Genomic DNA, 143697 nt, shown 5'->3' with positions numbered 1-143697 from the left:
GGAGGATTTCTCCCTGCCACACAACACTTAGCCTGAACCTGACTGTCAGGAAAAAGATTTTCACGGTGCTCTCTCAAGCCACTATGTACCCCCCAAAACACACCCAACAACACCAGCGCCCTTCTGGAGTGGCTCCAAGCCAAGGATCTCAAAGCACTTGTCTGGGACTAATCCACTGAACCTCACAAGGTCTCATCCTGATCTGAGGAAGCAGAAAAACATTAATCCTCTGCCACTGATGGGTAAGTTAAGCCCCCTCATTGTTACAGCTACAGGGGGAAAAGGACCCAAATGAAGTGTGCACTGCTGAGGGTGCACCGTGACATGGGGAACGCTGTGGCTACATCTCTGCAGCCTTTCTGTACTGTCTCCCCTCTGTACCGTGGCCCTGTCCCTCTCTGGATTGCCAGTGCCTGCGGGGAGGTCTCACTTCTCTCAGAGGGGCAAGGACAGTGAAATCGGTAGCTTCCTTCTCCCGGCCAGGAGCGCAGCAGGGTCCCTTTTCCCCTCGCTGGGACCGAGGCAGTAGGCAGAGCACTGTGGTGCTCATACCAGCACCGAGTGTGGGTGGTGGGGCAGCCAGGCCTACCCCACACCTCTTGTCCTTGCATACACAACATCTTCTGTTGAGACAGGGACCCGGACCAGTGGGTCTTGGTTTTTTGACTTCACTGAGACACGGGGACTCTGAAAGATGGTGGACTGGTTGCGCTCAGGTAGCAGTATCAAGCTTTTCTTTGTGACTGCAGAGACTGGAGACTTCCTTTTATTATATTACGTTTTATTTTGTAATGAAACCTGTGCTTCTGACACCCACAAGAGACTCTGGGAACTGGCGTCTGAAATATGGGTCCATAGGGCCTAACCCTTACCACAGCTCTGCCCACTCCAAGCAACCCAAAATCATAAGGGAGACTAGCAAAAATTGAGAGGATGGCTGAAACACTGAGATTAATAACAGTAATGACAATAATACAACGGTCAGGTCTTTTTTTTTTTAAATCTCTTCTCTAGTTTTTGAGTCGGTAGGGTTCAGTTGGGGCTTGCAGCCTTGCAAACTTTGCAGCTGTATAGGCTAGAAATTAAGGATGAGGTTCCCTGCAATCACCTGACTTTTTTGAGAAAAGAGGCCCTCTATGGCAAAAAAGCTTGATGAAACAATGGGAGTTAGCAACTCTTTCATTCCCATTCCCATGGGCCCACCCACTCTTTTCAGCTAAGGAGCTAGACTTGACTATTTAGGGAATGAGTCATTGAATTGCAGTAAAATTTTCAAAAGCATCTAAGTGATTTAGAAACTTAAGACTCATTTTTCAAAGTCCACTTAGGACGCTGTTCTGTTGACTGTCATTGGCATTCAGTGTCCTCACCATCAAAATGACTTTGCAAACTGGGATGCAAGCTCCTAAATTACTTCTATGTTTTGGACAATTGTCCCTCTGGTTTCCAGTCCCTCCCAAAGATGGGAAGTTGTGGGTCCAATTACAGTGCCACCTCATGGCAGACTAGGCACTGCACTGCCCTGCTTGGAGACCACCAACACAGCCTGATGCTGCAGGATTCAGACTGGTATTGAACAAACAAGAGGCTGCCACTGGGCTGCAAAAGGTCGGCAGAGTCGAGATAAATTCAATCCATATTACAGATAGGAAGCAAGATTAGACTGTTCTCCGTCATAGACGAAGGCCCTAGGGGCAAACCTGGTGTTAATCCAACAAGCCATTTTTAGAGTGTGTTCCACAGACAATCTTTGATTGTTTTTGCTGTTTTGAAGTTTTCCCAGTCGCACCGTCATTGCATCCTGCGACTTGGCAGGAAAGCTTTACAGAGGCATTGCTGCCAAGAAGCCAAAGAGGTGTGACGGCAGTAGCCCCAGGGATTGCAGATCCCTAGTGACTGAAAACCACCCACAGACGCTGGGGCATGTTTACACATGCATTTCGCTGGCTTAAAGTGACTGCACAGTAAATTACTGTACAGTAAGCGGGAATAGGCCGGCATCTACATATGCAGGTGTTAAAGCGCCTCAACGCTGTGTGTGGACTGATGTGTCTACACGTGCGTTACTGCACAGTAACTAATGGGGCATAAATTTGATCATGATGCAGGTATCAAATTTACGTTCAGGTTAGCATAAGTTGCTGTCTTTACTGTGCAGTACGGGTGTGCACATGTAGACGTGCGCCCGTACTACACAGTAATTTTGGTTGCTGTGCAATAAATGCGCACGTGTAGACATGCCCACTGCGAAGGGGTAGGAGAGACAGTGCCAGACTGTCAGGTAAAAAGGCTTGATTATTTCTAGGAAATGCCAATGGAAAGCATTCAGAGCCAGACAGACATAGCTGCTCTTGAATATAGGCGTCTTTACATTACTTGAGGGAAAATGCTAGATATGCAGGGTCCGTTCCTGGAGCCTGGTAGATGCTGACAAGTACAGATGTGCTGGGAGACCCCTGGAACCTCAGAGAAATTATCTTCCTAGCTATGCTGGGGCTCAGCCTTGTGGCTCTGTGACGGTGATCTGTCTAGATGTGTTACATCCTTATCAGTAGTGATCACTCTAAATGTTCAAGAACTGGCTCCAGTATCTATGGTACCCAGGTCTGTGAGAAACCCCAGACTTGGCCATTAGATCTCAAACCTGAACGGGGTATTTGGGTGGAATTCGTAGCCGGAGTAGCTGCGGGATAAAAGATTACTGCTGCTACCATCTACTTGAGTTGATCCTTTAACTCATGTGGCAGAGAGCTTAGTGTTTGGGATGAAACTCCTATGGGGACATCGTTATGTTTGCATTTCTCCCACTTAAATTCCTGATTTGTATTTTGTTAATACACGCCAATTTTTCTTTTCCCTTCTTGGAAAAAGCAAGCCCCTGATCCACTCAAAAATATACACACACACTCTGTGAGCACAAACATGGCCTGACTCCTGTGGGCACATACACATGTGCATGCGCGCGCACATGTGCATGCATGCACACACACTCTCCTTCTTTTGTTAGATAGGTTTCTTCATTCACCATCTTCCACACATGAACAATGAACATCCTTTTAACCCAAATAAACATACTAGACCTGATTTGCTTGGTTAAAACTCCCACAGGTTTTGTACCACTTTTTCTCCTTCCTGACATTGACAGATCTGCCATCTTCTCTTAAAATGGGAACTGGTTGGCTGAAGCTGAAATACCTGAACCCATGCTATACTTTCTTCTTGCCTGGACTCAAGATGTTTCAGAGCTCTCCCTACTCTATTTCCATCCTCATTGCCATCCTGCTTTGAAAGGAAGGTCTATTATTTCCCCCTCCTCTCTCTACAAAAATGGGACATTGTTTCTCTTGTCTTTGATTTAAAAGCCAAAAACAGTTATAGGAAACTGTTCAGCAGATGTTGTACAGTATGAAACTGAAAAAAAAAAGACCCAAAAAAACAAGAGCACTTGGGTTTTGCTGGAGGATCTATATTTAGCCTAAAGCTTCCTCCAATTCAGGGTTTGTGTTGGCAGAGGGGAGGCGTAGGTTTAAATACTTTGATTATAGTATTTGTTTTATTTCTCCCATTTGCTGAATGCATTAAATCTGGCACTTTCAACTGCATGAGTTAATGAAGCTGATTTGGCGGAGGGGGTGGAATTTCAGATTGTTTAACATTTCAGCAAGTTCCCCTCCCTCCCACAGGATAGACTTAAAAGGATTCTCTTCTCAACTGCATTAAGGTTGGCAGGGATGGGTCAGAGGTCACTCCACAGTTGCCTGTTTGTGCCCATGACATCAGTACTTGAGGCCAAAATGAAACAAAACACTTTTTTTAACAAGGCAACAAAGGGAAATTAGTTGCACAGTTTCCACTGAAATTAATGAACACTTTGTATCTGGATCACGGAGGCTGCACTGAAAACTGCAACCACTGAATGATGGAAGTGGTTTTAATCAGGGCAGTCAAAATAATCCTCCAGGCTTTACACAGGGAAAACTCCCATTGCCTTCAATAGGATTTTACCTGAGTGTCAGGGCTGGGTAAAAACTGAGTAGCAATCTCAGGATGATGATGTTGATCATTATCAGCAGCAGCGAAGTTTACACCTCAGTACTTGATTCATAGTATGTTCATATTGCCCCAATGTGTCCAAGTGGACACCTGTGTCTCTGAATGCCAATTTTATATAGGAAGGAGTTCACCATTTAAAAAGCACCTATAAAATACAGTGTAATGCGTAAAGATATTTGCACCTTGTTAGCTATCTGGAACTTGAGGTTGCATGCTGTTCACATTAGGTAGTGCCTGCTTTGATGGTATTTTTAGGTGGCCACCTGTGTGCTGGGAGCTAAAGGAAGCAGCAGTAATATCAGTAAAGCTGGGTGGGAGATTAATTTCCCATCTGAAAACTTTTTGTGAGATTTTAAATGTTTTTCCAGTCCCAAACTCCAGTGAAATGATCACTTTTCAACGTCTGCCCTGGACATGAGGAAACCTTGCTGATGAAAGCTGCATCACAATGGGTACATTCTTGCAAACGGTTCCAGTTTCAACATCTCAGCAGCTTCATGCTGAATAAAACAGGTCATCAAAACATTCCTGACGGTCTCTAGTGTAATGATAGTGGCCTCAAGCCCTATGAAATCAGGGCCCAATTGTGCTAGGTGCTGAACATGCACACAGCAATATTCCTAAAGAGGTGACAATAGAAACAGATGAGAGAGACATCAGAAGGGGCATCCTCTTCATTTTACAGGGAAAGGATTGAGCCCAAGGTCTTACAGAAATCATATAGCAGAAATGAGAACTCAGCAGAGATGTGCTGAGTGGGTACCCTCCCAGCAACTTGTGTGCAAGAACAGCCTACCATTCACTGCAGTTATTTAAATAATTGTATTCCTTCTCTGCCAGTTTCTTTCACAGATAATTTACTCTTGGTAAAGATCAGCCCTGGAGATTAAAAAGGAAAAAAGCAATGGAGGGCTGCCCCTGGGACAGAGCTCTTATTTCTCAGGGCTGTTCCCGCCACGACGCGCGGTGACTCAAGTCACTACCGAGCCTCCGAGGGTGACGTGCACGCGGTGCTGACGGGGTGAGTCTCTCTCACAATGGGCCGAGGCCCCTGGGAAGGCCTGGGAATGACTGGCTCAGCTTTATCACAGATACCATCCTAGTGACTGGGCCGCTGCCTGGTAAAGGTGAAGCGCACCCTGTCTGAGAAAAGCAGCAGTCACTGGGGGTGATATGACAGCTCTATTACGCGGCTCCAGGCTCCTTTATTTAGAATTTCCCGGAGGCTGGGCCAGCCAGCGCTCCGACTCACACTACACCGCGCAGAGCTGAAATGCCCATATCCAACTGCAACTTTTCCTGTTTGTTGCTAACTTTGTTCTTCGGAAGTTGAGGCAGTTCCTCCCACCGTCTCAGTTACTGGTAACTCCGTAGTATAAGCCACCTCTTCTGCTGTTTTCTTGCGCAACGTTCACGCTTGCGATTTTCCCCGGCTTTTCCTGCCTTTAGGAATCTTTGACCTCTCTCTGCCTCAGTTACTCCAGCTGTAAAATAGCTATAGTAACGTTCTCCCTCTGCTTTAAGTTTTAATCTCATAAAGCCAACTTCTTGTCTCATTTACAGTGCCATAATTCAAAAGCATTTGCACTGAGGTCAATGGACTAGTCGGGGATTTACTCTAGCTCAGCAGTTCTCAACCTTTTGGGCCTCAAGGCACCCTTTAGTGGATTTGAGGCACCCCTCCATAACGTTTGTGAATTGAGTGCACTCAAGTTTCAGAAATGAATGTAGAAATTATAGTGCTTTGCCTCCTTGCAGACGCCGGGCAGTGGAAGTAGCCGATCAGCCGGGCAAGGACAAGCCTGAGACTGCACTTGCCTGCTTATCTGCTCCCTGGTTGAGACTCACTGCTCTAATGTAATGGAGAGCTGACCTTGCCCTACAGTGTACACAGATTTCTCTGCGTGTGGGAGACTCACTGTAAGGGCTGGGTGCAATTATTCATAAATGCTGGTAGCTGAGCTGGCCTTAAACATGTCACTGGGCACCATTCAGATCTGGGCCGTGGTTTCTCAGCTGAAATCAAAGTCATTTTCCAGACATTAATGGCCTGTTTGTTGTCTAAGAGCCACGCTGGAAATGGTGGAAAAACAGATAAAAGTCATAGCCCAAATGACCTGTTTGATTCTTTGTGGCAAATTGTTCTCTTAAATCAGGCAGCTTGTAAATAGCCACATTAAAAAGATAGAGCAATTAAAAAGGAAAACTGCCCCAAATTCATGTGCTGTTTGCTGGGATGGCTCAAGAATAAAGGTCTGATTCATGGAAGCATCTTTGGCTCCTTTCTTTGGGATTTCTGCATGTTATATATGCAGACGAACAGGAATGTCATTTTTCCAGACTATTTTTTGCATAAATTATATTTGTTTGCTGTTCACCAGCTAACCCAGGCTTGACCCTTCTAATCCCCATTATGTCTTTCTCTGCTTCAAAACAGCGTGCCTGGTCCTGTTCCCCCAGATTTCAGCAGGAGCACGGAAAAGCTTTCCTATCCTGGTAGACATCTAGGAAGGGCCATAATCTTGGAAGAAGCTAAATGTATGTGCCCAGGGTGGATAACACGGGCACTAGTATAGCTTCTGTGGGAACAGAGCAACTGCCCTAACAAGTCAGGGTGGTGGTGCACCAGGTCTAGCAGGCTGAGGAGTCCCAGGGCACAATGGTCTAATGATTCAAATGATAGTTTAGGACCTCAGGGACTTGCATCAGTTCCCCCTTTTGCCACAGAGACACATTGAGGAAGCTCTTTCATTGCTCTGGGTCATGGTTTCCGCAATGGGGGTTATAACCTTACCCTAGCATGAAGGCTTGTTCTGAAAAAAATCTGCTTTGACTGTCAGGCGCTCTGAGTCTATGCTGATGGAGTCAATGCAACTCCTCGAGCGACTCAGGAATGTACAAGCGGTATTGTGGTGAACAGTTAGGAACTAAGCCGTTCATAAGGTAAGTTTTTCCTAGCCCCAGGCAGTTAATAATCAGCTTATGCTGTGAGGCATGAGAGTTCATAGTCCTTACTGAAATAAATTATATATGTCATGTAACTGTGGATGGCTCAGTCTATTTAGAGGCTCAGCACTTTTTGAACCTGAGGCTCATGGACTAAGTGATAGGCTACACAGGAGTCATGACTTCCACAGATCAGTCATGCGCTGTATAAAGAGCAGTCCCTTTACAGGTCATTGCATCCATCATTCTTTTGGCAGCTTGTACAAGAAGTCAGACTGCTAAACCTAATGGGGAATCCCTGAGCCTGAAAAATGACAGACAGAGCAAGTCCTTCCAGACACAACTGAGCTCTTCCCAGCGCCAAGATGAGCTTTTCACTACTACCTTTTAGTACATTAATCACATCCTCTACCAACCCCAATGACTGGCAGGCACTTCAAAGTTTACCACTGCAGGTCTCACTCCAACTCTAAGTGTTCGCTGTCTGCGTTTCCTTCTAGGTAACCTTAAAAAAAACACTCACTTCTGGTGGAACCACTCATCGCTTTCTGCATGCTTTCTTGCTGCCTCTGTGACATCATGGAAAATTAGGTCAGATAAAATAAGATCTCACCCAAAGCTTCACTCAAAACTCAGGCAGCATTAAATATATTGGACCACATCCTCTTCCATTTATTTGGTGCCAAAGTGAACTTATATGTCTAAGTATGGTCATGTTCCATTTTGCTTAAGTCCATTAAAGCATCTAGAGAATAGCATACTGTCATCTTAGCCTTGACATTGAGACACAAGATGGTAGGAAGGAAGAGAAGGACCCTCAACCTTTTGTGCTTGCTGTTTTCTAGGGATTTGACTAGGGTACCATAGGGTCACATGTAACCAGGTTCACTTAGATGCTTAGCCAGTGGACTAGGATGTGACCCATAGTATCTGGGACAAATCAGAAATGCAAAACTCTAAAACTCTTGGTTCAGAGATGATACCTTTTATTAGACCAACCAAGAAATTTGGGAAAAAATGATCTCTTTTTGTGATTTCTTAGTTGGTTTAATAAAACGAATCATCTCTGAACCAAGAGTTTTAGAGTTTTGCATTTCTTTTTGTCTCAGACCAACACAGCTACCAAATACATCCCTGGGACACATCATTATACACTATAAAAGGGAATATATCATGTCATTCTATGCTGATTTGTGCCAACTGTAGATCTGGCCCAGGCTTTGGATAACTCTTGTTAAATTACATCCTGTTACAGAGATATTCTGTTCTAGTGAACTCAGCATGAAGTTAGGAAGTAGGAGGTGCTGATTTTTCATCTTACCTTTTGCAATGGCTGACTCAGACCTTTCATAGTTCTCATAGATTTTAGGGTCAAAAGGGACCTATTAGATCATCCAGTCCAGCCCCGTGCCCTGGGCAGGAAAGAGTGCCCTCAATCGGTCCTTGTAGGGTTTTTCCCATAGGCCTTTAAGCAGATGGGTGGCTCTCCTTTCCAGGTTATCTACATCCCTCTTGAAGTGCAGCGCCCAAAACTGGACTCAGTACTCCAGCTGCGGCTTGACCAGTGCCACATAGAGGGGGAGGATCACCTCCCTAGACCTGTTTGTGATGCACCTACTTATGCAAGAAAGAGTGTGATTAGCTTTACTTATTGCTTCATCACATTGGTGACTCACGTTTATGTTGGAGTCGACTACAACTCTGAGATCCCTTTCCGCTGTTGTGCTGCTTCGAGTGGTGCCTCCCAGGCTATAGGAGCATTGATGATTCTTCCTCCCTAGGTGCAACACATGGCACTTATCTTTCTTAAACTGCATCCTATTCTGTTCCTCCCACTTCCCCAGCCTGTCCAAATCCACCTGGATTTGCTCCATGTGCTCTAGTTTGTGTACCTCCCCCCATAGTTTGGTGTCATCTGCAAACTTGGACAGAGTGCTTTCCGCTCCCTATCCAAGTCACTAATGAAGCTATTGAACAGCACCAGTCCCAGGACAGAGCCCTGGGGGACTCCGCTGCTGACATTTCTCCAGGTAGAAACCAACCCGTCCACCACCACGCTCTGTGGTTCAGTTTTCCTGTCTGTAGAATGGGAACACTTACCAGAGAGGGAGACATCAGGTGGAAGTGTTTTGAGATCCTTGGGTTACAGAGAGGCAAACAGTTATTTATTACTGACTGTGGCTCATATGACACAATCGATCACGTATGTGTGTGTATGTGCATGTAAAATGTGGCCCACAGAAAGAACAGGGGGAATTACTACTACTGATATCCAGTTGTCAAGTGACAGCAGCAGCTTAAGAGCAAGAGTACTAGAGCTGGCTACTCCTGCAAGTGTGCACCATCTACCAAATGCCTTGCTGTTATCAGGCACAGGGCATACAACAAAGATGTGGTAAGGACCAGATTCTTAAACTTTTAGGTGCCTAAGTGCATAATTTATGTGCCACTTACTCTTTCACACCGCTGCCAGCAAACCTTGTAACTGCCTACGTCCCTGAGGCCCACTGGTGTCTGCCAGTTGGCATCTGCAAAGCAGCTAAAGTGCTAGTGTTGCCCCACAGCCAGCACTTATGCAAACTGAAACCCTGGCTCCAAACTAGGCAAGGGCACACTTATCTCACCAAGGTGGCCCCAACCTGCAGGCCTACCAAGGGCATAGAAAGATGCAGAGTTTTCTTTCACTCATACGCCCGCTCAGCTACTTGGGAATCCTTCCCTGCCCACTCCAACTTGGCTTTTCAGCATTTAACTCCTGGCTGAGGCAGCTCCCAGCTCAGCAGGCCTGAAAATCCCTTTCTTAGTAACTAAACCTCCCCATACTTTATATAAGGTGGCTAGGCAAGTTAGTCGCTTGGGGCGGGGGGTTGCACTGGATGTCAGTTGGCCAGCAGGCTGCAATGCTGGGTCAGGCCACAGCTAGGTACCTTTCAGGATCTGGGCCCAGGTCCTTTGTATGTGACATCTGTCTGCATGGGCAATATTTAGCTCATAACCAGCTCCCAGAGCCAGAATACCCACTTGCTGAGTAATGCAGTGCGTTCTGGCACACAGAGTGGCCTCAGAGAGAAAATGCCTCAGGAGATGCAAAATAATGAGCAGTCTCCTGAATGCCACCCCTGTCTGGCTGCAGTCCTAGTTTGCTCACAGATGTGCACATTTGTAGATAAGTGAAAGATTGCAATTTCCCCTCCTACACACACACTTTCACTTTCACTTCACATTTGGGTGCCGGCGCTCTAGATCCCCAGCACTTGCAATAAATAAGCACCTTCATTACTGACCATTAAATGGCTGTGATGTGCATTCAGCCGGTCTGCATAAATACTTTTGGGTTTCTTTTCACCAGAGCTTTTATGGCTGCCTGTTTCTCATAATGTCACATGTGTCATGATATCGTGGTCTGTTGCATCACATGACTCCACAAATACATAAGAAAAAGCCAAGAAAGGTAGAAAATAGAATCAATTCAGATTGCAGCTAGAAACCTAGTCATATTTACATGGGACCTGATTCAAAACCCACTGGAATCAATGGGAGGGCTATTGTAGACGTCAGACCATGATGATTATTAAAGCATGCCATATCAAGGCCTCTTTGTGTAAGGCACTGTTTATATCATAGCCAAAAAAAAACCAAAAAACCCCCTTCCCTGCCCTAAAGGACTTTTTGTAGTCTAAACAGACAAGACAAAAGTGTCAGAGGAGAATCAGGGGCACTGGAAAGGGAAGTGATTTGCCCAAGTGAAGTGATCTTTGCAGAGAAGGGAAGGGAACTCACAGCTCCTGGACACCAGTCCAGTGCTCTTGCTACTACACTACACCACACCACCCTCCCTTTAACGTGTCTATCTGCAATTATGAGGTAGTTTCAATTAGCGCAGATCTTGACTGGTGAGAGGAACAGAAACTCCAATCGCACCCCCCACTCTGAACTCTGGGGTGCATTCACGCTATTGGGAGGTAGTTGATTTTCCATAATTGTCACGACGAGCAGAGGGTATACAGTTGATGGCTGACTTTCCAGGGATAAGGTACCCTCTTTGGCACTGATCTTGCAAACTGAACCCCACAGGAGGATGCCTGTGTCCATGCAGACTCACTGATTGCAAGGTGCAGACATCTGTAGCTTCTAGGATTAGCATCATGGTTACTTTGCAGTGGGTTTGGCATAGTGTCAGTAGCAGCATTAGAGAAAAATAGTTCATTCCAATAGTGTGGCCTAAAGGCAAAAAGGTGTGACCATGGGATTAGTTTAAGGGGAAGGAGGCTGGGAAATTATGTATAAAAAATGGGCTCCAATGCAGGGTAATATTTTGCCAAGGTTGAGCAATGCAAAACAAGTTTTTCCTGGCTTGGAACTACAAGGGAATATGTAAGGAGGTAAAGGACACGTTCACTCATCCTCCAAGAATCCTCAAAATATAACATGCTGTTTCTGCCACTGCTTTCCCTTCAAGTTTGAATAGCAAATGGATTACGAGAGATAGATATATGGGTTTGGAAGCTAAATTAGAGGTTTTGTGATTAGGCACCAAAACAGGTATTGGAAAACAGTACATTCAGCTTCTGGCTTCTGGCTGTGCTACAGATTCCTTGCGCAAGCTTGGGAAAGTTACTTAACCTTTTTGTGCCATAACTGCTTATGTATAAAAGAAGGATTATATTGTTTCCTTTGTCTGATGAGCTGGTAGCTGTCAGGGCAAAGACTGTTTCTTATCATATATTTATACAGCACCCAACACAGCAAGGCTTTGATCTTAGTTGGGGCCTTTTGATGCTACTGTAATATAAATAACCACTGAGCTATTGCTGTATTTTGTCACACGTATGACAGCTGGGGGAGAGTGGGAGACTGAGGGAGCGATCTGCCACCCCGACCCACCAGACCGTGAGGTCTGCTGCCTCCCGAGGCCCGTATCTGGGATGTAGTTGAGAGGATCCCAAAACCTATCCGGCCCTCCAACCACTACCCCATGCTTCTCATCCACGTAGGCACAAATGACATGGTTCAGAGCAATCCCAGCCAGGTCATGAAAGACTACAGGACTCTAGGAGCGGGGCTTAAAGGGTTGAGGGCGCATCCTTCCCATTACAGGCCACAGGCATAGGAGGGTGAGAAGAGTTCAGGAAGTAAACACAAGACGGTGGCACTGGTGCCATCATGAAGGCTTTACACAAATGCCAGGAGCCTGGGCACAAGCAGGAGGAGCTGGCCCTACTCCTAAACAGTAATGATTACGATTTCATAGGGATAACAGAAACCTGGTGGGTCTCCATCTATGACTGGACCACAGGTATACATGGAGATACCTTGTACAGGAAACATCATGTTGCAAGAAAGGGTGGGGGTGTAGCTCTCTATGTCAAAGAGCAATACACTTTCCTACAGGTGGAGATTGGCAACTAAGGAGGGCAACTTGAGACCCTTTGGGTAAGAATAAGGGGGGAACGTGGTGAAGGGAATATAACGGTAGGAGTCTAGTATAGACCTCCTAATCAAGAGCAAAAACTTGACCACAAGTTCACCAGGGAACTGGCTGAGGCTGCACGCTCTCGGTGCATGGTTGTCATGGGCGACTTTAACTACCTGGACATCTCATGGGAAGAGCACTCAGCCAAATCCTATCGGTCTCAATGCTTCCTTACAAGCATTGACAAGCTTTATTTGTCTCAAGAAGTCTACAGACAGACAAAGGGCAAGGTGTTGCTGGACCTGGTACTGGCCAAAGGGGATGATCTAGTCAGCAACCTGAGAATCGAAGGGAAGCTTGGAGACAGTGAGCAGCTCATGGTCACTTTTTCTATTCACCTGTTCTCTACAATGTGCTTATAAGCGAGCTGGACTCAGGTGTTATAGGTGGACTGGCTAAGTTTGCTGACAACACCAACCTATGGGGAAGTGCAGCCGCCCCAGAGGCTAGGCTGGCAATCCAGGCTGACCTGAACAGGCTTACACAGCGGGCAGATCAAAACCTGATGGCATTCAATATTGAGAAATGCAAGGTGCTCCATCTTGGGAGAAAGAACCCACACCACGCTTACAGGCTCGGCAGTGCTGCCCTAGCTAGCATTGTGTCTGAAAGGGACTCGGGGGTCGTGATAAACAAGATGAACATGAGCCACCAATGCAATGCTGCAGCTGGCAAAGCAGAGAAAACTGTCCTGCATCTTCCAATGCATCTCAAACAAGACCTGGGAATTCATCCTCCCACTTTACTTGGCCTTCATGAGGCCACTGCTGTAATACTATGTCCAGTTTTGGGCTCCACAATTCAGAAAGGATGTCGGGACACCCGAGAGAGTCCAGAGGAGCACCACGCAAATGATTAGAGGAAGAGAGAGCAGGCCTTATGAGGAGAGGCTGAGAGACGTGCGACTCTTCAACCTGGAAGAGCATAGGCCCAGGGATGACTTGGTGACAGCCTATAAGTATATAAGGGGTGTGCACCAGGAACTGGGAGAATGTCTGTTCACCAGGGCACCCCATGGGAAGACTAGGTCCAATGGTCACCAGCTCTTGGAAGACTGTTTCAGCCTGGACGTAAGGAAAAACTTCTCTATCGTCTGAGTCCCCAGGGCCTGGAATAGACTCCCCCCACAGAGGTGGTGCAAGCACTTACTCTGGATACCTCTAAGAAACACTTGGATGCCTATCTTGTTGGGATCGTTTGACCCCTGCTGACTGCCTGCCCTTTGGGCAGGAGGCTGGACGCGATGATCTTGCAAGGTCCCTCCCTGCCCTAATGTCTATTAAATCTATGAAACCTATGAAAAATGGCTGCCCAATGTGAAAAAGCCATGAGAAGAGAAACCTCCATTAGGCATGAAACTAATGTACCAACAAGTACAAGGGAATCTCTCTTAATTCCTAAGTCAGCTCGAAGTTTCTTTCTCAGTGTCATCATACTCCTGACATAAAGGTCTAATTCAGTTTGTGATTCTGTGGATTTTGCAGAAGATATGAAATACGGGATTGTATGAGAAATCAACTTAAAAAAAATTAATACGTAATAAAATGCTGGCTCCCCAGTGGGTGCCTCACAGCCTGCCTGGGGTGGGTGGGAGACAGGCAGGTGGCACGAGGGGCAGCAGTTCCCTCACTGAGGGCTGCTCCACCCGGCTCCAGCTACTCACGAGACGGCAGCTGACCCCTTGTCCCTCCTCCATCCACTGTGGCATAGGCGCCTATGTTAATGGATTATTTTTATAAAGGTAAGCATAAGTCAGCATTCCTAAACTTTTTGTACAACTCTACGTATCATTTACTTTGTTGTGTATCGTGTATGAGCACATCCAGAAAATATCTTTGGAATTTGCTATTTATACCATGATCAGCTCATGAAAATTGTTTAGTTTTTCCGTGATTTAAGTAGACCCCTATCTTGACATTAAGAAAACGTGAGCCATGAAAGAACACAGAAGCTTCAAAGGCGGCACTGGGCTTGGATGCCAGTCAAGTGATCCTCTATGAGATTATAGCCGTGGAAAGCAAGCTGTTTCTTCAGGCCTAGATTAATGCATTGAGATTAATAGATGATTTATGGACATAGGTGACAATCTGTTTGCTGAGTGTGAGGCCAGATGCTTTTGTATAGAAACAATCTGCTACAATTCTCTGAATTCGCTTGGATCCCATCCTCAGCTTAATTCCTGTTCCTTCCCAGCTTGAAATGATTACTTGAGAAAGTCAAACATAAAGTAATTGGAAAAGAGCAATCCCAACTGGCTGTTTCTGGTTTTGGGTGTCCGAGGCTCTGATGCTGAGAGAGAGTAATACATGATCTTCTCCTGTCAGTGAACAAGCTACGTTCCTTTAGCTTTCGTGGCAGTTTGTGCATCTGCAAGGCTCTTTGCGCACTTGCAGGTGTTGTCATAATTGTCTGTGTCTATTATCTGCAAAACAGTAATTCTTTTAAGTGCCCAGTCACCTTGCTTGAAAACAAATGCAAGTTGAATATCAATACAGAAGCCCCCATTGCAAGTCCTGCTGGTAGATTTCTCGACGTCTAAGCTTCCTTTATACTCCATAATCAAGGGATTGTTTCAAAGGGGAGAATAAATCCTGCCAATATTGCTTGCTCCAAGCCTCAAAGGCACAGTTGGAACCATATTTTCACGTACCCCATGCAGACACAGATTGCTGGGAAGACGTTCTCAAAAACAAAAGGCCTGAAGTCATATCATTATGCTTCTTTCTCTTGCTAGCTTCCAGATTGAGGCCATCCACAGTAACAACACCAGCCTGTAAAAGAGGCCAGTGCCAGCACCGACAGAACTGGGAAGTGCCTAAGTGCTAGATCAGAGCTGACGCGAGTCTAAAGGTACCTCTCAAATGTTTATCCTTATACTACTGGGTGTTATGTCCTTTTTATTTATCCTCTGTCCATCTTGTTCATTTAGTCTGTAACCTCTTCCAGGCTAGATGCTGTCTCCTGTGATATGACTGCAGAGTACGCAGCACAATGAGACCCCTGCTCATGAACAATAATTCAGTATTTTCTAAAATACTCAGTATGAACTCACTATTTTCTGAATTTATTTTCTTTGGCAAATATCATTACACTTCTACATTTAAAGGGGCAACAGCAGGAGTTAGGTCAAATTTTCCAAAATAATTTTTCCTTGTTTTCTGACAGGCTTCAGAGCCAGTTGAATTCTTTGTTCTAAATGTAACACATACAGTAAAAATTTCAGTTACACCTAAACAAGGGTTTTCTGGATCAAATCCTCATTTATTTTTGAACAGATTAACTAGTGTGTTCATTTAATCGAGCAATTATGTTAATTTTACTAACAAATTAATAAACAAGAAACAAAAAAATGAATAAACAAGAAATAAAGCTAACAGGTGCAGAATTTGTTTGAAAATATAGTCAAGTTAATTAATTGTTATTATATTATTATATATTTGAGTCAAATAATATTTGAGTTAATACTCAGATGGGAATTGTCAGCTGCTGAGCAGTTTGAAAATCTGGCTTTTATTTAAGTGCCTTGATGAGAGCTGAACTCTTTTGGAAATGTGAACCGGCATTCATAGATTAAATGAGTTCATGTTTGGACAAGGATTTCAACATGCAACATATTTTAAGTGCTAAGACATAGCAGTAACTTTATTCACAGCAGCCTATCAGAGGTGTTTGTTGATCAATATAATAATTAAAGATGATTTGTTCCTTGACGAAAATGTGATGAAAGTAAACATGATTCTGATTTTATCAAAATTTCAGAGATGGGGATTATTAAAAAAAAACAACCCCCCCCCCCACAAAAAACGAAGAATGATTTAACCAAAAAGGAATTTTTTGCTCAAATTTCCATTTTATCGAAATGTTATTTTCTGTAAAAAAATGAATAGTAATGACAAATATTCAACAGAAAATTCTTAATGAGCTCTGCTGCTAACACTTCCCACATATAGGACTTCTAATTTTCAGACATTGGACTGAAATGACTGAAGCCTGGTCTGAACACAAGTTTATATACCACTTACCTGCAAAAGATATGCTGATGGGAACACCTTTGCAACAATACTACTAAGTCAGTTCTAGGAAAATTTAACTACTATATATCTGTTTGTAACCTGATATAGCTATGGCAGTCTAATAATTGTATTTAGACTTATGCTGAGTGCATATTATCTCTTTCATGTGTGTCGTGTGAACTAAATTACCCACAGCTCATTTTTGTGCTGTGACCCTCACATGGCATCTGATCACCTCTGCACTTTCTCCTTGCCCCCCTGCTTCCACTTAAGCCTGATGTCTTGAATTAAAAAACATCCTATGTCCTTGCTTTAGGAGCTGAATGAGTCCTGTTGACTTGGGTAGGTGCTAGGCATATCCTCATGCTCCAAACAGGGAGGCAATTAGGATAATTAGTGAACTGATCTCTCTCTCTCTGTGTCTCTGACTTGTGTGCGAATGGGTTGACTCTGCCAAGAACTCTGGTCTGCTTTCAAGGGTTAGCTGACAAAACAAAGCACACACCTGTAAGCCAGATGTGCACAGCAAGATGAGGGCCATCACCAGGCCATCTGCAGCACATGCCATGTGCCAGCTGCTTGATTTAGAACAGGTAGGAGAAGGGGGCGTGATGGCGGTCAGGGTAAGGCCGCAGTACAATTTGCAGGCAACGTGAAGGTTTCTTCCCTCTTTCTTCTAGCCCTGTTTTCCGTCCTTGGCTGCTCTTTCCTTCCTCTTGAATGCGAAGGAGACTGCATTCAGTAAAGACCCAGGCAATCACTTTAATGCAATTCATTTAGGCACTAAACAATCTTTTTGCACGTCATAAAGAGCACTAGCTCATCTGGTTTGTTTCCTCATTTACGAGTGGAAGAGGCAATGGGAGACATGTACCTCAACCCTGGGGGCCTCCATCACCCTGGGTTCATGATGTAATGTCCCTGTTGTCCATGTGGCATAGAGGTATAATTAAGGCACTGGTGTAGCAACTCAAGCACTGCATGTTCCAGCATTGTTTGATCCCTGCTTAATACCAGGCAGAAAGAATTGTCTTACGGTTAGAGCATGAGGCTCTAGCTTGGGACATCTGGGTTTTACTCATGCCTTTACTACAGACTCACTGGGTTTGGCTCTTTGTTGTCTGGCCATTTACTGTGCAAAGGAGGTGTAAAATGCTTCCAGATGAGAAGCCTGCTTACTTCAACATAGACTGTGCATGTCACAGGGTGCAAACTGGAGGCAAGTCACTCTCACAGTGTGACTTTCCCTTCTTTCCACCTCTGTTTTCTCCTCCATAGTAGGGAATAGATGTTATTTACCCAAAAATCCACACAGTGGTGCTGGGGTTTCATTCAGGTGTATCTGAAGAATATTTGGGGATGTTCAGCTGGGGAGAAGAGAGCCGTTATCAGTTCTTATACTTTTTGAGGGAAAGCATTCAAGTCCTGAGCTGGGAGTATCAGCAGTTCATGGCTTCTTGCACCAAGAGTGGGTTGGTCTCCTTCCACCCTTAATGGTGCTGTTTTATTTTGGACCATGGGGGCTGGTCAGTGATATAGCAAAGACTAAGGGCCATATGCTTAGTTGGTTTAACTTTGAGGAAACTACTTTGATTTATACCAACTGAGGATGTGGCCCATTATACGTAGGAGACTCATGACTCTTCCCAAGGGGATGACTAAAACCAATGCCAAAATGCCTCTGGGATGGATGAAAGCTGGGGCCCATGCTCTAGTGTCAAAGGGCTCTTATACACATGACAGACTTCTGCTCTGATGTGTGCTCATTAGCATGTGTAGGAGCAGACTTGTCTGCTATGAGTCTGCTGGAGCATGCTACATAGCATGTATTCAGCGTCACGTGTATTCAGTGTCCCTGTGTTTCAAAAAGGTAGTGGGGGTGCTTTAACTAAAGCTCATTGAATAAAGTGCCCCCACCACCATCTTGCCGTGCAGGGCACTGAATAAGCCTGACACCATTGGCGTTTTAATTAAAACGGCTTTGAGCCGTCCAAATTAAAGTGCCCCCCCACCCCTGCCCCAAAGCATGTGGATAGACACCCAAAGTGGAAAGCATCACAGGTGATGAGGATGGATGAATAAGCACGTGACTTCATGTAGTACATTAAAAAATACACACTTCCCAATGACCGTGTCCATCATAGCACATCAAGCAGAACTCCCATTGGCTCTAAAGAGACATTAGCACGAGTAACAGCTGCTGGGCTTCACCATTACAAACATAAGACTCTACTTTGCTCCCAGGGGAATCAAAGGGAGTTTTGCAAGCACTCAGGGTCAGGCCCGTTGGGTCTTTTCCTGCTCCCTCTCAAGTGAATGGAACTCAGTTATGAAGAGGATCAAGATGATGGAGTTGATCCTCTGAGGAGCTGAGCACCCTCATATTAATTGATTTCAGCTCTCAGGGGCAGGCCCTGAACACTCAAAGGCCTCAGGGAAGGGGATTAATTAAAACATATGGGCACTAAAAAAAAAGGAACAGTAAACATTTATTTGCCTTGTGCTCAAGAGCCCTTAAAAATGGAAAACTAATCTGTCCCTGCAATGTCTAATGCTGATATTTATTTTGGAGGCACTGTCTTTAATTAGGATGTTGATTATCAATGCTTATTCATTAAATGTTGATAGAACACATGGTACTATGCAAGAGAGGAAATACATGGCCCAGCTGTGAGCAGTGTATAAACTGTGGTTTTGGATAACACACTCCAGCTTTCTCATTCAGAAAGGTGGTCTTGTGGTTAAAGCACTGAGCTGAGACTCAGGTGACTGGTGTTGAAGCCCAGTCCTGTCAGAGACTCCCTTTTTGATCTTCCGTTTGATGTTATTCTCTCTGTGCCTCAGGTCTGTATCTGAACTATGAGGTAGTAATTTTTTTCCACCTTGATTGCTATCTTCTTGTGGCAAGGGTGGTCTCTGCCTGCCCATACGTACCCCAGCAAAATGGGGCTGCAGTTTCAGCCCAGGCATGCGAGGCTATAAAATAATACCTAATATAATACTATATTTAAATAACCTCATGTTACAGAGCACTTCAGAGAGACATCTTGTTTGCAGCTGCCATTTAAGTTATCCTGGAGCCACGGGAGGAGCTGCCCAGATTGCACACTGGTTGCTGGCTACTTGCCATTCTCAAGGCGCTCAGATTTGAAAGGGCCTTTTTATCAAAGCCCAGCAGGCTGGACTTCTTCCCAAGAGTATGGAGCCCTGTAACCAATTTCCTGAATGAAAACATCTAGGAGTACAGTACATGCCTTATGACTGAATCAAACAGGTAATGGGGATTCATGCCACCTGTTGTCACTTGTTTCTTTGCAATTTAGACGGAGGGTGTGCGGAAGGTTTTGGGTTAAATTTGTGGATCTGCACCTGTGGTTTAGGACCTGCGTTGGGTCAAGACCTTGGAGGGGGCTATTTTCTGGTTCTGATTCAAATGTGCCCCAAATCTCAAGAAAATAGAGATGTTGTCCTCAGATGAAAAATAGAAGATAATATCTACAAAGGTAACCAGGCATTTTCAGAAATGTCACAGCACATAGGTGCAACTGATATCAAGGGCAGTTAGGTTAGTCTCAAAACACCAACTAAGTACTTACCTACATCTTTAGGTGTCTAAATACCTTTAAAAACTGGCTGCTAGTAAGCTTTTCAGTAGTGTTTAAGTGAGTTTGGTGCCTCCCTACTAATTTTCATTGGGATTAGACATCTAACCCACTTAAGATTTTAGACAATCTTGCTAGGTACCTCTCATATGCCTAAAATTGTGGAAATCTGACCTTACACACATTTTTGTAATCTGAGTTTATGGATCTAGGGATAGGCTATTAGATTAGGGGTGCACACCTCAAACTTTCTTGAGCAAAGGTGCACTTTTCAGCAGAGGCCACCACTAGTGAGATCTATTCTGGTCAGATGTGAGCCCTCAGCTTGTTTCCAAGTGGGGAACTGAACACACATGTAGGCACGTGCTCAGATTCATGAATTGCTGTGCAGCAAGGACACAGGACTTGCTGCTTTGCTTTTCAAATCCATCATCACTTAATAAATTGGGTTTAATAAAGAAGCATGGCAGGCCACTGAAGTTGCTTCGGCTGGCTCCATGCAGCTTGTGGACCATATGTTCTGCGCTCCTGGGTCAGATGCTACAACCATGGAGACTGCAAAATGCCCCTCTAGACAAAAGTTATTCACTGAATAATTTCTCCAAAAAATATTCTTGGTCTAAAGCCTGCTCCTACTGTTTATTTTTAATACCCAGTATGCTAAATGCAGCTGATTCATATGCTCCCTGTTCCCTGTTTGGTTAACAATAATCCTTAAGTGTGGATATCCAATAACAAACTTCTTTTTAAATTCAAAATTCATTTTCTGTCACTATTCTGCAGTATTGGTTTAAAATGAGCCCTTTCTGAGTGTTCCAGCGAGGAAGCTGTTCTCCGAGAGTATTGCCAGGAAGCAACTGCAAGGTCATCCACTCCCTCCATATCCACTTCTTACATTAATTCCTACTCTTGTAATATCAGAATGGGGGTGAGTTGACTTTACTTAACAACTCAAATGGACATTTGTGCTTGCACCCAGTTAGACTTTTGGGGCTAGTGCCAAAAAAGAGTCCTAGGTACCCTGAGACCGAGCATTTCATCACCTGACTTCTAAGCTTTGGCTTGTGAATACAATCCAGCACCCGGTAGTTAGGCACCAGGGCTCCTGATGCAGTGTCTGTGGGGAGTTTTGCATCTCTGAATATGATGCACAAGGGTAATATGCTGAGTTGCTGAGAGCTGGCCAGCAGGGAAGCACTGAGCTCATTTCTCAGGACTGGTGGGAAGGACGTGCCCACACTCAGGAATTGCAGCTCAGCACCTTCTCCTATGGGATGTGGTTACTTCCATTCTCTTCAGAGCAAGGATCTTATTTTTCCTTTGAAAGCAGACCAGGAGGCAATGGTTTAGTTCCCTGGTGACCCAAGAGCTCAGTGCTTAGAGAAAGCTGTTTAAACTGCTCCACTAAAAATAAAAGTAAAACCGCAAGGTTAACGCACAGAACTGTCTATATGCTGTAGCGTTGCAGAAAGGACCTGTAGGATTACTGTGGACCATAAGCGGAATATGAGCCAGCAGTGTGCTCATTTCCAAAAAAAGCCAATAGCATAGTGGGTTGTATTAACAGGAATGTCACTTGCAAATCAAGGAAGTGCTTCTTTTGCTCTATTCATTCAGCACTGGTGAAGCCTCACCTAAAGTACTGTGTCCAGTTTTGGGCCCCACAGTTCAAAAAAGATGTGGACAGATTGGAAAGAGTCCAGCCGAGAGTGAGAAAAATGACTGGATACATGGGAGACATGATTTATAAGGAAAGGCTGAAAGAACTGGGATTATTTTGGCTGGAGAAGAGAAGGTGGCAGGTGGGTGCAGGGTGTTGATTGCAGTCTTCACATGGCTGAAGAGTGATTATAAAGAGGATGGATATAGTCTATTCTTTGTGGCTGCAGGGGACACAATAAGGAGCAATGGCCTCAAACGGCAGCAGAGGAAATATAAATTGGAGATTAGGATGAACTTTCCGACTATGCGGGTGGTTAAGCATTGGAACAGGCTACCTAGCAATCTCCATCGCTGGAAATTTTCAAGAGCAGCTTAGACAGACAGTTGGGGGGGATGGTTTAGTCAGGGATGATCCTGCCTTAAGCAGGGGGCTGGACTAAGTAAACTCATGAAGTCCCTTCCAGTCCTACCTTCCTACAATCCTATGAATTAGGACAGAAAGTCAAAGTAAGGGGGCACCTGACTTCCTAGGGCACTCAGCTGGGACTGCAAAGTCTCACTACTAGGACAGTTTGTATGTTTTGCATGGAGCAGGGACTTCTTCCCCAGCCCCAGTGAGGGACATAACCACAAGCTTGAGGTTGCTTTTTCTCTGGATCAGTAAATCTTGATCTCTTCTGCACAGAACAACTTTAAAAAGAAGGGGTGGAGAGTGTCCTGCTCAGAATAACTTAGTGGCTAGGGCTCCAGAGCAGGCAGATGGGAGAATTCAACCCAAGTCTCCCGCTTCCTGGGTGAGCACTCTAATCATTAAGCTTTTGTATATTTAGGATTGGCTGCCTTAGTCTCTGGCTGTGTTTTAAAAGAGAGGCAGTTGTCCCTGTACTCCGTGTGGAGCCAGATCTGGTAGCTGTGTGATAGGTCTTTTCAGAGCACATCTACCACATTCATCTCAACGGCAGGGAGGTGGAAGAACCCATATCATGGTCAGGGTTAGGCATAAAATAGCAGCCAAGTTGTTCAGCCCTGTGAAGAATGAGGTGCTTCTGGACTGGTGCAATACAGTCCTATAGGTACAAAGATGAGGTGCCTGTGAAGCTCAGGCAGCATCTGTCTGGGAAGTTTTGCAATCACGGGGCACATCCAGACGTGCAGGCACATGCGGTTTGTGGCCCCTCAAACCTCTTTGTGGTGCCACAGACCGCAAGTGGTGAATATTAAAACATGCCCAGAGTTGCGGATTTGCAGCTTGGAGGCAAAATTTGCTCCCAGGATTTGCTGGTAGCAAAAAAAAAACCCGGCATAAAAAGCGGCACAACACACGTGCAATGAGCATGCACTGGCACACACAGAGGCTGGGTTGTTCAGAGCAACGCTCTGGCTGCCAACCCGTCCTCCATGCTGCCCAACCTGTGCCCCTGCTGCTCCAGGCCACCAGGCAAGACTGCTGGGGCCAGGAGGAGCTGTGCCTGGAGAGCTAGGAGGAGCTGCGCAAGGGCAGTTTGCCCATTGCAGGACAGTTTTCCCCGCAACAAAGCACACGTGCGAGGGTGTGTGCTGCAGCAATTTGTGCTGCTGCAACCACACGCCCCTGCATGTCTGCATGCAGCCACAGTTTCGGCCTTAGGAGCTTGTGTTCTGCCTACAGCCCAATCTCGGTACCTGTATCTTTTCTTGGATTTGTCCCTTTGTGCCTTACAAAAAGAATAAAAGCCATTTCCAAAGCTCAAAAATCCCGAAGGGCTGATACCAAACCCACCCATCCTGCAACTGCCTGGAGAGAGGCTTTCACTGCTGATTACACGTTTACAAGTTTAATCTTAATGAGTTCGTAGTGTGTGAAATCACATCTGGTCACAGTGGCCTTACTAGCTTCCTATCTACGCTGCTGCAGCAACAGTGTCAGAACCTAGCTTACAGCTTGCCTTTTGCCACTACCCCTGGATCACTGTCCTGACCACACCCCCTTCCTATTTGAATGGGCGGCCCTGCTAGGAACATTATGGTATTTCCATCCTCTTTAGCTCTAGTGCAGAGGATTTCACCAGGTATTTGGAAAGAGACCCTAGACAAGTGTGGAGAGCTGTGGAAGACACGACTTTTTCTCTGGTCTTTCAGACAAGTAGTAAGTGACGGTGGGGAAGGGATTCTGTGCTAAACTCTACTGTGGGTTGCTCTCTGCCAATGTTGATTTCCAGAATATTGCTAAGCTCCTAGTGATCTTCTAGGGAATTTACTTTTTCTGCAAACACCGTATCCCAGCTGATGAACTCAACATATTTGCTGATCACAGATGGGGGTAATTTAGGGTTTTCTAACCATTTGAAATGATGCTGCCTTTAAAAAGTAGGTTTTATATAGAAAATGTTGAAGAAAATGTTACCGCTTTCCTTGTCTTGAATTCATTGTTTCGTGGCTTGCTCAGCAATACTGTGATAGATTAAAATTAAAGACATGCTGAAGTTGTTGATTTTTTTTTAAATTTTTGGTCCAAAATTTATGGGGGGGGTTTCTAGTTGCTCTACTCTACAGAAGCAGCAGCAGCAAAAATGCTTAGTGCTAGATCCTCTGCTGGTGTAAAGTGGTGTAGCTCCCCTGCCATTTGTAGAGGGACACTGATTTATATTAGCTGAGAATTTGCCCGATTATATCTTTGCTGGAATTCTTGAAAGCCCTTGGCTCCTCCTCTTCTCTCATGTTGTTCATCCTCACAATATTGTGCCCCAAATATCCTCTAGATTGAAGCTGGACTGAAGAACAGCAAATGCCATGCAAATATGTGCCAGCTTTCGCTTTCGGCTTATTGAAAGTAATTGAAGTGGGGAGCACCGAGGCTTGAAAGGCTGTACAGCTTTGGAGGTGCCTGACTGTAATTCCTCATCAATAAGGACACAATCCTGCTTTCCTTGCAAAACCCAAACTCCCAGTGAATCCTTGAAAGCCCGTGGGAGTGCTGAGTCCCTAAGTAATACAGTCAGGCCTTCCATCTTTCCATTAGCCTTTAACTTGATGCTTTGCATGTGGCCACTAATTTGCTATTAAAATTACCAGCAACCCGGCATCTAGCTCTGTCATCTGATACCTTCAGGGGGCTGTGGGCTGCATGGAGGTCCCTCACTGGTCAGTATCTATTCATGTTAATTTTAACTATTATATTTTTAAAAATCTTTTCCCCCCGCCCCTGTCATTGAAATCCCTTTTTGGCAAAGCAAATTTCTGTCTCACACAGGAACGCTAGCTTTTAAACAACAGGAAATACTGGCCAGGATGATGATTGTTCAATGATTTTTATTTTTATTGTGGAATAGGCTCTATGCTTAAACCTTTTTAACCAGTTGTGGCTTTTACCTCTCTCTCACCCTCATCCTGTAGGTCTATCTAGAACAAAAGTGACCAGACAGTTAAAAGCTTGCATCTATTTAGGTGCTTCTGTGGTTCACCCTTCCTCTGGTCTCGGGGCATGCTGCACTGTGTTGATCCTCACGAGGTAAAGCAGTGCTGTTATCCCTGTTTTACATATGGGGAAGTGATTTGCAGAGAGGGAAAGAGCTAGATTTTTAATGGTATTCAGGGGCCTTGTGGGATTTTCCAAAATGCCTAGTGATCTCTAACAATCCTGATGAAGAGACTTGCCCAACCTTATGCCATCTACCCAGTCTGTGGTAAGGCAGGGAATTGAATCTGGGCCTCCCAAGTCCCAGGCTAACCCCCTTTTGCCTTTGGCCTGCTCTTTTGTTCTGCAGAAGAAATGTGTGTTGTCCACAGGGCCAGCCCTTGGCTGGTGTAAATCAGTATCGCTCCACTGTGTCTGCTGCCCCGGCTGAAGATCTGCCCAGGATGTTTGTTTCAAATCGACTATTACACAGTGGAATCATAGTAATGAAATAACAATGACCTAATTGCCACCCTGTCCCCTTTCCCCTCCTCCTCCACATCCTCCTGCAATTGCAAATAGCTGCCATGATCCCCATTCAGAGGCATAACAGTTGCCTCCCCCATTCAGGTTCTTGCCCTAGCCAGCAAGCTGTACTGTGTCGAGTCCTCACCATGACCTCCGGCTGTCAGATACCAGCTGAGTTGTCGGTGCTGTTGATGGTGGCATTAGTTAGACCTAATTATGAATGGGCTGCTTATGGGTAATTTTGTCAAAGGTAAATGAGCTGAGCAAAAGATCCAAGTGGTCTTAGGCTGAAAAGTGCAAGGAATTGGGAGTCTTTTGTGTGCGCGTGCATGCGTGTGCATGTGCGTGGGTGCATGCGTACGTGTGTTGGAGTGGGAAAGAGAGAGAGAGATGGAGAGGAGAGTCTTTTTCTCTATCTTGACTCAACCTAGGACTAAAGATTGTCCTGTAGGATGGGCAGGGGGGTAGAGTGTTACAAAAATAAGCTTCAGATCTATTCCCCCCCCCCTCCAGTTACACAAACCATTTCAACTGCATGAAAAGCAGAAACTGCTCTCCAAACAAACAGCTCCTCAGGAAGCTCTACAAGGTGCAAACCCTCTTAAAGGAATAACAAACCAACTGCAGTAATCCGGCAGGTTTCAGTGATTAGAACAAGGATCTAGGATCAGGACACCTGGGTTCTGGGCCTGACTCTCATGACTTGCGACACTGGTTGGTTAGTTCATGAATCTACCGGTATTTCATAGGGGGTGGGAGGATCCCAAAAAGTGTTTAAAAGGCAATCAGGACTCGCAGTAGAGTTGATCTCACTTTATTAGACCAACAAGATTTTTGCAATAAACATTCTTTAATTGCAAGCTTTCGGGCACAAACACCCTTCATCAGGCATTGGAGAAAAGACTGCAAAAGTTCTCCTGGGTAGAAATGAAACTTCATATATCATAGGATTTCACAGAGGATAAACAAATGTGTTTATGCGTTTTGCAGCACAGATACTGTGTCTGTGCCTCAGTTTCCTGCAGCCCCACAAGCAGTTGTGTTTAATGTGTTATCTTCAAGGCTAGAGGCTAAAGAAGAATTAATTGAGGAGCTTTGAAGTTCTGGATGAAAGATGAGACAAAGGTGCAGAATAGTAATGATAGAAACAGGATAGCATCAAAAGGTGATAGAAAAAGGCTGATCTGTGAAAGAAAAGTGTCTTGTCATTAATTTTTCTGCAGCAAACTGAGAGCTCTCATTTCCATTGTCCATCGCCCAGTGTTAGGAATGCTTTTTTATTTTTAAATTGGTGTCAAGAGTTGATTAATTGAAGAGGCCAATATGATGCATCACCAAATTAGTACCCACCCTTTCTCCTGAGAATTAAATTGGCAGGGAGCCTGGGAAGTGAGAGCATTTCAAGGGTTAAAGCGTTGAGGAAGAAGGTCATTTCCAAGGGTTATTTTTTCCCCTAGGGATGATATATTATTGCTCAATGCAAATGGTGGTAACTGAGCTGCCTTGGGTCGGTCAGTGGCCTCCAGGGCCATCAGTTGTGCCCTCTCACCTCCTTCGAGTTACTGCCGGCTGGATTCTTACATGGAGAAACATTTTGATGCGGTGGCTAAATTGCCCTGCCCATCCTATCACTCCCCCTCCCCACCTAACCCTGCTTGTATGCAGAAAGGCTAGGTTGGGTGAATCATTTTGATTTTTAGGAATAGAAAGGGACTGAGAGAAACCCACCAACTCTATTCAGTTGCTGCATCCATTACCCTGGTAGCTTAGCCTGTAAATCTCCCACAAGCCCTTAGCCACAGAGGCAGGATGGACTAATGGATAGAGCACTGGACTCAGAATTGGGGAAACAGGATTTGTGTTTTTGGCTCTGCCACTGGCCTGTCGTATGGTCTTGGAAAAATCACTTTATTTCCCTTTGCCTAAATTTCCCCATTTTTAAAATGGGCCTAATAACTACTAAAATACCTCATGGGAGCATTGGGATATTTAATAAGAAATACATAAAATAGAGTAATATATATACACACACACACTGTACACACTGTACATATATATATATACATACATACATACATATATTATATATATATATATATATATATATATATAAAAATAAAAAATAAATAAATATTCATATTTTAATCACGTTGGACCTGATCACCACCTTTCTTGGGTGTTTAACCCTGATAAAACTTTAGAACAAATATTTTTTATTAAAAATGCTTCTGTTTTTCACAGGAAATTTGGAAGTAATAAAAAATGTTTTGGAGCATACAAAATAATTTGTAGCTGATTTGTGAAAAATGAACCTGAAAAGAAAAAAAAAAAAGCAGGTCAAATTGACTTTCTGTTGACTGTGGTATAGGATTAAGCCAATGAAGAAAGGTCATATTCTCCCACGCTTGTTTACACAGATGTTTCCAAATAGCGAACAATAAGACCAAAATGAAGTCAGTGAGAATTGGACCGGACGATAGGGGGCATTGTTTTATTTTAAACTGTTTAAGTAGTTTGAGTGCTCTCTTGCCCTGGCATACATCTGTGTTAATTAATTACTTGATCTCAGCAGAGGTGCTCTGTTTTTGCCATTATAATTAATTGCAGAATTTAGTTCCTCTAAAAGGTGATGGAGCAGCCATGAATGTAGCCTAATTGTATCTGAAGGGAATAACCAGAAGGAAGGAGAGAGATTGTTTAAGATGTTATACAAGGAACCCAAAGGGAAGAAAAGTACTGCCTGAATATCAGGAAACTTGCTGACAGTGAACTGAGCTGGGCTGTGAAGTCATTTCCTATGGGAAGTGGTGCAAGCTCTGTTAAAATTTCTCTGGACTGCACACTCAAGAACTCCCTTTTCTGAACCCACGAAAGCACTCCCGCCTTGTCTTAGCGCCCTTAGATCTCCACTCTAGGGGCTCATTCCTTGTGGGCATAGGGTTTTTTTTAATATCCCTATAGTATCTGCTTTCATGCCTTTCTCTGGCAGAGGTCATCTTCCATGTCTTGAGTAAGGAGTGAAAAACTGTCCTGCCTTGTACAATATCTGTTTTTCTTAATTATCTCTTGTGGCAGTAATTTTGGCTCATAGATGTAATTCTGTTCCCTTGCAAAGTGCATCACTTTACAATAAGGATATTATCTTTTTGACAAGGTATACTGTTTTGATTATGGAAGTATACCTGAAACAATACCCGGCCTGGCATGGATCCATCTAAACTACCATTATGGCTTATTGTCATAAGGGAAGGGGAATACCTTCTCATTTTCTATTTCGCCTTGTGTCAGTCTGATTTCTTTTAAAAACTTCCTTAACTTTGGTAAAGTGATAGAACAGCAAGAGGAGAGGGGGAAAAAAGGAAATTCTGAAAAAACATGGAAAATTAAACTGGACATTGTTTATTTTTATTGCTTTAAATTTAAAAAATGAAGGAACTATGGGGGGGAAGGGGTGAAAATGAATGACATTTTCAATTTTTCTTGTAAACCTGCCCAAATGGTCCCATTTGCAGAACCTTATAAAATGGGAAGAACTCCAGCACTTAGAACGTTTTCAGATAATTGATATTTTTAACTAGCTTAAAAACAATCCTTTAGTACAAAATACATTTAATTTCTCTGCTAACTCCTTCAGCATGACTGTGGGTTGCTAAGAGGTTTGGCTGAAATACTAGGCCAATTAAAGTCAACAGCTCTTGACTTAAGTGAGGTGGGGATTTCACCTATGGGGAGATAGGTATCATCATACATTTATCTACCAAAAGGTTTGAGCCCAGCCTGAACAGTTATGGCTCAGCGAATGTCAGAGGTTAAACATGGGATCTGTTTTTGCTGGCTGAAGTACGGCATCTACAATTTGAGGACCAAATTTCTTAAGCAGTTTACCTAAACTAAATACAATTCACCCAATCTGCTAGAAAATGACCGTGAAACAATCAGGAGTAAAATGCTATCACTGTGTCCATACTGGGCCAGAGTGCTGCTAAACACACTGTCACCTGCTCCCCTGCCACCTAGCGGTGATGTGCTGGAAAAGCCACCTATTGTACAGACTGTCACAGGAACAACTGCGGGTCCTGCCAAACCCACGTAAATTATGCTGAGATGCATACGCCTGTCCATGCCCACAATTCAGCAAACTCTGATACTCTAATGATGAGCGTAGTATATGAACTTCCGTCAGATCAGATGAGAATAAATTATCCTTGTTTGTGAGTCTCTTAAGATCAATGAAGTTAGACAAAGGAAGATTTATCCCAGGTGCCTGGGAGCATTTCATTAGTGCTTTATTACAATGCCGTGGTTGGCGATTTGTTTTTCATTTTAATTATTGGATGAAGTCTCGTCTTTGCTGCTGGTGTGATTCCATAGCACCAGGATAAGCCACTTCCAACCATAGGTAGCAACAGACATTGGTACGTTGTGCTTTACTGGGAGGTTTTTAACAGCAAAGGCATTCAGAGAAAAATGCAAATGATATTTAGGGAGGAATGAAAACAGTTCTTGAGAACCCATGTGGCCAAGTCGTCTGGTTCAGGAAACTTTTGCCTATTGTGTAAACCTACAAAGGCAATGAAAGGAAACTGCTGCTGCCGTTCCAATGCAAAACCAGTCTGTTCTCCGACCCGCATGTATTATCGAATGAGTTTTTGTTGAGACCGGTTGACTCAAACTATCGCCTATTTCTTTGTCTGCCTGTATTTACTTTGCAAGGTGTAGCCTATTTTGGAAAGTGGCCTATTGGGCAGTGCCCTCTTTAACCTACAGCAGGAAAAAGGAAGACCTTGTTGACATGAGAGAGTTATGCTGGTTTAAGATTAGGAATCGGTTTAAACTAAACCACAATAAACTGCTTTTCAGCTAGGGGGAAAAATTGTTTCTGCACAGGGATGTGCACCAGGTTGGCTAACCTAGTTTAATGTGAAAATGAAGTCACTGTCTCATTTTGGAGATGAGTCCAAAGTGCTGTTTCTTTCAGGTCCACAGGGCTTTGGAAAAATCCTTTGCAAATAAAAATACACTTTCCCCAAATGTTGTTTTGTTTTGTTTTGTTTTGTTTTTTCCAGGGGTGATGTCCTAGTCTTCTGCACACTGTTTTGTGTTGTATTGTCTTGTTCATGCTGATCATGATCAAGAACTTGAAATAGCTGAGTCTATAGGCAATGTAATGATGAGAAAATGTGACTGTAACACTTATCCACCAGCGAGTGTAGCAGTCTCATCAGGTTAAGAAAACTGCAAGTCTTTAATGACACTGAAATAATCAGTGAGGGCCTGGATATAAGTTATATTACTAGAAGTGGGCAGGAAACAATTTTCCTTTCCCACAAGAATTTTTGAGATTTTATGTTTTTTCCACTACTAATCTGTACAAAAAGTAACTCCCCCCGCAAATTATTAGCTCTTGTTAACTGGCAGTACTTCCCTCTGCCTTCTCTCCTTGTGCCACCCAAAAAATATCAGATTGGATCAACTGAAATATTTCATGCTGATTTTTATTTAACTATAAATTGAACTTAGAAGTCTATTTTTCATTTTGACATCTTTAGTTCTGAAAACGTGGAAATGTCCCTTTTTCCTAATAATTTTAAAACCACTTTTAATTTCTTTTCTTAAATGGGAAATTGGTCAAAAATGACCCTTTTCCCTGAATAGTTCTGGTTTTGCCAAGTCCAATTTTTTGTAACAAAAAAGCATTTGACTGGAAAAATTCTGAACTGACTCTGATTTTAGGTCATCTGTTCAAAGCCTGCCAGGATGGAGGGTGAGAGAACTTCTTTACTACCTGGAGACTATTCGGTGGTCTGTGTACAAATGAGTTAACACTCTCAGTCCAGCTTTTTGGGCATAAGTGTCCACAGCAACCAGAATATGACTGGGAAGAGGAGCTGAGATTGCAGGGGAAGAGTTTGGAGAGGGCAATGGGGAATTGGTTGATACCATATGCACAGGGATAGCAGCACCTGCAGGCCATTTATAAATAGCTGTCTTAAAAAAAGAGCCAGTTTCCTTTTGTAGTAAAGGATTCCTTTCTTGTTATCAGTGAGCACACAGTACATGAAACGCATGCCTTCAAAACCTGGCACTGGAGGGAGAGATTGATGTCTGCCTGGGCCAGACACTCCTATACTCCTCTTTCTCCTACAGGCTGTAGCTGCAAGCGCAATACTGGGATATACTGGCGAGATGGCGATTGGCATAGGAAACCTATACTGTGGGCATATCTGCACGAGACATTTACTACAGTGGACTAATTAGGTGTGCAGTTAAACATCTCGGCATTTACAAATGCACCCCATTAGGCTGGAATAAAGTAATTTATTGTAAATACAAGTACTGTCCTGCGGTAGAGTACAAATTCTGCAGCGGCGCACATGTAGATGCAGGAGGTGCCTGCCACACGGGAGCACCTTTGTACCCTAGCCAGCCCCTCCTTAGCACATTGAGCAGGGGGGAGCAGCCCTGGGCTGGCAGACTGATCCCTGGCACCGCCTGCCAGCTGGGCCTGCTCTGACATGGAGTTTATTGCTCCCAGGCTCATGTTCAAATGGTGCACAGGAGCAATAAACTGCAGAGCAATAAACTCCACAGTTTATTTCAGTGCCATAATAGCATGTGTAGATGTGCTCTGTCACCCTTTGCTTTGTCCATGCCCCAAATAGGCAACATTTTGCACTTGTATAAGTGGATGTAAGGCTGATGCAGCCCCAGTGACTTTCAGCTGCATTGCTGGGGTGTGATGGAGACCAAGAATTGCTTAAATGATGCCAGTGGCATTGCTATGGCTTTGCAAACTACTGCCGCAGTGAATGCTGTTCCATGGGGGTGCCTACATATGCCAGGTTTGCTCCAAAAAGTTAAGTATTGCTGTGGAGCAAGAACTGAACACCTCCTGCCCATGCTATGCTGCTCCAGCGCAGACAGTCACTTTGTATCCAGCCTTGATACCAGAGCTAGGGTGTTAGGAGACATCGACCAACAGCATTGTTCTAAGTTAGCTCCCAGGTTAAGGCTGTGAAGAGAAGCCTATGGTTTAAAAAGCAGGAAACCCCTGGCCTTGAGCCCCTGTACTCCCAGTGAGAGGTGTCTCTTTGAGCTGTGGAAAGCAGCACTTGCCATTTCAAATGTCTCAGAAATAGGGGGTTTGAGGGAAGTGTCTGCCTGGTAGACAAAAAAAATCCTGTTTTGTTTTTTTTTAAAGACCATGGTCATACACTTGCCTGCTCGGGAATATGTGAGACTTAATTATTGAGCAAAACATAACAAAATCACTTTTAATGAAAATGAGAAAAGGGTGTAACCCTCCTCCCATCCCCAACTCTGGCTTTCGCCAGCTTAACTAATTAGGAGCCCTCGTGTGCAGAGGAGCTAGCAGGAATTGGTGGTGCAGGAGAAGGGAGTGCTGCATGCATGCTTCATCCGTCTCGTTTGTCGGATGTTATCAGGAGCACCATGATTTGGCAGTGCCTGGCAGTGTCAAAAGCTGGGTAACAAAAGATGCTCCTGTGTTGGCCTAAGGAAATTTGTACTAAGCTAGGACCAAAGAAAAGTGATTCAGCTCTCACCAATTGACTGGTCTTTATATTCCCATGCACTTCTAAGGGGTTATACCTGGCCAATGCTGCTTGGCCCAATACTTACAGGCAAGTCAGGTATCCGTATTACCTTCCACAAACCCCGTTTTCCAAATTCGTAAGCAGCGGAGTTTTGCTAACTAAAGGCTGAACTAGGAATAAAACCAAGGTTGCTAATGTGACACTCCTGAATCTTACCCGCTTGACCAAGTAGGCTTTAGGTTAAACGTCATTTGGTCGCCTCCAACTGTTAGACCAGAGCCCGCGTCTACAATCAGGAATGCAGCCAGGGTTTCTGGTCTCCAGCATCCTGTTGTTGTCTAGCAAACTCCCTGAAAAGTGTGTGTTCAGTCACCACCCAGCATGACCATTTCACGTATAATAAGATAATGATCGCTCTGGTAGCTGCATCAGAGGAGTCTATGCTGGAGGTCAAAAGGTCCAGAATTCAAATTGGTTCCAAATTCAAATTGCAACTGGTTGCAATTTTTTTTTTTTTTTTTTTAATTCAAAGCTATTTTTTTAAATGTGAAAAATAGTTTTTTGGTTCAAAACCAAAAATTGATGCAGAAAACTTAGGAGCTTTTAATTGGATTTTTTTTTTAAAGTTATAAAAATGGAAAGTATGAGCAATTAGAGTTGGAAAAATTCAGATTTTTCCATCAGAATTTTTGGGGAAACAACCTTAAAAACTGTTGTGGGGGCGAAATCTTTTTTTGTTTTGACTAATCCAAATTTCAACCCCTGCTGGTGACGCACATTGAGTGAAAAGCGTTTATTATTCCAGTTTCTATTTTTAAGTGTAATGCACGCAGTGCAAAGAGATCCTTCCTAAAATAGTTTATACATTAAAAGCACCTATCGTAACTCTCCTGCCCCACAACCAAACATAACAGGCCTTCCACCTTTCTGTCACTAGTCGTGACATCTGGTCACTACTTTTGTGCTCCAGCAGTTGGGGGTTGAGGGGTATGACTCCCTCAGACAGGTTAATGGGGCGAGGAAGGTTGGGACGCTCTCCCCGGCTTGCTGGTGAGGGTGTTTTTGATCTGCTGCCATGGGTGCACCTGCCTGGCCCCCCTGCCTGCTGGCTAAACAGGGACCACGGCCTGATGGAGGGTGCGCCGGTGCTCTCAGGGGGTGCATGTGCACCCCCTACACATTGCCCCTGACTGCCAGCCTCCAGGAGTAAAGTACTATCCTGTCACCTCCGAGAGAGGAGGAATTGTGCCTGCAGAGTGCCTGGGTCTCCATGCCTCCTCTGGCTAATCAGGGGAAGAAGCAGATAAGCCACAACCCAAGGCAAGAGGTGGAGTGTAAAGCACAAAGCAGAAGCAGGGGCTGGAGCCAGTGTAGTTGCACTAGTCATAGCTGGGCAGGAATTGGGCCAAATGCTTTCAGTTACAGTTGTGTAATATAGTCGATAGTGCTGGGGGTTTAAAGAAGTCAAATGACAAATTCCTCGGGGGCAACAGAGCAGCTGCTTTCTCAGAGAGGTTAAACCATTGACAGCTGGCCCATGTCGCAGCCTGGCATTGCCGAAAGGGTCTGTTTAAAAAAAAAAAAATTAAACATATTCATAATAAAAATAGTAATTCATTTTGGCACAAAGTCATTTCCTGAAAAAAGAGCTCTTTTGGAGTCCAGGCAACTCCCTCTTTATGGCTTCCTTCCAGGCGAACGGCCCTGGAAATGACAATGGCACTGCATATATCTCATGTTTTGCACAGTATGGAAAGAATGTTGGCCCTATATTTTCCTCTTGTGAGTATAAATCTTTTTTTTTTCTTCTTTTTTGGAGGGGAAACCTAGATGATCTACTTCACTGGCTAATATAGAGCTCCTTGACATAAATTCAGCCCCTTTATTTCTGCTACAGAAAAGGAGTGTAGGGCAGACAAATCACCCCCAGAGTGAACAGCAGCAGTGCAGATTATGACTTCACCAGGACCGTGAATGTTCCCCCCATAGAAGAGCATTTTGTACTACACCTGAGTGTTTTTATTCATGGAAACTTAAGGCTAGTGGAAAAACAGATTTCCACTTAATTATAAATCATTTGGGATTATGCTTCTTTTTATAATTCTAATAATAGGAGAAGGGCCTATCCCAGAATCGACCAAAAAAAACAAGTGGTGAAAGTGCTCTCTCCTGGAACACGAGAGCCAGGTATAAATCACTTCACTGAAAAATTCCCAAAGAGGTCTTCAAAACTGGAGATACATGAGCCAGACTCTGCTTCCAACTATGGTAAGCTAGTGTAAAATCCAGAGAAGATCCATCACCTGCAATAAGGTCACATAAGATTTTTACAAAAGTGTGTGCGTGTGAGCACACGCGTGTCCATATCTAAGTTGTTAGATATCAATACCACGTCATTATCTCTCCAATTAACTTAGCTTAAATGTGTTAAGTTTTGATTTGTGAAGCATTAGGAAGGGACTATAAGTTCATAACCTTACTCAGCTGTGATGAGCAAGCGGGCAGTGCAGTGGACTGAGCTGATGGTCTTTTTGAGTTATTTACCGGAAAAGTGTTTATGTGATGATCACCTCAACCACCATCATGACAATTGGCAGGAGACATCTGACCCACTGCCTTTTCAGCCCAATTCAGCACCCTTTGATTGGGTGCCTCATCAAAGGCCCGAGATGGACGGGCCATGAAGAAGGAGCCAGCTATTAACCCTGGCTCATTGCAGTTGGTCTTTCGGGAATACGGCTGAAGCCTGTAGTTAACGTGGCAGCGCTGGGGGAATCTTTCTGGCTGTTGGTTGATTTGAAAGATTTTCGCACCTACTATTTACTCTGCAGTCCAGATGAATTGTTGGAATGTTTCTTGGGTCAGTCTAAAACCTGCTGATATTTCCAGAGGGGGGGAAGAGAGGAACAACATGGTTTTCTGCTTTTTTAGCAATGAAGACCATAGGCAGGCTATAAACCTGGAAAGGAGTCTTTTCTTCCTTCTGTCCTATACTGTCCTCCCCTGGAGAATGAAGAGGGAGGCTGACAGTGTGATGCCTCTGCTAAATGATGTCCATTTTCATTTGAGATGGTTATGGAAAGTGAAGGTTGCATTAGGCCATTTGTTTGCTGCTGTTGTGCAAAAGTCCACTAAGACTGGACTGGGAAGGACATTTGAGACTACACTTTAGGACCCAAGCTTGCACTAGCCAAGAATGTGCATGGTGGGGATAAATTGGATGATCTAAGTAAGAACCCTTTCAGCTTTAACCCAACAACCTTCTCTTGCACTGGGAGATACGTGAAGGAATAAAAGCAACTCGTGTGAATAAGGGTTGTAGGGTTGAGTTTCACGTCTCCTAGGTCACAGCAGGCTTCCTCAGCAGTGCATCTAATGGTTTACTTCCATTTCTGCAGGTGTCTCCAGGATGATGAGTTACTATATGGACACAACCCTGGGAAGCCCAGCCCCCTATCCTCTGCCTCGTCCAGGAGTGATGGTAAGGAAGGATGCTGGGTTACTTCTGTATCCCTGTTGCATTTTGTACCTTGGGCTGCATCTTTGCTTGGCACAGCATTGCAGGATTAAGGAGAAACCCTGCTTAAGGCAAATGTCAAAATAGTTCACAGGTTTTGTTTGGCTCTGAGAAATATTCAAATATTGGGTTCTTACCTGGGCCTTATTTGAACTTCTTCGGCTTGTGAGGCCAAGCTAGAGATAAGAGCAGAGTATCAAAACCTCCTCTTCCAATGCTGACTCTAACCCAAGCGTCATGTCCCAAATTGGGTTTAAAAAAAAGCACAAAACTCCTTTCAAGCTCCAGAAATCCCTGCATTGTCCAAACTGAGATGATATACTCTTGGAATGAATGTACATGTAACAGGACACGGATAAGGGAACCGCAGTCTTTTTGAATACCAGTTTTGATTTGAATGCGAGTCTGGTCCTTGGGCAGCACCGAATCTGGCCCGCTTGAGAAGAAAGACAAAAGTTGGTTTTTGGTCTGTTAGACGGCTCTGGTATGGGGATGTATGTGTGGGTGCTCCATGCTCTAGACTAGCCAGGCACAAAGCAACGTGGTCAGTTCCTAAGCTGCCGTCGATCATGCTCAGCCCTGCTCTGGCACATGTCTATGCCAGTGGATGTAAGGGGGCATTTCCTAAGGTGGCATATCATTTTTGAGCTGGGCTGGGACTTCTGCTCCTTTTTATGGCAGTGGAGTGGGGCTAAAGGGCTGCAGTAGGGGCAGGTTGACGATTCTACAAGATCACTAGTAGGAAAATCAGATTAACAGACCCTTATCTGATACCCATCACAATGGTGTAGGAACTCAGCAGGACAGGTGGTGGCCATGGCTTTGCAATGGAAAAAAGTAGGAGATAAGTAGAACCGGTTGGAGGATGGAATTTTCCTCCCACAGACGATTCCAGTGCGTTGTTTTTTAATGTCCCAAACTGGGCTGGGGGGGGGGGGGGGGGGGGGGGAACTTTCAAGCTACCAAAATCCCTGCAATTTTGAACTAAGGTGAAAATATTTCAACATTTTTTTTGTTTGAAACAGCACAACATTTGGGGGGTTGAGATGAAGAAAAAGGTTATTGAAGGTGAGAGTTCGATACAAAATGTCCTGATGTTGAGGATTTTTTTGGACAAAGCTGCATTGTTTTTCGGTGGGGAAATTCCATTCCTCACCCCCCCTTCTTTCTGACAATCATGTTAGCTGGTTGTGGAGGTTGTGTAAATTGGGACTCTGCTGAAGCTCCAAGACTGGTGCTGTTTGTAGAAGTGTCCATGGTCGGGGGTGGGGGGGACTAGTTAAAACTTGGCCAGTGATGGAGAAAACATGACCTGGAAGCAGGTGAGACTATGTCTGAGCAGAGGAGGCTGGGCACGATGCCGGCCCGTCTGCAAGCTCTGTGGGGCTGAGGGTAGGGAAGGAAGCTCTCTTTCCTGTTATCTGGAGTTAACAGCAGGGAAAGGAAAGTGGCTGCTGACAACAACTTTCTTTCCTGCTGAGCTGGAGGTTACCTGCCTCATTCTGCAGCTCCCCTGGTGTGACCTCAGGAGGCTTCATTTGAACCCTGTATCTGCGCATTGAAAAAGACCATTCCTACTCTCCCTGGTGCTACCAGGATCGCCTCCATAGATGTCAGTGAGGAAAGTGTTAGGTCACAAGCATATTTATCTGGTTATACTACTGAGATTCATTTACTATCATGAACCAATTTACCCAGCTGCCTTGGCGCTTGCATTTAATTTCGAATCCATACCGGCGCATCTCGGTGTTTGTCATCTTAAATTGGGTCATTGTTTGGCTCCTTTTGCTGGGTGGCCATAATTGGCTCAGGGTAGCTTGCTGCATCCCCCCTGTATTTAACTTTTTTTGTTCTGCATCTCAGAAGTGCCAGTGGCATTTTGCAGAACACCGTAGTGAGGGCTTAGTGTTGCTAACTCTAAGCACCTCGTGCAGGACAGGCTAAGTAGTAAGCACTGTTCTGGCCGGTCAGTCTTTGAAGGCTGAACCCTTGTGGAGTGATTACAGTTGCTCAAAACTTGCTGGAGCAGGTGGGCATCCCTCTGGGGGGAGCAGCTGAAGACTCAAACCCCAGTGCAATAAAGGGGCAGTATTACCTGGTGGGGAACTGAGGCACGCACAGAGAAAGAGACTGACACAGGTCACCCAGAATAAATCTATGGCAAACCAGGGACCAGAATTTAGACTAGGATCCAGGCCACTGCCTTAATCACTAGACCATCCTTCTTTAAAACAACCTCCCTCTATTTTCGGTAGCTGCTCATGGAACTTAGCACCATATTTCTTCCTGCTCTTTGGGTTTACTGCTTCTGGCCTCCTTGTTCTCTGTCCTCCCTCCCCCTTTGTCTCTGGCTCATTGAGCTCCTGACAGCTCAGGGCAAGACCTCCTACCGACTGTCACCGCACAAGTTTTACTGTGGCTCCAGGGAGCACAGAGCCGGCGGGAGGCCAGCCTCGCCCTGAAGGGGAGACCCAGTCTCTTTGCCACTCTTCCCTTGCCAGCAAGAGTCTCGGTGCCACCAGATCAAAGTTCCCCAGCAGTATGGGGGCCGACAGCCTGCCTGCCTTTGGATGGCTTACAGCCTAATTGTGTAAACAGGCCTGGCTTGCTTATCTTGAGTAATGGCTGTTTAATTGCAGTAGGCTGGGAAAGCTTGATGGTGCCCCTTGTTCCTGCTCTTCACGCTCCTTGTATATCTCCCCCTCACTCCTAGGTGAGGACACATGGGGTGAAGCTTGGGGATTGTATACTTCCCTGTGTTTACAGTGGGAGCCCAAGAGAGGCACTGGACAGCCCCTGGGCTCATGCCGGGAGAACGTACAAGTTGCAAGTTTCTCCCAGCAACGCGTGTTCATGCCTTGCTGTCATCCAGTAGCATTCATGTTAGGCTGTCAAAGCGCACAGGGGAAAGCGAGGGACCCTGAGAGAAAAGGATGTGCCAAAGGTCTTGCAGCAAGTCGGTGGCAGAGTCGGGACAAGGTGTCAGCTCTCAGCCTCAGCAGGTCACATCCAGATATCCAGTCCTGCTCAGGCTGCTCTTGAGACCAGAGGGGTTCAAGCAGTCTTCAGGGAGGTCGAACACGTGCGAGTTGTCTCAGGAAGGTGAGCACTGTGGGCTCATCCTCTGCCAGCTACAGTTCAAAAGAGAAGAGCCAGTCTGTGTGACTTCTTTGATGGAAAGGGCAGAGACTCCTCGGTTCGTGCGACTGCTCAGGGCTGTGCGACACGAGTGGACGGAGCGCCACCCTCCATCCCTGGGTTGGGGAGGATTGCACCGACCCTTGTCCTCAGAGTTTCTCTTTGAGTAGTTATAGGCAGGTACGTGCTGGTTTGTAGGCAGCTCCCTGCTCAGTGTTAGCTGCTGTGCATCCCACTCTTGCTCTCCCCTTGCCCTGTTTGGGGGGCCGTGGTGCCATCACAGGGCTGTGGATGCTGCTTGCAGGGGACAGCTCAGCGGTACTCCTGCAGACAGCCTTGTGGAAGCAAGGGCTCTCGCTGATAAGCAGCAACTGAAGTGATGTTTCCTCCTTCCCCATGCATGTAATGCCTGCTTCCCTTGGAAACGGTCAGCATCTGCCAGGCTGTAGTCTGTGTCAAAATCCTAGTCTTTCTAATTAGCCCATAAATCACGAGGGCCTTGAGTCTTGAGGGAGAGCACTGGAGAATTAAAACTGCTCCTGCTCTTCAGAAGACACACTGCAGCATCGGTGGTAGGTCAGAACCAGAAAGAAGTATAATTAAGTGCTTCTTATGGGGCCCATTCCCCATACAAGCTCAGCCAATGCCAAGGATCCTCCCAAGCCTGGCATGGTTAAAGTGTGCCAGTTTCTGTAGCCAAGAGCACGCAGGGAGTGGTGAAGCTAGCGTCAGTCTTTCACCTTTGACTCCTCAGCTCAAATAACCGGGCAGTCAATTATAGCTGGACTGACCAGGGTGCATCCTTCAGCATGAGTCGAAGATCGGGGCTTGAGCTTGTACTTCTGTGCCATAACCAGACGCCTTAACTGCTCTGCCCTGCCGCTGCCCCCCTTAGCCCGTTGAGTACCTAGCTGGCATAAAGCTGCTCGTTAAAGATGCCATTCCTTCCCCAAACTACTTTCGCTGGTGCAATTTCTACCTCTTTTTGCTTATGGGGGGAATAGCGATTTAAGAAAATACTGCACCAAGCAGTGGTGTTGTGCAATGTCTATTGTGATGGTTGCAAACTGGGAAAGCACAGCAGACGTGGGTTTCCAAGGCCTATTCTGAGCAGGTTTCTTCCTCAGACAACAGGCTTTTCTCAGGAAGAGACAGAGAAAAGAATATTTATCCAAACATTGTTATCTACAGGGCCCAGAGACTGAAGGGAAGAGACCTGTGATCTCAAACTTTTTCCCAATGCCTTCTCCCAGTTTAAAAAAGTGTTTTGTGACCTGCTACTGACCAGCTTGCTCCAAAACTGGAACAGTTTCGAGATGAATCATTGTAGACAATGCAGTTTCTTTTACTGAACACTTCTCTTATATTTTTAGGGTCAGCTTGTGTGGCTTCAGTTGTAGAGAGGAGCCCAGGGCCAGATTCCCAAGTGTTTGGCATCTGCTATTCAGGGAAGATTCACACTCAACATACTGAGCTCTTGCAAAAATCCAGTGCCCAGCTATTTACCAGGGTCCAGATCCAGATTTTGGACATGGGACTCCTAAAACTTTCCCCGTGGCCTAGGAAAGAACTGACTCTAGTAAGGGCGTGTGAAGGGTAATTATTACAAGATAGCATCTTTCCCCACAGGTCCTTGGGTATGGGCTGATACAAATGAAACAACAAGAAAGGAAAAACCCAGGAAGGGATAATGTCAAATAGTTTCAAGCCTCAGCTTCAGGGATTTTTTTCCCCTCTTCCTCTAAATTGGGAATGGAAAGGTTTGCAGAATAAAAACTCAGTTCTCCCCCCTGCTGGTGAAGAGAGACATGGCTCGTCCCCTTCTTGCACTTCAGGACACAAGATGCCCCAGGGAGATTGGCTTGTGGGAAACAGCAGCTGCTATTCATTGGGTTTCTGTAGCTGGAAGATAGTTTAATTGATAGCTATGGAATTCCTGCTGATAGGGGGTTGCCTTGTTAAGGAGCAAAGGCCACAGGACAGAGGGTTCAGTGTTTTGGAGTGCTCCTCGCCTACACAGGAGTAGCATGTTGCACCTCCCAAAGCTCTTGTGTCTGCAGAAATGGGGTGGGAAATCTTGACTTTCCAGTAAAATTCCCAGGGCTTTCTGTATCCCACCTGTTTGTTTCCCTTTGAATTGCAAAGTTTTAGTTTTGTGTTTACTTAGCAAAAACCCAAACAAAATATTTTCCATTTGACTTGAGCTGAAGATGGGTGGTTTTGACATTGTCGGTGAGAAATGCTGCATTTGAACTCTATGGGGAAGGTGGGGTGGGGAATCTGACTACTTTAATATTACTACCTGTGCTGCTAACCTGATGTTTTCCCTTGTGATCAGAGGCAGGGCACTGTCAATTCCTATGAAGATCCTTGGATGACCTGTGGGTTTCAGTCCACCTGCTACCAGCAAAGGATTTGCTACCCAGTCTGGGATGAGTCAGCCATTCAGGAAGTTCCCACTGGCTTAGAGCACTACAACACCGGTAGGACTTCCCTTTGCTTTAAACAAAAAGGAGGTGGGAGTGGAAGGTGGCTGCAGGGATGTGATTTCTTCCTTCTTCTCTAGGACTCCTTACAAAAAGAAGAGCAGAAGGTTTGGAGTGGAAGAAGCCTCCTTGGCTTCTCAGTGGAGACTGACCACCAGGGGCTGCCACGTTGGCTTGTGCTCCCATCCCCACTCCACTTTTGCCATTGCCTTGTCTTGTCATAAAATTGTCACCACTCTTTGGGACAGCGGTTTTCTGCCCTTCTTGCTGAAATACCTAGGTAGTGCTTCTCTCTCTAGAGCCCCTAGGACAGCACTGAAATCCAAAGCTAGGGTGCATCTGCTTTCCTATCCTGTTTGTACTCATCTCCCTTTAGTGGTGGCATGCCTACAAAAAGGATAAAAGCTTTAATATGAACTATCAAACATAAAGATTCTGCTTCAGCTCAAATGACCGATACTTGTAATGGTCTCGGGTCCTCTTCTCTCCCTTACAACATGTAGGTCATTTACCGTTGCATGCGTCTTGAGAAACTAGAGATATATTTAGAGGTCAGTGCCAGAACAGGATTCCTGTGAATGGCAATTGCTGGAGACTGGCGTAAGGGCCAATGTCAGTTGCATGTGCATTTACATGTGCATATAGTTGTGGCTATTCAGACCTACCTACTTCCAGACTCTCATGGGGCCTGTCGGCTGCTGTTGATTGTGAAGAGGATTGGGCATGGTGGAGCGAACCGTCAATAACTAACAGCTGGCTGCATCCGCTGTGTTTTCCGGGCCTTGTTTTAGAGCTAGCACATCCTCTGGCTGGACTCATTTCCTCACAGGTTGCTTTTGAAGGCAGCATGAACTGCATTGATCTGAGCATGGTCTGGGTTCCTGTGTTCTCATCCCATTGTCACAGTAATGACTGTAGCTGAGTTTCCCCACCTGCAGATTGTGGGTGATTGTATGCAGCTACTGACCTTGCAAGAGTGATGTGAGGAATCATTGGTGAAGGGAAAGAGCTGTGTAAGGAGGGGAACTGATGGACGGAGCACCATAGTGGGACTTGGACCCCTCCTCCTTCCATGGCTTCTGGGTGACCATGGGCAAGTCCTTCATCTCTGTGCCTCAGTTTCCCCATCTGTAAAATGAAGCAGATGATACTGATTCCCTCTCTAAAGTGCATGCAGATTTGCTGTGAATAACAGCTAAGCAATATCTCGAAAATCTGCAAGGTGATTTCATTTTGGAATCAAGCATCTTGGTTATGTATTTTGATGAGGGTGTACTTCCGCTGGGGCATGTGCCTCTTCCTCCTTCCCAGCCCAAGACCATGCACTGTGTATTGCAATGAATAGGTGATATGTCCCACAGAAAGCGGGAGGTCTCCTGTCCTACCCTTCTTACCACTGGTCACAATGTAATACTGCCTGGCACTGCTAACCTTTGCCAGCTTCTTGGATTTCCCTCCCTCTCAACTCACCCTGTCCCACTTCTCTGTTTCCTCTGCTTGGGTCATGTCTGTCATGCAGACTGCAAGCTGTGTGGGGCAGGGAGTGTCATGGCTGTTTGAGTGGTACCTTGCACAACAGAGCCTACTTCCTTAGCTGAGGTCTTATGTACTCCCTAACAATGATAGTTCCCTGAAGCATAACTTCTAGATGCTAAATTTCCATAGATGTAAAACCCAATTCCAAAAGGACCTGAGTAAGGCTCAGGATGTCAAACTAACAGACCAATGGGTGCAGTGTGATCCTTTTAAGGGTGTCACAGTGTGCCTCTCACCATTACATGTGCAAACACCTACACATGATTCACAAGATAACCCTGGAAATTTCAAATAGGAATAGAGAATGTCAAAACCATTCTGACCTGTTGTGGTCTTTGTGAGTGCTTTGCAACAGAAGGTTTGCTTTAGTGTTTTTCTGTAGTCCAGAAACAAGTGAAAGCTAAGAGCTGGTACTTTCCAAGCAGTGCTTCGAGTCTAAAAATGTTGAGAGATGCTGTAAGGGATGCTGGGCACATCTATACATGCTATTAATGAACAGTGAGGTTATTGCACATTAAAAAAAGATGCATTGCGCCCAGGAAAGGGTCTACACATGGGCCTGCTTGGGAGCAAATTTGCTCCCAACAGGAGCAGTTGAGGCCATGGATGCTCTGGCCTAAGACCAGGGTGTGTCCCAATCTCCACGGCGAGGAACAGACATTCAAAAAGCCTGAGTCTGAATTGATTCCATTTTTGAAGGCTGCTCTAACTTGCGTAGGTTGAATCAGTTTGCAACCAAAAAGACATTCCCTCTGGACTGAAGAAATGCAGGCATGTGCCTGCAGTGGCTCAGGCTAGAAGCCAGGGGGCGCTAGAGCAGCCCTTCCTTTCCTTCCTCAGTGCTGAGCTGAGGGGGAGGGGTGGTGGGGTTGTGGCCAAGTCCCTGCAGGTCTGATTAGGGAGGGTGTGATTAGGGAGGGGTACGAACCCCTACCCTGGCCTGTACTGCCTCAGGCTTTTCCCCTCTCACTGCTCATGGGGTGGGAGCGTTCCCAGCCTCTGGCTGCACTCTGAGGCAAAAGGGGGGGTGTGGAGTGCAGGCATCTGTTGATGATGCTGAGCTTTTCAATCTCCCTCTCCCTGCTTCTTCATACTGTCTGCAAACCTGACAGGGCTGCAAACCAGCAGGGGGCTGATAAAACCACAGTGTTTATGAGCTCATCAACAAAACAAAAGCCTCTCATTAGTTCAGTCCCTTCTTAAACAGCTTTTTCCAAGCTGACATGTTGATTAGCTCCAAAAAGCCCTAAGCGGACACTCTTCTGTCTGCCTTTGTCCTGTCCCAGTGAAATTGGAGACACACACACCTTTCAGCATTAGCTAGCATACCACATGCCTAGGGCCCGTGGGGCTGGGGTCCATGCTGTGGGAGATGGGACGCAGGGAGAGGGGAATCCCTGCTTGAGCAGCAAGGGAAGCCAGGCAGACCCTGCTTGCCTGTAGTCTCTGCCAGAGCTCTGGCTAGGAAGCAGAGGGGCGGGACCAGCCCTGCTCTCTGGAGCAGACATCCCAGCCCAGGGCTGCAAAGCATCTGGGATGCCGGGGAACTCTGGTTTACCTTAAACCAGGAAGGGGTCTGGGACAGACATTGCATAAACTCGTTTGACCCAAATCAGTTAAGTCTGATACTACATTCAACCACTTTTATCTCAAACCAGTTTTGGCCATTTTGAAACTGGTTTATGTGCACTGAACTTATGTTCTGTTACCGGTTTAAACCAGTTTCAGATCACTTAAACTGGTTTATGTGTAATGTCTGTCCCTAGTCAACATAGTTGCCGGGCTGCCAAGCAGCGTCCCTGCTGGAAAGGGGCGCCTCTCCCAGCCATGTGGGGAGCAGGTCCCATGACCTGATTCCCATGTGACTGGGACAAAGAAGTCCCAGCTGGTGGGACAGCTCTCCTGGCCATGTGGGGACCAGAACCATCCTGATCACCATGTGGCTGCCAGGCAGCATCTTTGCTGGGCAGGAATGCTTTTCCTGGCCAAGTGGGGATCAGGACAGTCCCAGTTCCCCCATGGCAGAGAGACAGATGCCCTTGCAGCCAGCTCAGTTCCCCCACTTCCCCCCTACATCGGCATTAGCCAGGCAACAGCAGACCTCCTGCTGCCTGGGCTGACCAGGAGCAATTTGCATCTACGTGCGTGCTAATGTGCAATAGGTACTGTGCAGTTAATCTATATCCAGCATTTACAGATAGTAGAAAAGGATGTATTAGCATAATTAACTGCATAGTAGCTGCTGCATACGGTTACACGGTGACACCTTACTGCACAGGTAGATTAGTCAACTGAACAGTAAAGCCTCTTGTGTAGACATGCCCGCTAGGGGGAAAACTTTTTTAGGCAGGCTCTCAGTGCGTAGGCTTGGAGGTGCCCGTTCCTTCACAGGATTGCACACAGGTGGAGCTCGACCCTACCTAGTAATGGAGATCTGATCAAATGTTTGTACAATGCCTTGCACAATGGAGCGTTGATACTAATTGAGGGCCTTTGACTGACATAGCAATACACATGCATTACAACAATTTTAGCTCTCCCCCCCTCCACCATGGAACGGAACATGACATTCTTGAATTTATTCGTAATCCAAAAGTCGTTGCAGGCTTTGTCAGTGATTAATTCCTGTCCTGCGGATTGCTCAGACTCTGCACATTTTCAGTCTGGTCTGCAATATGCTCCATTTCCTATGTAACTGTGCAACCCAACATGGATCTTCAGCTGGTCAAGTTTCATACTTGTGAAGAGGAAGAATTGGCCAGAAGTTAGGACAATTAGACACAGATTTAGAGGCCAAGCGTCAGGGCCCTCTTCCACCACAGAATTCCTGTTTGACTTTGGGAAAGTCTTTTTGTGCCTCAGTTTCCTCACCTATAAAATGGAGATAATAGTGTCCAACTACCTCACAAGGGATAAACACACTAAAGATATGAAAGGTGTTTGCTGACTTGGAGGACTGGTGCCCGTGACAGGGTAGAGGGCCAGCATAGGGGTTACTCAGTGCTTCGCTCCCACGTAAGTGGGACTGAAGTGCTTTGTAGGGCATGCGCTTATGTCCTGTCCCTTAGTTTTTGTCCACAACTCATCAATTTACATAAACGGGACAACTGGAAAAAAGCAATGAGGATATGTTACTACATAGCTAAAGAACACAGCAGAATTGGTGATTTATACAGTCAAATGCGCACTTTACAATTCACTCCTAACAACTGTGCAGGTGTTTTAACTAAACAGGTTTTGTTAGCAGGAGTCGAAGGCAGACAGGTGGGAATGCGATCGGATCTAAATTGAAGTGGGTGCTCACAGAACTTCTTCTTTTAGCTGTTTGCTCAACTCAGCACAATGTCAGTTCTCTGATCTGATGAAATCTGCCCTTGCAAAGTGTGGGTTTGCTTAGATATTTTGAAAATCTGGGCCTGTAATGTTCTGTTTTCCTCTCTTCTCTGTGAGAACATGCTCTCCAGAGCCCGGCGTATCTGCAGCCCAGATCTTCATTCCTCCTGCAGGGTCTGTGCTATCTCTTGCTGCAGGAATCTGGGCCTGATTCAACGAAGCCTGCTGAAAACAGTGGAAGACTGCTCTTGACTTCAGTGGCCTTGAGATGAGGCCCTTAATATACTGATGTCTGTTATGCAGATCTCCCGATTCACTTGCAGGACCCCAAGCAGTCTGTGGGAAACTCTTCCCTTCAGTTCCCTTTGCTGCAGTTGAATTCAATCTGCTGGTTTTTTCTCTTTTTTTTCTTTACCATGTCTTGTCGTCTGGGGCTAGAACAGTACCTACGTTTAATGGCGAGGAAGCCCTCATTTGTATATATCGTTAGGAACTTTCTTTCATTTCTCTGCCTTTGTGCTTTGTTTACCATGTGAGCTGTATGCTGTCATCTAATCTTTTTATGAAAAGGAGGCTGTTTCAGTTTGGTCCTAATGCTGACAAAAGTAACAATGCAAAGAAGGAAAATGCAAGTGTATTAATGTCCCCGTGCAATATAAAACCACAGTGTTTCTCAAAGTTTTAGACTTGTTTGCCTTTACAGAAGAATTTTGCCTTTGATGTCTGGAAGAGTTTATTTACGTTTGTGCCCTTAGATCAGATAGCACAGTGATAGGAATTGGGGAAAATAAGACTTGGAGTTTTAACTGGACCATAAAAATTGGGATTTGGGTGAGAGGAGGGGTCATGTTTTTAAAAATGCAAGAATTTGTAACTGGAATGTTATCTTCTTTGGAACTGCAGAGATACAGGACTCTAATTTGCGGCTGATGAGTATGAAATATTATTGTGCCGAGTGTCGGGAAAAGTTTGATCCTTTCAGGTTGGAAGCCCTAGAGAGTGAATGGTTCCTTCCCAAAATACGTGGGGAGGTTCACTGTAGTGTAACTACTACACAGTTCATCACAGCTTGCTCTGCGCGAGAGGCTGTTGCTGCTAAGGATTGAGTTGTACTAGGAGAGACATGTAAGGGCCCAGGGTTGAAATCTCAGGGGGTGCCATGGATCTGAGATAAGAGAAAAAGAGCCTTTCCCTTTTAGGGAATCAGAACAAAGTCATTAGATACCAAGTGCCATTTCCCTGTAGCTGGCTGTCCCGGCACTACACGAAATGTCAGCAATCGCATGCCCGTTCCTCCACGATCCCCCCATCTCCACCTGCCCTTGGCAGTAGGCGGCCGCATTGCTGTTGGTCTCTGCTGAGGATAGCAGAGCTGTTCTGTTGAGCTGGGGTCACTCCAGCAGCCCCTTGCATGATGACCTGGTCCATTGAAGCTGGTGAGTAAGATACAACGGCTCTTAAGGGAAAGCGAGGGTTGAAATAATTCTAGTTCATGAATCTTTTTGGACTGAATTCTGCAGGCCTCAGTTGTAAGGCATGCCTGCCTTCACAGATAGGACAGCAGCACCACTGTACGGCACTGGGACCTGACCTGCTCCCTCTGCGGCCAAGGACTGGGTCCTCGGTACCACAAGAAACAGCTTTGTCTAAGAGGCATGAAAATAACTACCAAGAGCTTGACGGTGCTTCACTAGGCAAGTAGTCCTGATGATTTCAATGAGAGCACTTGCATATAAAAGTTATACTGAGGAGGAGTAGATAAGGGCTTTGAGCCTTGTAGAGTTCAACTGCTTGACTTGAAAGATTAAGAAGATTCAGGGAATTATCTTAAGCTTCCCCAGCCTCTCAGGTCTGCAACAGCAGGTCAGAAATCTCTCACCCTGCTGCTTTTCTGTGAGACTTGTAGTCCTCCCATTTTGAGTGTAAATCCCACCTTTCCCTTGTTGCTTTAGCTTACCGGCTGTGGCTCCTAGCTGGGGCCTTCCACAGGTTTGACACAGATGCAACCCATGTTCTGGACCAGCAGCTACATTGGGTCCACCCAGCTAGTCTTTTCATTCCTTGCTACCACTAACCACTGCACTGTTTTTGCTATGCTGGTACCAAGGAATCAGAAGGGAGATTGGTGAGGTGAGGACATGAACCCTGAACCTGGGAGAGGTGCCCTTGCCAAGCTGCCTGGATCATCTTTGCTTGCCTTCTGGACTGTTGGTGGGCATCAGGACAAAACTCCTAGGGTTGCACATTGCTGCACTGGGTTTCATATCTTACCTTGTGCAATCTCTTGAGGCAGTCAGAAATCTTCCTTCCTGATAGCTCTGACTCAGGTGGTTGCAACACAGAGTGGTTTCTGATGCCACTTAAGTGTTTGTAACCATGGCATACTGCAAAGCCACCATCTGTTACTGGAAGCATCTTTTTCTAGTCGCTCCTGGACTGAATTCTCTTTTGGGCTGAGCTCATGCTTGGTGCAGATGGGGAGCAGCATGATCCCTTAGCTCATGGGTTTTGAAACTAAACCTGATGGGTGTTGACTGCAGCAATCCCATAGAGATTGCTCTGCCGGCTGAGGATGGGGCAGGCCCGTGCCGCTGCAGTGGCTTTGGGAGTCTTGCATGTAGCTGCCAGTAGCTTCTAAATCTGTTGTGGAGGCTGCTAACCCCAGTTTCAAGTCTCCTTTCCCTGTCGAGCTCTGCGCCGGATATAAATGGAGCTGGCAGCAAAAGTGTTGGAAGAAACATCCCTTGCTACCACCTTCACCGGGAACAAGGCACTGGCAGGACTTGGGGTTCAGTTATAAGTGCTCACAGCAGGGCGCTTGGGTTACAAGGACCTATTCCCCTCTCCCGCCCCAAGCACCCCACACGGATTCCTCCTTTGCTCCGGATTTGCTGTGAAACCTGCTGCGTTCCCGGCCCTCCGCCCCCAGCCCTCTCCCTTGTGGAGTTCCCCAGAGGAAGGCTCTTTGTACGGTTTCTGGGCTGCTTTCCAGGCCCTCTCTCTGAGGAAGAAGGAGTTGGGGTGGGGGAGAAGGAGGAGGCAAAAAGCTGACAAGGCTCGGTCCAATGGCTTCTCCAGCTGCAGCACATTTTCCAAGTGATGCTTAAACAAAAAATATTCTGCATTTTTTTCATGGTCTTTTATCCTATTTTTAACTGCAGCCTCCTTCCCTTTCTCAGCCTCCTCTGACGCTGCCCCCCCACTCCGCCGGCGCTGCTGCCACCCCCGCACTCTCTCCACGGAGATGAATGGGCTTTTCACGGGGAATGCACATCTGCTTGTGACTGGGAGACCCGGCAGGAGTCCTCGGGCACGCTCGTGACAGCCTCCACTCACCCTTCCCTTCTGTCCCCATCCCAGAGTGGTGAGAGGAGGAGGAGAGAGGAAAAGTGGGGCATAAGGGACGAAAAAGGAGATGCCCCAAGGGAGGCAGGATAAACCAGTGGGGGGCGGAGGTAACTTTTTTTTGTCAGGCAGGCCACTCCAATCCCCTTCTCCAGTCCCATCTGCTGCTCCATTTTCTGCTTCCTGCCACATGCTACCTGCCCGCCTGCTCTGATTTCTGCCACTGCTCTACCCGTCCCCTTCTCCATCTGCTGCATGCATATGTGCCACAGGTTAGCCACACCTGGGATAAACCAGGACAGGGTGGTAGAGAGAGCTGGAGCTGTGGATGTTAACTCCCTTTAAGATAAGTTTGAGGAAGAGCTTTTGCATCAGACTACCTGTGTTGCTGTCCCCTTCCCATTCTTGCTGCCCCTTTCCCTCCTCAAATTCTTGTCTTCATCATTTCCTTTCCCTCCTGCCACTCGCTTAGGCACTGCCACCCTGCATTTCTCGGCCTGGGGCCATTAACAGAGCCCCTTGAACTGGGGATGAATGAACGGGCCCTTTCTGCCATTGCCTGTTGTCTTCCTCTGGCTTGGGAGCTTGCGAGTTGAGGCAGCCTTTGCTGACAAGGGCTACAGCCGGGGCATCTGGCCCTGTTTTATAGCCTGGCTGGAGTGCCTTCCCTTGACACCCTCCCTGCTGCAGCCCTCAGGTGTGTCACTGGTTCCTATTTTAAATCACATCACACCTGCTACTTCAAATGGAGGCTCTGGGTTCACTGAAGGACATGTACAATTGTCCCCATTAAGGGGCACTTATTCAGGCCCAACAGCAAAGATAAAAGATGTCTCTATTCCTTTCAGATGAATCGTAAAACCATGGGCTGCCTGTGGTTGCTGAGTTTCCCCTGGTACTTTTTGTAAGGGCAGGGCTTGTAGCCCAGGGACTGTGGCTAAAATCCTGCCGAGTAATTGCACTTAGCCTGTATATTTGCCTGTGATGGGGGATCTGGCCTGGGCGGCTTTTTTTTTTAAGACATTTTTCATGTTCCAATTGAAATCTGCCAAATCAAGTCCAAACCCATGAGTCAGTCCAGAACCATATGCGGCCCTACAACCAGCAAACGGCCTCCACTCCCACCAGGGGTTTTAGGTGTTTTCAACATCTTTTGGCGGGCATCTTACATGCAGGTGCAAGCCCAGAGGCTTGGGGTTCGAATAGCCCCAAGTTTTGCCTGCCCTCGGCCATATGGCTGCAGGAGCAAGATAGGGAGGAGCCTCCGATTTTCATAAACGGGCTTTAAGCCCCAACACCTCGGCAGGTACTAAACCACGCCAGAAGAACAGTTACTGTGGAGGGGGCTTAAGGAAATCTGCCTTCTTGGACCCAGATACATGGTGTTTCCCCGGCCAGGTGCACAGTGTTGCATCTACCCCAGGGCTGTGTGATAGGATCCCTATGTAGGGCCAGACCCTGTCTTCGGTGAGCATCTCCTGGGAAATGCTGAGGACCTCCAAGCTGCTGCTGCTCCTCTCAAGCTGTAACGTCTTATTGGTGTTTAATCCATGGAATGACAAACATCCAGCATCCTGTTTTCTGTTTGCTTCTGGAGAAACCCATATCTCTTCTGGTGAGAGTCAGAACTAGGGTGTGATCCCTGGACATGGAGTCATCACCAGGACTGGGCCTGGAACGTATAACATTAACAGCACTGACTTTTACTACTTGAGCCAAGGGAGAAACTCTTTCAGGTGGCGGCAGTAGTGGACCAGTTTCCTCAGGGGGCCAGCTACTGCAGAGAGACAAATGAACTAAGCAGTGCTTTATCCCTGGAAGAGTTGCCAGCGACTGGCAGGACCTGTCCTTCTCCAGATGGCTGCCCACAGGTTTCCATCTGCTTTGCTGGGCCCTGGAGCATCTGTACGAGGACGAGGAGAGTGCAATCTGTCTCCAAGACCAGAGACTGCAATCTCCGAGGCATGTTTTACATTCCTGTACCCAGTCCCAGGGATGTCTCAGGGGGTTGTTGCAAGAGAGCCACAAGGTCATCCCAAAAGCTGACCCAGAGATCCCAGCAGCCTTGCTTACACAGGCTACAGGGAAAAGAGTTGGTGAACTAAGAATTGGGCAGAGAAGGGGCAGAAAAAGACCCACCTTGTTTCAGAGGTTCGGTCATGTGTTAGATGCTTTCATAAAGGGTCATCATGGAAGATGCATACTGGCTCCTAATGGGCCAGTGCTCAAAAGATCCTCACCTTGCATTTGGTTCAGATGAACCCCTAGGCTTTTGGATGTTCAGCTTCTCTGGCTGGGCCTGGCCAGGCTTCACCATGTGCAAGCAGTCAAGAATGGGAGATGGGAATCTTCTGAAAATTGCTGGAACCTGAATGGTTCAGCTTTGGGCAAAATCCCGGGGTCGTAGGCCAGTGTCTGCCCTAACTCCATCTTCTGATAATGCTTTAAGTGGGCTCTGCTGCGTGGTGCTTCGTTACAGCAAGTAAGGCTACTTTTTCTAATGCATCTATGAGTGGAGAGGCCTGGCTGGCTGGATGTTCAGTGGAGAAGTGTGTGCTGGGCAGGCGGCATGGAAGGGGAGGTGGGGACCGTGGGGGATGGGATCCTGGAAACAGCCTGTTTCTTTCAGCTCCTGGCAGCATGGAGCACCTCCTCCCCTCCCTCCCTCCCTCATCTCCAGATGTTCTCTGTGTTTATAGCTGTTGAAGCAGGAGACCAAACTCCCTCATTAATACGTCTTGCTTTCTCGCTATTTTTTTTTTCCACGTTGAAGCCAGAAGTCTCAGCTCAGAGGCTGCAGCTGGAAAAGAGCAGGGGAGGGGGAAGCAAGAGGGGGGAGGTGTGTGCAAACCTCCCATCCCATTCCACTCCCCCTCTGCCCCCCTGAATCCTCCCAAAATACACATGCCCCGAAAAAGAAAAACACTAGCAGATTTTTTATTTCAGAAAGTAAACACTCAGGCCACGGGGGTCTGGAGGTTATGGGAAAAGAGGAAACCATCAGGCTAATCAGGCAGGGACACACTTCCCCTGCTGAAATAAACCAGAAATCATTGCATTACAGGGCTCCTCTGTGGTTAACCCTGGTGCTGCCAACATCACTGAGCAAAGGGGAACTGGGGAGCGCAAATGCTGCCTCTATCCCATGACCTCTATGCAGGGCTGAGTGAAAGGGGGTGAAGGGGAGGGGCAGCGTTCTTCTATATTGGCCCTTGGAAGGCTAGGCCTTTGCAGAAAGCTCTGTTGCATTTAGTAGGAAGGGAAGGGGATTTATTTTTTTTCTTCCTCTATAGTTATGGATTATTCTACAGCGCTTCATAGCTAGTTTTAGACTTACTGTGTAATTGGATAAGACAGTTCCAAAAAAAAAAAAATCTATGGAGAAGAGGTTGTTCATTGGTAAAAATCGGGCTGATTTCTATAGACCGGCCTCCCTGGAACTCTCCTCTTTTCATCTCCGTTAAATTCTGGAACACTCTTGCACAAGAGAAATGAATGATTAGGTTACAGATACTGAAAAGAGTAGGAGATGGACTGGTTAGCTGAGATCTTGAAGGTAACGAAGTTGGGATGCTTACAAGAAGGACAGGAGTGATTATTGGGTCTCTAACAATAGTTTATGAAAACAGAATATTTAGCCTTAAAATAGAATATCCAGAGCTACTTCTGCCCAGGAAATTTGTAACAAAATAATATGATGTGAATGCATGAAATCACTCTAACAGAGTGGTGGGTATCCAATCCTTATCAGTCCTATGAAAATGGCAGAATTCTTATAGTATTTAAATTGTTCTACAAGAGCTTTGGTACCTAATGATGTCTAAGGAAAGTACAAACCACATTCAGTCCCCTGAAGGTAAATGTTACAGAAATTATGTAATATATATTTCCCTTTATACAATGTTACGCTGTTTTTGTTTTCCATATAACTAAATTTTCTAGATGCCTGATCTTTCAGTTTGCATTACTATATGAAAGCGCAATTGCTTCTGATCTCTGCTGGATTTATATCAATCCCCTTGTGATGAAAGGTCCTGTTACCAGTTCCTTGAGCCATCCTCCAACCCCTTTCAACATCCCCATTATCAGGCAAACCCAAGATGTCCATGCGGTTGGGAGAACTGTGAACTGTTCATATTGTTTCCTGCTATCTCAAGAAAGCACCTGTATGAATATCTGTTATTGCAGCTTTTGGGGGCTGGAGACTTGAACGGAAATTGGATTTCATATTGATAGTAGTGCTGGACAAATTTCCAAAAGCTCTGAGTTGCTGTTTGGCTCAGATAAGGGCCTGAGTTTAGACACTTATCTGAGCCTTATCTGAACTATTTGAATCACTTGAGCCTGCAAAATCAGGCTGGCAGTGTCTTGGGAGTAGGCTTTCTGGTGATATGTTAGATCTGCGGTGGTGTTTGTAATCTGGTGGACACCAGCTGAGACTGGATCCTCGTTTTGCTGGGTGGAGAGAGGGCAGAAAGTGGGCGAATTGCCCAAGGGCAGCAATAAGTTGGTGGCAGGGATGAGAGAAGAACCCATGTCTCCTGACTTCCAAGCCAGTACTTGTTTTTAGTAGAGAGGCTCCATTTGGGTGCAGAAAGACCCCAACTGAGATTTCCCAGTCCTGTGCATGGTTTGGGTTGCGACTTATCTCTAGATCAGAGCTGTCCAGCTGGTGTCCTGTGAGGGGTCTCTGCGCTGCCCCTCCCTCCTCTGGCACCCTGTGGTGTGGTGCTGTGGGGGAGCCTCTGATCAGGGAGCTGAGGGTGAGGCCAGGATGCCCATGTGCGTGGTGCAGCATAGGGGGTTGCGCCTATAACGTCTGGCTTTCACTGGTGCAGCCCGCTGGCCACTCGTAAGTTGGACAGCCTTGCTGTAGATGATGTCTTATCTCAGCCAGGTTTCTTGCATTGCCTGGGTCACACAGATGGAGCGACTGGGTGCTCTTTGCCTTAGCCATACCCTTGCATGAACAGTCTCTTTTCGTCCCTTCCTCTGAAACAAAGCTTACAATTGGAAGGACCGCTCCAGAGTGCCCTATGGGCCCAAGTAGTACTATGTCCTCTTGTTTTTTACACCAGGAGGCATATACATTCAGGCATGTACATATACATTTCACTGCTGTTGTCTGTGTGTAACTGTTATGCTCCGTCAGCAAGGAGGGAGATCTTTGTGGTGCAAACATAAGCCCAAGGGGCTTGGATTTGTTTCTTGGCTCTGATATTACTACTTGAAGCACCTTGGCCAACTGACTTGGGGCCAGAGTTGTAGAAATATCCAGCTTTCACTGAAATTTTGAGTTAGGCAGCTGAATACCTCTCAACATTTGGTCCTTAGTCTCCGTATGCCTCAGTTCACCCTGTTGGTGAAAGGGGGTGGTAACACATGGCAAGTTCTTTTGGGATGCCTAATCCATTGAAATTAGCAGAGTGCTCCAGGATATCTGGAGGGGGAAGTTATGCAAATGCAAACTTTTGAAATCAGTCATTCATTTCCCCCCCTTTAGCTAACAATGTCAGACAGGAAAACCATCCCTAACTCTAAGTCCTCCTCTCCCCTCAAAAGAAGAAAATTACCTTTCATTTTAGCTTTCTATTTTAGCCATAGCACGCGGTAGACGTTCCTGCGAGGTTATCCCCTCGAAACCACATAACGTCTGTAGAACACGTGCTGAAGTTTACACAAAATCGCTGGACTCCTGAATAGAAAGCCTAATTATGAGGAAGCTGCTTTTCAGAGCACAGGATGGGTCTTTCCCATTGGGTTTGCTCGTATCAATAAGGCTTTGAAAAGTTGCAATGTGTCGATTGTTGAATATTTCACAATGGATTAAACACCATTTCTGTCTCTGCAGCTGTTTCATGAGAAGACAAGCTGCACCTCCCCGGCAGCAGGCTGGGTTAATGAGATTGTGTGTGAAGTCACTGGGAAGAGAGTTTCTTTATCTGAAAGCAAATGGAATATGCGGCTACTGCTCTTAGCCATGGGAGAGCTGCAGAAAGGGTTTTGTTTGTCCCAGAGTGATTCAAATGAGAACATGTGGGATTGTGGGTGGAGTGTGCTTTATAAACCTTGTCTTCTGTGTTTATAATTTCAGAGCTGGATTCTCAGCTGGTGAAAACCAGTGGAGTTTCATTAATGCCAGTGTCAATTTACAGCTAAGAAGAGTTGGTTTTGGAGGCTTTTGGAGGCCTTTCACTTTTTAAGAGCAAAATCCATATTTCCAGTGTTTCAGCATTTATTCCTGCTCCATCCAGTACATGTTCATCCCGAACTCTAAGATGTGTGGGCGAGAAAATGTTCATTAGCAAATGAGCCTTTCAGTGGAAAGCACGTTGGACCCACCTCCCCATTCATTAAGAGTCCTGTGGGGCCTTCTCGGCCTTGCTGACTAGTGCAGTCTTTCCTTTGCTACGAAGTACTTATGGTGCATGGGATGTCTGGGGCTAAAGTTAGAAAGAAAAAATGATTCATGGACTTTAAACTCACAACAATTTGTGGGTTCGTGTAATTTGGATTTCTCTAACAGTTGTCCCACCCTGGACTACCTTTTCCCCGCTCCTTTTGCCTGCATTAGACCTTCACGGCCACATTTGGCTAGCAGATACATGAACCAATCCCATTGGCTTCTGTGCAAATTATGCACAAAGACTGACTTAGGCTTTGAAATATAAGGGCCAAATAGTGATTGGACAAAAATCAGTGGCAAATTTCCTGTTTATTTTGGTAGAGCCTCCATTTAAATCTACAGCCATATGAGAACATAAATGGCCCAAACATGCTCCATGGGAACTTTGCCATTGATTTCATAAGCAGCATGATTGGGCTTTGTAACCAAGGGCAAAATAATAAAGATTGAGAGTTCATGAAAGTTCTTCCTTTCCTGGAAAGGGAAATAAACACTCAGACATGATGTCCAGTGCCTGAGCTGCAATATATCCTGCTGGGGGGGTGGGGGGGAATCACTGAAGGTGATGACATTGCATAGGGATTAGGGATTAGAGTGTTTACATGGAAGGGAAAGAGAGGGCAAGATGTGGTTCTCCACTAGAGAAGGCGGTCTGTTTTAGGTAAAATAAGAAGTGGCCCCAAATCTTTCCAAGTCAGATGGAACTACTTTTCCAGAGTCAATATGTTGAGATAACTCCCCCCACTTCACTGTTGTTCTTTATTCACATGGTTGCCTATACTTCCTGGATTCAAGCGGGGTCAGAAGCACTTCTGTTGGTGGGCATGATGTCAATATTGAAGTTGAGCGGAATAGGGAAAATGCTAGGTAATACCTTCAAGGAGACTGTTTGGATGGGATTTTTAATCTGGCCAGTACCAGAAAATTCATCTGTGTGGGAACCCAACCCAGTTTTGCAGAGCCAAGGGATCTGGATAATCATAGGAATTAGAGATGGAACGAAGGTTATTTAGACCATCTGTGTCCCAGTGTAGAGCAGCTCTATACGGGGCTTTATCATCTTGGCTTAAAAAGAACTGAGAGGTAGACTTCTACCACTTCCTTCAGGACCTTGTCACAAAGTTTCTCCTGAAAGGTTTCATATTGTAGTAGCATTGTAGTAGCTGTGGTGGCCCAAGGAATAGGTGAGAAGAAGGATTTGTTTGGTACTGTCTTTTGGACCACCTGTAAAGTGCTTTGGGGCCAGAAAGCTTGTCTAACATTACTTCCAACTGTGTAGTTGGTCCAACAAAAGATATTACCAAAGAAATCTTGTTTTCTTGAAACATTTGGTATTTCCTCTTTAACTATTTGATCTAATTGTCATATAACACGTCAGCTTGTCAGGCGGGCATTATCTTTGGCCAGCACCTTTTCTTGTCTTTGAATCTGTAAAAAGCAAGTGGAAGATGCTGCTAAATCAAAATGGTCACAACTCTCACCTTCTTTACATGATTTACATAATTGAATTAGAGGTAGGCCCACAGAATCCTGTTCGTGTGTTCCTATTAGACTTGGATAGAAAATTGGATTTTTGACTGAACACATTATTTTGAGGAAAGCCTCTGCTTCCTCCAGGAAAATTTCAAATATTTAATTCAAAGCAACCATGAAATCTGAAAATGTTCATTACATTTCTTCTGGTGTTTGGTATTTGTGTGAAAAAGTTAGAATTTTGAATGGAAAAATACAAAAACAACAAAAATGTTAACAATTGCTATTTTCCCATGAGCTTACATTCAGGGGTGGATCCACATTTCTCCAAAGTAGATTATTTTTTCAGAAGACCAGTAATTGTCTATACCAAAACAGCAGGCCATAAACTCAGTATCATCTTAAAAAGAGAGCCCCAGATGTGGAGAGCACTGGCCAAGTAGTTCAGATTCAGCAGCATGTAAAGCAGGGGTGGGCAAAATACAGCCTGGGGGCCAAATCCGGCCCACCAGGCCATTCTATCTAGCCCGCAGGGCCCCTAAAAAATTAGAAAATTACTATTTATTTGCTGCTGGCTGCCTGTCAAAGATGACAGGAGCCAGGGGCAGTAGTACCCAGGGGAAGCCCGTGGCAGGACCCAACTGCAAGGCCCGCCCAGCTCTGCTCCCCCAACCAGAAGCCCCTGCCTAGCAGAGGCTTCTGGCCTGGGACCATGGGGCCGTTCCTGATTCCCTGCACCGGAGAGGGAAATGCGGCCCTCGACAGCTTGCCAAAACTCGGTCAGTGGCCCTCCGTCCAAAATAATTGCCTGCCTCTGATGTAAGGGGATCCCACATCTGTGCAATTTGTCCATCACCAAGTGGCCATGGATCATAGCTACTCCCATTCATTCTCTCTTTTCCAGCTTTTGGGGCTAACATTTCAAGATGAGAATTCTGCAATGATTTGAAAAACGTTATTTTGCCTCATTTCAGGCTACCCTTGTCCCCTCCTGAAAGTTTTCCACATAGAGTGAACACTTTTTTTGTACAAGTGTTACCTTTATAAAAAAGACCCAAGCCCTTTCCCCGTGCCTTCACAGTTCATTAGCTACCAATAGATGGTGGCACCAGACAGTCCCTGCTGCGTTATTGCACTTTCCACTCCTACCTGAAGAGAGATGGTTTTATCAGGGCTCTCCCACGCTTGCCAAGTGGGATGTGCTGCTCCGCTCCCCATCTCTGCCGCTCCTCACTTCATTAGTGTTCTACATGTTTATAAATGGAAGAGATAATATTTTTCGTTTCCAGTTTGTGTTTCCAGGGCAGCCACTTTCTACAGCACTTAGGAAGTTTAGAGAAGGGGAGGTTATATAAACGGTTTTTCCTCGTAGGCTCTTATTAATCAAGTGGCTGGGGAGCCATTCCCACAGCATCGGGATAAAGGGCACTGACTGGGTGAGGAGGGGCCTCTAGTTAACGTGTTGTACCTTTTTTTGCTTTCTCCTTGTCCCTCTGGTTCTTGTGCGTTTGAGATTAATTAGTTCCCTGCATTCTTTGGGCAAATAAGTCTCCTTCAGTGAACCATTTTGGCTAGTTCTGTCTCTATAATTTATCCCAAAATTTGCATTGTCTGAGTGTGATACAGAATCCCACATATGTATGGCTACGCATGCGCGCGCGCACACACACAGTATTTTATGGCAAGCTCCTCAGTATTTTCCCACCATGCCTCAGCAGCAGCCATTGTCAAGAATGGTCACAAACAATAAAGGAGACTTGTGGGTTTCCAAAACAGGAGCTAACTGTGTTGATTTCTCCTTCCACCAGAACAGAACCCAAGTTCTCTCTCCTCCCCCATCTCCTTCCTTCCACTTTCTCCCCATGGTAAGTTGAGATTTGGGATCTTGTCGCTTGCCTTGTGTGGAAAGAGCTCTGAGTGTACTGGAAGCTCCAGATGTTCCAGCACAGAAACTGAAAGCCCACAGGAAATCAGCTCATTAGATTGCTGACTCACCTTGTGGTCTTCCAGCCATGCGCTTCTGGTGTGAAAATAATTATTTAAAAGACCAAGGATGGGAAATTAATGACTTGAAAGGTGGATGGGGGATAAACTCAACTAATGTTGACTATAGACTTGGCAGGAATAAACCATATTTCTTCTTGGTCTGGGGAGCATGTGTGATGTGGTGGAGGGGAGATGCTGGACATCTGGAGTGACTTAGCAGTGCTGTGCTTTTGCATGGGGTAGTTCATGCATTTTGTTTGCTAGGCTTTGGTTTATATATTAATACAGTCTACCCCAAAGAAGAAAACATGTCTCAGTCTTGAGCAGGCATGTGGTATAGTCTGCAAAATGTCCACTCTGCTTCTGTATGACCCAATCCAGTGAGTCTTTTAAGGTTGAGTTGAGACAAGATACTGGAATAGATGGCAGTCTAGTCTCTGAACATTTTGGACAGCTCCAGAGTTCCTAAATGGGGGATAGTGTCATCTGAACTTCCTTGATGCACCAAAAATGTTTCAAGGTGGACTTGGAGCAAACATGCAGGTCAGTTCTTGTGTTATCCTGATTACGTTGCCCTCTATTTGGGAGACATAAAGTGCTCTAGCAAACAGAGTGGATGCTGTCCAGGAATACCAAGTATCTACACCACCTGCTAGTTTAGGCTGAAGCCCGTGTCATCATATCTGCACTATCATTGCTACCTTTCCTAGTTAGATTAATATTAGTGTGAGTTTGCAGGCCTGTGCTGTAATTGCATCTGTATTCTGTTGTGCGGCCATAATTAAGACTGCTGGGGACATGAACATACCTACCAGACATGCTCTTTGGAGGGAACATTATCTTGTGGTTGCAAGAGGATTTACACAATCTAATAATATTTCTAAGAGGAATGAATATAGCTCTAAATTCTGAGTTCTGACCCCAGCTTGGCCACTGATTTACTTTGAGCAAGTTGTTTAACTTGTGTGCCTCAGTTTCCCCCTTCTGTAAGACTAGCCCACTTCAAAAGGTCTTATGAAGGTTAATGGTAATGAAAACCTGCATGGCGCACTGAATGGAAGAAGCAGGTTCGATAATGGAGGGCTTTTCTACCTAGCAAATGGGTCCAGCAATGGAAATTAAAGGTAGACAAATTCAGAATGTAAAACCCAGTCTTTTAGCCATGATGGGACTTACCCATTGGAACAACTGACCCAGGGATGTACTGGATTTTTTCCATTTCATAAGCTACATACAGTAACACTGAACCCAGACAGAAATGATGGGCTTAGCGTGGGAATCACTGGGTGAAATTTTGTCTCGTGATATAGAGCAGGTCAGATTAGTTGATCTCTGTGGTTCCTTCTAGCCTTAAAATCTCCCGGTGGATGAATCCAAAGGGCCTGATATTCAGAAGAGCTGAGTACTGACACAGAGAAATACAGGCCTAGATGCTAATATCAGACTGTGATGGGATTTGCTGTTGAACTGCATGACCTGCATCTGCCAAACTTTTATTCATCTAAAAGTGCAGATAGATGATTTTAAGTTTCATCAAATTGTTCACTGGGAAGGAGGAGCTGAGGGGGAAGCAAAACTAAATTCTGAAGAAATTGAACTTTTTCTTTGATGTTGCTGAAATATTTTGATTTTTTTTTTTTTTTTTTATTAAAAAACCCTTCATTTTGGATTTTTCTTCACTATTACTGTCAACATGCAGATTTTCATTTCCAGTCATGGAAAATATTATACATGACTTGAAATAATTTTGCTTTTTAATTGTTTTTGGATTTACTGGAGAGAGAGTTTTTAGTTTGGGACCTACCCAAAACAAGTTTTTGTTTTTTCTTTTCTTTGAAAGATATGTTTGAATTATAGCAAACCAACACTCACCAGTGTGTGGCACTGATTGGGGAGCAGGAAAGTTTTGTCCCCAGAAAGCTCTGTATCTTGCAATCTCCATTTGCTAGCCTGCAAAACATATTTAAAAATGGAATAACTAGCAACAATGACAGATGCATAATGGGTGATGATGTTTCCATTGGCAATGGAGGTCTCTACGAACCAGCTGTCTCCTTCCCATTTATATCAGCAAGGATTTAGGACTGAGGAAGGCTAATCAGGAGACCCTCATGGGGAGAGAGGCGTGTTATTTAATTAGCTTTACAATGGACTGACTTGGAGGCACGTGGTGGCTCTAATACAGGGAGATAGATGTCCTTTTAGCTGGGCTAATTGTTAGGAAATAGCAGGGTCTTTGTTCAGACTCAGCATGTGGCCTGTGATCTCTCAGAGCCCAGGGGCTGCCCTGCTTATAATTTTAGACAGATCTATTCAAGCCTGCTCTGTAGCGCAAGGCAGAACAAGAGTGGTATTGTTGTGCAGCCAGGATTGCTGTCCAAGAAAACCACCCCAAAAAACCCAAACACGTGTAGAGCTGAGTATTTCTCTGTCGTTTATTCACTATAAGGCAAGGCTGCCAAGTCGAGACAATTGAAAGCGATGGGATTTCCAATGCAGAGTGCTGAGTGAAGGTCTCTTATTTGAAATGCACAGACAGTGCTTTCCTCACGCCCGAGCACAACTCGATAGACACTGACTTTACAATCACTCCAGAAAAAGCCACTCCTTTCCAAGCAAGCAGACCCAGGGGACATGGCATGGAGACCCCAGCTATGACTGGGCCTCTGAGTGCTTCAGGAAACCAGTGAAGAGCCCAGTCCTGCCGTTGTCGGCAGTTGGTGTGTTCTGACCATTGCTTATTAGGCTAATCATGCTTGTCTTCATCAATTTGCTGTCCTCACCTGTTCTCTTTCCTCTTATGCTTAAGACTGGCAACACTCCGGGTAAGGGACCATCTTTCGATTGCAGGCGTGTGCAGCATTGAACACAATGAAGCCCCGATTGTGGCTTTTAAGTAGTACAATGCAAATAAGGAATAATCCAGGTTTTTTCTCTCCATCCAAGTCAGTGCAAAGGTGCCAAGTTCTTTCTGTGTAGGTGATTTTACATCCCTGCCACCATCCAACCCAAGCTCCATCTGGCTCGTGATGCATTAATTCTCATAGTACCCCACTGAATCAGGAAAGCCTTGTTGTTCCAGTCAAGATGGGGAGCTAGACTACAAAGAGGTAAAATGATTTTGTGTTTCGTCATGATGGAAGTATTCAGCATAACTAGGAATTGAACTCTTATTTCCTGTGCTCTGATACCCTCACCACAAAGCTATCCAGAGGGCGTTGGGCTTTTGGATTTCATTTCCCCGAGCCACCCACTTCCACTTGGCTCATGTTGATAAGCACCCAATACACACATGCACACACAATGGTGTTTGTTTGATGGCTGCTGTTCCTTTGGCTAAGTGTTGTGTCGGTTATCAGTGCTGGAGGGAACCTGGTTGAAGGGTGGCTGCCTGCCTGCTAATGCCTTCATGAAAACAAACGGTGGTTCTTGTAGGATCTCTCTTTGGTGTGAATAGGTTTTTAAAAAGCCTGAAAAAAGAGGAAAATGTTCCTTCCTAGTAGCTCTTCTGTGCCTGGGAAAAACAATTCTTCTGGTTTATCAGGGAAGGAGCATGTGAGTCCATTGCACACCAATACATTTAGAAACCAGAATCCACAATTTACCATGGAAGCAAAAACAGGTGAGAAGAGCAGTGCAGTTCCCCCAAATCTGAGAAGGGTCCAATCCAATGTGCCAGTCCATGCTCCTTTCTAGCCAGGCAGCACGAGTTAGTTCACCAGCCTTTCAGTACCTATGCAACTCTAAAAGACCAAGTCACACCCACGAATGAGTTGCTTGGGGTCAAGCCTCTTCCTTCAGCTTTGGTGTCTGATGAAGCACAGGCTGAGTGATGTTCTCTGTTTCGGAGAAGTCCAGGGTTGGAATACGCCGGGTCTGGCTTAGCAAACTTATGAAGAGCTGGGCACTGCAAATCAGATTGGAGGCACACTGGCCTTGTTGGAGGAGAGGGGAGGCACTGGGTGAGACTGTCGGTGTTTGGTGCAACTGCAAAGAGTCCAGAGCTAGAAACCAAAAAGCCCTGGGTGTATTTATTGAAAGGTAGAAACTCTCTCTAAAGCTTGATCCTCCCTTGGCATGGAGACTTGGCTTCCTGAGGTCCCTTCCAGCCCCATTTTCTCTGATTCTGTGAAAGCAGACACTGCGTCTGGTTGCATATGAAAGATTTGCACCCACCAGCTTTTCTCAGCAGAATAAAACATGCTGTCTACTAATAACATTCAACGCAGGGGACGCTGATTGGCTACACAGGGTACAAATCAAGATGCAGCCTCCCTGGAACCAAAGGCAAGAGTCACCAGAAAATACTTCAGTGGTTTGTGGGATTGCTTAGTGTAGCACTTAGGAGCTGTTGATTCCAGCCCACCCTAGGGACTGGAGTTTTTCCCCTTAAGCCCGTGTGGTGATCTATGTGAACTGGATTCCCAAAGCCTAGCCAGCCACAATGGTGCCTTTGTGAGGCATCTCAGAGGAGCTGATGACTGCTTGAGTAGTGGAGACTGTCTCTCAGAGACAGTTCCCCTCATCAGGGCCAAGAGGCGGTTACAATATTCCTGCGTGACAATTGCTGGCTTGGTTCATTGAGGATTAAGTCTGGGCTGTTCGGGACTAAGAATGCCAGTCTTTTCAGTCTGAGATAAGGAACCAAGCTTGTAATAAAAAGGCTGTAACAGATTTATATCCTCTCTGAATCAAGGCCAGGTAATGCACAGCAACAAGCAGGTGCCCGATAGCTGAGGCCCACACCGGTTTGAACGGTCCAGGAGCCCCTGCGTAAGTGATGGCTGCCATCTAGCTGATACTAAAAACGGAGCCGTGGGGCTCTTGTCCTAAACACACCCTTCCCTGCAGCGTGTGCTATGCTCTGGTACTCGTATTAGACTCGTGCTCCCTGGGAATCTGGCATGGAGGGATGCATACCCGTATGTGGGCGAATGGATTACGCGTCCACCCCTGCTGCATGTCCGCAAAGAGAAGGCCTCCGTCACCAGAGCTGCCAGCTCCCACCCACTCCCTTTCCCAACATAAACTAATCTTCTCGACGACTTCCCAGCTATTATGGTGTTTGAAGGAATTTCTCCTACACTTTTAAATTCCAGGAAAGGTATCTTCCTGGGGAATGCTTGTGGCAGCTGCTTGCTCCTTCCTCTCATTGCTTCGTGCCAGCATCCCTGCCCAGCAGCCACCTCCCTGTGCCTTTCCTTTCCTGGAGGCTACTGCTCTTTCCAGCAGTGACCCTCTTCCAATAAATCCCCGTTTCCCTTTAGCCACCAGCCTCTCCCCGCCCCCACCTTTGCTCCTGATTTTAGCTCGATGCCCTCTGGGTGCTGTCTACACGATGAGACACAAACCGGAAGCCCCGACCACTGGCAGTCATTCAGGATCCCATGGCCGAACTGGGTAATTGCCTTCTGCCATAAATATCTCCCTGCAGTTTTAATTGGAGAAGGTATTCTTCATTTCCTGACTTTAACTGCTGCATGGTGTTGCTGTGTGCTGTTAAGCAGCTGCTACAGTCCCCCTCAGAACTGGCTGCATTTTGGTATTGCTGGTAGAGAAACTGGTTACTCTCACCCTCACTTTGAGATTGCTGCCTCCTCAGCGACGAAGACGGGACTTTCGAGGTTGGGGAGGGGATGTTGCAGCTGTGTAACATCTGGAGGGCCATCAGGGACTGGCAGTTTGCAATAGTTTTCTTCTGCCAAATGTAAAGGGCCAACACTGGAAAGGTATAGTATGAAAAAGGTACGTGTCTCAGTTGAATTGCCAACTGTGTGTGTTGAAAAGTCATGCACCAGGCCTGGCTCAGGTGCCTTCCCCCAGGACTGCATTCATTTATTGTTGTTGCTACCAAAAAAAACAAACCCAAAAAAACAGGCGCTGTTGGAAATAGCGTGGCTCCATTGTCTGCCCTATTCTTTGTTCTGAATAACTGAAAAACAAATGGACTGCATTGTGGAAGGAGAAAAAATGTTTCTCTCATGTCAACAGCAAAATCTTTCAATAGGTACATGGCAGGAGGGCTGTTCTTATCTTCTTTGCATGGAGAGCACCTCTTCCTTCTGAGGAGTGCGCCATAATGGCTATTAACCTTAAATAACAAGAGAGAAGGGGAGACTGTGAAACTAGAAGGGAGGAATGGACGTTGAATGGGCAGGAGGAGCGGTTTCCCTAATGACTGTAAGCAGCAAATAGGAAACAACTCATCTTTGGCCGGTCTTGGACTGCAAGTGGTCACATCCCAGCTGAAGAAACGAATCAATGGATTCCTTCCCTGCCTTCTGTGAACACTGAGCTATTGAGCGTCTCAGCTGGAGTTCAGAGCCAGGGCTTTCATGTCGTGAGCTCTGAAGCGCACACAAATTAAGGCACTGGGGATGATGTAGCTAGCCTGAAAGAACGCGGCCGCCCCATGAGGAATTCTCTACCCCAGACTCTTCCTCGGCTACGGCTTCGGGGACACGCACACTGACATTATCTTCCGCTTTGGGCGTACTCTGGTTTTCCAGAACGTGTGGCGGGTTTTGGTCCCTCCTTTCCTTTGCCAGAGCAGGAAGAAAGTAAAACAGAAGTTTTGGGGTAGTGAGACGCTATCTACATTCATATCACATCAGGCTGTAACCTCATCTCATCAGCTTTGCCCAGCCCAGGCTTAGATGGGAATCCAAGAGCGTGTGGGATCTACTTCCTAATAAAAACCACACACTAGCTGCAAAGAACCAACTTTATTGGTGGCTTTGTACTGGAGAAGCAGCTCCTCTCAGGTTCACTGGCTCTCAGCCAGGCTTTGGGATTGTAGCACTTGCAGCAGAGTCCAAGCCAACTGTTACTGCCCGTGGGAAGAAGGCCAGAGTACAAGTCGGGGAGAAGCGGGGTTTGGCCCTCCGACGCAGCTTTCAGTGAGCTCCGCCTGTCAGGATCACCTTCTGCGTCCCCTTCCACACAAGCCGGAGATCTCAGCCCGTGAGAACGGCCTCAGTGATGAGGTCAACGGCTCGGCCCCGTTGGCCAGGCACCGAGGTGAGCCTTGGAGGCCTCGCAGCGTGTCTCGTCTTCTGTTTCATTTTGAGGATTGTGGTTTGCTGCAGGAGGCAGAGGCTGGGTCTGAACTGCGTGGATTACCAAAGACCGCTGAAACTGGGGGGGGGGGGCCGGGAATGCTTGGGTTATTTTAATACTGTTGGGACCACAGGTGCATTTTGATGGCTCCATCCTTGCAGCCAAGAGCCTGCAGCCAGCCATGTAACTGGTCCCCCATCCCCCAACACCCCTCCCCTCATCCCCCATTGCAAATTACAGCATGCGTGTTTATATACGCTCACGCTGCTCGGCCTGGAGTTTGCAGCATTCCAGTGAAATATAGGAAGGGGGAGATTATCAGCTCATGTAAACTGCATCAAGTTTCTCTTCCCAAGCCTGCCCTGGAACAGGTCACACAGAAAGGCAGCTGGTTCTTTTGCTTTGGCTTTTGACTTTAAACTGGAAAGGCTGGACAGCCTTCCCCTTCGGAGTCCTTTCTTTCAGTCTCCTGTGCCTGTTCTGTCCCTTGCCCCTGCTTCCACTCTCACATCTGCTTGGGCTGGGAGGTAGGGAAGCAAAATTAAATCACAACCCTTCAGGGAGAATGGAGGAGGAAAGCAAGCCCTCTGCTTGCATTTCATGCAGGCAAAGTGCTAAATCAGAGCCAGGTATCACCACTGGTAGGATTCATGTTTCCGGTTTTAGATTTCAAACACGAATCCCTTGTACCTTGTGCATGGGTCCTTAGCCTCAAATCTCTGCGTGGCTCCCCGGGTGGGTATCGGCGGGCCTGGCGGCCACTGAGGCAAAGAAACATTGCGGGACCTGCTCGAGTGGAGCAGAACAGAATCCAGAGCGGGATGCTCATTTGCACTAAGGCTCTCGCCGTGGCCAAAGGGACCGATTGAGAGTTGCAGAAAGTGCCCGAGCCGGGAGCCTCAGTCTCTTTGCAGTGGGAGTCAGGGGCATAACGTGCAGGGACGCTTTTCAAAACCTTTTAGGTGCCTGAACAGCTTCCTCAGTGGCATCCGTGCTGGAGCCGTGGCTCCCCACTTCTGAAGCCCTGTGGATTCGTCTGTAAGTGCGCTGAACGGTGAGGCCAGAAATAGCCCCAACGCCTGCATCCGCAGCTGATCTTTAGGTGAAGCTTCAGCAGTTTCTGTCAGGCCTGCCCCGTCTAGCTCTCGCACCTGCCTGCACCCGGGCTTTCGGCTCGGGCCTCTCGGCAGGCGCCGGCCCGGCTCCGGCCCCGGCCCCGGCCGCCGGCGGCAGGCGGTTGCTCGAGGGCCGCCGAAGCGGGCGCAGATGACATTTGGGGTTTTGTGTGTTTTCCTTTGTCTTTCTGACACCCGTGCCGGTAAATTGACACCTGCGTGACTCATTCTCTCCTTTCTGCTCTTGCCGTTTGCGGTCTGGAGATGTTGCTGCCTCGAGGCTCGCGCGCGCAGGGCTCCCGGGGCCCGACACGCGCCTCCCCTCCCCCCGGGCGGTGTCGCGAGCGGTGCAGCCGCCGTGCCCCGGGGGCCGGGGGCGGGGCCGGGCGGGCGGGCGGGCCGAGGGGAGGGCCCGCCTGGAGGCGGCGGCGAGCGGGACGCGGCGCGGCGCGGCGCGGAGACGGGTGCCCGGGGCAGGGCAGGGCAGGGCAGGGCAGGGGAGCGCAGCGCAGCGCAGCCACCGCCCGCCCGGCCGGGCTCCAGCGCCGTCATGAAGGCGGCCGTGGACCTCAAGCCCACGCTGACCATCATCAAGACGGAGAAGGTGGACGTGGAGCTCTTCCCCTCGCCCGGTGAGCAGCGCGGCCCGACGGGGGCACGGGACCGGCGGGGCGGCCTCGCGGGGCGCTCCCGCCGGCTGCTTCCCCGGGGCCGGGGCCGGGGCCGGGGCCGGGGCTGCGCGGGGCGTCCCCGGCGCCGGGGGCGGCCGCCGCTCGCCGCGGCTAGCGCGAGCAGCTCGGCCCCTGCCCTCTCCAGGGCTGTCCTCGGACTCTGCCCTCGCCCGCCTTCCCTGCCTGGCCTCCAGAGCTGGGGGCAGCCCGGCGCTCGCATCGCGCAGGGCGGCGAGGACTTCCCCAGGTAGCTGCAGGCGGGCTGTCCGTGATGGGGATTGGCGGCCCTGGCTTTTGTACGGCGCCACTTTGTTCCGCACAACTGTAAGGGGGCTGCACTTCTTCGTCGCCCGGCAAGTTTCTAGGAAACCCAGGCTGGGGCTCTGTTCTCGCCAGTGGGTGCAACTTCACGCTGCTCGTAGGAAACGAAGTGACAGCTGACAGTTAAAAGCAGGGGCCAGCGTGGTGTAGTGGTTACTGAGCAGTTAAAATAGACGCCAGTATGAGATCAGTGCGTTTGCAGCTCGCTTCAGGATGCGTGGATCGGTTATAGACCCTCACACGTAAGCATAACACATCTTTCATAGGCAGCCCTGTGTGCAGTGCCTCTGTGTGTGTGTATTTTTGAAAGGCGGCTTCAGTAAGAAGCTGCAGATGCTGAGTGCCTGTCAGTTAGACGATACTGTATATGGTCTGTAGTGCTGTGCAAAACTCCCATTTGCGAAACCAAACCAAACCAAAACAAAAAACAGACAGTGGTTATAGGCGAGTACGGGCCACAGTTTTAAATATATAAGTGTCTAACAGCACAAATAGACACCCCGAGCGGTTCTCCAGAAGTAAGTTGGAGGTTAGCTGCTCGTCTCCCATGCATTTCAGTGGAATTCAGGAGCTTTTGCAAATGGCATTAGGCACCTTTCAGGAATTGCAGATGTCCCAATACCATTCATTCCCAACGTGGGCTCTAGGAGTCTACATCATTTTAAAAAATGTTATCTGTTTGTGTCCAGGCTTACAGGCTCTGACTAAAAGAATGCCATCAAAAGATTATTCCCGTGTGTGAGGATGTGTATGGTCTACATGGTGCAGGGAGAGGAACACAGTGGGAAGAGGGATACATGTTTGACTGGGGGAGTGTGCAGAGACGGATGTAGATGAGGGGATTATGTCATTCAACCTGGACAAGGGTGTTTGTTAGAAGGAAAGCTTCTCCTGGCATTAAATTACCGGGAGCTTTGTTCTCTCACTTGGATTACCCGGGGTCCATTTCTCCCCCGTTCCACTTGAGATCAATGGGGTCGCATAAGTTGAGAACAAAATTCTGGCTTGCCCGGTGCTGTTTTGAGAGAGAACCTTTTTCATTGGTCCTATTAAGTTTGGTTTCTCTTTGGTAAGTTAAGAAGGCTGTTAAAGTTTCCATCTCAATCTTTCTTTGCATTTCAAGACTGCAGGCGGTTTTTTAAAGTTGACCCAAGTTCAAACTTTGGCTGTAAGAGCACTAAAAAATGAGATGACTTCCCATCGACTTGAGTTACAGTTGCTCCTGTTTTGGTGGCTGTATTAACACTGTGAGCCAAGAAGGTCAGGGTTGTCAATTAGCTGGCTTAACCTCATTTCCCCCTTTACTTTGTAAAGAAAAGCTGAAACTTTTCTTAACTCAGTTTAATGAATGTCAAGATCATGGTTGCTTTTGGGCTTATGTCCCTGGAAACTGATGAGAACATAAGACTCCCTCCTGTCTCGTCTTGGAAGAACAGCTTTGAAGGAAGAGACGGGGTTTCAATTCCCAGGTCCTAGTCAATCCTTTGCCTTTTTGCTGAGGCTGGCAACAAAGGTGGTTGTATTTTTTTGTGTTTGGTTTTGTTTTGCTGATATAGAAACTTGCCTCGCTAGGAAGGTGCAAGCGCAACCACTCCTTTCCTGTGTGTCAACAGGCAGTACTCAGATGCTGTCAGCTTTGGGTCACCACTGACCTGCCTTGCATTTGATCCCAGAAGACACTGGGATATTCCACTCCGTGTTTGTCTTTGATCCATTTAGCCTTCCTGCTGCATGGCTGTTTTTCCTCCCGCCGGTTGCCCCACCCTCAATAGCTTCATCAAGAGCAGTAAGAGTTGTTACCAGCATGGCACTGTGAATGATCAAAAGTGCTTAGTGCAGCAGGTGCCTGACACTCGCGTAAAGTGATGGTGATATGCCAACTGGTCCGAGTTGTTCCTATCCCTTCCCAGGGATAAAATCTTCCTGCAGCCCACTCGTAACTTGTTCAGTCTACCCATATACAAAAAACTTCATAGCAAGCCATGAAGATTTAAAAGTAAGCTGGTTGGCCTCGGATCAAAGAGCACAACCTGGTCCAGTATCCTCTGGAGCGAGGTCCGCTCTTGTTGCCAACATACATACACGCATGATGGGATGTTCCTGCGTTCTTATACCATGGTGTTGGGCCCCTGTGAAAAAAAAGCCGAATGGAAGTTGTGTTTGAGTGATTAGGACCATCATACAACACAACATTTCTCAAAGGATTTTGGGTCACGAACTGATTTTTAAGGTTGTGGTATCACTTTGTTTCTGTGTTCTGGATAATAAGAAAGGGACCGCTTTTCTTTCTCTGCAAGTACCCTGTAACCGCTCCAGCCCAAGGCAGTGCCCCTCTTGCAGCAATTAAGACGAATGTTTCTTGTTTTGTTTTTTTCCTTCCTCCTCTTCCATTTCTGTTTCCCTTTTCTCTTCCTCAGCTTTTTTCCTTCCTTCTTTTCATGGGTCCACTAGACGTTTGCCACATGCCTCACCAACCCTGATTTAATAGATCATTTGAAAGAATCCCTAACCAACCTGCAGGATGCCAGTAAGGCTGAGGCTAGCAGCTGTTTTATAAAAGGTTCAAAACAGTTGACTGGTTTTTAAAACAAACAAACAAAAAAGACAGCTTCATGCTGAAATTGGGAAACTCTGCAGCACATGAATACATCAGTTTGTTTCAGCTCTGCAAACACTGGCTGGTCTCTGTGGTTAGGGTGAAAAGCAGCGTGGTAGCCCTTTCTGGAAGCTGGGGATCTGTAATTGGGACTCAGAAGTGCTGAGAGCGAATTACATCTCTTGCTAACAAAGCCTGTGACTTGTGGGAAACCCCAAGAGTGGCAAAATAACAGTGCAGCAAAACATATTGAAACGAAGAGATTCTGGACTTGAGTCTCTTCTTGCTCCCCACTTCCTCCCATCCCACCCCTGGTTTACGTGGGCATGATGCCATTCTTCTCTGAGGCACCAGAAGAAGAATCATTCTGTGCTCGGTGTAAAAATCCAGGTTGCTGGGAGTGGGAAAGGAGCACTGTCATGGCATTGCTTCCCAAGCTCATTCCCAAGTACTGGAACCATGTGTGCAAACAGACATTGGTTTGTGTGTGGGTGGCATCGTGGTGATGTATTGTTATCTGACCGAGCCCTTCACTCGTTGGGATGAGATGAGCTCTGAGTGCAAGGCAAGACTTCCCCCCGCGTAGCTAGAAGAAAACCAATTTGCAATATGCAGCCTATTGTAACAGTATAAAGGGATCCAGACCCTTAGCAACTGGATGTAGGGCCCACATGTATTTTAACTTTTCCATGGCAGGGTCACTTCCTTCTGTTCGCCCCTTTGTGAAGGTGACTTAACCAAACCGAACTAAACCAAGTTCTTCTACAAATGCACATGGAGACCCTGGTAGAAAAGGCATTGCAGACAGGCCAAGTGCTGTGGAAGCAGGAATGAATGAATCTTCACAACACTCAGGGCACAGGAGTCTAGTATTCTTATCTCCCTTGTGGGTAAACTGAGGCACAGAGGCGAGAAGAGACTTGGTCACACAGCGATTCTGTAGCAGAGCTGGGAATACCAAGCGTCTCAACTGCCACATGTGCACATGCCTACAAGACCGTCTTTTACCTGTTCAAATTGCAAAAGTTAATTTGTACCATCTAGGGAGTGTAACAGAAATTCCTTCCTTCCTTCACCTGCTGGGCCTGGTACATGCGCCCACGAGGTAGGACTGGGGTGACTGGGATGATCTGTAAGATAATTCTGTTCAACAGCAGCCAGCTAATTGGCCAAGATATTTGTGGAAGAGCACTGGGGTTGAACTAGGGACTCGGTGAAGAACTGGTTTTTGTTTGCTCTCTGTGCCTGCAGGCTTTTCCCCGCTACATCCACTTCTTGTCCCTAAGAAATCAGGCTTAGCAAAAGCCAGATCATTGGTTATGATCAGGCAGTGGGCACCACCGGGTCTTGGGTGATACCAAGAATCTAGCATGCTGGCTGCTGGGCCGTCCCCTTTCACGCACGCCTGCAGAGGGATTGGGGGGCCAAAGGCACCTGCTCTAGAAATGGGGACATCTCTGTGGAGAAGTGCTCAGCTAGGAGAGTTGGTAGTTGGCGGGGCTGTGTGTGTGCGGGGAGGAAGTGAGCTGTGGGCAGTGACTTGGGAGAGGGAGACTGGTTTTCTCTTTGCAGTTATTGGGTGCTACCCAATCTAGTTTTGAGTCAATGCCATATTCCCTTATTCTTGTGTGGGCTGTACACCAGGCTGCTCCCTGTGCCCACAGTGTCGCTTGAAGATTTTCTGTAGCCCTACCCTCACTACGCCTTCGTAGTATTATTTGTACCATAGTAATGCTGAAATATCCTAGCTGAGATCACTGCTTTTTCTTCCCAACCTTATGTGGTTTCTACTGTAAAGTCATCATTTCTCATTTCATGTACCTTCAACATCTAGCACAAAAAGGCTAAGAGAATAAATAACTTCAGGTCTTTAATGTCTGGTACATCTTGGATGCTACATTAATACCAATGGCAAGAGCACCTCTAATCATTGTGGACTGTTTCCTGCAGGGATGAATTATCAACCTACCAGGGCAAGGCTCTAGTGACAGAAGGTCTTGAGCTGCTGGAGTATTTTGTGCTGTCTGGCTGGGTTGAGATGGGTATTTTGATTGCAATCGAATAATTTCTGTTCTAGGCATATTAGAAAATGCCTCTGGCTGGAAGGTATGAAATTGAAATAGTAGCTTACAAAGGGAGGAGCACAGTGTCTGTAGCTCTGTATATATTTTTTCTATGCAGTGACTTTATAAATACAAAAAGTCAGCCTGTTAAGGGGCAAAGCCATGTTAATGCCTGTAATGAGAGACCTCGCTTGAGGGCTTGATATTTGTCTTTTCTTTGTCTGTTTTCCTTAAAATAAAGGATGCCTAGACCATGAAGGCACTATTTTATTCTGTGTAGGGAAAGCAGAACCATATTTCCAATCAAGAGAAGCAAAAGCACAAATCCTGCTTTGCATTTGCCATTTCTTTGTCACCAAACTTGAGAAACCGTGTAATAACTGTGTAATTACAGTGTAATTACAAGAGCCGTCCTCTAATTTGCCATGTAATTACCATGTGCTGTGGTTTGATAAGCCTTATAAATGGAGGGATAACAAAATAACATTTTGGTAGGTTGCTTTTTAGCTTCCCAAGAGAATGTCCCCAAACAAGATTCTTGCCATACACACATTGCAAGCCCATAGCAGATTGTTGGCAGCTACAGAAGTGAGTAGCTGGGCTTTGCCTAGCCTCCAGCTGGAGTATGCCAGGCTAATTTTTATAAGAACAACTAAAAGAAATGCCACTAAAATAATAGCTGTCATTCTAATCTGAAGAGATCCACTTTCCACAGTTGGCTTGCAGCACATGGGTACCGAGAGATAGCAAGCAAAGATGCTCAGAATGGATGCAGCCACAAAATAGGGATGTCTTTGCCCAGGATTCAGGGCAGCCCTATTACCTCAATACTTAGGAGCAATGCAAAGCCACCAACGGATTTTAAAATGATCTCAGATTCAGAGCAATGCAATTCAGAGCAATGACTCAGCCTAGATTACTCTTTATGCGATGACTTTTCTCACTTGAAGCTATGCTGTTTCATGGAAACCAGCCCCTCTACATAGGTAGAAATCCAAAGGGGTAGGGATAGTGCTGTTAGCAGCTTCAAACTCTAATGTAGAAGGGACAAATGGCTGCGCATCAGCAGAGGACTGACTGTCATAGCTGTGCAGGGGCAGCCAGGGAACATTCATTGTGCATGACCGCTGAATATCTGGGCTTGATGAAGATGGAGGCACCCTCCAGGAGTTTGGATGTTTGGAGGCCTGATCCCACTCACTCTGGTAAAAATGCACGGAGTCCACTCATTTATTACTCCGAGCAGATAGTAAAGTGACAGTCTGGTTTTTAGCATCTGTTCCACATACTTGGATGGCTCCCAGGATGTAGTTTTTGAGTACTTCCAGATCTTAAAAGCATTTCTCTCTCAATATCCCAATGAGGGAGGGCATGGCTGTCACAGAAGTAGTCCATCAAAGGGGACCGCTTGCAGAGCAGGGAGTTGTACCTCAGCCTCCGTTCTAAGCAATCGCCTTAACTAACCCTCCTCCCTCCAATGCTGCCTGCTTCAAGAGACGACAGCCTTCCCATCAGCTCAGCAAGTGCTGATGAGATCTGAATGCCTGAGCAAGCCCCCATTGACTTTCTGTAATAAAGACTCTCCAGTCAGACCTTTAAGATGACAGCTCTGAGACTGGAGACAAGCTGGACCTCAGTTTAGTCTCTTGTAGCTGCACAGAGAGCAGAAATGAGTCAGGCAGTTGGGGAGAAGGTAGGTGATGAGTAAGAACGTGTTTTTCTTTTCAGTAAAAAAGACAGTTAATTTTCTGATTCTAACCTCACATTATTCTGATGGTTTCCTGCAGGCTGGCTCAGTTAGAATACACTTTAAGGCTTCAGTAGCAGCAGCCCGAGGTCCTGCCTCCGGGCTGGCAGAAAGAGCGGGTTTGTAATAGGAATTCCTGTTCCGTTTAACTTTTTGCATGTAGGTGAATTGGGCCGAACTTTGCTTTGCAGAATCAATAATCTGTTGCTCTGAGCTGCAGGAAGCTGGCTGCTGGGGTTAAGCAGCTAGTCACACACCAGTGCAGGTTTAAGCCTTTCTGGAGGCATTTTAGCACTTGACCTTTGCGAGGTAGCTGCTCTGAGTTCCACATACACTGAGTTACTAGCAGGTTTTGAACCGTGAGCCTGCACCACAAACTTCAGCCTCCTGATGCAGAGAAAACATGCTCTTAGCTGATAGGAGAGCTAGGCTTTTACTTGGAATAACCAGGGGACTGGTTATTCCCCATTTACATCATAAACTCTGCTGGCATGTTACCCAGGGAGTTTACTGTATTTATGTTGCTTGGAGGAGGTCACATTGAGCTCTTCTTTGAGCATTATGAACGTTATATGTTTTGTGGCCTTCTATGAGCAGAGAATTGACCTCCTTGTCCCAAGGCACTGCTTTTCATCCATCCCTCCGCCATTACAGTATTTTCTGTGGTGCTGCTGGGCTCCTTTGCTTTCCCCATTTCGGCTGTGGTGCTGTACTTCAACTCCTTGTTTGGAAGGAGCAAAAGAAAGCAAAAAGACATCCCGCCCTTTTATACTTAAGCTCTCTTTTTGGGTGGATTGTTCCAAAAGAGAGAGGAGATGAAATTCATTGCCCTCTGACCATACACGAGTCTACACCAGTATCAGGGAAAACTAGTTCAAGGCAGGTTTAGATCTGGAGAGGTTAATTTAATGCCCACTGAACTCAATGGAGATTCCTACTGTCTACAAGGGGGCAAAAGATCAGACTCTTCATGTTTTATAGGTTGTGAGGTTTGACCTTGGTAAATCGCATGAAACGGAGAAGCTGCAAGGAAGAAAACAGAGGCTGCATGGATGAACTGTTGCACTTCAAAGAAGGAATGCAATTACCAACACATTTGCTTTGCTGCCTGCAATACAGTACAGGCAACAGCTGGACTCATTGCACTGTGCCCATGTGGAGCCCCATCTGGCTCGACAGAGCTGCTTGTCAGGCAAAGATTTGCTCACCCAGATCCACTAGTAGGATCTGGGCCCAAGTCCCAAGTATTCTAGGTCCGTGCAGGGCTCAAAGTTGTGAATGATGGGTCCAGAGCACAAGCAGTGCAAACCAGCAGAGCTCTATTGAAGCCTGTGAGCTGTACCTGAACTGGTATAAATTAGGATAATTGCATTGAAGCTGGTGGATGCCCTTCATCCAGAGTATGGCTCTGCATCTCTGTCCTTCTGTTTCTGTTTCGTGACTAAGCTGCTCGCTGCCTTGGCTTTTTCATATTGTGTAGTTTATAATCTTCCAAGTAGATACGAAAGAAATTTGTCTGCAGCACTGGCCAAGGCGGCTCCGGTTTCACTGGCATTGGGCCATGCTTACTTCCAGAGTCAAAATATTGCTGGTTAAACAATAAATATTTATTGATTCTTTAGCTAGCTCCTACATTTTTCCCAGGTGCATTGGAATTTTTAGGGGCCACTCAAGTTCAAATAAAGCTTCCTTGCTGAAGTAGCCGTGCTGGGTTTCTCTATCATTTCTTTGTGCTTCTGCTCATTATAAAATGGTGAGACACCTCTGCTGCTTCCAGCGGTAGCAGCTTTATATTCATGCAGGATGTTCAGGTAACGCTGTTTTCTGGCTTTTGTGAAACGATGGCGTCAGAACTGCCTCGCGGGTATGTTTGCGCCTGTTTGTTGGCTGCAGTAAATCAGCATCCTTTGCTGACTACTCCAGTTTCCTCCAGTTCAGGATCTGTCAGCTTATATTCCAGTGAGTGCGATTCAGCAGTGCCTGGCAAGGATGATAGTTTTAGACCTGAATCTGCAAACACTCATGTACCTAATTCACATGAATAGTCCCTTTACGTGAGTGGCCATTCGGCAATGGCAATAAAGAGCTCAGGGAATGGTTCTAGCAGGTGGCAAAATACCAAATCAAATGGGTAAGTGAATTTGATTTTGCAGAAACCGCCAATAAATTCAAAATTGTAACTTGGTCCCGCTTCTCCAAGATTTTGGAAATATTTAAATCTGGAATTACGCGTGTATGTACATGCTTACTTCTTATTTTACATTTTTCAGACTTTTATATATAAAAGCTGTGCAGTTTATGTTTGAAAGTATTTGTTCATTTTTGATAAGGGCAGAAATGTTGATGACTCCATCAAAGAGCAGAATGAGTTATTTTTTCCTGTGGCTAAAAGCTATAGTGAAGCAACCTTGTTTGAAATATGTAGCAATGTTTGGCAGCATTTTCCCAAATCTTAAGAAAACAAACAACCCTCCACCCCTTTTTTATTACAAAAATCATTTTTTTCTGAAATCTTAGCTGAAATAGCAAATTTTTTACTTTTTCGCCTAAATGACAAACACTTGAAACCTGGCTCTCTGAGCACTTTGGTTTATGCATGGTTGGTTGCAAGACCAGTGCCTCTGAAGGCAGCTGAAGCAAGCTGATGTATATCAGGATTGGACAGGCCATGTTTTCCTGACCTCCCCTGATATAACTGAACAGGCCCTTTTTTTTGGCGTGGTTGATACTGGGCTCCATGCAGCACTTTTTTTGTTCTGCCCAAAGCTGTTTCAATGGTTTACCTGGCTTTTGTGATAAAACAGGCTGACATTCTGGTGAAAACTCATTGCTCAGTTGTGCCGTCAGCTCCCGTTACTCTTCATTGCCAGAGAAGCGCTAATGAGAGCCGTAGTGGAAATATTTTTGTCGATGCCAGTTATTTCCAAATACAATGAATAAATAGAAGTACTCTTTTCAAAAGAGTGTCCCCTCCTGCCTGCTACTCCCCCAGATTTGAGTACCAGAGTTCAAGACTATGGGTCAAGGTGAATCCTTAGTGTCATCTTCTGTTCCTTGCTGACTACATGGGCAGGCTGCTGTGCCCGTGCAAAGCCCTAGCAGTGGCTCTGAGTAGATCATGAGTATGTGCACATGCTCTTGGCTCCCTGGTTTTAACTCCATCTAATGATGCATATTCCTTTGGGATTAGGATGGGATCTGCCAGGATCCAACCTCTCATCTCCCCCTCCTCCCTCCCACTTTAATGAAGCAAGTTAGTAGGTGTGATATAGGAACCAGGATTAATGCCGGACCTGATCCTGGTAACACTCATTCCCACTGTTACTCCCATGCTATCCCATTGGTTTAATTCTTCCAGAAAGAATCACGGAGACATTTGTTTGCAGCCTGACTGGGCTTTCTCATGGTTGTACCAAGCGCTCTGCTCTGAGCAAGGCTCTGTGAGCTCAGCCCATGCATTGGGGTGGCTCCTGACTACACCCGTTAGGAGTACTTGTATCATCAGGCTACCAGCCAAGATTACTTAGCGCAGGGTCAGCTACTCTGAGGAGTCACCTCACCCCAGCAGGGGGAATCAGGTCTTGCTGGTGGAAGCCTTAAGGCCTGCGTTAGGTTAGCTGCATGCTGAGCTATCACCTGGGACTTTACTGCGCTCAAGCTCTTTTACTTTCCCAATGCTGTGATTCTAACCTCGTGCTGACGGGAGACCTGTGAATGCTGCCATCTTCTTTTGTCTCTGATATGGCAGCCATCGAGAACTGTCTGCCTTCAGCACCACAAAGATGTTATCCCTGTTTGCAAGAAGGGGAAACCGAGGCTCAGAATAATTGAAAGTCAAGCAGCATGCCTCGGGGCAAGCTGTGACTGGAACCCAGTGCGCTAACCACAAAGCCGCTCTTCTCCCTCTGTTTTACAGAGTCCGGGTATCCCAAGGCTCTTTGCAGCACAGTAAGTACCAATATAGCATAGGACAGGCAAATGCAGAGGCTGTCGTGCATCATGCTAGCATTTCAGACACTTGTTTTCCTCCCAAGGACGGGGTTCTTGATAAGCTGGGGCTCTGCTGACCTTGAAGTCTCCATCTGCTGATGGGCTATGTACTGTTTCTGATGTCTGTTACATCTTACTAGGTATGACAGCTGCAATGGTCAGAGCCTCACAGCCTTAGTTTGAATAAACACCCAGAAGTTTGGATATTTCTACCATACTAGTGTCTTCTAAACAACTTCCTTCGCCCCATGGATGTTCCTACCTCCAATTTTAATCCTGGAACAGGGTAGGGTTGACAGCTATCTCCTCTGACATCTTCTGAGGCATCCTCTATTTTAATGGATGAGTTTTGTGGATAGTCCCTTTCATCTGAGGCTCTCAGCCCATGTGCAGCAGTTAGGCCTTGACTTCTGTCAGACTTGTGACAGAGTCCATCGTTATTTCCGTTTTACAAATGGAGAAACTGAGTTTGGGCGTTGACAAAAGCACCTTTTAACTGCGGCCAAAGGGAGGAGAGCTTGGAGGCAAACCCCAGCTGTCTGATATCAAGGTAGGTCTGCATGATGACCCTGTAGTGACACAAGTTAGCAAACTCACTTTAAAATTGACCCTGAATGAAGCAGGGTTTAGGCGGAGACAGTTTTGATCCACTTGTACAAACTCACACAGAGTAAGAGTTAAACCGTAAGAGCAGGTCTGTCATTTGATATCAATATCTGTGTATGCCCACAGACAACTGAAGTGACTTGCCAAAAGTAGGACTGGATCTTGGGATTTGGGGCTTCTCGTCTCCTGCGTCAGCAGCTAATTTGCTCTTCTGCTACTTGTTAAAGGTGGAGCTGTTTATCACAGGAGGTGTTTGGGCTGAAAAAATGTTGGAAAGGGAAAATGCATATACAAGTAGATGTGTATACAGTTAATCTGTGTCTGCTGGATGGCCCTGTGGCTAATTTCTGTTTAGTTGTGGCAAGAGAGTTGGCTTCTTTGCTGTAGAGCAGGCTAGATGGGTTTGTGTGGAGGGGTGCTGGTATATGCTTTCTTAGGATTTAGGCATATGACTCTCCCAACACAGTGAGAAGGAAATAGGCTCCCCTGAAGGTGATCTTCACAGGGTGGCTCTGAAATACAAGCCAGCTCCCACGCTTTGCAAGGTGTTAGTGGACTGGTAATGAATTAAATATATTTCCTTATACAGAGGGTATTTAAATTGGCTCCATATGGTTTAGGGGATCTGTAGCCCTTTCTTGAAGGGCGATGGCATGGTTAGAAATTTGGGTTTTGCTGACTGGAGCTAGACACGGAGTCAAAAACCCACCAGCTCATCCAGCCTTCCTTCCTGCACCTCCGCCCCCTACTTGTAAAGGTGGAGCTGTTTATCACAGGAGGGTTTGGGCTGAAAAAATGTAACTACAGTTGTTCCTGGTTATATCCTGGCTTTTCACTGAACAAAAAAAAACCAAACACATTCTTGTTTAAATATTTAAACATATAGGATGTGTTCCTCCAAAATCCATCTGCTGGTTCATACACTATGTAGTCATAAAATGCTGTTGTGATTAACCTGCACCCTCCTACCCCTGCTAATTTTGCCCTCTGTTTAACTGGGAATGGAGGTGCTTTTTCTATTTGAACACTCAAGATTAAAGTGTCGCGAGGAAAAACAAGTCAGCAAATAAAGCTAAGTTTTAAGACTTTGCCTTCTCAGAGCCCGAGCTCACACCTTTGCATGCAGTGGGAGTTTTGCTGTTAACCTCAGCAGGAGTCGGTTCGGTCCCTTGTACAGCCGGTGACGTCAGAAGAAGTAAGTGTCCTGCAAACACAAGCTGCAGTGCAACGGGGAATCGGTGCCTCGCTTTGATGAGGACACAGAGATACAGAGCCTCCTCCAAGGCCAGGCTGAATTTGGCTTTAGAGATGAGTGTTTTTGTATCCAGGGGATAAAGAATGACTTTTTCAGCATGTTAGCCCTTGCAATGAACCATTAGCTTGTATATGCACTGCTATGCACCTATTGCTGGAATTTGAATTGCTCAATCCTGTCTCGCAGGTACTGTCCTGTTCACAGTTAAGTTTTCCTTGCTGCCTATGGATTTTCAGAGCCTGTGAGTTTGGGGCAGGACTACCTGGATTCTGTACCCTATATTGTATATCAAGGAAGCAGTATTGCTTTGTGGATAGAGGGTTGGACTAGGACTTTAAGCCAGGATTCCTCCTACTTCTGCCACTAACTTGCTGGGAGACCTTGGGCAGGTCACTTCGCTTCTGTGTTTCCCTACCCGGAAAGTGGAGATAATGATGCTGACCTGCTTTGTCCAGCACTGTGAGATCTAGGGGTGAAGCAAGATGTTCCAAGACCTGGCCATTATAATGAGTAATTAGTATTTTAATATCACTAGCATTGAGAAGCTGGAAGTAGACGCAAGTAGCACTACAGCAACTGGAAGTGCGAAGTGATTTGGATTTGGTCAATGCTTTTTTCATTGAACTCTCTATTCTTGGCTGAAGTTAATGGTTTATTCTTTCCCCCCGCCAAAAAAACTGTTAATTTCTTTCAAAATTTGAATTAGAAATGCAAAATCACAAAAGTACTGCTTTTGTAATTTTTCCCAGACTGAAAATCTTCACTTTCTGGCTTTTCACTGAACAAAAAAAAAAAGAAGAATGGGAAGTTTGTCAAAGAAAACAGTATTTTCTGCAAAAAAACAATAGATTTTTAAAACAGCCCTGGCAATAACATCCATCTGGCACTTTGAAGACAAAGCACTGAGTGTTAACTATTGAGTGCTCAAAACCAGCTTTGCAGTGCCAGTAACTACAGTTGTTCCTGGTTATATCCTGGAGTTTGGATAATGAGCCAGGCTACTGGGATCACTGCTGCGTCACCGCAGAATATAAGCTGATTCCTCAGGTTTGAACCAGGAGTCTCAGCTCCCAGACTTACGCTCAGACCACGGAGCCTGCTGCCCCGTCTCCTGGGGCAACCTGCATCCATCCACGGGTATTTTTTAGAGACATTTGCAAATGGCGATGCAAGGAGATTAGGCACTGATGTCACAGGCTCATCCTGTTCCTGGCAGCTTGCTACCTTGGTGTCGCAGCCCGTGCGCTCTCTAGCCGCGGCAGGAACGTTTCTACGTCCAGCGTAAGCTGCGGGGTTTCAGAGCCACCACTGTAGCTGTGGCTCAGGTGGGTTGTTAGCCACTGGCGCTACTTTCCACCCCTTTGAGCGGCTCCTGATTTGAAGCTCGCTCTGAACCTTTCCGCTCGAAAGACTGCAGCCTAAGGAGTAACATATGGTCCGTCAGGCCAATCTAACCACTGTAGAAATCAGTTATATTAACAGGCTCCTGAAGAGAGTGAGTTATGAGTGAAGGGGATGCCCGTCTCTCCCCAAATCTCCGTTCTCTCCCTTGAGGCGATCCATCCCCTCTGTTGTGTTTTGACCTGAGTAGCTGGACACTTTCTGGTTGTAACGGAGGACTGCTTGCTTCCTCATTTAGGTGGGATTTTACCTTGGGAGTCTCCAGGCAAGTGCTGATTTAAAGCCAGCATCTGGGATCTGGATATGAATTTTTTTTAAGGGGGCTAGTATGTCTTTAAACAGCTGTGCACCAGCGTGCGTAAACGCACTTGCTAATCCGGTGACTAATTCAATGTATTATAAAGCAGCAGCCTGCCTCCTGCCAAGTCAGAACTGTGTCCCTATCTGACTGGGTGTGTGAGGCTGAAGGAATCGTTGCTGGGAGCTCGCAAGATGCTGCCCTCTTTCATCTCGCCCTGCCATTGAAGTGGAGCTGCCCCCCTTCTCCTCCCGCCGCTCCCCATGTCAATTTATTTACTCATCCGGAGGGCACAGCCAGGCGCTCTCTTGAGTCAGCACCGCCCCGCCAATGGGAGCTGCCAGAGCAAATTCCAGGGAGGAAACAAATCTCATGACTTGTCTCGGAAAAGTTTCTTCCAAAAAGATCCCCTTACGGTTACAAAGCCCTTGGAGCCTGTGCCTTCGTCACAGCCCCTGCATGGCTCATGATTTCTCAACCTCTGGGGATCTGAGCCAAGGGAGGCTGTGGGAGTTACCGGCTGCTTCTTGCTCCGTTAAAACTAGAGCGGGACTCGGCGAGCCGAGGGTGTCTGACCCGGGGGTTGGACATCTTGGGAAAGGGTGCCTGGGCCCGGTTCTCAGGACCAGACTCCTCAGTTTGAGTGGAGGGTTTGCTTCAGGTTGCTCATCTTTCTGTCTCTCTCCATGATCTCTAACCCCCGTGCTGCACAGAAAGCATTCCCTTCTGATGGGAGTTTTCATCTTTCTCCTTCAGAGCTGGTTTGAAATGAGGCCAGAAGAGTTTGCTAACTTCTGGTTTAACCGAAGGGCAGTAAACAAGGCCAGCGCTCTTTCAGGAAAAGCCTGACTTTTGATCGTGCTTTCAGGGAAGCGGGAAGAGACCTCAATGCAAAGCCCTGCCTGTGGGGCCTGGTCTGCTGCCCAGTGCCGTCAGAGTCTTTCCATTTGCTGCAGGGGGTTGGATCAGGCCCTTCAGCAGGAAAAAGTGAAACCTCTGGCAGCTGCTGGTTTTGGTTCCCTTCCGAGCGTCAGTGCTGGGGAAGGGTGCTGGGCTCTGGAGACTGGAATTCCTCCTCCTAACCACAGATTCAGCACAGCCCCGACTGGGTATTTTCGCAACTGTCCCACTCTGGTCATTATGACCTAGCGGGACTCGGTGAAGGACATGATGCAGTGAGCTTGGGCACAGAGAAGCATAGGCACCTCTGATTTAGTTAGTTTGTAAGGTGCGCCTCCGCCCTACCTTCTGCCACTCAATTGTTGTTACCCTACAACGGCGCCAGTTCAGCGCAGTGGCAGCGCCGCCTGTTACGCTGCGCCCGGCTGTTCAGCGAGTGGCAGGGTGGAGCAGTGTTAGCCTCCCCAGCCCCAAATCATTTCACATCAGCCAGAAGGGGTCCAAGGCTGTTCCTCAAATGGTGAGCTAATGGGGACAGGCTCCATGGGCTCAGCCCAGTCTCCTGAGCTATCCAGCCAGGCCTGAGCTGAAACGTCTCTGACTGTGGGAATCAGCTGAGGATTCCTGGAGTTCCTTTGGCAAGGGCTCTAGGCCTCCAGCTAGCCAAGTGACATCCCCTCCACCCCCTTCCCTCCACTTATATCGCATCCTAATAGCCTCTTGGCCTAAGCAGATGAGTTCAATCAGTCCTTTCACCATCTGCTCCCAAGCGCTTCTGCTGGGGAAGGCTTGCAGCCAGAGTGGCTGTAATTCCATAATAGCTTCCGGATGTTGTGCTCACAGTGAATGAGGGCTGCGTATCTCAGCCGTATCCCTTTGCTTCTAAGCTTATTCTGCCTATGAGCATATCTGATCATCACCAACCACTCGGATTTATTCCTGCTTTCTCTCTTAGTCTCCTAGCCACCTCTCTTAGTCTCCTAGATGGGAGATTGAGGAGGCAACTAATAAGTGGCATAATCCCGGCTTTTGAGTCGCTTATGGAATAGCCCATCATTCAGCCTTTGGCTCCTGGGCTTCAGTGAAGGAGGCTGTTAGGGAAGCCCTGGGAGAAGGTGCGTGTCTCTGAATGCTTTCCACAACTCACTCCCATTTCCTCCCAGTATTTGCTATGTCCAGTTGCTGCCCTGAATGTTCCCTAGTAGCAAAAATCCTATAAACCGGAGTTGGCAAAAGTTTATTTTATTTTTTTTTTTGGCTGCCCAGGGGGCATCCCTCTCACTCTGGGGCCAGTGAAGCCTATTTTTCTTACAGTGCAACAAAGAGGGTAGGGATCTGCGTGAGGCTTGCTGGCTGCAGCCTAAAGATGCAGCAGATTTTTGGTGGTTCTACCTTGTGGTGGAGAGGGAGATTTTGGGACAAATTGTTTTTTTGAGCTTGAAAAATCCCTCCCCACAGTGGCAGCACTCTATACTTTAGTTCCCCCAGCTATTAAAAATTAAGAAGGCAGGTAGTTAATAATAATTACTTAAAGGGGAGTCATGAAGCCTGTTAAAAGCCAGTATGCTTCAAAAGGTGCTTAGAATCCCATAGCACAGGCTATAGGGCAATAACTGGAAGGCTTTTATGGCGGGGTACTCAGGTTACTCACTTTACTGTATTATCTATGCACTTCACAGCTGTTAGTGCATACTTACAATCCACTGTGAGGCAGGGAAGTGAGATGATCCCCATTTTACAAAGGGTAAACTGAGGCATGTTGCCAGTTGCCAGTAGCTCCAGTTGCCAGGGCTGGCAGACACCGACTGCCAGCACTAATAGCACTCCAGTCATAATTATGCTGTATAGGAGAATGTGGGATGGCTGCTCGCCAGCTCCACGGGTGATCTTCCAGACAGGTATATGCAGCAGAGCAGCTATCAGCATGGGCTGTTTTGGGAGGCTCAGCAGGAGGTTGAGGCCTGAGCAGGCCATGGAGAATGAAAGTGAGGTCCCCACCCTGAGCTGGCACTGGGGGATCTTAGCGGGGGAGGTAGCTGGCATGCTTCTGCTGTACCAGCCCCATCACTAAATAGAGATTGTCCAGCCTTGGCAAGCTTTCTAGCAATCAACTGGCAAACTTTCAGTCTAGGCCAGAACAATTTCCCTTAGCATCTCCCTCAGCCATGGTGAAATATTCACCTGGCTCGTGTCGTATTTGGGGATTCACAAAACCTACCCTGTACCATGGGATGCAGCCAGAGGTGGTGCTAGGATGTGATGTCCTGGCACTGTGCATATGAGACTGCGGTGCTTGGGCAGGGGCTGAAGGAAACGTGGAATCTGTGACTACTGGAGCTAAAGGAGAGGTCCTAAAGCATTGGGCTTTAGTTTCTGTAACGCATGAAGACTATAGACCATTCTGAGCCTTTTCTCCAGAAAGCGTCCTTGTGGGGCTCAGCAGCACCCCTCTATGGCCAGCTGCACTGATAGGAGTGGGACTCTGGTGGGATGAAGTTGGCAAGGTGCCGAAGAAGCAAAGTCTTGCTGTATTCTCAGGCTCCCAGACACTAGGCCGACTGGAAGCTGCTGCTTGTGCCATCTTTGGTATTTATGATCCTATTTCATGCTCGCTGTCTCTCTGCAATGTAATTTGAAGGAGGATGAGGAAGCTGGGTAGCAGTTTGTGATCATCCTGGCAGGCCAATGTTATGTTTCCCTAAGCCAGAGCAAGGGAAGGAACAGGGGCCACAACCAGTTGTGGGACCTGCATGTTCAATACTCCGTTGCATGAACTATGATGATGCAAAGAGAGAAATCTGACTGCAGATCTAGAGAGAAAAGTGGCTATGATCCTTACTCACCCCTGGGCAGCAGCTTCAGGAGCGGGCTGTTTGTTTAGAGCAGTGCTCTCCAAAGTGGGGTGCACAAGACGATCCATTGGGGTGCAGGAAGGAAATATTAGAACTTCTATTTATATTCATATTTATATAAATATACATATATTGGGGGTGCATGCTCAAAAATTTTTTACTGATGGGGTGCGCAGTCAAAAAAGTTTGGAGACCACTGGTTTAGAGGAGCCACTTGCTATTTTGATGGTTAAAATAATTGATTATTCTTGTCTAATTTTATTTATTGAGTAAACCCTGCTGAGATTTATCAGTTTTGCTCTGACCTCCTGACCTTGACCTGTTTGCAAAGCCTGTGCAATTATTTGTGGGATTGCAAAACAAATACATGAATATAGTCTCTCTCCCTTTTTTTAAAATACAAAGGAAGTCGAACTAAGCATGATACCAGACTCTGGTGGGCCAAGTCCTCCCCTTCGACAGCAAAGTAAGGCTTGTGCTTGGAGATGGGTCAGTGGAAATCTGTTGCCAATGAAAGATTTTTTTACTCTAAAACTTATAAGATCAAGGGAGAGCTCTCTGAGAGAGAAAACTGGGTTTGCCAAAGAACATGGTGATAAAATCATTTTTAGCATTCAGTATTTGAGGAAAAAGCTAAAATCATGCAGCGTTCACATTTTTTCCATCTTCACAGTACACTGGTCTTTCCTAAACTCCTGGGCATCACCTAGTACCTAAACAAGCTGCCCTGCTGCTGGGAAGGTATCTAATGTAACACCAAGGACATGGAGGATTTCTGTGAGTTATAAAGAGGGTCTGTTAATAGTGAGATTTGTGAATGCTGAATAGGTAAAAATAGGTAGAGCCAAATGGTCTCATATTAGAGAAAGGAAGCTCCGCTCAGGAATAAAAACATAATAGGGGACTTTCTGTGATGCATGGGAGATGTGACATAGAAAACCTATACTCTTCCCATTAAGTAACCACCACCATTTCATCATAATCCTAGCGGCTCATCTTGCTAGGGCTGCCCTGAAGCTGGGGAGGTTGTAAAGGCAAGAAAGGAATGAACTGCTGGAATCTGCAGCTGCCGAGCTGTGGCGTGAGCTGTGGCTCAACTTGCCTCTTTGCTTTCCAGACCCTCCAGAGCTATACATGCTGTTTGGGGAGACCCTGGCCTGCCACATCTCTCAGGGGTTGTTCACTGGCCTGCTGCTTTCTACATCACAAAGATGTGCCCTGGGCCTGAGCAGATGGCTTCTGCTATAAGGATTTCCCTTCTGTAGAAGGACCATCTTCTTTCAAACTGCAGCCAACCTGGAGCTCCTAAAAGATGGGCACAATTAATGATTCTGTAGAAATAAGCTTAGTCCATTAAGCCATGGATTAGTCTCCATAGTACATCCGCTCCCGTGTGGTTTAGCTAACATTTCCGGTGTCAGATGTGCTGGTGTTTGGACTTATCGGCTAGCAGGTAGACTGTCTTTCTGTGTACTGGAAGAGTTGTTTTGGGCAATAGCATGATATGGAGAGTGTTATTTGGGATTAAATGTTATTTTAGCTTGACTGTCCTAATTAAGACCATCTCCTGCCACATGGTACCCGTGTATCTAGCATTACATGGCACTGACTCAGCTTGGGCCAAGATATTAGTACTAAGCACACAGAGAGGGCAGTGTATGCCGGGCTTTGGCTGAGTCAAGCTGCGTTTCGGGAATTCCAGTCTGAGCTGGCTCAGGCGGGCTGGAGAGTAAGAGGTGAAAACTGGGTAGACTTCAGGGAGTGGTTTGGTCCCCTAGCTGTAAGCAGGATTAAGGCAGATACATTTCAGCAGAAATTGGGGGTGGAAGCTGCTGTGTATATGCTATAGAGGAGCTGAACCCTTAAAGCTCAGCACTCTCCTTGTTTGATGGCTTGTTTTATAGCATCAGCTTTGACTGCCTGAGGAGAGGAGGCTCACCAGAGATGCTGTGATACTGAAGGGGGCTGGTCATGGAGGTTACTGGATGTGCTTGGAAGACAGGCTACCATGGAGGCCATAATAGGGGTGATGGATGAGATGGGGTTAGATGGGCTCAGTAACCCAAAGTGCTGCATTTCAGGGGGCAGGAGGGAAGAGCTGTGAGCCACGCATATCTGCAGCCTCCGAGTTCCTCTAGAAAGCTCCCGGGGAGGGAGGGAAGGTGTCTGGTGGGTTAATGATCCTCCCAATACAGGTTTGTCCATTGTCTTCACCCTTCCAGGCACACTGCTGCTGGGAGCTTTCTTTTCCTTGGCGTGTTCCAACTCTGCCCGTTTCCTCCCCAAGAGGTCATGGCCACTCAAAAAAAGTACCCATCTTTCCTCTTGAGTATCACATAGAGTGAGTGCTTGCAGTTCACCCACCTTTCCTGAGTGGGTACTTGGTTTAATTGCCTAGATTTGGGGAAGTACTCGATGACGTGTTGCCTTTGTTATCCCTCTGAATGCCAGGAAGAATTAATTTTGCTTGTGGTCTTTTTTTTCCCATGAGCATCCTAGTGATAGAGCTTCCTGGCAGGAACATCCTCACAAATGGCCAATTTTAAGTGACTGCTATGGACTGTTTGCATAAAGAGGGTTACAGATTTCTATTCTCCATCATCACCAAGGGAAACCTGTAAGATGGTTCATCCATTTGGAACATGGAGTTGCTTTACATGACCTGGTTGTCCAATCAAAGCATGTTGAATTGAGAATGTTTGTAGGGATACTCATGAAGTATGTCGACATAGCACATTTTTTAGATACGTTTGGCAGTGCTCAGAATCATAGCAAACATGATTTGGCCTGAGTCAGAGACAGAAGAAAAGGCTAAACAGGATTGAATTGTTCCTTTTCACTAGTTTGCCCTGCTTTCTATGGCTAGGGACAGAAGTTGCACATAAACCAGTTTAACTGATCAGAAAGTGGTTTAAACCTGTAACACAGTGGCTCCCAACTTCGGCTCACGACCCAAATCAGGGGTACGGGGGGGCGGGGGGAATCTTCCCTTTGCTCTGCCCCTCCCGCCTGCGGGGCTCTCCCAGCACACAGTTTGCATGGCTCTTGCTGCTGCTGCCCCCTGCGATCTCAGCCCAGGCTCTGCTGACACCACCAGGCATGAGTTAATCGGTGGCAGGGGTCGCGACCCAGCTTTAGGGTACAGCAAAAAAAAAGGTTGGGAGCCATTGCTGTAACAGAACAGAAGCTCAGTGCACACAAACCAGTTTCAAAATGGCTGAAACTGGTTTAAGATAAACTTGGCTGAATGTGGTATCAGACTTAACTGAGAAGGGTTGGTGGGTGGGTGCTGTGGCAGGGACTGCACCTCCTAGGCAAACTCCAGCTGGGGTCTGGGGCCAAGAATGGGGGTTAAACCCACCTTCCCCTGAATACAGAGCTGTCCTGCTGCTGAACTTACTGAAACTTACTGCTGGCTGTGACTGGACTACAAATCCCAGAGGCACCGGGATGAGAAAGTGATGAGCAACCCTGGAGAATCCCGCTGCTGTGATTCTGGACTGCAAATCCCAGAGACTTTGGGGGCTGCAGAAAGAGGAAGCAAACACACAGCCCATGCTGGCTACATGCTAGAGAGCCATGCTGTAGCATCCCCCAGTTTCTGGCCTGAGCCACTAAAGGCATGCGGCTGCATTTCCTGAATCAAAAGCAACTATGTGTCCAGTTGTTTCTCAGTTTAATCTCTGTGGCTTATACTAACATGTGAAGACTGAACTGATTCAGCCTTGGGCTTTTTGACTGTCTGTACTTAGCTTATGTGAGCACAACCCCCGGTTCCTTGGGGGGTTGGCTTCATTTTATTCCAGAAGAGGGGCCAGTTGAGATTTCACACCAAAAAGGAAGCTTTCCCTTTCTGTATCCTTTGTTTGTGAATTCTGCTGAAACCCCTCATATAACATGCTGCCAATTCACCTTATTCCCTACTTGCAATCATTTCTCTTCTTCATCTCCTAGTTCTTCACACTGTTATTATCTCAGTGCAGCTCAGCATTGCCTGAGTCTTTCTTGAGTGGAGCCTGGGGCAGTTGTATGTCAGTGAATTAGACAGACAGATATCAGCTGCCATCTTGGTTCCAAATAACAAACCCACTTAATGTTGTTGCATTTAAAGAGACTTGAATTCAAATCTCTGCAGGCTGGAGGATGCTTATAATAAAATCCTGAGAGCTAAATCTGGAGCAGAGGCTAAAAGCTTGTTTACATGGGGAAATCTACTTTGAGAACAATACTGGTATCATAGTTGATATTGGTATAATAATACGGCACTATAGTTATACCAGTATAATGCTGGTCACTCTTAATTCAGAATAGGAAGACAGTCCACACGTGTAATTAATACTGGTATAAAGAAAGCATTGTAATTTTTTTACTGGTATAGTTTTTCAGAGAATTTTCCCCATGTGGATGAGCCTTCAGTTAATCAGAAGGGCAGGAAGGAGGAATAAACTATGCCCCAAAAAGTAGTGTTTTGCATCGAGGTGGGAAAGATTAGCCCACCCTCATTCTACCAGGTCTGAGGCATGCCTGCTTTACCTGTAGAAGCATCTTGGTAGCAAGACTCGGACCAAGAATGGAGCCACGAATTTACATCCCAGCAGCATTTACCAAGCGTTTCATTCAGATGAATGTGTATCATTATATTAGGTACCATGACATCAGGTCCATACGTGAGGTTATAACAAAAGGATTTGTATTGATAGCTTGGACTGTAAAAATAGTAAAACAATTAAACCTTGAAGTTTGGAGACCCAAGTGGGCAGCAAAGCCCATCAATCCAGGGCCCCTAAATTCACGCTAATTCTTGAAATGCTGGAGACTGGTCTGTTTAAATGTAGGCAACTGTCGATCCTCTGGATCATGGTGTACACGTAAGAGGTCTAATTAGATGCCTGATGAATTCATTTCTGGCTGATAAACACAATTTGGGAGTGACACAGCTCGTTACAAGTTTCACAGATCCATATGTTGCCTGAGTTGGAATCCAAGTTTACAGCAGGCTGCATTCTTCTTTCTTGCTTTGCTTCCATCCTCTGCATCAAAGCCACTTCATGTTGAATGGCACCCAGTGCCAGATAGATGTTCCCTCCAGACCAGACAGGATTCTGTGCACTTCTCCCAGTTTTCTACGTTGATGTCGAGTGACTTCATATCATTTTTGCTGACATCGTGGTATCACCCATAGGAAGTGACCCCACTTTCTAGAGCAATCTCAAATCTTGCAATACAAAATATTTTTGGAGATGCAGTCTCCTTCCATTCTGCTGACACGGCCGATTGCAACCTCCTTTTCTTGATAGTGGTTTCTAAGCATGTCAGTCCTGTGCACTCCAGTACCTGTTGTGCTTGGTGTTTTGTCATTTCACTTCATTTTCAGGATCTTATACAGACACCTCATGTGGAAGCTTTTCAGTCTCTTGAAGTTCCTAGCATATGTAGTCCACATTTCTATACCATAAAGCAGGGATGACAGTGCACAAGCCTCGTAGGTGACTTAAACGGAAATGTCATGACTGATCAACACAAACAATTTGAGCATTGAACACCATGGAAGTCTCTGCTTCCGGGCGGATGGACAGGGCTCTGAGTGCAGGCCTCGTACCATGACTCCACAGCCAGCCCGTCATGGCCCGGTGGTTGGGAACCCCTGCATTAGAAGATTTGCCGAAAACTATTACATTGATTCCTGGGAACAAGGCATCCAGCAACAACTGTTTGCCTGGTGAAATCTACAGTGTGCCAACAACAAATTACTTTGAAAGCTTCATGGTATTATACTTTTCTGTTGGAAAGAAGAAGTGGTACTATAAAGATGCTCAGTTTGTACAATTATATAAAAGCAAAGGGGATAGAAGTGACTGTGACAACTATACAGGTGTATTATCATTGAACAAATTGTCACTCAAATCACACTCCCTAGGTTGCAATTTCTAGATGAATTAATCTATCCTGTTTAATGTAGGCTTGAGCATTTCATAATTCTTTGGATCTGAGTCCAAGAGGCAAATGACTAATTGGTTGCTTTTATTCAATAGGATCATCACTGGATTTTGGGGGGTTTCTTTGAAAACTGTTGACAGTTCAGCCTGGCCCCTGGGACTTGCACTCTTTGAATCAGAGCTGCGTCTTTGCCCCTCATGTGTAGAGCCATGGCTCTTTGTACTGAAACATTGGCATCTAGCAGCTTACACATGGATGAGTTTTGCCTGCATGCAGGCTTCTCTCCCTTTTGCCTCACTTTCACTATGTTCACTTGATCACCTTTTAGCGTGGGCTTGGTATCTATTACAGGCTTTGCTGACCCCACCCTGTGATCAGGTTAGTTTATCCTTTAAGGGGCCGTGTGTGAATATGTGGGTGTTTGTGCGCACATACACACACATGCCTATGTGCACATGGATTAAAGCAATTTAGTAAAGCAGTTAGTGGGGATTAGAGCTGATTATCACAGGGGAGGCCTGTCACAAAGGAGAATGCTGAGTTCATTCGGAAATGCTTTCCTGTCACTGTGAGAAGGATTTAAGGAAAAGAAACCCAAAAATGAAAGACCTTAATTTACCTTAGAAGGGACTTTCCTAATTTGTAGAACACTTGTACTGTGCTAACAGGAAGTAGAAGTGAAATTGAGTTTTTGTCATCAAAATGGGGTGGTCTGATTTCTAAGCAGGAGTGGTGTAGGTGTGAGGAGATTTACGGGAGTAAATCTGTAGACTCCAGCATCCTAACAGCTTTCCAGTCTGCACCATCAGAGTACTGATCTGGGGCTTGCCTGCATGCTGACTTGCATTGGTGTACAGTGCTTTAGTTAAACCTGGACAACTCAACCAGTGCAAGATTGTATACAGACATTCTGAAAGCGTTAAGAAATGGCTCCTGTGTAAGTGGTATTAAATCTAAAACAACATAACCTATTGCTTATAGTGCTTTCAGGGTGTTTGCCTCTGTTGCGGGGGGGGGGAGGGTTGACTGAGTTGACAAAATTGTTTTAACTAAACCACTGCAGTTTTCCCTGCAGACCGGTCCTCAGCTCCCCTATTGCTTCATCGAAATGGAAGCTTCTTCTCATGCCCCGTGCAGAATTATTTCCATAGTTTTCCTAAGTGCTGTCAAACTGCCATCCTGCTCCAGCGGTGGCTACGTTCCAATGGTGGCTGAACTATCCCTCTCTGTGGACTGAGCTGGCTCCAACCTTTGAGATAAAAATCTATACATGTGCATCTCTGCACAGGCTAAGACTGTCCTCGGCTCCAAATTACAGCCGACTCCTGATCTGACCATTTTGGCTCACTGCATCTCTCACAGTCCTACTACAGGGCTGCTTCCTCCAAGTTTCCATTTATTACCCCTCACTACACATCTGGGAATGTAGTTGTTACCCCCGCTTTACAGATGATAGGACTGAGAAATAAAAATGGGGTATCGGGGGGATGGGGGTCAGTGTTGGAAATTTTTTTTTTTTACCCAAAATCCTCTTCTCTAGCCATGGGGATTTCCCAGTTACATGGTATCAAATCCACTCTGACATTAATTCCCATCAGGTCTGGAAGTTCAGTATGTTCAGGATTGCTTTGATACCTCCCCCTCCCCCTTTTGTTTCTGGTTTAAGTGTCTCTTTGCTGTTCCACCCAGAGGAAGTCCAGCTATGGAAATTAAACAAGGATAGGGCCAATTAGACTCAGTAGGAGTCTTGCCATTGGTTTCAATGGGCATTGTATCAAAGCTCCTTTTTGTGTATGGCTTGCATCATCAGGGTGTTTTCATAGTTTCTAGGGTCAGAAGGGACCTGAACACATCAACAAGTCCAACCCCCTGCGCTGGGCAGGAACAAGTGTTGGGATCAAAATACCCCAACCAGATATCTATCCAACCTCCTCTTGAAGATGCCCAATTTTAGGACTTAGTCTCTTGTCCTATCAGTGGGATTCACTCTATGATATCCTGGGTTGCTGTCCCCCTGCTGTCACGGGGAGAAGGGTGTCCTTGTCCAGGGATCTCCATCTAACAGCTTATTTCTAAGGCCAGAGGTTCCTGCCAAACCTAGCAGGCCATTGAGCTACCCTGGTTCTTCAACCAGTGGTACACAGGGGAGGCAGTTTGCCAGGATAACACCCGATCATCTTTGGCTCCTCAGCCAGTAGTCCAGATATTTATTGACATATGGCTTGACCTGGGGGAGACCACTAGTGCAAATCTGGAGTGAGGCTCCCCCTCACATCTCTGGAGCCATAGGGAGATGCTTTCACTGCTCCGCAACTACATCCCACCCCATGATTCCAGACAGGGGAACATCTGGACAACTTGCACATTAGCTTTGCATGAAAACATGGAGAGAGAAGCCTGTTGGGTTATAGTTTAGCATCCCTCCTTGATGACATCTGGTGACCCGATGTCCCCTGTACCAGCTGCCGCCTCTGGAGAGCAGGGGACTAGGACAGAGACGGGGTCTAGTCCTGTTTCAGACCTATCGTGTCGGAACAAGGGAGCAGAAGTCCAGATTGCCTACAGCCTCCGCCCTCCCCTCTTCTCCCTATTAAATTTGAACCACATTCCCCTTTTATTGCTGTGACTAGGCTTCCAGGCTTTATATTAGCCTCAGAAGGGTTTCCTGCAGTATTCAAACTGCTGAAGTACTGAACAGCAGTTACCACAAGGCATTAAACACCCCGAGGATGAATCAAGGGAATGGGATGTTGTAGAAACTGGTGTAGAGGAGACCTTCAACCCTGAACCCCTCCAGTCAGCAAAGGCCAAAGTCTAGACCTGCAGAGCAGAGCTGGACTTCGAGCATTGTGCTAGCAGGCAGCATTGGGGAGCGTGTTTCTCCCGTACAGTACATGCTTCCACGAGGAGTGTGGGGAGATGTTAATATTTCGGAAATACATTTCAAACAGCTTTGCTTTGAGTGCAAGCCGCTGTAGCAACAGCGGAAGGGATAGCAGTGGAGCGTAGGAAGAGGAACAGCTCTGCTGCTTCAGCAGGCCTCCCGAATGGAGATCTCAAGGCACCTTATCAGCATGAACTCAGCCTTACAACAGGTCAATGCCATCTCCATTTTACAGATGGGGAAACAAGTGTGGAGGGAGCAGTGTCTTACTCTGAGATTTCCATCAAACACCTGGTCTCGCCCCAGCCTTAAAGGATCTCTATTGATCCATCTTTTCCGCTGAAGGGCCTAAGCTTAGAATGAGGCCTTTTCTCTGCCTTTGGGGGAGATATTTTCAAACCCTTTATGTGGAGGAAGATTCCCCCACCACACAGACGCAGACACATCTCCATAAGAAAGCTGTTGAATGCCGGAAGAAAGCCGGCTTTGTTGTTCTTTTTGCAGTGCTAAGCAATGTGGGGTTTCAGTTTCCTCTCGCTCTTTATTTATTTATTATTATTTTTTTGAAGCCCAGCTTTCATCCTGGTCACAGAATATTTATTTTCCCCTCTTTGAGGCAAAAAAAAGACTTAAAAAAAAAAGAAAAGAAACGAAACGAAACAACATGTATTTATTTGGAATGGAGATGGTGAATGTCTGTCCCCTTTGTGCCTCTGGAAAAAAAGAGCTGCTTAATACTCCCTACCCAGAAGGTATAAAATCTCTCTGCTCCCCGGCTCTTCTGTTCTTTCTTTGCCTCCTGCTCCGTCTCCCCTGTTGCTTCTCTACCGCCCGATTCCCGTAGCTCAAGTGCTGCTTTCCTCCCTTCGTTCCTCCTTCCACATTCCCAGCTCCGTTCCCTTTCTCCCACCCCACTCCTTTTCCTTCTCCCACGTTTTCTTCGCTTTCTCCCGCGCCCCATTTCCCTGGCCTGAAAACATGGAGGGGTCCTAATTGGAACAGGCTGGTTTAGCTCCTGCTTCCTGCGTGGGAGTGAGAGGCTGGGCTTGTGAAAACAGTTCAAAAGTGCAGACAAATTTTGCCTAATCCTGCCTCAATACATGTGGGCTCAGCTGGGGCTATTTGCCCAGGCAGTTGCTGCCCCCCCCCCGCCCCATCCACAAGGAGGGCACTTGGGAAAGACAAGGCTATTCTGGGACAAATTGAAGCGGTTTGGTTAAGGTCAGAACATGGTGTCATTTGAGGTAACGATGCAGCCGACCTTTCAACCAGAAGGCGTGGGAAGGGCCTTTCCATCTTAGCCCTCCCTGCCATTCTCGCAGGACGAGCGGTCCTTCGGTCTGCAGCTTCTGAACCAAGAGCTGGGAAAATCCTTGGTGCTTTTACCTCGCGCGCTGGCTCACCACCTGTCTCCCTGGTTTACTTAATGTATTTGCAGCACTGTGGAGGCACCAACAGAGGCACCACTGTATAATCCAGACCGTAACCGAACAGCTGAGAGAGGAACTGAATCTTCCTCCCGCAGCACGCAAAATAGGTTTGGCAGGAGAGTCAGTAAGAAACAGCAAGCCAGTTCCAGGTGGCGAGAGATGCAGAGAAAGCCCTTGCAGCATCTTTGCTGGGAGGATCCGCAAGGGAGATCTTTTCAGTAGTATTAGGGAATAACTGCGCCCACTGCTTTCAATGCACAAGCTATCAGAGAGGCTCCAGATGTGAGCAAGAGGCGGCATTTCCTGATGATACTGGTGGGCTCAGGTGGTCTGAGTGGCCACAGCCCGAGGATTCATCTGTGTCTGTGCAGGTGAGCGTTGCAGGCTGCCCTTGGACAGCTGGAGGGCTCTTATCTTGGTGTGTGGAGTATGGCTAGGAGCAGTCATGTCTGGCACCCTCCAGATCATTCCCCTGAGCTTGTGGGTTTTGAACACTATAAGGAGGTTGTGGGGAGGAATTAAATGGCCTGATTTAAAAACAGCTTAGTCTGTCAGGTGGCAGGACAAGTTTGGGAGGAAATATCCCAAAGTCACTGTCTGGTAAGGTCTGTGTACAGCTGCCAGATTATCAGCTACCTCCCTGTTTTTGCTGCTCAGCTACCATGCAGGTGAAATGTGTGCGGTGGATGAGACACCAAGTTTGCTGTCTGGGGTGAAACTCTGTCCTAGTTTCATAGATGTTAGGGGCTGGAAGGGACCTTACAGATCACTGGGTCCAGCCCCCCTGCAAACCTTGGGGAGTTGTGAGCCCTCCGTCTCTCTGTAACCGCTTTGAGCGCAAGAGATGCTTTCACTGAGCTGAGGTTGTGCACAAAGTCTGCATAGGGCATACAGCCCTTGGCAATCGGTGCTACATTCAGTCATAGGTAGGTCTAGGCGTGTAGCAGCACAACACCTAGGTCAGAGATCACACCTTAGGGCAGATGGGGTGGGGTTTGGAAGCACACAGGGGGTAGGGATCCATGAATTCCCTTCTCTTGCTTGTCTTAGGGGCACAGTCCCCGAGGGGCCATCCTGTTCTTCCTGCACAAACACGGAGGGTTGGTTTAACACCAAACGAACACCCCCTGTCCAATCCCATCTCCCAGTGTGCTCCTAATACCCCTGCCCCTTTGTGTCCCAAAGCCTCCCTGAGATCTTCAGTCCCCTCCTAGTCTGCACTCAGGTCACCAGCAAACCCCCTCCCAGTTTTCCCTCCTCCCGGCTCCCTGGTGCATCCTGCCTTCTGCCTGTTGCTCCTTTGCTGTGCAGGCTCCTCGGGGCTGGGGCAGTCTGTGCTTTGTGCCCCCTGGCATGCCGTCAGCCCACCATGTACACACAACGTATGGAGGCGAGGGGAGCAGCGTCTTCACTCTGGTGTGTCCAGCCAAAGAGCTGCTGCTGCAGGGGAGTCATGAGCTTCTTGCTGCTGACCCTTCTGTTTGGAGCTGGGGGCCTGTGGAAGAGAGGGCATTGCCCTTCGCAGCTCTTAGCCTTCTGCATGATAAGGAGACGGCAGAATCCCAGGCATCTGGCTTGATTAGCCTGGGAGCTTGAGGGGGTGTGGGAGGGTGGGGGAAGAGGGACAGTTGGCTTTTACCTGAGACAACAGCGCACTGGGTTCTTGACCTCTGTGTTCATCCATCAGAGCAAGGACAGGAGGGGCAGGAGCGGGGGTGGCCGGGTCAGCCTGCTCCACTCTGACCCACTGGACATCTATTTCCATGCAGGCTACTGTGTAAAGTAGCAGGGGCTGGCCAAGGACACAGTGAAGCTTTTGATGGGAAACAAAGTGAGCAGCTAATGGGAGCTTTAAAGGGGCATTGACTCGGTGGGGAAGCTTGGGATAAAAATGATTCTCCTCCCCTCCTACACACCCCGCACTTGCAATGGAATTTCTTGTGCTGAAGCAGCCAGATGGTTGTGTTTTGGCATCTTGCAGCGTTGCTTGCATTTTAAGGTCAAAATCCCTAAAGTTTGTAAATGTTAAGCCTTAAAAAAAATGGACGTGTGCACATAATTTCTAAATGAGAGGCCTGTTCAGAACAGCATGTGACTGCGGCTGGGAGGTGAACTCTGGACACCTCTCTCGGATGCCTTCAGACTCTGTTGCCTGTCCTAAGCTCTCGCTCTTGCTTTGTTCTTTGTTTGTGCTACGTCTAATGCGTGGGGCCCTTATCCAGGGCTGCGGCTGTTATGTGCTGCCTCAATGCAAGTCATCAAGGCCAATAAAGGCTCAGGGTCCTGGTGGAGTCCAAGGAACTACTACCTCCCCTCTACTCTTGCAAGAGCCTTTTCTCTATGGGTTTCAAACTGGAAACCCAGAGCAGAAAGCGTTCAGGATATGGCAGTTGAAGTTACTGGGGTGTGCCTGTGTTAAAGCTTACACTGCTGTCATCATGAGATACTTTGAATGCAGTAGTAGGGCTGCCTACAAGCCTGGGACCCCATTGTGCTGGGTGCTGTACAAATGCACGTGAAGGCCTCATTCCAACTGACCAGAGGCCTCTTGTTATAGCTGCCAGAAATTAGTGAATTTGTATAAGCATTGCTGCAGAACAGGGGGCCCTAAAAGGAGAGCGGGAACCCAGCACTGGAAGCACCGGTGCAGAAAACATGCTATCTCACTACAAAGGCGGCAGCGTGGTACAAAGCCACACAGCCAGTCAGTTCTAGGATTAGACCGCAGGCTCTTCTGTCTCCCAGGCCAGTGTGCAACCCCCCCCAAATCTGTCATTTCCCACTACTTCCAAATACTCCTGAGACTTGAAGCGAGGCACAGGTGAAACAGCAGACTGGACTGAAGTCCTGAAAATGACATTTTGGTTGGCAAGGAAAACTTGAAATGAGAGGATTTCACCACAGTCTGGTTTTTCTGCTGGGTGGCTCTAACCCCTGGGTCTCTGCTTTGAATACCATGGCCCACAGCAAAAGTGACACTGTACCGAAACTGGTGGGAGACAGAGCTTGATCCTGCAGTCATGTGGCCTGGCTTGTCAGGGCTAACCCCACTGAGTTCAGCAGAGTTAAATTATGAGATGTGGGAGGAGAATCAACCCCAATTTCCCATGTAGGATGGCCTGATTAAAGAGGCAAAAGAATGCAGTCTCTTCCCCAAAATATCCTACAATTGCCTGTCTGGTGCAAAGCCTTAGATACATTTAACTTTACACAAGGAAACCTTCCCAATTAACTTAGAGAAATCACTCAGCTAAAGCTAGGCTTGAAGAAACTCTGGCAGGACCAACTTCTTACTGAGAATAGTTCTAAAGAGATGTTAATAAATAGTTACAGATCCTATTAAAAAAAGTGGAAGACATGATATCAGTCTTTGATTCTGAATAGAGCTTCCCAACAGTTTTGAAATACAATCTGAAGAAAAAAAAAAATCTTGAAAATCATGCTTTTACAGTTATTTTGAGAGTCCATTTTCAAAACACAAAGTTGTGTTTGTTACACACTCAGGGATCATGCTGAGAACTGCTGCCTTTTTATCTCTTAACATTTTCTTAATAAAAATCCCAAAGTTGTGATTGTTTTGTTAACCCCATTGATGCCCACACCCTTTGCTGATGTCCATTTCCCTGCAGTGAAATGGAGAAAGCATTCACAACTGTGCATATCTAAATTGCCCCGCTCACCTTCCCTTGTATGATGCTTTGCTGAAGAGTCTACAAGGTTGTTTCAGTGTGAAGCATGGTTAGAAAGTTTTCTTAGGATAATTCTGAATCATGCTTCCAGAGGCAGAGAGCGAGCAATAAGCTACCATTTAACCAGACTGCTCAAGGGAGTAGATAACGCTTGGGTGGTCCACACAGCATAGAAAGCAAAGCATTAAAAAATAACATGATGAAGCAGGGACGGGGCATCAAGCCACTTTCTCTCAGCATTACCTCAAAGGAGGTGGCATAGAGTAGAGCTATCTGAGGAGCTTGCTTGTTCCTTCACACCCTTGCTAATGAAATCCAGCTAATAACAAAGTGCAGGTTTTTTTTACCAAACTCGTTGTTTTTTAAGGTCTTGATTTTCCTATTACAATTACTCACTGGTCTATCTACACTATGGCATCTGTGAGAGGTAAATCAGACCCTGAACTCCACGGCCAGATAAAGACATTATTACACTTTTACTGGTATGAGTGGTTAGAAGTCAGTCTGTGCCCATAACCAAACAGAAGTTCAGCACATACAGACTGGTTTAAAAATGGTGGGACCTGGTCTAAGATTTGTCCTCCACCACTGAAGGGGGGATGCGAGTTTTGTGACTACTGATCTAAACTATGGCGCTTACAGAAAACCATGTCACTTAGATCAGTTCCACCTTGGGCTTTCTGAATGACTGTACCTAGCCCCCATTGACTGGGGTGGAGGGATGGGTGGGGGGAAGAGATCTGGAGCACTCTGCTGACATACCTAAGTAAGGAATGTTGTAATTTGTAATAAAAGGAGTGGCACAATGACTGATCAGGGTGAGTTACAGGAATAGGAATTAAAAACGTAAGAGCCAGATTTTACATGTTTTACTTCTTGGGGCAAAAGGCAAGAGTGCAAGGATGGAGCCTGTAAAAGGAGGTTATTTGGCTTCTGAGGATGAAAGGAGTCCGGACCTTGTGTCCCTGCTCTGGGCTCTGGAGCTTCAGGCCTTGTTGCAAGGGACACTTAAGCTTTACTGTGCTGTCTGAAAAGGTAGAACGTGTTCTGAACATGCACGCGGAGATGCTTACTGTGATCTCAGCCCACTCTGGACAGGGTTGGAGCTGCCTGTGCCCCCCCACGCCCTTCCCCTCAGTACTGACTCTGGCACTGAGCACTGCAGCACACACATCTGTGAGGATATGCAACCTTCATGCCTAGAGCCTGTGCACTCCCCACTGCTGCCCAGCCTGGCATACCTGTCCCTGGCATGCTGACAGTGGGCAGAAAGCGGCACAGGGAGCCGAGCCCAGGAGACAGGCTGCTCCTGCCAGTGGATGCACAGAAGCCAGGTCTCTACTACCGGCAATCTTGAATTGGCCCTGATGTGATGCCGGGGCTGGAACTGTATCATCACTCCTATCCCCCACACCTCGCTACAGTCTTGAACTTCACATTATTTCCATGGAGCAGTCAAATAATAACTGTACATGTGATGGGTAATGCAGTCTGGAGATAATCCTTGTGCAAAAAGTCCTAACTTTGTTATGATACGATCACGCTTAGCATATGTTTTACTGCTTGACCACATGGACGCTTGCGTTTTAAATGCAGTTAACACGTCCTAAGTGTAACATGCCACGTGGCCCTAGAAGTGGCTGTTTCACTTTGATATGGAGGCTCCATCTTGACTGCTGAAGATGAATTTCTTACACGTTCAGGGATCTGAAATCAAAGGTCCCATTGATGTATAAGTCCTTTTAACTAGTGCATGTGCCCATGCCCAGATCCTTGTTTGTGCATACAGGTAGCAAGGCACCACAAGGCTGCCCACCGGTGCATGCAAAGGTGAGACTTTGTGCAAGTGTAGCGAGCATGACTTACGAGAGTCCTTTATGGAACTGTGGCCCCTTAGTGTCTGCTTCTTGCCTTAGTATTGACGTTCCTATGCCGGATGGATAGCTAGTGGGAATGCCAAGGGTGCGTTTAGCCCGTTTCATCTCTGGGCCCCCAGCTGAAATCTAGACAAACTCTGGGACTGGACATTACCACCTGATGATTGTGTGCAGTACCTTTGGAGCTTTTACTCATATTTTTAGTTCCTGTGTCACCCAAACAAAGCCCTTAAGCAGATGCCTAACTCTCAGAGAAGTCAACAGGACCTCAACGTATCTTGGTTGAACTGGCATTAAAATTGGAAGAAATAAAATTGGTCAGAAAGAATTTATGTTTTCTCCCAAATGAAATATATTTGACTTTTGGGCCTCCAAAGCCAACAAACTTTTTTGGTTTGCAAAAAACCAAGACATTTTGATTTCTGACATTTTTGTGGGGGGGGGGGGCAGGAAATTGAGAAGATGTATTTGCTGGAGGAAAAACCCCCTTCTAAACGAAACATTTTCCTCATTTACATAGCAATAAATGAGCCCTTCTGAGTTTTTGTTCCTGGATTTTCTGAGCAAATCATTCACTTCTCCTGGCCTCAGTTTCCTACTGTGTAAAACCTATCTGAACTGGTCCACAAAATGCTTGGACACTTACAAAAGAGTTAAATACACTTCAAGCTAGATCCTTTGAGATGATTATTTTATGCTGACTTCTTTTTGCACTAAAATTAGTTTGGGAAATGTATTAAAGATGAATAGAGCATAAGATTTTTCTCTTTGTGAGAGTAGTTGTTTTTCAAATAAAATATATATATCCATTCCCCCATCCTAGGGAGAAAGAAAGAAAATGAGAAAGAAGGAGGAAAAAGTGGTTCTTGCCTTATGACTGCTCATCGCCAGCATTTATTCCAGCATCCAAAACTTTTGGCCTGACATCCCTTGTCTCTGGTGGGGGCGGCTGTGCCGGGCTCAGTGACTCATTCAGTAGTTGCTTCACTGTATGGATTTTGCATTATGTAACTCTGTGTTAATCTGGGATTTTCCAGCTCTTTGATTGACTCCTTTCTTGACATTTTTTCTATGGTGCTTTCGTCATGCTGTGTGCTACCACGAACCTCCTTTTCCAGGATTCCCTGAGATTTCCCCCTTTTCCACTCCTTCCGTTTCCCTGGAAGCCAGAACAGGGTGTTGAGTGCTAGGAACAGCCAAACCCGCTGAGGGAAAATGATATTTTCCTTCTTGTCTTTAGAATTCCCCTCATTTTAGGATTCATAACTGGTTTTGGTATGATGTGCTCTGCTGACTGTATTTTCCCTTAATTTGTTGTGCCCCTGGGATGCAGACAGGGCTTATTATGCCCAGCTGTGTAATGCCTCTAAAATGCTTGGATATATGATCACAGTATAGTCAGCAGCCTGTTCCATCATTGCTCATGTTTTTAACAAATTGGCCTTTTTCAATGAAAGAGATATTAAAAGATAGGCTTCAGCACCAGGATCTAAGTGCAACATCACTCGGTAGTGAAGAGAGACCTTTTTAATATTGGGGGGCAACAGCTGTAGGTCATATTTTGACTGTAGCCCAGACATGGTAAAAAAAAATAAAATCTAAGAAAACCATTGAAACATATTGAACTTTTTTTGTGGAAAGAATGGTTTTTACTGCTAAATGTTATTGCTCAGACATTGCAATGAGGGTTCCCTGCTTCAGAAACTAGATACAATTTCTCAGGAATAAAATGAAAGCAGATTCTTTATTCATTTTCCATTCGGAGAGAAGCATGAAATGTTATTACTGAAGACTTTTGCTGTGCTGGCCATGTATGCAACACCAAGCAAAGACAGAGGGAGATCTGCCAGCTGAGGATCTATGTAGTTGAATTAGCCATATTGGAATACAAAGGCACTAGAAAACACAGAAATTCCTGCAAAGCCGGAATTGGGAAGTTTAAATAGCTAATTTAATATTACAGGCTCTGAATAGTCCCATCAACTTCAGTTTAATACTCCCGCAGCATAAAAGATAAGCATTGGCATAAGTCTTTGTAGGACTGAGGTCTAAATTAGTCCTGTTCTTGCCAAGTGCTGTGAACGTGCAGTAGTGGCGGTTGTAGTCACGTTGGTCTAAGGACATAGGCAAGCGTCCTCTGCCTGAAGAAGGATGTTCGTATCCAAAAGCTTGCAAAGAAGAATTTTTCCGACTATTTTAGTTGGTCCAATAAAAGATATCAGAATTACCCAAAGGACCTTGTCTGTGAATGTGCAGTTCCTTATATGCTTCAGTGGGATGTACTGGCACTCAGCACTTTCCAGGATCAGGCCCTATTCCCCAAAGCTGAGTTACGTCAGGGGAGTGCTTTGCACTGATTTTGCTGGACTTTGACTAGGATGTTAGATGTATTTTTACAATCATGGCAGCAGAGTTGCTATTTAATAAATTTAAAGCATAATGATAGCCTAGATAATCAACTTGGGGCTTTCTTTATAAAATACATTAAAAACCTAACTTTTCCCTTTCTTAAAGTGGTTTAATATTGGCATAACTCCGCTGGCTTGTTTGAAGTTGCTTCTGATTTCCTCCGGGATGAAGTGGACTGAGAATCAGGCTGCTTTGTTTAGCTTGGCAGCATCCCTTTAGCAAGAACATGCTTGAAATAAGTATCATACCTTCAAGATAAGACTGGCCAGCGACAGTGGTGCAGTTCTTCTAACCCGCCCTTTATCAGTGTGATGTATTGGCATGTGACACTCTGCGGGCAGAGTTACAGAGCAGCAGTAAGGGGAGATCCCAGGTCATGTTGTTCAACTCAGTTATTTTTTGGATTTGGTTTTGGATGTAGTAATCCCAGAGTTCCTAATACTGCCATCTTCTCCTTTAGCAGGGTGCACAGTCTAGCAAATGGTTTATTTTTCTCTTCTGCTTCTTTCAGATATGGAATGTGCAGATGTGCCTTTGTTAACCCCGAGCAGTAAAGAAATGATGTCGCAGGCACTGAAGGCCACTTTCAGCGGCTTTGCAAAAGAGCAGCAGCGACTGGGAATCCCCAAAGGTATTACATGCCCGCACCTATGTCCCTCTGTACAAAGGGGCAAGAAAGGAGGAAGCCCAGGCATTTTCTCACATCCTCTTCTCCAAAAACATTGTTCCATTCATTATCCATTCCATCACCCTGTCTCAGCACTCCCCTGATCCCTGGCATCTCTGCCTGGAGGAAACTACAAGTGGAAGTATCCAGCATTGTTTGGCAGGTTGACTTGTATGATGTCCACCCTATTTATAAGTCAAGACATCTTTGCCATATGACTGCTTTCCATTACCCCAGGGAGCTCTAACCCTTTCACTGGGCTCCTTCTCAAGGCATCATAGGGATGTTTTGCCCAAAGAGATGTGGCCATATTTCACAGTATCTGCTGGGAGACTATCAGGTTTTTCTATGAGGAGAGGTATGAGGTGCTCTTTGGCCTAGATTAGCTATGTAAGAATGATGCTCATGAAGAGACTGGGGAGTTTCAAGAACAGGGTAGCAAAAGAGATCAGAAAATCCTATGGGAATTCAGTCATTATCAAACACTGGTTCAGGACTTGCTAATGGCACACATCATCATAAGCTTTGTCAGAAATGGCACCCAGTAAGCCGACAGAGCAGTGAGGCCTAAAGGATGAACATCATTTTGTGGTGTGTGTCCCCCACCTCCACTATTACATATTACACCTTTGTCAACTACAGCTGGGAATTAGAGGGTAACACCAATTATCGGAGGGTTTCAAGATGAAGTTGGACAGGCCTCTGTTTGGATGGTTTCAGAACAGTGAATCCCACACCTGGGACAAGATGACCCTGGAGGTCTCTGCAGGCTCTGCACCTGTTGGCATAGGAATTGCTGATTTTTTTTTCTCACTGGTTTGGTGTAACATGTGGATGCTTATTAATGGATTTCTTTGATGACCCTTGATGTAGACCCCCAGCAATGGACGGAGACTCACGTGCGAGACTGGGTGATGTGGGCCGTGAATGAGTTCAGTCTGAAAGGAGTGGATTTCCAGAAGTTTTGCATGAATGGAGCTGCCCTCTGTGCTCTGGGCAAGGACTGCTTCATTGAGCTAGCACCTGACTTTGTGGGAGATATTCTCTGGGAACATCTGGAGATGCTGCAGAAAGGTAACTGAATGGATCACCAAATGGGTTACAGTAAGGGGCTTGGAGGCAGACTGGCCCATGAGACCCCCAAAGAGCATGGCTCGGAGTCTGGATGCAATAAAGAGCAATAGTGTAACTGGTACTTTGTGCAGTGATGCCATCCAAACTTTACAGCAGATGAGGTCATATTTGGATGGTGGATCACTCAGGTTGGTGAGTGCTGCGGGCAGTGGTACCTGCAGTGTAGCAAGGGATATTTTTGCCTGAATCAATCTCTTGGCTTGGGGCTTCTGGACATGGTATCTTCTAGGTATGACTTAAAATGGAAGCCCTGAATAGTTGTGATCAATGAAGATCCCATGGCATTTCTTGAGAGGGGCAGGCTGATCATGAAAGATCAGTGGATATGGCTGGTTTCCACTGCAGACAGGGACATTCTGTCTGTTTGGAAATTAAAAGGGGGATTTTCCTAATCACTCAGTATTGACCTAACTTTGTCTCCACTGGGAGTTTTTCCGCTGCCTTCAGTTGACGCTGAGTGGTACTTTTGAAAATCCCACCTTATATTTCCAGTTGCAGCTGGAAAATAGTATTCTTGATTCCTTGCCCTAAAAGGTAATTTTTGGGTAGGGCTGTACAGCTTCTGTGCTCCATGCCCAAGAAGATTACATTGCATCTTTATTTGTCTCTGCATACCAGCTTTCACGGGCATTGAATATTCTCTCGATGGAGAGCATAGCAAAAGATCTGATGAGATAGTTTGGAGTAAGTGAACTACCTCGAGGGCTGATGAGTTTGAGTTATGAAATTAAGATATAAGCAGAAGCTGCAGACCCATACAACTCTGGGAAGCATCAACGCATTTGTTTTAACTTAACAGTATCTACTTAAACCCTTTTGACTTCAATGGGAATTAAAGTCCAACCCAATGTCCACAAAAGTCAATACAAAGATTGGAATGGAGTTTGGATCTGGCTCTTCAAAAATGGAACTGGCATGTGCTTAATTCCTTTATTGAATGGGGACCCAGCTATGTGGGGAGACAGGAACTAGAGTGGGTGGCAGGATGCACACATACCCTAGTGAGCTCTCCTTCGCTTTAGGGACACCTGCCCAGCATGAATCAGTGGAGACCCTGAGACTGCCTTCCTGCAAAAGCCTCTCTGCCTCGACACTGCCCAAGGCACTGATCACATACCACGAAGTGCCCAAAACACATGGGGACACTGAGCAGATCTGAACACTTCTAAGCCACCCTTTTCTCTCTGATGCAGAATCTAGTTCAGTCATGGAGCTGTTTCCGGCCCTGGGCTTCTAGATATCCACTGTATTAATGCATTGACTGAGTGTCCTTGACATCAGGGCTGCTCCAGTGGCAGTAAAAGGGGAGGAGGTGGGGACTGAGAGGTGAAGGATTTTATGCCTTCCAAGAAACCCATTGACAAATGGAGGTTAATTACTGATTACTAATTTTACTGTCACCTGTGGTTTGCAGAAGGTAAACACGGCTGTTCGTGGGGTCAGCAGCAGCCTGTATTTTCCTACTCCTTGTTTGCTTCTGCAATCTTTTTCAGTTCTTTTCTTTTTCCGTTAGTTTTTATGGAGCCTGAGTTTTCACAACAAATACATTTAAAAAAAACCTTGTAGTGAACTCAACCCCTAGTTACTGGAAGCGGCTGAAGAGCTGACCCCTGCTTCCTGCTACTTGAAGTTTTACGCCCTTGAAAGTTGCCTGCTATGGCAGTGGTATTTTGGTTGAGGCACTGCATAAGGGCTTGAGAGCATTGGGTGCATGTCCAGCTCTGCCACTGATTCTCTGGGGCAAATGAATTAAACGGCTCTATGCCTCAGTTTCCTTGGTGTAAAGTTGGTTGAATTGTTCCCTACCTCCTTGGGATGCAATGTAGCTATGTCTGTCAGCACTTACATCATACAGTGATGGTGCAGTGCAAAACCCAGAGAGATGGATGCCCTGACAAGAACTTTTACCTGCCAGGTCCTGGCTTCAACGCTTATCACCGAGGCATGAAAAGAACGATGCATTGCTGCCCCTCTTGCACTCAGGGCACAGGGTGGGGAATCCAGCGGTTGGAGTTGCATTTTCAGCTCTTTCAGATGTGCTGTCTCACCTTGTGCAAACAACATAGGCTCTCTGAACTTCACTTCCCTTGTCCGTAAGACAGGCAGACCTAGCAGGACGGGTGACTCCTTGCAGAGATTATTTTGGAGCCTTAGACAGCAAGTGCTTTGTAGAAGTCACCAGCTTTGTGCATTTTAGGGCTGAATCCTGCCCCAGTGAGGTCAGTGAGGGTCTAGAGTATATCTGGACAGCATCTGCAGTACTCCTGAGAAGCATTTCCTATCACGTGTTCCTATGCAGCACACGCCCAGACCCAGAAATAGAGCAGTGAATCCCCAGAAAGGCACTCCCCAACCTAGAAACCCCAAGTAAGATGTGGGCGCTGATGTGCTAGTGCTGTATAAACACATGGTAAGATGCAAGTGGCTATCAGGTGCTAACCTGCTAATATCAAAGATAGAACTATTTTTCCCATTTTACAGACAGGGACCCGCTGTACAAAGAGACCGAGCAACCCGCCTAGGGAGTTTGAGTCACAGTTGTGAGCTGAACCTCACTGCAGGGCTTACCCACTTCAGCAGTGTACTTTGGCACCGTCTTTGCTGGGAGCAGTACCAAGCCTTTGCTTATTATCCCAAACCGCTCAGCACCACCTTTGCGAATCCACTCTAAGTCATCAGGTCACATGGGGACAAGCTACAACCTGTCAGTCCCTCTTATTAACATGCCCCCGTTAGCTTTTTCAGAAGAAGTGACTCACATACCACAGGCTGCTAAAGGTATAAAAATGGCAGCAGACGGGTAACGTTTTCTTTATGTATTTGGGTGCTTTCAGGCTTATTTTTCCAAATTTCTTCTTAAAATAGCTCCTGGTTACCAGCAGTGTCAGCAGTGCCCTCTGCTTGACTGTAAACCTACTTGAGCATTGCCCTCTTTAACTCAGTCCCACCCTTTCCCTGTGGTCACCCACCCTGCCCCTTGGCAGGCTCTGCGGGGAGGGGAGAAGAGCACTCTGCATTAGGTCTCTCTCTTTCCACAAAACCTTCCTTTGTTTGAGAATTTTTTCCACCCTGCAATCCCAGGAGGGGAGGCCAAAATTAGGCTCCATCGAGTGAACGTGCATTATCTTTGGTTAGTTTCTCTCCAGCCTCAGCAGAAATAAATATAGTCCAAGAAATTCATGGGTTTTTTTTATTTTTGTTACCCTTTGTAAGCTCCCATGACGGTATCTCTGTCCACCCACTATGCTGTGCAAGCGATGCTGAAAATGAGCGAGGTGTTAAAGGGAGAAAGAGCCAGGACAGAAACTACAACTGTAGTTGGAAGGGGCCAATATATACACACACACACATATATATACACACACACACACACACACACATATGTGTGTGTGTTGATTTTACAGTTAACAGTCATTGATTAAGCAGCTAGAAACCCCATGGTGCTAGCTACTACACATTGAGTGTTCAGCAAAAGTAAGGTGGTGGCTGTGCAGCAGCCACCTTATAAATGTAGTATCAAGGTATTTTCTGTCATCTCTCTATTCAGCTTTACCTTGTGTCTCACTGGGATGGGAACAGTACCAATGTTTTGGACTTGGAGGAACAGTGCTTGTCACATACACTCACACACATGCATATACTCAGAGCTGGTTCAAAACAGGGGAACTTTTTCGGGGGGGAAGCCTAAATTTTTCATTTAAAAAAAGTCTGATTTCAAAATGTTATTGACTCTCAAAACATACACAATGAGAACTGGTCCAAACTCTGGGGAAAATGTGGTACAATTTGTTCTTTGTTGGTCCTTAAAAAGGCTTAATTAAAAACATATATGTGAGCTCTACATACAATCATGATAAGCAGCCAGCAAAAGCAGGAAAAGTAGCAAAAACTAAAGGAAACAATTAAAGATTAATAATAATATTATAACAACGCCTAGAAGTTCCAGCTGTGATAAGATTCACATGCAGCAGTTTTGAAAACGTGGAGAGTTACTGGTGCCTAAGGCTTGGCTTTTCAAGGAAATCAGGTAATCACTTTTGCACTTGACTTTCTTTGGTTTCTTTGAAAATCCCAGCTATAGTAGCTGAGTGCTTTGGGAGATTCTGGCCTCTATATATAATTCCAAGTGTTGGTAACGTTGATAATCCTATGAACTTTCTTCTTGCAGAAGAAGCAAAGCCGTATCCAGCTAATGGAGTGAACGCCGCATATCCGGAATCCCGTTATACATCCGACTACTTGATTAGTAAGTCTGAGCTGCATTTCTCAATGCTTTTCTTCTCCTCTAAATTGTCCAGCGTGTTACTGTGCTAATATCTGACAGGCAGGTACCACCCAATATCCCATTGTCAGTGCTGACTTCCACTAGAAAAGCAGCACTCTTTCTAGGCCCGTTTCTGTTCCCAGTGCGTTTTTGGAGTCCCCTTTGTTTAACATACTGGCAGATTACTACCCTGATCATGGAAAAGTATGCAAAGTCCATAGTAAACTCATGCCTCTGTTTTTCTTGTATGTGCTAATTAGTATTGATTCATTGTTATTGGGCATTAGAGTTGACACCCCACTGGGCTAACCAAGAGGAGGCATGGCTCAAAGCTCTTGATTCAGACTGTTTGTAAACTCGTTTCTTTCTAGAAGTGGCCTCTGGTAGATCTCCTTGAGTAACCTAGGACTTTCAGAACAATTGCATCTCCCATGACTTTGATTGGACTTGTAGGTGTTCAGCTTTTCTGGGAAGTTCACAATGTCTCCAGCTGGGCCCTTCAATACTGTGGGTATTTTTAAAAATGTGTGTCCCCCCCCCTTGTTTTTAATGGAAACTTGGATGCTGAAGTACACGTGGACCCCACAGGGATGCCCAATCAATACGTAGTTCAGCCTCAAAAGCCAGCAATTGAGCACCCGTGCTGCAATAGAAGGGCATGAGTTGTGTTTCTTCTGGAACCAGCTGATCTGCTAAACTTGTATTCCAGATTTTCTCTCTGGTCAGTGAGGAAGGCTGAAGCAGAAAGGATGCTGCTTGATTTTCATGCAGTTATATAATCATTTAAACAAAGACAGCCCTTGTCCCAAAGAGCTCAGAACGTAGCAAGAAGCAAAAGGTGGAGACAGCCATGCTCTGCTTCGCTTTGCTTTATTCTATTTCTGATTGGGATCCAATGTTAACGTAGCCCGTCATTCCACTGGCAGGTTATGGCATCGAGCATGCTCAGTGTGTGCCTCCATCAGAGTTCTCTGAGCCCAGCTTTATCACAGAATCCTACCAGACCCTCCATCCGATCAGCTCCGAGGAGCTCCTGTCCCTCAAGTATGAGAGTGACTACCCAGCCGTCATCCTGCGTGACCCTGTCCAGACAGATTCCCTGCAGACAGACTACTTCACGATCAAGCAGGAAGTTGTAACCACGGATAACATGTGCATGGGGCGCACCAGTCGAGGTAAGGTTGCGAGTCTCCAGACTCTGCTTGGATTTTCAGTGCATCTCTCCACCCACGCCTAAGGATACAAATGAGTGGTGACACTGCCCCTTCCGCCCTGGAGGTTTCTTTCTAGTGGGGTTCTGTTTGGGGCCAAAACCCCCCCACGTGTGCCTCACAAATCGTTTACCCAACACATGTTGTCCAAGGGTCTGAAAGCTTTTATGCATAATGTCCCAGATTCTAAACAGCTGTGCATCATTTTTTCCACTGACTGGTGTAACAGCAGTTTACACAAGCCGAGTATGTGGCCCAATAAATTAAGGCTCACTGCACCGTGGAGAGCAGTGTGGAGAGTGTGGTTATCCCCACTGTAGAGGCAGGGGGACTGTGGCACTGACTGGGACAGCATCTCCTTCAGTCCACATAATATGGGTCAGGTATAGAGCTCCTAGCTCCTGTACTGCAAATACCCAGGCCCAGATCCTCAAAGGCACTCAGGTGTCTAACTCCCATTGAAATCAGGACGTAGGCACCTGAATATTTCTTAAGAATCTGTGGCCAGACACCTTTTTAGGTTAATATTATTAAATTGAAACAGGCAGACCCAGATTGTTAACTGGTGTGTGTTCACTGAAGTCAGGACAGCTACTCTGTTTTACAGAGTTATCCACAGAGAAGGTCTCATTTCATGGAGTTGATAGTCATTAACCAAAGCATGTATTAGTGTTCCCTTTTATGGATGGGGAAACCAAGGCAAAGGAAAGCAATTTGATTCTCCCAAGATCCTGCACTGCAGTGAACTCAGCTCATTTGATTCCTGATTCTTGTCGTGATAGCTGTGCTGATATGGATTGACTTTGATCTTGAATTTTGACTATATCATTAGTATTATTATACTGGAATGAGACCAGGAAAATGCCAATGTTGGATCTTTCCATACGTTCAGACTCCTCTGCCAGTCTGTGTCATGCTCCCGTCTGAATTCACATGTGCATTAGATTATGGGGGTTATTTTTATGTTTCTCTTTTTTGTTCGAAGCTGGGGAAAGCTTGTTTGAGGAGGGGGATGGTAGTTCTCTCTCTCTTTCTCTCTCTCTCTTTAACTATTACTACTGGTTGAACATTTATATAAAACAGGCAAATTAGCCAGATGTGGTGAGGCTAGGGGCAGCTGTGCTGCAGTTTTAGGTAAGCTCTTTTTCCGGGGTTGTTTTTCTGACTGTTTTCTAATTTGGTTCTCTCTCTTCTCTTGAGCTTTTCTTTAAGGAAGGAAACTTTATAGTTATTATTGAAAGGCAACTAGCCAGTTGCACTTTCGCAATCATAGCTCAGTCATACACAGCCTCCAAACCTCAAGGGAAGGGGATCCTACAGAAGCAAGTCCCACAGACCAGCGCTAAGTAAGGACAGTCAGGAAGAGGCACCTGTATTAAATGAGCCCTTTAAAATGTCAACCATGGTTCTGGGTTGTCTCCAACCCTGCCCTGGCAATGCCAAAGGATCTGCTGAGGTGGCTGAGTGTGGGTATAAAATGCATACCCAGTTTAATGTCTCTTAATCCTGCCAAAATGGGTCAATGGGCTGGAGTGTATATAAGAATCCACCCCCTTACCAATATGATTATATCTTTATTATTATAGATGCCATAGAAACAGCTACATGACAGGAATTTCATCAAAAGCCTGCAAAGCCAAACAGTTAAAAACTAAGAAACATCAGAATTAAAGTTGTCTTTGCAACTTTAATTTGGCCCCTTTGTAACTTTGCTTTCTGGCAGACTGTATATACATGATGCACGCTCTTTTTCTATTCTGCATGATCAATAAAGACAGAATCTTTGGAAGACTGAGCTGTCAGGCTCCATCAGTGCTCCACTGAGCCTATGCAAACTCTGATTGCCAGAAGCTCACAACTTAGCCAAATTTAGGCAGATTTTCCAAGGCACAGCAACAGCACGTCCACAACATCTCAGATCCTCTGCCAAGTGTCCAATTCCTGATCCAAGGCAGGCCTTAGATGTTCTCAATGAAATAGTTGTACAAATCATTTAATAGGGGTAAAACAACAGGTTTTCCCCTTTCTGCTTTCTTGGAAATGGCTGTGCTATTTTTGTTAATATTCACAACCCCCCCCCCAAACAAACAAACAAAAAACAGTCTGAAGTATGAGAGTTTGAGCCTAAATGTGGAAGTTTGGTGAAACTGTAAAGAACTGAAAACAGAGTCTTGTAATGGAAAGTGTCAAACAACCTTACATTTAGGCCTTCCTAGCTGCAACAAATGTATAAATGATTTCAAGGAGAGACAGGCCTGATCTGCAGCCTCAGATTTCAAAAAGTGTAAATCAGCAATAAGATTGTAAATGCTGGCTTGTGAATTATGCTCATTAGGGCTCAGAGTCAGTGCCCCGCTAGGCTGAATGGGAGCTGAAGTCCTAAGTGCCTGCTCTGTCCATTACTGAAGAGGCTGACTTCTGCAAGCCAACACTAGTTAGGCTCTTCTTGCAGCAAGCACTGTTTAAACTAAAATACAACAAATATTTGGCCGCATGTGCCAGCTCCATTCTGCGTTCATTTCCCTTGAGATTTACTATCTGGGCCTGAGCAGGGGGCAGTTCTGCCAATGGAAATTTCTCCAGGAGCTCTTACACAATCCCTGCAGCTGTTTTTAGCCCAGTTTGGGAAATTAATGAACTTGAATGATCCTATTACGCTCTCAGCTTGTCAGTGAAGCTGTTGAGCAATAAGCAGAAGAAGGCAGCTCAGAGTGCAATTTAAATCTATTTTTTTCAGTCCCTTTTTTAGCTCCCTGTACTTCTAATCACAGGGCGCCAGCTCCTCTGCTGGAGTAAACCAACGTAGGTCCATGGATCCCAGCGAAGCTTCCTTTTGTATTCCAGCTGAAGATCTGACCCTGTAACATATTGATCTCAGCAGAGAAAACAATTGCAATTGTTGATGGAGTCCAGATGTGTGCAGCTCAGCGAAGCAAAAGTTGTTGTTGTCTAACTTGTGCACCTAGCTAAACTCCTGCTGCTTGATAACTTCTGGATGCCAGGGACTTTGGTTATGATTTACTGCACAAAAATATCACAATAAAGCTCTGTAGCAAAAAATGCCAATAAGGCAAGTGAAAAAGTAGACTTAGCAGGGCGTTTGGCAGGTGGGGATAATGCCCCAGCCTAAATTTGCAGGCCCAGTTACCCATCTGGACTGTGTGAATGTATATCTGCTCCATGTGTTTACCTGTAAACTCTGTTGGGCAGCATAAAATATCATGGATGCCTACGTTGGTATGTACATGATCATGAGAGCAGGGCTGAGATCACAGCATTCAGAGTTATGTAGTGACCGCGCCGTTAGGATTTTTCTGTGGGCCTTTGTGTTATGGACGGACTCTTAACCCCTATGCTTAAAACAGGGAACTGTTAATGTCCATTTTACTGGGGTATTTTCCCTTCAGATGCCCAAAATCAGGGCAGTCACCTTTTAGAAGGAGTGGCATTTAAGGCGACAGTAGAAATTCAGTTTGGCTATTTCTCTGATGGTTAAGATGAAACTGGGAGTCTGGACTCTTGGGTTCTCTTCTTGCTTCTCTACCGGTGATGTTGAATTGAGTCCCTTACCTCTTCTTCACCTCAGATTGCCCCACTCTGTAATACAGCTCTGCAGGTTCAAGGTGTAGAGGATTAATTAAAGGCTGCTTTAAGCGGAAAGGTGTGGCGGAAGAGCGTGATGCAGCCTGGCTTGGCACTGAACGTGGATAGCAGATCCCTTTGTGCTGTCTGTGTGTCCTGTGACACAGCGTGCCCTAGGAGCACTATCCTCGTGGCATCAATTTGAGTATTGAATGTAAACTGCCTCCCAGCAGGTGGGGTGAATCTCATTTCTCCCTCCATTCCCCCCAGGTAAACTAGGGGGCCAGGACTCCTTCGAGAGCATAGAGAGCTACGACAGCTGTGACCGCCTGACACAGTCCTGGAGCAGCCAGTCCTCCTTCCAGAGCCTTCAGCGTGTCCCCTCCTATGACAGCTTTGACTCAGAGGACTACCCAGCGGCTCTGCCCAACCATAAGCCCAAGGGTACCTTCAAGGACTATGTTCGAGATCGGGCTGACATGAACAAGGACAAGCCTGTCATTCCTGCTGCTGCCCTTGCTGGCTACACAGGTAGGGTCATATCCCCTTGGCCAAAACCTCTCAGACAAGTCTCTTGGGTTTCACTGGTGCTGGAGACTCAAGGGCTCTGACCAGAGAAGTGATGCAGTGTGGGCAGCAGCAGTGTCAACCTTCCCCTTGTGTTGCTGATCCTTGACCCTGACTGGGAGGGACCGGGGCAGGGGGCATGCCAGTGACTGAAGGGGTCCCTCCGGCCACACAGCAGCCCCAGGGAGTGAGGGCTTTCAGAGTGGACACATCTCTCCCTGTAGATGTACAGCTGAGAACCACCATCTGCTGAGGGGCCAAGCCCAGTAGCCCCTGTCCTTTGAGATGGTCCAGATTGCAGGACCACATCTAGTAGTCCGGTGGGTAGTCCTCTGACCTCTGTCCCCGGACTGGGTGGGTCCAAACACCCCAGAGCCCTGTGACATCCAGAATCCAGCTCCAAATATTGTGATTCAGGCCTGTCTATCTAGCAGCTCTTTTAGGTATTCACCTATCCATCAGAGCCTTTGGGGCCTTTATTGATGGAGCAGGTTCATACCAGTGACTGGGGGGATGGGAATCCCTGTTTCTCCCATTACTGGTGTTTTGAGCCTTGTTCTCTTTAAGACGTGTGGAAAATGGGGTGCAGTATGCCTTCTTATTCATCCTATTACCTATTGTCCTCTACAGCCCATGGTGGTAAATGATAATACAAGGATCTTGCTAGAATCCTTTGACCCCAGCCGACTTCCTGCCCCTGGAGCGGGGGGCTGGACTTGATGATCTTCAAGGTCCCTTCCAGCCCTAATGTCTTTGTCCAAGGCAGCAAAAAGCCAGGCCCGTTACTGTTCAAGACAGGAGTTTCTGGGGTCACTCAGGACAAACTCAGTAATTCAGCAATGTGGTGCAGCAGGCTGGTCACTCGTTTGTAGTCTCTGCCTCAGAACAAGATGCATTTCCAAACATGCTACCTTTATGTCTTTCCTTATATCCATGAGTGGAGGCAAGACAATAATCTCCTGGAACTCTGCACTGTTGAGGTTGAGGATGAAGAAGGGGGAATAAGAACAGGAGAGAGAGGAAGGAAATCACTAGGACTTCAGAATCCATTTGAAACCTAGATCAAAGAGCCAAAGCTTACTCTTTGGCCAGTTCCCCCTCCACCCATAAATAATTATCCCTCATACCCCAGTTGGTAGCAGCTGTGACCTGGAGGAGCCATGTGGCAGAAATAGCATGAGCAGATAAAGATCATCAAAAGCTTCGGCGCAGCCCCCGAGGTGCGACTCTTCCAGAAATCTCCTCCCACGCACATAGCTCATCGTGGGACTGATAACAGTTTGGGGAGGGGGGTGGTGCGGTGGGGAGATAATTTTAGGAGCTACATGTAAAAAGGAAGTGGTTTGTTGCAATAGCTTTAGTTGTAAAGGGAGTTCAACCTAGTCAGCTGAATGGGGGCATTTTAAGTGGCCTGTATAAAAGAAATCAAATCATGTCATGTTCCTGAGCTGGCTACTGCCCGGTAGGATGTGGCTGATAAAACATCTCAGCTGCAGAAGGTGCTGAGCTACATACATCAGTGCTCTGTAGACCGTAAGTTGTTCCTATAAACATTCTTTGCATTATTTTGTCCTAAGCAAGCGAATCCTTCCTACTTATAGGAGCACCAGGCAGCAGCAGCCCTCTGGTGCGTTAGGGTCAGGATATGGTGCAAGAGGGTTGATCTCCATTCAACAGGTGGAGAGACTGAGACTGAGACACAGAGGGGTGTTAGGGAGTAAGTGGCAGAGCTAGCTATCGAACCTAGTGCTCCCCATCTGATGCACTAACCCAGTGGGGGTCAGCCTTTGTGACAGGCATGCCACAAGGTAAGCCCTACTCCCTCCCTGAGTGCCTCTCTGATCGTTTCCCCCTGCCACTGAGTTCCCTGCTCCCTGCCTGATCTTCCATGTGCCACACAAAGCGGCTGTGCGTGCCACTTGTCATGGATGCTGTGGGTTGGCTACCCGTGTGCTAACCATTAGGCAATACTCTGTCCCTCATTGTGGATCCTAGTGTGTGCAATAGTTGTCCATTCCCTTATGCAGCTACTTGGCAAGCTGTGACAAATGACTAGGACATTTTCCTCGCATGATCAAGCCCAGACTTTACTCACTTTGTTTAGGTTCATTTTATTGCTTCGGGCTGTACCTCCACCTACTCACCGTTCTTCCTGTTCCAGACATATTCTTCACAGGGGAGACACTTAGGATTGCTCAGAGCAATGTATGTCAGGGTGACGTCTCATATACAAGCTTTATTAGGGAACCCACACAGACAACAGGACTTGAGGGCCTGGGTGGTGAAATTCATTGGAGAAGCTTGTCCAGATTTTGTAGTCAAGAGAAGGCTTACCTCTCAGAGACAGCAAGCCCCCCTGATGCTCAGTTTTAAGGCTTATCTTAGGGGTGGGTAATTAGTTGGTCTGGAGTGGGAAGAGCATGATGGGCCAGGGCTGTGACAGCGAGCCTGGGGCAAAGCTGCGACCTGATCCCTGCATGTCGCTGTGGCAGGGGCCGATTTTGTGGGCAGGGGTGTGCCAGGAGCAGATTGCAGCTCTGTCCCGGGCCCCAGCCCCACACTCTCGCCACCCAGAGATCCCAGGGTCTCCATGTAGGCTGGCCCAAGACCTGTGTGGGCAGGGTGCACTCAGACAGACAGATTGGATGGGGCTGGGGAGCAGTGTCTAGGAGCAGAACAGGCAAGCGGGACAGGGCTGGGATCTGGGGGTGGTGACAGTGGGGTGCCTGGGGCAGAGCCGCAGTCTGCTCCTTTTATGCCCCTGCATGTGGAACTGGTGTCTGTCGCAGGGGCATGCGGGCAGCAGATCGTGGCTATGCCCTGGGCCCTGACCTCTGCCTTTCATAACCAGCAAAAGGCAAGAAACATGCACCGCAGAGTGTCTGAGAGTCTCTTTAGGCACTTGGGGTACACAGTGAACCGTCCTCTCCAAGCCGTCTACCACAAGGTATTTCACTCCACTACCACCCCACGGGATGGAAAACCAGATCTACTAACTCCCATAGTGACTCGCAGCCTTTTTTCACCCACCAGCATTAGTACTCCAAAGCATATCTTTGGACTCATGCATGTTGTAACCTGAACTAGCAGCTAGATACACTGGTGATCGTTAGATGGAGTTCTGTAGGTTACTTCCTTGAAAGAGGTAATGCCCAGAACTCAAATGGTGGAATAATCATTGCCCTAAACAGTAGGAAAGGGGAACCAGGGCAGCTGTTTCGTTTGGTGAGTAGTGAGCTGGTTTGCATTTCTGCAGAACTGATTTAGTTTCTATGTGCAGCTGATCAAGGTATGCAGGGGTACTGAGTGACAGGACTCCTGGGTTCTGTTCTTAAGGAAGGAAGTGGTATGTAGTGGTGCAAAGGAAACTCAGAGTCAGGATGTTAGAGGTCTGTTCCCAGCCACGGCAGGGAAGCATGTTGCAGCAGGCAGACCATGGGCCCAGGGGCCAGGACTCATGGGGCGTGTTCTTCACTCTGCCACTGACTCAGCTGGTGACTTCAGCAGGTCTGGGTCTCCAGGCTTCTGGTCACCCTTCAGGGAAAGCCTCTTACACACTACCCTTCTGTTCGCCAAGTGCTTTAACTGCCTCTGTATGGAGAGGCTCTGGAAGTGCCTGGTATTTTTCTTTCATCTATCCATGTCTTGCATTTAAGAAATTTAAAATGGTGTTCAGGTTTGGGTTTTTTTTTTTTAATCAAGAGCCTCTTTGCAATGGCACTGGGAGGTGGCAATGTGCTTTATCACAAGAGAAGCAGAAGCTCTGATGGTATCAGCCCTGGAAGGCGCATGGTTTGGTGAGAAGGTGCATTTTGGCGGAAGCCTGGCTTGCGTTTGATGTGTTCTTAACTCAGCTAGCAAGCAGCTTTTCAAAGCTCCATTATCTGCCCCCACATCTTGACCTAATTTAACAAGTTGCCATGGTTGCTCAGAGAGGTTGATGCAATTTTCTTATCTTTGGAGGAAGACTGTAACTGCACAAGAGTTTGTGAAAATTAAGCGTCTAACCAATATCTGTGCTAAGAGGAACACAACCAAGGCAACTGAGCACAATCTTCTGAGCCTGTGCAGCAGTAACAAGCATTGTCATTTGCTATCTTAAGTGTCTCAAATTAAAAACACGAGTTTAATCTTTTTGAAACCATCTAAGAGATCTAGGCATGAATCTGCCCTTAAAATGCGGGTGAGATGTGTACAGCCTACACTGCAGTCTGTGGTATGACTACAGTTCTTGGAGACATACCCAAGCTAGCTTTAAGTTAGCAAGCTCAGGTGCTGATAATAGCGTAGACATGGTATCCTGGAGCTCAGTCCAGGTGGCAGAGCCCACCCCGGACCCTGGGTAAGTACTTGCACATCCGTCGTGCACTGAGCTCTGTGCAGCCACAGCTACATTGCTATTGATACCCCGAGCAGCTTAATTTAAAGCTATTGGGTATATGTCTGACCACGTGCAGTCATGCCTTTGCCTGCAGTATAGACATATCCCAAGGGTGAGAACTGCTAGATTTAGGGAGGTTTCCAGATGAAAGAGTAGAGCACTGGATGGGATGGAAAAATACTGGAGAACAGTCCTGGACCAGTCTGTGGAGAGCAGAGTGAACTGGCTTTGACCACAGAAAGCTTAACTTTCTCGGAGTTCTGTGACCTGCTTTTTTCCAGTGCACTTGAAGCCGATAGCCTGACCTACTTCTCTTTTTGGCTTTATAGCCGGAGGGACCATTTAGTGCTGAACATTTTGCTTTGTCCATTGCAGCCACATGGCCTCACCGCTGCAAGATGCTTTCCAACTTCTGTTTAGCAAACAGAAGAGCCTGCATGTGTGGGCAGCAGAGATGCTGCATGGGTTTGTTTCATGAGCCTTAAGACCCTCAGCTTCTCTGTACAGTCCCAATCAGCTGGCTGTGGCTTGCCTTCTTGTTACCCTTTGTACTACAGTAGTGCCTACAACCCCAGTGAATTTAAAGCCTATGCACTGCCCGGCTACATGCTAATGAGAGTTACCATCCTACAGGGCTTCTCGTTTAGATAAGACCAGACACAGTTTTGCCCTGTTTTATGGAGGACGAACCAAAGCCCAGAAAGAATAAATGACTCACCTGGAGTCACAAAGCAGATGAATAGGAGGGCTAGGAGCCAAGTCCAGAGATGTCTTCCTGCCTAGAGCAGCGGGGCTGGACCTGATGATCTGCAAGGTCCCTTCCAGACCCAAACAGTCTATGAATCTGTGACTATCCAGTGACCCAGGTCAGTGCCTTAACCACAAGGGAGTCCTTCCTCTTCTGTAACATACTCTTGTGACTAGGAATCTAGTGGTAATGTAGGAAGTAGCCTGTTGCCTAAGGCTGAACAGCCCAGAAGTGTAAACCTAGCTCTGTTCATAGTGCAGGATGGACTTATCTCCCTACTGAGCTACTGTTAAAGGGAGAAAGCAAACACTACAGAGAATATCAAATTCCTCTGAGGCTCGACCCTCCACAACATGTGCAGAGCATTTCCATTTAACAAGGGGTCATCACTACCAAGTGAGACCCACATCTCAGCCCTGGCCCCTTCAGTGGCCACATATATTATAGGTTTCTCCAGATTATGACTCTGAAAGCTCTTTCCCACAAAAATCCACTGAGTGCTGCAATGTCAGGAGCCCCATGGCAGGCAACTTGCTATTTCAGGGCAATGGTTATCTGTGCCATTTAAAAGTGAAAGCTCACAGCTGCTGCTTTATGAGGAAGAAAAGTCTGTTGAAGAAAGTGGGTCTCTTCAAGAGATCTGCCTGCTCCTTTCCCTCTTCATGCTGCTGCCCGTGCTGCTGATTGAAATTCATGCTGATTGAGCCCGACAGGCACACTCTGATGGGAGACAGACTTGTTGCTTATTGCCAATGACCAGGAACTTGCTGACTGTAATAGTCCCAGCTCCTGTGTACTCGTGTAGTGGAGATGTACTGGAGATCACATGGGGTGCAGTAGCTTGGTCATCTCTGCCCAGTGCTGTCGCTTGGATGGAAACATCAAGGTACATAGGCTATTCATGACTGCTCCTGCAAGTGGAGAAGTGTAAAAGGCTGCCACTACCTGAAGCCGAAGTATGGGTGTTCCTAGGCGTTGCTTCCCACTTATGGGAGCGCGTTATTATAGTACATTCAGTGGGTGCTCTCAGGCACACGCGCTTATGGAAAGGTTGGATTGTCTGCCCTCCTTGATTCAGATGCAAAATGTGATTTTTCCTGTCATTGAGGGATGACTTCGAGGGTGACTTTACACTCTGGTTTCCTCTGCCCACTTCCAGAGTTTTGCAGCCTCCTCTGCAAACAGCTCCTCAGCTGCGCTCTGTGAGGCACGTTTCTCATCACAAGGTGGAACCCAGAAGGTGGGGCTGGCCTTGGTTCAGTGGCCCCTGTGCCATCTGCCAGACGTGCGCTAAGAACGGTGAAATCCACCGCATGCAACACTGCTCAACCATGACCGTGCTTCAACTTGTAAAGCAAAAATGTGCATCCTGAGCCAGCGAGTGGCTTTGCAACTTAAAGCTGTCTTTAAGTTGTATTAGTCACAGTTCAGAATAGTTCATCAGGTTGTGCTACGTTTACGTGTTGAGCTGTCCCGCTAGACACACCAACGCCAGAGGTTTAAGAACTGCTACTGCTGCACCCATCTGTCTGATGTCAAGCGGCCCGGCATGCTCCCACCCAGCACGCTCCTCCCTAGAAGAGAGGAAAGTTCCTTATGGGGTCTTTCAAAGCTAGAGAAGGTCCTAAACAAAACCCTGGCTCCAGTCATATCCAGTCTTTGAGATCTGGATCTGAATTTTACCCTGTTTGAAAATGACGCTCAAGTAGGCCATTCTTAACAAAACAAGACTTCCTGAGGGAGAAACCTGGGGAAGAAAGGCAAATGCCTGAGGCATTGGGAAAAGGAGGTACAGCAGAGACAAAAGAGTATCAATGCCCAAGCCTACCCAACGCTAGCCAAGAGGACTCAGCCCCTCCTGATGACTCCTGTCTCCAAAACAATGTGATAGGCAGCCCAGGGAAGGCGAGTACGTGACTGAAGTGAAGGCTGTTCGGGAGGCGTTGCTTTGCCCAGTTGTTTTGTATGGTTGGAACCACAAACCACATAGTGAAAAGAATAGGTGTGCCGCTCTCGATTTTTGTTTTGCCTCTTTCAAACAAATGCCGTTGGGAGGAGGGGGTGTGAAAATTGGCAGGTTGATGCATTTCAGATTGGGCCTAAATATGTAAATGAAGGGTCTGTCTACACAGACAAGTTGCAGTGATGGAGTTTCACTAGTGGAAATGGCCTGTGCAGATGCAGTTTTCAAATGTGAGATGGGAGTCAAACCAATACCACTTATCCCGGCATGTGGCTTGAGTGCATGAAGTACACTTGTGCAGTTACATCAGTGTAGTTTAGTGGGTGCAAACTGCCCCCGTCTAGACCAGCCAGAAGTTTTGCCAGTTGGGCCCTGTGGACTCGGTTCCAGTCTCCACCCTTAACAGAGGCTCAAACGTTGCACTTTCTGAAACAGGCTTGAAAGTCCCAGTAAGAACGCAGCATCACCACAATTATCTGTGCTTCTAGCAGTAACTTACAGAGTTTCAAAGTGCTTGGAAACTATTTCAAATGCTGCTGAAGTGTAACTACTTCAACGGTGGAATGAAGAAGCTGCCTAACAGCTCAGTAGCAGCCATTTAGGACAGGAAGGGACCAGTACCATGCTTATTTGATTCCACAGGGAGCAGTTTGGTAGGCAGAAATCAGTTACCTGTATTGGTCTTTGGTTTATATGCTGAGGTTGGCAAACCGCCTCTTGCCAAAGGACCTGAGGGATCATGTTTCTGGGGGTTTATTTGCAAGGCGCACTCTGTACTCCCCCCGCCAACCCCCTCCTCTGGGAGTGCAGGACCCTCTCTCTTGGACCATGCTGGAGCAACCATGCGGCCACAACTTAAAAGACTGAAGCTTCATCTCTACTACCTCTTAGTGCAGCCACCTGGGTTTTCCCCAGCAGGACTGAGTAGGCCTGGCATGGCTTAGCTAACGATACATGATGGAATTGTAGACTAAGATGGAGTGGCTGCAAGTGAGTGAATGAGATGAAATGATTAGACAGCTCAGATCCTGCTAAGTCTCTTAAAACCCCTGGTAAATCCATCACCGAAGGCTTAAGTAGATTCCAAGTGATGCAAATTCCAAGCGATGCAAAGGCTTTGCAGTGGGTGGAGATTTTACTTAGAGTTTAAGGGAAACTGGACATGATGATGGCCCTTCTGCCAGTAATCTTGTCATGCTACAGGCTCATGTTTTGTTCTGTTAGCACTTCTCATTCAGAAATCATAGCCATGTGACTCCCTTTCATTCAGATGCATTTGGCAGTGCTTGGGGCAGAACAAAGTTCTGCAGGCCTGCATAAGGAAGAAAGATTGTCGACCCTGTCTCCAAGCAGGCTGTCTCCTAGCAGAGCTATGGGGAAGCTCGAAAGGAGATCTGACCCTGGACTTGTGCAATGCATGCACAGGAGCTTGTATGTGCGCGTGCGCACACACACACACACACACACACACACACACACAGACATAGACGCATGCAAAGAGGCTTTGCTCAAACAGAGTTCCCACTGTAGCAGCATTTCATAATCAGGCTTAAGAAGCATATTTTCCCTGTGACGTTAGAGAATTCCTAATGTGTGACACTCCCCAATGGACCCTGCTAAAGGGCCCTCTTCACTGCTATGGAGGCAAGACAGGGCATCCTTTGTAAGTCACATTTAGCATGTGAGCCCCCTCTGACTGACTCTATTCTTGGCCTCCCCTCCCTCCCGAGGACAGAGGTCAACAGGCTGAGCTGAAGGGACAGCCGGGACCTCTAATTCCTTCCCTTGGTTTCTGTGGGGAGGGGGAGTATTGCCACCTTTCCATGTTTTTTTTCCTGAAAATGAGTGGGTTTGGTGAACCCTCCTCGGGGGGAGGCTGCAAACTCCTAGAAGAGACGCTTGGTGAAACTCGTCATCATGAAAGGCACCTTTTGTCCATGCCCTCCACCCTGTGTCCATGTCTGAGGGCTGGTACATCTGTCTATCAGGATGGCCCTCCAGGGTCTGCTTCTCCCTTGCAAGGCACAAAACAAGACAGACCTTCAGTCTGGCAGTGGGCAGGACTGCGACTTAGCCGAGGGCTGTCTGCGTCCTTCTGACTTCCACCGCATCCTGCTCCAAGAGGGCCAGGCACAGGCATAGCTGGGGTGTGGCTATACCCCATTACACCAGCTGTTGGTGTGGCCCACGGGTCAGGGTTGTAGGATGGCAGAAGCAGAGTGGGGAGGAAGTGTCTGCTTCAGTTTCGGAGTCTGCTCATGAGATAAGAAAGGAAGAATTTTTCCAGTCAAGGTGGAGATTGCTTGTTTCCTAATTATTTTTGTAGTACTCCAGTGCCAACTGGCTTTTAAAGACAGCAGCGGCCCACTCCTCCATGGGTGTAATGCAGCTTAGCCCCACTGGCTGAAGCAGAGCTATGCTGATTTATACCAGCTAAGGCTTTGGGCCCACTTGTCTTGTTAGTAACGCCCACCCTACCTGGCTGCAAAGGAAAGATGAAGGATGAAGCAGGTCACGAAGTGCCCAGGACACTGACTGTCTCCAGAGGGGAACACAGGGCAAGTACGTAATGTTTGCTCCTCAGTAGCACACACGCAGCGTTACACTGTCTAAATACTGGGGCTGTTGGGTGGGTTTTTCAAAAAAAATAATGTCTCGGGGAGTTAGGCACCTAATACCTCCTGAAAGTCTGTGGGAGTTGGGCACATAACACCCTTAAGAGCTGAAGAAAAATCACTAGTATTATTAACACCTACCCTACGGGTAGAAAGAAAGCCTCTTTCTCCAAGGCTGTCATCCCAGAGCCTATCTTGATAATACCCACACAGCTGGCCTGAGCAGACATCTTCTGTGCTCAGACCCCACACCCTTGTCTTAATAATTGCAATTTCTCTATAAAAATACCAAGAGAGGTGGAGTCTGATAACTCTATCTTGACAGAGCTGTGCTCATTCATGCAGGCTTTGGCTTGCCTTGTGTGTTGGCTCCTGCCACCCTCACACATCTGTTGACCTTCTGACATTTTAAATGCGGTCTGACCCTGCCAGCAGCCCACCTCTCGTGTCTCTGTTGCCTTCCCCTGTGGCTTGGTGCGTGTTCATCTAGCTGAAGTCTGCCTGCGAGCTGCGCAGTAGTTAAGTCTTTTATGAGACTCCTTGTGCACCATGACAGAGCTGGCTTTGCTCATCCCCCATAGGCCATTAGGAATAAACACCGGGGATCCTGTATGGCCAGTGGTGACACTCCTTCCCCCTCCAAGGAAACCATCCTGTGGGTTATGATGTCATGCAATTTCACCTACCACAGTCCTTAACAGACTGAAGGTGATAAACTGCTAGGCTTCCATGCCCCTTTGCATGCCAGCTGGCAGCAAAGAGTGAGAGTAAAAAGTGTTAATTGCATTGGTTATTTGGCCCAGGGTTAGATACATTTTCCTCCTCAAGCTTGGAAAGCCTTGAAAGCTTGCAGCAAAGCCATTGCAACCTGGTTACCTGCCAAAAGGAATCATCTGTCTGGCTACGCATTTACTGACAACCCAATCCTGTTAATAGGAACATCCATCAAAATCAATGTATGTTTTTCTCCATGCTCCATTCAGTTTATCATTTTTATTGCTCCTTAGGCTGGCAGAGATCATGGGAAATCAACAGGATGGGGAGATCCCAATCTGTGTGGCATCCCACAGTTACTAATTCAGTACTAGGCTGACCCAGGCACTAATTAGACCAGCTCCTTTGGGGCTGTAGTTTATACTAGAGAACTGGTGGAAAGACAGTTTGCTCTGGCCTGACCTTGCTTTGCTGACTTTAATCCTCAGTGAGCACCCCTTTCATCAGGATGCAAAAGTACCTGGTACAGATGCCAGAGAATCCCTCTCCGCAAGGGGAACTGCCTTTTACCAAGGCCTGGAACTAGTCCACTTTGCTCAGTCTTAGCAGCAGAAAGTGAAAGGATTATACCAGAGAACCCGGGCGACTGCATTAATTTTTCTGCTTTGCTTTATTGAAATACTACACAAAAACAAGAGGCTGTGGATGAAATGAGCTCACAAAGCTCCGTGCATGTTAGAAATGGGCTTGATCTGCAAAACATGGAACCAGGCTTTCCCCAGAGTCTTAGGAGCATTTGGATCAGAGGCAAATGAGCAGGAAGATTCCAGTTTCCATTGGGATCTCATAGCAAAGCAAATCAGGAGCAGTTCTGATGAAGCTGTGCTAAACCTAAACTGTAGCAAGGTCGGAAATGGGCTAGCTGACTCTAAAATGTTAGGCCCCATGTCGTCTGTCTCCTCAGCAGGCAGATTTTCCTCTATTTACTTGTGGTTTGTCTAGTTTACAGTAGCTTTTAATGTCTTAAGCAATGGGACACATGTCATTTCCCTTGGCAGACTCTCAGATCTCACTAGCGGGAATTTTATCCTAAGACAGAACTTGACTTGTCATTAATTGATGTCATCCCATTATTCCATTAGCCAGCCTTTTCCTAGCTAATCTTTCTCCTTTCCTGTGACTGATACATGCTACCAGTTATAGATGGTTTTACTTTCCCAGCCGTGTTTGTTGTCTAACTAAGCTGCACGTAGTACATTTATCTCTTGCAAGTCATTCCCTTTAAGCTAGGGATCATTCTTGTTGCTTTTCACAGAGCTCTTCTTAAAACACATCAGCATCTTTCTAGAAATGCATTGTCCAGAGCTGAGGATAAGAGTCCAGGCGTGGTCACATTTGAGAGCTGCTAATCAGACAGTTTTGACTTGTAGGCTGCATTTTACCTTTGGTTAGGACATGAGTGAAAAGAAGTGTAAAAAAAGGGAGTGAGAGAATATTTTGGAGTCAGTCAGCATGCAACTTCAATGCAGCTAAACCCAGCTGCAAAGTGTGCAAAGCCCCCAAAATTTGGGAGTAATGCATTACATACTTATTGGCTAAACTGAAGCATCTAGGATTCAGGTACCCTTAGGCTTGGCAAGATGCAATGCAAATAGTCAGAAGGCACTGTGTCTTCAAATTAGCTGTCCAGCATTGGCCAAGTGCATTACTGGAGGAATGAGCTGCCCAGAGGAAGCCTTGAAAGATTCGTTCTCAGGGACCAGGAAAATTCATTTTGCCTTGGGAACCTGTTTGCTGCTGATAACCAGCCTGTTTCATTTGGGGGATTTCTGCTGATCAAACAATTGGTGCTCTTCCTTAAAGTGTGATTCCTGATATGTCAGCAAGGCCAGTTCTGGCTTAACTGGATACCTCTTGCCTACTTCCATCAAGTAAGTAGGCAAAGCAGTGCCATACGGTATTAGGTGGGACTGAGAGCACAATGATGATTGGCTGAGCATACTATGAAGGCCTTGGACTGCAAATGCAAGCATTTTGGGAGACGATTTTTGGCATACTTGACAAAGAGCTGCTAGCTAAAATTAGCATCCACATGAAACTTAGAGGCAATGGAGATGCAAGGAAAAGCTGTTAATTGCTATTATCCATAGCAAGGGATACTTCACATGCAGGCCCTGCGCCTCATTATTACAGCTGCGGTATGAGAACATCCATGGGGAGTTTGCTTATAGCGGGACAGGAGTCTGTTGAATACAGCAGGCTCTCCTCTTCTGTTGCCTCCAAGCTGCATAGCATACAAAAGGATTCAGTCTGGATTGTTTGCTGGTTTCAGGACACCACGGTCAGGTAGAATTTCACTTTCAATATGGCCAGGGGCTTGCTGGAAAACAAACAGCCTTCTCCTGCTTTTGGATCGGAAGATCTGAGTGTCAGACATGGAGCTTTTCGAAGCGCTGACTTAAGCTCTTCTTTGGCTGACCTCCGTTTCTGTGCTGGTTCTGGCTACTCACGCCCTGCTGGATGCTGCCGAGTGCCAGAGGCAGTGGGTAGAAGCAGGTGCGGTGTGCAGTGGAAGCTCCGCTAAAGAGCGTGGACTCTCTGGGTTCTCAGGACCCACTGAAATCCAGCTGTTATTTTAAGTTTCAATTTTAGCCCAGCTCAACCACTGGAGCCAGGACCTGTGCGCCAAGTCCCACCATTTAGGATTTCTCCATATAGTTTAGATACAGCTCAGGCTTTAAACAAAGCAGCCATCCAACAATTGGCAGGAGATGGGCATTGTTAAGCACGACTTGGAAAGTTTAGCTATGTGTGGAACAGAGAATCCATTGACCAGAGACCTGGAGCTGTGTGTACAGGTGTGTAATGCTGCTGAGGAAGATCCTGACTGATTCTTTCTTAACACAGTGGAGAGCAGCTGTTTGTAGTATCTGCTAGGGCTGCTGTAGCACAGAGCCAGAGGGCAAAACCTCAAGTGCAGGCATGTGGCTGGCTTGCACATGGCAGAAAAGCAGGGGAGGTAGTTCTTATTGAAGAAGGTGGGCACTGCTAAGCTTATGACTAAGCATGCCATCAGAGGCCAAAAGGTTAATTAAAGAGAAGACAGGGGTGTGGATCTTCCAGCTGTGACTCCAAAATGTCTCCTTTCCCCCTCACCGAACCTGGGCACCCTCACAGCAGCCCCCTGTGCCTGGCAAAATAGCCAGGCTGGCTACACTGAGTTGCCTTGTTGATCTATGAAGGTTTTGCTTTCTGCAAGTTTTTGTAGTTGGTTCCTGCAGCAACATGCCCTGGAGAGAGGCCAAATCATTTTCATACCTGCGTTCCCTTTATCACGGTAAACAGTCATGGAGCAGGGAGTCAAGGTCAGGAGGCAGCACCTGGCAGTGCAGGAGTCTGCTGGAGCGCAAAGGATGGCCAGGAGCTTTTCTGGCAGGGAAGAGAGGGTGATGCACCTGTGCCAGGAGAATGTCTCCTTAACTGTGCTCATGTCAGAAACATAATCCTGTTTGCGTAACTTAGTTTGAGGTGAAGCATTCCAGTGGGGAACATGCCTCCCTTACTGCCCTGGGAAGCAAATGTACCTGTCCGACTTAACGCTTGTACTGCCAAACCAATCCCGATATCGCCTGCATTCTTCCTTAGGTCCTTGATGTAGCAGAGGGTGCTGTTTTTTGGTGAGCATCATCCGTTACTCTTATTCTGTGAAAACCGTGCAATAATAATGTCTATTAAAGTCATACCCAAAGGCATGGATTTATGATCAGGTCCCCGTTTTCCCCAGCTAAAGAGTAATTATAGTTTCTCTCCCAAGGAAAAAATAATGTAAGAGGACAAAAAACATGGAGGGGGTCCTCAGGGTGGTTTAGAAAGGAAGTGGAAGGTGGCTGCAGGAGAAACTGTCTCTCCTCTATACTAACAAAGAGCCAGTGCATGTTTTTTTTTTATCCAGCAGCTCATTGTGTTTTCTACCAGTAAGGAAAGCAGCCTGCCTTCCTTTCATTCAGGGCTCGTGGTTTTAACACCTTGGCTCCTTTGTGTTCCTAGGCAGTGGACCCATCCAGCTGTGGCAATTCCTGTTGGAGCTGCTCACCGATAAGTCCTGTCAGTCCTTTATCAGCTGGACGGGTGATGGCTGGGAGTTCAAGCTCTCTGATCCAGATGAGGTATAACCTGTTAGCATGGATAGTGCATCCTACAGATCTTGGAGGTGGGGGGGAGGGCAGAAAACAGGGGAGGGGGAGTGCAACACAACACACATGGGGCGGGGGGTGGCATGGCTGCAAGAAGAAATGATGATTTAAACCCAGAAAATTGTCCTTGAAAGTCTGTTTATCCACTGGGTTGCAGTGGCGCCTAGAGGCCACTCATCAAGGGTTGGGGTACCACTGTGCTATGTGTGATATGTGTATATAACCAAAGAACAGCTGCAGACCCAAGGAGCTTGGCATGGAAGCATAGCATATGCAGGATGAGATGCATCTTTCCATTGCCTTTAGTGGATTATTCTCTTCCCCACTTCCAGCCACCTGGTTCCAGGTTCAGGTCCCCACTTGTACATGGGTAGTCTATAGTCTAGGAGATGGTTGGGCCTTCTGGCCCACTGCTAGCCCTGATACTCAGCTTCTCCCTAAGTTCATTTTTGGAGATCAAGAGAGAGAAATCTTCCTTAGACTTACCCCACAAATTACCATTAGTGCTCATGGCTCCAGAGGCTCCAGCCTTATATCTACCAGCAGAGAACACATATTTTAATGTCCACGTGGAGCCTGCTTTGCTCATCTTAATGCCCTCCCCTTCCTTAGGTTGCCAGGCGGTGGGGCAAGAGGAAAAACAAGCCTAAGATGAACTATGAGAAGCTGAGCCGTGGCCTGCGTTACTACTATGACAAGAACATCATCCATAAGACAGCGGGCAAGCGCTATGTGTACCGCTTCGTCTGTGACCTGCAGAGTCTGCTGGGCTACACGCCCGAGGAGCTCCATGCCATGCTGGACGTCAAACCTGATGCCGACGAGTGAACCCGACAAGCCAGACTACGCAGAAGATGCATTTGCGCCGTTCTGGAGATTCAGTGGGACTTTCCTTTTTTGCTGTTTTTTTTGTTTTTTGTTTTTTAAATTTTAAAGAGCAACTCAAAATTTGACCTTTGGAAGGGGAGGGGTGGCTGAAGGACTCATGCTTTTTGCTGAAACTGACAAAGTTTGGTTTGGAGACGAGAAATGGGACTTTTGTCTGAAAGTTCTCAGTTGAGTTTTGAGGACGAAATTCGGAGTCTTAAGGAAAGCCAGAAAAATGTAGCTCACTTCTTTGTTTGTTTGTTTTAAACCCTCAGAATAATCCCTCCTCCACCGGTTCAAAAAATTATTAACAAAATGATGCCCTCAGTTACTGTGTTCCCCACACCACAAACTGACGAGTCAGGGTTTTGTTGGTGGGTGGGAGGCAAAGGGGCTGCGGGATCTTCCTGTTTCAGGAGGGGAAGACATAGGAAAAACAGGAACTGCTTGTCCTTGTTACAATGTCTTTCTGTCAGTTGTTTTTTATTCACACAAAAGGACAGATTTTTGTTAGGAGGGATCAAGACTTTCTTTTTTTATTTGTTAAAATTTTATTTTATTAAATTTTGTGCCAGTATTTTTTTCTAATAGTCTTAAGCTCTAAGATGGTCTCAATATTGCAATATTGTATGTGTTTGTTTCTGTTATGCCAGCAGAGATTTTTATCACAGTGTGGAAAGGAAAAAAAAAAAAACAATTTATGTAGACCCCACTGGAGGAGTGTAGTGCTATGACTTATGTGAAGGAAAAATAATTCCAAACTGGCTACTAGTAATGCTGGGTAAATGCTTTACCTCTGCATTGAGTCCCATGTGCTTTGCTCTATTGTTTGTTGCTAAAAAAGCTGGTTGAACTATCTTAAGACCTTGTTTTTGGGTCAAAAATATCTTTTTGCTGATATCATCATTTTATTCAAACCCCCCCAGTAGTTTTCCAAACATTCTCATCAAAATTTTCATCTATTAGTTTCAAATTAGGAAATTAAAAAAAAAGAGCTCCTTTACACTTTTGAAATAACTTATTTCAAAATGGCCCATCTTCTGAATAAGCCTGCAATTTTTTTTTTTTTTTTATTTTGAACATACTAAATGCTGAAGGATAAATATCAACTTGATTCAGAATTAGTTAGAAAAAAAAATCACAACAAAATTGAGAAACACAAAAGTGAAATAAGAATGACTTTGAAATTCTGGAAGTGTTAAGTTGTAACCAGTTCTGCCAGTACTGTTGTATATTATTTACCTCTTCTGGGCACTCGCAGCTCAGAAATCTTATTTAAAAATGGGTTCTTGACTATGCATTTTGGGATGCTGGCCACTTAAGCCTGATCAAGCAAACCATGTACGGCTTAAGGTTAAAGTATTGCCATTGTTTCATTGCCTAGTGTGCTCAGCTCAGGATCAAACTCTTCAGCACAGAGCGTGAGACTGCATTTTGGATAATGAGGGACCGATTCAAACTCCAAAGGAATTCTTCCTGGTGGAGTTAAATTGGGCTGTAGGCAACCAGGGGATCAGGCTCGGAGCTTTAAGCCTTTGGACCTCACTCAGGCTGAAACCAGATCCACCCACGTGGATCCCTGAAGATCTCATGTAAAACTAGGGCTTTTGACCTTAAATGCCTCTTGACATTTTTTTAAAAGACAGTATTACATATTTAAACTGAATGTACTTTTCACAGCTGGACTAATTGTAGAAGTACTATGGTGAAATAATAGGAGTGAGAGCTTTTAGATCAGAGCACCACGGAGCAGAATAAGTTAAGATCCTGTATCAGGCTGGCATAACTGAGCTCATAATAAAAATAGTGAGAACCCTCCTGCATTTAGTCTGAACACCTAACTTGCTTTCTGTTTCCCCCTTCTCTGCCTTGTGGGAAGACTGGTATATATAGAGGTGGGGCAAACAGGGCTAGCAAATGGGAGTCCAGCTGAGTCCTGTGGAAAGGTGATGTTCTGAGTCGGGGTGCTGAGTTCTTCCTTATGCCCCACAGCTCCCACTGGAGTCTGCAAGAGCTGTGGGTGCTCAGCACCTCTGCATACTAATTAGACCATACCTTTCTAAACAAGCTTCAGCTGAAAAAGATTAGCCTTGCTTAGCAGAGTGGCAGGTGAGAAGTTCCGTCCTTGGTGAAATGTTGCAAGCTGATTAAGAAGGCATTTAAACCCTGAATGTTGAATGCAGACGGTGGCTCTGGGCAAGGGAAGTACTAGTGTCAGATCACAGGGCTAGAAGCAGGTGCAGTCCCACCTTGTGTACAAAGAAAGCTGGTAGTAATGAAGGTGGGGAAAGAAAAGGTGATGAAAAGAAAATGAAAGGAACAGGCACCAAAAGAGGAAAGGACAGTCTGTCTTCTGCAAGGTGTATTCTCATCCAGCATTCAGTGCCTTTTAACCCTCAGCACAGGGAGATGGGCAACTGGTGCCTCCTGCCTGTTACCAATGGAAGGATTGCAGATGTGGGTAATGAGCAACTGATATAAACAGGGAATTAAGTTGAGATCAGGCTGGAGAAAGCAAAGGGAAATGTTTTTCAGCTGTGGGCAAGGTCCTCCTCCTACTCGCTAGAAACTTGATACAAATGCAGGGAGCAAAATACCAGGTTAGAAGATGAGTGAAAACACATCTCTGATTCACTGTGGTGTGTAGGGCTGTACTCTTGAGTGAGAGCTGTGTGAGACTTCTCTGTGCACTTTGAGTAGGCAGAAGACATGTTAGTTGGTGATTAAAGGTGGTGGGAGTTGAGTGCAGAAAGGTCACTGGGGCTTTGGAGTAGATTTGTGGTAGGGGGAGAGTTAGGGCTCCTCTCTCTAAAGTCATAGAGATGCATGTAGCATAGAACCAGCTCCACTAGAGGTGATCCCAGCAAACACATTTGTCCCAGGATGGGAGCCTAACTTTGGAAATGGAAAGAGTCAGGTCTCAACTGATACTGCAATACTCCTAAGTCCTTAAGGCTCTATAGTTTACAAAGAACAGAAAGTGCTGTTGGGCTAACATTTTACAGTGTCTGGTTTGGGCAATTTGTAGGCTTCACTCATTCTTCCTGGTCTCCTACCTCTAAGGGGTGTCCCTGGACATGGCAGACACCTCGGCATTCCATGTCTCATCCCGACTCGGATATCAGCATCCTCTAACACAACTGCCAAGCGTGTGTTTCCTTGGGTTGGTCATAGCCTTGGTGCCCAGGTACCCCGCAGTGAGTCCACCAGCAATAACGGGGTACTTTACTATGAATGGGAAGAACTTGGCTGAGGTTCAGGTGCTGACCCCAGCAGTTTGACAAGGCTTGAGTCATTCATTCTACTTGGTTTGTTTTTTGGAAGACTTGTTGTATTAAGCTGTTTCTGCTCATGGTAATCTGTTTCCATAATGTGCAGTGATACGGTCTCAAAGAGATCATCAAAGGATACAAAGCACCCTAAATGGAAAATGCCCGTTATTGGTTTGCCAGTTGTTCTTGCTGCCATTTTGCCATTTTGGGCTGCATGTAAGCGTGAGGGCCAGCAGGCAGAATAATAGTCTTAGCAACATTTTCTAGCTTTGCCCAGAAGTTGCTTTTCTCCCCCACTTCTTGTTTCCATGCTAGAGACTGTCACAGGAAGGGCTGTGTGTTGTTTATACACTGGATATTTGCAGTTTAAAAAAATACCATGTTGACTTTTGAATAGGGATGTGTGAATCAGCTGTACTAGGACCAAATATCTACCTGCACCAAGACCTCTCCAACTAGATATTTTATAAGGCATAAAAAGTTTGATTAACCTACATCGTTGCAATTTCCATATCATGCATTTGAGAGAGAGCATGGTGTACATGGGGTTGCATTCACTTCCATGCTGAGATCCAGAACCAGGCCTGCATCTTGTTCTGATGGCTTGCTTGTCTTTTGTTCTGGTTTCTCCGAACTGGGGTGAATTTCACCCTGGGCAAACATTTATACCAGATTGAACTCAGTTAATTTTGTCTTTTGTTCCTGACCTTCTCCAAGGGCTGCGTGGATTTCCAGATATTTTTTTCATGACTTATTCTTGACATGCCACTCATTGGGATCATGGTAATATTCAACGTGCTCCACACAGGCTCACGTGTCATATGAAGCGGTCCCATTTTTCCAATAGAATGAGTCTGATTCTGTGAATGTGATTCTTAGGACTGTATTTTATTGTTAGCTGGTGATCACAGGTGCAATGTTTGGGAATACTCTGTGATGTTCACTTCAATTTGGCTCTTCGGCTGAATTTCCCAGGAATTATATTCATTTGAAATATCACAAAAAGGGACCATCAAAACCAACCCACATTCCAAATTTGAACATTAAGCTATTTGCTCCTTCCTCTCTAAAGATATATGGGTGATTTATAATACACACAACTTGTACGTATATGTGAGCGTGTATCAGGTTTTTTTACACACTACTAAGTTCCAGGTGCCATCCAGAAGAGAAGCATTGTATTCAATGAGAGGTTGTGCCCTGATGTATATCTGAACACAACAGGAACCAAGTCGTATCATAATTCTCCCTAAGACTTCACCTTCTCACCCAAGATTTTCCAGACTGATGTTTAGATCAAGAAATGGTCGTGATAAGCATCACGAAATTTTATGATGCTTCTGCAAAACCCCGCACCTTCTGACCAACACTCTTTAGAAGGTGTTCTCCATTTGGTTCCCTAGATCTTGTTAAATTGCTTATTCATACTAAACACTTCAAACTTGCATTCTGGAGCATGCTTTTCTTTCTGGTAGGGTCTATATAACATCAGTTGGGGTATTGTCTACATTCCAAAGAGGTTTGAAGAAATGGTAAATCATGTATACTTATATGTTATAATGGAATATCTCCAGGAATTAACTGCCTCAGTAAAAGAACGTGTCTCTTTTTTTGTTTTGTTTTTACACATGGGTTTTTTTTTTAAGCTGATAAACATAGAAGAAAAAGAGATTGTTATATTGTGCTGTTCAACTATTTTCCAACTTGTATTTTCATATAATTTATATTTTTTAAAAGTGGGGAAAAAAATTTTAAAAGCAAGATTAAAAAAAAGAGGAAAAAGCAGGTGCTTTTTTAAAAAAACTGAACTGAGGTAGCTTAGAGATGTAGCGATGTGTGTGTGTGTGTCTGTGTGTGTGGTTTTTTTGGGGTTTTTTTGTTTTGTTTTTTTTAAAAATACAAAAACAAAAAACAAACCCATTCCTCCTACATCGAATTCTTTTAGGAGGAGGGAGTTGGTTTTGTTTTAATTGCTGATGCTGGCACATCATTTTGCTGGAGAGTTTTTTATATACTGTAGCCTTATTTCATATCGTATTTTAAACCATGTGAAATTAAAAAAAAAAAAAAAGAATAATTCATAAAGGTTTGGCGTCCGTGTATTTATTTCCCCTCTGTCCTGCTGAAGAGTGTTAGATTGTGCTTTTGGCAGTGCTGCTAGCTCCAAGTATTCAAAACTCAGGAGTTGGCTTGAACTCAAGAGATTTCCTTAAAATCCTGAAATAGAAATGTAGAAAATAAGAGCTGGAAGGGTCCTTAAGGGGTCATGGTCTCCATCAGCCTTTCTCAAGGCAGGCCTAAATATACCTAAACTCATCCCTCACAGATGTTTCTCTTCTCTGTTCAGAAAAAGCTTCCAAGACGGGTACTCCACAACTTCCCTAGGTGACCTCTCCCCATGCTTAGCTATCCTTGCAGTAATTTTTTTCCTGCCTTTAGAAAGGTTGAGCTTCATCCCATCTGCTTTATCATCTTTGAGTTTTTAGAAGCTTTATTTTCTAACTTGTCTCTGCAAATGCAAGGGCTTAGCACTTGCTGGGGATTGGAGGAAGGTGGGGGAAGGACGGTTCAATGAAATTGGATTTAATGATGGGAGAGGAGATGCTGGAGTTCTAAGAAAATACCTGATTTCACAGGTCTTGTAATAAAATAATGGGGGTTAACAATGCTGACATCAGGCCTATCCTGAGCTAAGTGTTGTGAGGGACCTGTGTAAGTAGGGACCTACCAAATTTGGGGTGGCTGCCCACTGATTTCCTGAGCAGAGGGTGCAGGGACCATGGTGCCCACTGGGGAGCCCAAATTTTATTTTCAGTAAGTTTTTTTTCCCCCCGCAGATTTCATGGGCAGTGCTGGATTTTATGAAATTGTGATTTTGGTAGACTCCCATATGTAAGTGCTGGAATAACCCTGAGAGCTTGTGACTCGGGCACACCCTTTCAGATGCAACAAACTCCCAGCTTCCTCCTTGCTCCAGGGTGTTTGCGTTGCCCGTGTGCAATATCTCCTTGGTTGCTGTAGTCCAAATGACTTTGCTCCACTGGAAATTTTGATATTTCAAATTTCCATTCCCCTATATTAGATCAAGTTCAGATGTCCCAAGTTCAGATGTCCCAACAAAAGAAATAGTAATAAAAAAAAAAGTTTCAATTTTCATGTTAGGATATTTTAAATTTGTTCCCATAAAGCGCATCGGTTGGTGCATCCCAGCAGCAACTCTCCTTAGTACGGCACGGATGGAGCCAGGCCTCCTCATAATCCCCAGCCACTTGCTGTAAAGACCAATAACACTGTTTGAAACCTGCCGGTCACCTCTCCTAACCTTCTCTACAGACCCAACATGGGTGCTGAACAAAGGTTGGCTAATGTATGCAGTAGGGTAACAGGGACCCTGCTCCTCCCTCATGCCTTGTGCAGGCACATCTTAAGTCATAGTCCTATTCTAATCCATGTGGATGTATGAGGTCACCTCAACGAAGCGGGCCTGGCACAAGTCATATTAATATCCCTTCACTCTAGTCTGAATTCCTAAATCCTACCTACATTTTGTGCTGGGCCTTTGCACGGGGGAAAATTTACACAGAATTAGCCCGGGCTGCAAAAACACAGCACTAAATGGAGGGAAGGTATGTTTTTTAGAGTGATTTTTGTAAACCCATCTACTGATAGGGTAGGAAAATGGGTCAAGATAGAACAATGACCAGTCCAGAAGGAGTAGCTCTGTTATTACGAGCTCACAGCCAGTAGGCACCCCAAAAGCAAGGGGTACTTACGAGGGTGATGAGCCATAACAAGTTGGTGGCTATTTCTCCAAGTACTTGGATGTTTTTTCAACCCTGAAGGTCCCAAACAAGAATCAGTATGCTATTCCGTGTACAGGAGATAAGGTAGAGAAAGGGGCTGGGTCAGCAGGTGACAAGCAGAGTTGTCCCTGAAGGGTTTTAGATGTCCAGGCAAAAGCAATAGAGACTTGCGGCAGAATTGTCCAGGGCATTCAAACCAAGGTGGACAATCCCCAGTGGGATTATGCATGGGTCTGTAGCAGGATGGGCAGGGTGACCTAACAGATTGTTTCCAAGGATTAAGATTCCTGTTACTGATGGTTATCAACACTCCCACGCTCTGGTGGTTGAGGTGGCTGGGTTAGTATAAATATCACCAGCCCTGGGAGGATGAGGAGGGCTCGGTGGATAGAGATGTGGCACAAACCAAGGCTGTTGTTTTGGGAAAGCTCGTCACTTCTTGGTGTGGAGATATGAAGCTTGCTTCAGCCTGTGCTGGGGAATGAAATCATATGGTGCAGTGCAGAGAGGCAAGATTTGGCCGCCAGCAACAAACCTGGGTTTTAATCCCAGCTAACGTGCTGTGCAACCCTGGAGAAATTTCTTCATCTCTTTGTGCCTCCTTTCATCCCAGCTGGAGAGTTGGGTAAATCAGAGAAGCTTAATGCTGCACATGGATAAATAAACTGAGAGTGTTTCTCCTTTCTCATCTGTGTCTTTTAAGTTCTTCTACTGACTGCTGCATTCATCCCTCTCTGAAGGGCTCATTGCAAATTGCAATGAGGAAATAAGAGTAAAACGACTTGGTGCTTTCTCCTTAAATCCTCCTGGACATTTTTCCACATTGCAGAAAGCTACCATCCACCCCAACCGTTATCAGTAGCAAAGTAATCCAAGACTGTGACAGCAGAGTATATCGGAGAGCTAGCTCTGGGGAGCCCAGATCTGGGACAACGGAGGAAACAGAAGTTCTGAACAAATGTGAATGGACAGGGCTGAATGGGTAACAAACTCTGCTGAGCAAAGTGGGCTATAGGTTCAGAGGGTGAGACGCAGGCAGGGCCATGTGTGGGGAACCCAGGACCAGCACAGCAGGATTCCAGCAGTCCGGAAGCGGAGAGGTAGTGGTAGAGCTGGAGCATGAGCAAAGCTAGCGTGGTTTATCATCCACTGGTGTCAGCAACAGCCAGATTCTACAAGGAAAACTTGCCACCCTGCCGTTTGAGCTAATGTCTGCCTTTTTTTTAAAAAAAGTGATTTCTGAGTGCCATTTCATTTAGGTGGGTGCAGAAGGGCCCCAAGGGGATGGAGTTGGGTTTGGACTGGGGAAGTTGTGAAGCTGTACGAGGCCAGGCTGATCTCCCTGTGACTCCTGACTCCCTGCTGGGAAAGAAAGCTGAGTGCAGTTTGTCTGTCTGCCTGGAAGAAGCATCCCCCTGCCCCAACACACACTAACATGACCCTGACGTGGCTCCCCTGAGCTCTGCTCTGGTCTGTGCTTTGCCCGTACCCCAGACATGCAGCAGTGCTTACACCTCTGAGGTTGTTGCTGAAAGCGAGACAAGAACTAGTGTTTTAACGACTGCACTAAAAATACAGCTTGGTGGCCTCAAAGGGGAACCCCCCGTGCACCTGGGGCCCGCGCTATGGAAATCATTTCTAGTAGGCACAGTTAACGTAAAAGTCTTTTCACATCAGGCTTGGCAGAAGCACAGATACGTCGTTGTTTGTGCAGACACAATAGCATAAGGGGAAATATTCTGGGGGCATTCAGAATTAAGCCACCGGGGGTGAACAAATGCTCCGTCACCTCATCTTGCTGCAGCTTTGCTTTCCTGCTTTCTCATTTTCTCCCTTCTCACTTATGCAAGTGTTTGCAGCACTGTCACTCACTGCAATATCATTTACCTGGAAAGAATAATCTTTCCACAATAAAAGACCTGTTACTGGCTGTTCGCTCTTTAAGTATGTAAACTTCTAACTCTCCTCCAAACTGGCTTGGTGAATCTCTTTAGGTGAGCTGGAAATCTAGAGAGCAGATGCCAAGGTGATGGGCACTTGCGATATAGGGCTGCCGAGATGGAAAGGGAGATTTGTAACGGGTACACAAATGGAGCCCAGAATACATGATCAAGGGCTGAGTCACAGACCACCTTTTATCCTTTCTCTTCAAGGAAGTGACTTGAGAGTGTGAATCAAAGTGTAAGTTGGTCCTGATCCAGTCCATCCACTGGAATTCAAATGTGGCCCGGAAGCCCCATTCTCAGTGGGTCTGGGGTTTGGGAGAAATAAATACAATGCGTACCCATTGTCCTTTAACTTGCAGATATTAATACCATCATTCCTAGTGTAAACCCATATGTAGCAGCCATTTTGTTCAACTTTATGCCTTCCTCGGATTGAAGAATCCAGCTGGGTTTTCTTTTACAAGGGCTATTTTTGCTAAACTTCATCAGGGAGATGCTTGCAAAAGAGCTCATCCTTGCAAAACCAGCCAACTTGCCATCCATTTCTACATCCCTCACCAATTCCTCCCTGTTTGTGACTAGTAGGTTAATAAAAGCATAGCCCCTAGTTGGTTTCTCCAACACTTGCACAGGAAAGCTCTCTCCAAAAACTTCCAGCAGTGCACAAGCAATCCAGGAAGTTTTTGGATTGCCACGTCTTTTCCCTAATGCAGGAACTCCAGGAGACCCTGTGACAAAACCCTGGGGTGTCAGGGTGCTCCCAGAGATACACCCTGGGTTAATGTCTTGCTCCCACACTGCTGAATGGGCATGTCCAAGTTATTAATTTACCCAGAAATCACCGTTTACTGTCAGTCCAATAACAGAAAAAACCAAAGGGTTCATGACACAGAGAGAAAGAGCGTTCCAATACTTTGACTACAGAATACAGTAAAGAAAAACTGGCAAAAGCCTTGCATTTAGACTACCACCCTCATAAAATTTCTATGAAAATCCCCTGGCATCAACTTCCCCTCAGTCAGAGCCAGCTCAGTCCATCAGGGACCTGCAGTCAACCTTTCCTTGCAGGGAGCCCCCTCCTAACTATTACTGCCTCTACAACATGCCACGTGGCCCCCACCACCCATCTTCCAGGAGCCAGAGAATCGTCTTAACTGGCTCTGCCTGTGGCTCCATGACAGATGCCTTCTCTCAGGAGTGATTTTTTTAGTTCACAGTAGGCCTCCTTTCTATCACATAACTTATTTTTATCACCATGGAAGGCAGGCCCAATCTGGCATGGGTGCAGATGACTGGATGATTCTTCAACCTTGAAAATCAAAGTGCAGCGATAGTATGGGCCAGCCTGTACTAGCTTCATCTTGGTGGCATTGAAAACCAATAGCATGGGCTTAATCACGGGCTAGAACTGAGCATCTACACCTAGTACCTACAGAGTTTGGATTTGGTTGCTAAGCCCAAGTCACTAGGCATGTCTTCACTAGGGCTGTGCGAAGCTTTGGGTGCTGATTCGATTCAGAGGAGATTTGGCCCAATTCGGTGGCTGAATCTCCAAATCTGAATTGAATCAGGGGACCAATAAAAAGGTCTGAATCGATTTTGAAGATCTCTGAATCTTCAGAAAAGATTCAGGGAGCTTTGATGATTCAGACAGTCCCCGGTGGCTGCAGCAGGGAGCTGGAGCCGGACTTGGAGCTGGTTAAGTAGGGGGCAGGGGAGGGGGAGCTGGAAGAAGGGGGAGGGGACCATGGGGGGGACCCCTCCCAGGCCCCATCCCCCACCCATTCCCCCAGCCCCCCTGCCCCCTGCCTGCTCCCCCAGCAGATTTGGCTGAATTGATTCGGGACAGTGATTTGAATCACCAAATCAAGTCACTGTCCCCCGAATCGGCCGAATCCGAAGCGAATACTAGCTGCTTTGCACAGGCCTAGTCTTCACTGTGACTGTTTCCCAGGCTAGCTACAATCACACATGCAGCCTGTTGTGTTAATATATTCTTTAAGAGCTTGCTCACTCTTTGACCGGGGTGGGGGAAATGAGCCACAATATGTGCTGCTGGAGTTCAATATCCCAACCCTGCAGCGAAGTACATTAAAACAACCTACACCTCTTGTGAGTCTTCTGAGGACCTAGCTGGTGAGCAAATGAGCTTAGCCTCACTGCCCCTTGGCATTTCAGTTTTATAGATAGAGAAACTGACTCATAAAGTAGTTAATGGCCTGTTCTGCAAAGGGGCTGGGCCTA

At 46.3% G+C, this 143697-nt stretch overlaps 1 protein-coding gene and 1 pseudogene across 6 annotated transcripts; both read left to right on the top strand.

Annotated features, from left to right (window-relative positions):
• Positions 1-23749: 23749 nt before the first annotated feature.
• Positions 23750-137790, top strand: ETS1 (ETS proto-oncogene 1, transcription factor). 6 transcript variants are annotated; one of them, XM_090027008.1, is made up of 10 exons: positions 23750-23874; positions 36605-36687; positions 42200-42344; positions 106038-106157; positions 107067-107267; positions 111496-111573; positions 112518-112766; positions 116655-116915; positions 131420-131538; positions 132178-137790. In XM_090027008.1, exons 2-10 carry the CDS (start codon positions 36616-36618, stop codon positions 132391-132393), a joined length of 1461 nt encoding a protein of 486 aa, XP_089883134.1. In that variant the 5' UTR covers positions 23750-23874; positions 36605-36615; the 3' UTR covers positions 132394-137790. The 6 variants fall into 6 exon arrangements, with proteins under 6 accessions (XP_089883134.1, XP_089883138.1, XP_089883137.1 ...); XM_090027012.1 differs by lacking the exon at positions 116655-116915; XM_090027011.1 differs by lacking the exon at positions 42200-42344 and having other exon boundaries at positions 23818-23874.
• LOC149853410 (ubiquitin-conjugating enzyme E2 variant 1 pseudogene) lies at positions 54132-68755 on the top strand (annotated as a pseudogene).
• Positions 137791-143697: the final 5907 nt, after the last annotated feature.

The sequence above is a fragment of the Crocodylus siamensis genome, chromosome 14, assembly GCF_052110815.1.
Source record: "Crocodylus siamensis isolate JL-2025a chromosome 14, ASM5211081v1, whole genome shotgun sequence".
Taxonomy (NCBI): Eukaryota; Metazoa; Chordata; order Crocodylia; family Crocodylidae; genus Crocodylus; species Crocodylus siamensis.
This window is presented reverse-complemented; position numbering and strand designations above follow the sequence as displayed.

Excerpts from the sequence above, each read along its gene's own strand:
- ETS1 (XM_090027008.1), top strand. The coding sequence starts at position 36,616 with ATGATGAGTTACTATATGGACACAACCCTGGGAAGCCCAGCCCCCTAT. Across the intron at positions 36,688-42,199 it reads TGCCTCGTCCAGGAGTGATG|AGGCAGGGCACTGTCAATTC; the intron begins GTAAGGAAGGAT and ends CCTTGTGATCAG. Across the intron at positions 131,539-132,177 it reads AGCTCTCTGATCCAGATGAG|GTTGCCAGGCGGTGGGGCAA; the intron begins GTATAACCTGTT and ends CCCCTTCCTTAG.